The 138,912-nt window shown below is 45.8% G+C and overlaps 14 protein-coding genes across 19 annotated transcripts; 12 read left to right on the forward strand and 2 right to left on the reverse strand.

The window, feature by feature from the left end:
- The first annotated feature begins 693 nt into the window (after positions 1–693).
- Positions 694–6,888, forward strand: LOC123187466 (uncharacterized). The gene is made up of 3 exons (XM_044599335.1): positions 694–2,033; positions 5,715–6,064; positions 6,142–6,888. The coding sequence occupies exons 1-3, from the start codon at positions 782–784 to the stop codon at positions 6,643–6,645; spliced, it is 2,106 nt and encodes a 701-aa protein (XP_044455270.1). The 5' UTR covers positions 694–781; the 3' UTR covers positions 6,646–6,888.
- On the forward strand, positions 2,040–5,708 carry LOC123187467 (uncharacterized). The gene is made up of 3 exons (XM_044599336.1): positions 2,040–3,842; positions 4,657–4,882; positions 4,967–5,708. The coding sequence occupies exons 1-3, from the start codon at positions 3,426–3,428 to the stop codon at positions 4,996–4,998; spliced, it is 675 nt and encodes a 224-aa protein (XP_044455271.1). The 5' UTR covers positions 2,040–3,425; the 3' UTR covers positions 4,999–5,708.
- A 2,186-nt stretch (positions 6,889–9,074) lies between the features above and the next one.
- LOC123187468 (serine/threonine-protein kinase AtPK2/AtPK19) lies at positions 9,075–12,764 on the reverse strand. 2 transcript variants are annotated; one of them, XM_044599338.1, is made up of 7 exons: positions 12,547–12,764; positions 10,537–11,485; positions 10,372–10,454; positions 10,170–10,290; positions 9,911–10,084; positions 9,713–9,817; positions 9,075–9,561 (listed from the first exon to the last, which is right to left on the reverse strand). In XM_044599338.1, the coding sequence occupies exons 2-7, from the start codon at positions 11,194–11,196 to the stop codon at positions 9,244–9,246; spliced, it is 1,461 nt and encodes a 486-aa protein (XP_044455273.1). In that variant the 5' UTR covers positions 11,197–11,485; positions 12,547–12,764; the 3' UTR covers positions 9,075–9,243. The 2 variants fall into 2 exon arrangements, with proteins under 2 accessions (XP_044455273.1, XP_044455272.1); XM_044599337.1 differs by lacking the exon at positions 12,547–12,764 and adding an exon at positions 11,588–12,438.
- A 4,463-nt stretch (positions 12,765–17,227) lies between these two features.
- On the forward strand, positions 17,228–20,229 carry LOC123187470 (protein ENHANCED DISEASE RESISTANCE 4). Of its 2 annotated transcripts, XM_044599340.1 has the most exons (4): positions 17,228–17,536; positions 17,672–17,842; positions 17,936–18,068; positions 18,099–20,229. In XM_044599340.1, exons 2-4 carry the CDS (start codon positions 17,719–17,721, stop codon positions 20,017–20,019), a joined length of 2,178 nt encoding a protein of 725 aa, XP_044455275.1. In that variant the 5' UTR covers positions 17,228–17,536; positions 17,672–17,718; the 3' UTR covers positions 20,020–20,229. The 2 variants fall into 2 exon arrangements, with proteins under 2 accessions (XP_044455275.1, XP_044455274.1); XM_044599339.1 differs by having other exon boundaries at positions 17,230–17,536; positions 17,936–20,229.
- A 5,693-nt stretch (positions 20,230–25,922) lies between these two features.
- On the forward strand, positions 25,923–38,961 carry LOC123187471 (E3 ubiquitin-protein ligase SHPRH). Of its 2 annotated transcripts, XM_044599342.1 has the most exons (19): positions 25,925–27,025; positions 27,307–27,513; positions 27,954–28,015; positions 28,119–28,602; positions 29,454–29,651; positions 30,633–30,888; positions 31,344–31,587; positions 32,023–32,183; positions 32,281–32,877; positions 33,093–33,259; positions 33,416–33,629; positions 33,715–33,906; positions 35,188–35,304; positions 35,768–36,013; positions 36,164–36,329; positions 36,644–36,831; positions 37,580–37,731; positions 37,929–38,190; positions 38,272–38,961. In XM_044599342.1, the coding sequence occupies exons 1-19, from the start codon at positions 26,208–26,210 to the stop codon at positions 38,530–38,532; spliced, it is 4,992 nt and encodes a 1,663-aa protein (XP_044455277.1). In that variant the 5' UTR covers positions 25,925–26,207; the 3' UTR covers positions 38,533–38,961. The 2 variants fall into 2 exon arrangements, with proteins under 2 accessions (XP_044455278.1, XP_044455277.1); XM_044599343.1 differs by lacking the exons at positions 37,580–37,731; positions 37,929–38,190; positions 38,272–38,961 and adding an exon at positions 37,430–37,483 and having other exon boundaries at positions 25,923–27,025.
- A 4,277-nt stretch (positions 38,962–43,238) lies between these two features.
- LOC123184718 (probable WRKY transcription factor 33) lies at positions 43,239–45,387 on the forward strand. The gene is made up of 3 exons (XM_044596793.1): positions 43,239–43,617; positions 44,046–44,150; positions 44,656–45,387. The coding sequence occupies exons 1-3, from the start codon at positions 43,310–43,312 to the stop codon at positions 45,293–45,295; spliced, it is 1,053 nt and encodes a 350-aa protein (XP_044452728.1). The 5' UTR covers positions 43,239–43,309; the 3' UTR covers positions 45,296–45,387.
- Positions 45,388–68,206: 22,819 nt separating this feature from the next.
- On the forward strand, positions 68,207–70,002 carry LOC123184719 (transcription factor WRKY19-like). The gene is made up of 3 exons (XM_044596794.1): positions 68,207–68,503; positions 68,915–69,019; positions 69,315–70,002. The coding sequence occupies exons 1-3, from the start codon at positions 68,211–68,213 to the stop codon at positions 69,928–69,930; spliced, it is 1,014 nt and encodes a 337-aa protein (XP_044452729.1). The 5' UTR covers positions 68,207–68,210; the 3' UTR covers positions 69,931–70,002.
- Positions 70,003–77,443: 7,441 nt separating this feature from the next.
- Positions 77,444–79,880, forward strand: LOC123184720 (protein FAR1-RELATED SEQUENCE 12-like). 2 transcript variants are annotated; one of them, XM_044596797.1, is made up of 4 exons: positions 77,444–78,085; positions 78,468–78,732; positions 78,820–79,510; positions 79,613–79,880. In XM_044596797.1, exons 1-4 carry the CDS (start codon positions 77,841–77,843, stop codon positions 79,726–79,728), a joined length of 1,317 nt encoding a protein of 438 aa, XP_044452732.1. In that variant the 5' UTR covers positions 77,444–77,840; the 3' UTR covers positions 79,729–79,880. The 2 variants fall into 2 exon arrangements, with proteins under 2 accessions (XP_044452732.1, XP_044452730.1); XM_044596795.1 differs by having other exon boundaries at positions 77,459–78,085; positions 78,465–78,732.
- On the forward strand, positions 79,725–80,786 carry LOC123184721 (protein FAR1-RELATED SEQUENCE 1-like). The gene is made up of 3 exons (XM_044596798.1): positions 79,725–80,068; positions 80,161–80,448; positions 80,541–80,786. Exons 1-3 carry the CDS (start codon positions 79,772–79,774, stop codon positions 80,769–80,771), a joined length of 816 nt encoding a protein of 271 aa, XP_044452733.1. The 5' UTR covers positions 79,725–79,771; the 3' UTR covers positions 80,772–80,786.
- Positions 80,787–81,642: 856 nt separating this feature from the next.
- LOC123184722 (protein FAR1-RELATED SEQUENCE 12-like) lies at positions 81,643–84,079 on the forward strand. 2 transcript variants are annotated; one of them, XM_044596800.1, is made up of 4 exons: positions 81,643–82,284; positions 82,667–82,931; positions 83,019–83,709; positions 83,812–84,079. In XM_044596800.1, the coding sequence occupies exons 1-4, from the start codon at positions 82,040–82,042 to the stop codon at positions 83,925–83,927; spliced, it is 1,317 nt and encodes a 438-aa protein (XP_044452735.1). In that variant the 5' UTR covers positions 81,643–82,039; the 3' UTR covers positions 83,928–84,079. The 2 variants fall into 2 exon arrangements, with proteins under 2 accessions (XP_044452735.1, XP_044452734.1); XM_044596799.1 differs by having other exon boundaries at positions 81,658–82,284; positions 82,664–82,931.
- On the forward strand, positions 83,924–84,985 carry LOC123184723 (protein FAR1-RELATED SEQUENCE 1-like). Its single transcript, XM_044596801.1, has 3 exons — positions 83,924–84,267; positions 84,360–84,647; positions 84,740–84,985. The coding sequence occupies exons 1-3, from the start codon at positions 83,971–83,973 to the stop codon at positions 84,968–84,970; spliced, it is 816 nt and encodes a 271-aa protein (XP_044452736.1). The 5' UTR covers positions 83,924–83,970; the 3' UTR covers positions 84,971–84,985.
- An 851-nt stretch (positions 84,986–85,836) lies between these two features.
- Positions 85,837–88,691, forward strand: LOC123187472 (protein FAR1-RELATED SEQUENCE 7). The gene is made up of 5 exons (XM_044599344.1): positions 85,837–86,478; positions 86,861–87,125; positions 87,213–87,903; positions 88,006–88,468; positions 88,554–88,691. The coding sequence occupies exons 1-4, from the start codon at positions 86,234–86,236 to the stop codon at positions 88,119–88,121; spliced, it is 1,317 nt and encodes a 438-aa protein (XP_044455279.1). The 5' UTR covers positions 85,837–86,233; the 3' UTR covers positions 88,122–88,468; positions 88,554–88,691.
- Positions 88,692–93,131: 4,440 nt separating this feature from the next.
- LOC123187473 (uncharacterized) lies at positions 93,132–109,407 on the reverse strand. The gene is made up of 16 exons (XM_044599345.1): positions 109,255–109,407; positions 108,164–108,930; positions 107,915–108,067; positions 107,584–107,829; positions 107,189–107,456; positions 106,719–107,067; positions 106,435–106,630; positions 106,250–106,348; positions 105,904–106,161; positions 105,404–105,815; positions 103,514–103,613; positions 95,920–96,091; positions 94,877–95,095; positions 94,586–94,793; positions 94,140–94,260; positions 93,132–94,018 (listed from the first exon to the last, which is right to left on the reverse strand). The coding sequence occupies exons 1-6, from the start codon at positions 109,346–109,348 to the stop codon at positions 106,763–106,765; spliced, it is 1,833 nt and encodes a 610-aa protein (XP_044455280.1). The 5' UTR covers positions 109,349–109,407; the 3' UTR covers positions 93,132–94,018; positions 94,140–94,260; positions 94,586–94,793; positions 94,877–95,095; positions 95,920–96,091; positions 103,514–103,613; positions 105,404–105,815; positions 105,904–106,161; positions 106,250–106,348; positions 106,435–106,630; positions 106,719–106,762.
- On the forward strand, positions 100,589–104,701 carry LOC123187474 (uncharacterized). The gene is made up of 4 exons (XM_044599346.1): positions 100,589–103,631; positions 103,737–103,990; positions 104,084–104,159; positions 104,242–104,701. Exons 1-4 carry the CDS (start codon positions 103,542–103,544, stop codon positions 104,347–104,349), a joined length of 528 nt encoding a protein of 175 aa, XP_044455281.1. The 5' UTR covers positions 100,589–103,541; the 3' UTR covers positions 104,350–104,701.
- Positions 109,408–138,912: the final 29,505 nt, after the last annotated feature.

The following is a 138,912-nucleotide window of genomic DNA, read 5'->3' on the forward strand; positions in this document are numbered from 1 at the left end:
GGGCGATGAATAAGCCCGGGGAATGCTATTCTTCTGATCTCCCCATTGGTTGCAGGTATGCTCCTGTTGGGTTAGTCTGATTAAGAGTTACGGCTAGAGATGGTTCCCGTAGATGATGTGCGCTTGTGTTTTTTCTCATGTATTTTATACTGTCTTTTTTCACCACTGCATGGGTGATGTAATACTGCGTTTGAGGAAAATTTGCATCACTTCTCTCCTATTTTGATTTGTGGGTCTACTCCATTAACTAACATTGATGCTACATTTCCCCCTCTTTTTTCTAATTTGGAGTGTGGCTGTCCATAACGGTTGATTACTTAATTACTGGCTCCGCACTCTGAATTTTATGTCAGAAATGAATGACACCCGACTGACTTAGCATGCAACACATTCTTTTTAGTTGAGGAAACAACCAATGATTCTGTATTGCATGCTAAAAATTCGGATTACAACAAATTCAGAATCCAATTTTTTTAATTGAGGTCAAAGTTTTGGTCCATGTCTTTATGTTTTGAGGATTACAATGGTGTATTTATGTTTTGAGTATATATAAATTCGATACCCCGTGGCAACGCACGGACAATCAACTAGTAGATATAGATATAGAAAAAACAAAGAGAGATTTTGCATGCGTTTGACAGTCATCGTACTGGGCGTGGGGAGTTTGTACATTTGCCAAAAGGCCCATCAAAATGACCAAATTCCAGTCGTAACCGCTGCCTTCCTCTTCCCCAAATCCCGTGCTAAAACCAAAATAGGGTTTCTCGCCACCGGCGGCGGGATGGGCCGCAACTCAGCGGAGCACCGCCGTCAGTGCCCTCCGCGGCGGCACGCCCCCGAGGATATGGCCTCGCTGCCGATCCCCGACGAACTCCTCGCCGAAATCTTCGTTCGCCTGCCCACCCCAGCCGACCTCGTCCTCGCCTCCGCCGCCTGCGTCTCCTTCCGCCGCGTCGTGGCCGACCGCTCCTTCCTCAGGCAGTTCCGCAAGCTCCACGCGCCGCCCCTCCTCGGCTTCCTCGGCCCGCACACCGGCTTCGACCCCGCCGAGCGGCCTCACCCCTCCGCATCTGCGGCCAGTGCCGTCGCCCTCGCCGCCGACTTCTCCTTCTCGTTCCTTCCGCCCCCCGGCCCCGCTCACCGCTGGGCTCTCTGGGACGTCCGCGACGGCCGGGTCCTCCTCCGCGGGATGCCCCTGGAAGATTCTCATGGAGTCGTCTTCACAGAGACGGTGGTGTGCGACCCTTTGCACCGGAGGTACCTCATGCTTCCCTCAATCCCTGACGACGTAGCAGCTACCGTGGAGGGGCCACGCCCACATTCATGCGAGATTTTCCTTGTTCCCGAAGGCGGCAATGAGGACGATGAGTCAACAGCCGCTGAAGAGACGTCATTCAGAGTGATCTGGATGGGGCACTATGAAGATAAGCTCATCACCTATGTCTTCTCTTCCAGCACCAGACAATGGCAAGCCATTCGATCCCTTACCTGGACCAATTTGTCAGCTGGCTCGCTATCATCGACAGAGATGACACTCTTCTGCCAGCGCCAATACGTGTATGGCTGCTTTTACTGGCTGCCAAATTCGAAGCACGGAATAAAAATGTTGGTGCTCAACACCCGTAAGATGGAGTTCTCCGTTGCTGAACCCCCAGCTGAACCCAAAGTTTGTTACAGACATATAACCATGGTGGAGGCAGGAGAAGGCAGGCCCGGGCTGGTTGTCCTTACATACGGCCCACGCGGCCACATTTATACCATTTGGAGAAACAATAATGGGAGTTCCAGCCAATGGCAAAAGGATAAGGTAATCCCACCCTCACCGGGATCTGGGTACGTGCTCAGACAGTCGATGGGGACACATTTGCTTTTGAATCACTGGGGGTTCTCATCCTTCGACGAAGAATTATGCACAGACTTATGCACGTTGGACATGAAAACATTAAAGATTGAGAGAGTGTGTGCTTCCACAGTGCAGAGCTTCGCATATAGCAACTATCCACCATCGTTGTCGTCACCGACAATATCAAATGGTAAACTCTCTGTTGCTTGCTCTTCATTCTTCTCACATAGCTTGTCTGATGCTTGATAGTTGGCTATAATCACTGATTCTCATTTACACGTTTCATAGTTGTTAATTCTTTTGTGCTTGTGATAGAGCTGATCAGGCTTAGGAACATTATTGTGATTTGTTTGTTAGTCTGTCCTAAATGCTACTTTAATAGGACACAAGGAAAGATGTTGAACACGACGAGTACCATTTTGGAGGCATCATGAATTCATAAAAAACACTAGATCACGAGGACCATTTTGGCAAAAATTGTTGTTGTGGTCAAGCTAATCGAGAAGGAATACAAGTCTAAAATTATTTTCACCTCCGGATTGTTTCAACTTGGAAACAATCGTTGCGGGTAGCAGGAGTTTATTTATCTCTTTTGATAGATATAATGAGACAGAGAAGTCGCGTTTTGTTCATCTTTACACCTACAAATCCATTTATCATATTGACTCCAGATGAATATAAGTAGGAATAGCTGGTATGGTTGCAAATAAACACCCAAGCAATTTCTACCACTAATGCATCTCCTGTGTATATTGTGAGGATAATTGAAGGGGTGAGCTTGATTAATTTCTCAAGGGTGTTGCCATGCAAATAGCGAAAAATTGATGTGCTCGGGAACTATTTGATTTGAAATAAGACTGTCAAGATAAATTAGATGCAGGGCAACCATGTTTTTACATAGTTAAAAGTTTTGAACTTGTTGCCTATCCTTCAGGGCGCATGCTGAATGCAAGTAGTTTTTTGATTGTCACTACCTAGACCTGAGTTTCTATTCCTTGACTTGACTTAGAAACTTGGTACGCTACTAGGTAATTTATTAAGTCCTGCAGCGAGAAGCCACCATTTCTTTTATGACTTTAAGTTCTGCTGTGATTCATTTCTAAATGATTGTATGCCTTTGTGTTGTTATGTGTTTACTCTTGTACTGCAAATTACAATCTTAAAAAATACAGAATTGAGTGTTTGAGGTCAATACTGCTAATTGGAACATTGGGGAAAAGAGTTCCAGGCGATTTTCCATGCATCATGTTGTGTTGTTTGGTTTAAGACCTACTCCCTCCATCCCATAATATAAGAGCGTTTACACTTGTGTAAAAAATGCTCTTATATTATGGGATGGAGGGAGTAGTATTTTATCTCAGCTATTCTGCTAGCTTCTTCATGTGTTTCCTCCTAAGCAATTTTCCAACTTGTTACCCTATATAAAGACCCAAGGTTTATTCCTTTTGCTAACAAGTTTCTGAAGATCTGAATTTTTTTTGTGTGCATAATTTTGACAAATTAGACGGCTATTGAGGAGGAGGTAATGGAACAAGGCGTGGAGACGCTGTAAGGGTGTGTTCGGTTGCTGTCATGGGATAGAATGTCATGGGTCCGACCCATTCCAAAAGCCCATTCCCGTGTTCAGTTAGCCGAAGGGCCCAGAACCCACCAGTCCCAGAAAACCGAATATTCGGTGATTATGCGGAACCGACGCATACCTCCAAATCGGCCGGACGACAGAGAACGAGCCCTCGAGCCCTCGTTCCCCTCACACGCAGCCCCCCTCCCGCATCTCAGCGCCGCCAACCTCCCACATCTCTCCCTCTCTCGATCTGCCACTCCTCCCTCTCCAGCGCCGATTCCCTCTCCTCCCCGTCGTCTCTCCCCAGATGGCGCACATCTGCAGCTCGGCGGCGACCTAGGACCGGGTGGAGACCTACCTGGCAGCGGCAGGAGAGGAAGGAGCGGCCGGAGGTGTGCCTACAGATCTGGATTGGCGGCTAGCAACGAAGCCAAGGTATGGTTCCTACTCCTTTGTATACGCTTGATGGGTACAATGGATTGATGGCAGATTTTTATTTCCTGTGTGTGCCATGTTCCTCCTCTATTTGTTCCATATATATGTGATGCTGCCTACTGTGTAGATCTATGATTACCCAAAAAAATTTAATAAGTGATGCTGTGTACTCACCAGATCCATGGTTACAAGTCATTAGTAGTCATATATTTTTGACTGTATGCATCACTTGTAGATGGTCAGCAAGATGAACAAAAGAAAAAGGATGGCTAGGGGAGCAGCTGTTTTTGTTGCACTAGCTGCAATGGCAGTCATTGTTTGGTCAATTATAAGGAAGAGGAGACCACGTATTACCTATGGCCCAATGCATGAAAGAGATCGAATCAGATATGACTATCTAAACCAGAAAATTTGGCAAAGCGATGTGTTATGCAAAAACATGCTAAGGTTTGAAAGAGCAGCGTTCTTTCGCTTGTGTGGCATATTGAGGGATCGCAACTTGCTAGAAGATAGTCCACATCTTAGTGTGAGCAACAATTGGCAATGTTTTTGCATACAATTGGGCATAACCTTCGGAATAGGGTTGTTTCTGCCAATTTTGGTAGATCATATGGCACAACCAGCATCTATTTTAGAAAGGCTCTTCATGCCATAGGCGAGCTTCGTAATGATTATATAAGGCCACCATCATTGGAAACCCCCGCAAAAATTGCAGGAAATCATCGATTTGACCCATATTTTAAGGTAATTTCAGAGACTATTCCTTAGCTATCTAGGCTATATGATATGCCATTTAATACTGGTCTCTATATAGGATTGTATTGGAGCTATCGATGGTACACATGTGCGAGCAGGGGTTACCAAAGATGTGGAGCCTTCTTTTCGTGGTAGGAAGGCCTTTACCACTCAAAATGTGATGGCAGCAGTAGATTTTGACCTCCGCTTCACATATGTGTTGGCTGGTTGGGAAGGGTCCGCACACGACGCGACCGTCTTAGCTGATGCATTAACTCGTGAGAGAGGCTTACAAGTACCACCTGGTAAGACGTTGACCTAGATAGAAATTGTCCATTTGTTACTGCCTTACGAAACCATTGTAACCAATTTTTATTTTTATTTTTTAGGAAAGTACTACCTAGTTGATGCCGGTTATTGAACCAAGCCTGGGTTCTTACCACCTTTTCGTGGCGTGAGGTATCATTTGAATGAGTGGGGCAACAATCCAGTCCAAAATGACAAGGAGCTATTCAACCTTAGGCACTCATCTCTACGGGTGACGGTAGAGAGGGCTTTTGGATCTCTCAAGAGGCGTTTCAAAATTTTAGATGATGCCAAACCATTCTTCACTTTCCCGGTCCAAGTTGACATTGTTATAGCTTGTTGTGTTCTTCATAATTATGCACTATCACAAGGGATCGATGAATTCATTATACCGGAAGTGACATGGACCACCAACCAATTCGAACATCAAGGCAACAATTAAGTGACAATAGGGCCTTGGTAGACCATAGGCTACAGATTGCTGCCCAAATGTGGGAAGATAGGCAACTTATGTATGCCAATTTATGAGTGCAGTGCACTATGTATTTGTAATGTTTATGCAACTACCTTTGCATTCATTTGATGGCTGGACAGATTGTGGTATTTGTTATGTCAAACCATGTATTTGTGATGATTTCATCATTTTTATTGCAACATTTTGATGGCTGGACAGATTGTGGTATTTATTATGTCAAATCATATATTTGTGATGATTTCATCCTTTTTATTGCAACATTTTGATGGCTGGACTGATTGTGGTATTTATTATGTCAAACCATATATTTGTGATGATTTCGTCCATTCTTTTGCAATTTTTTGATGACTGGACAGAAATGGACAATGTTGAAGTTACCGCTGCAAGTGGAAACTCCGGGAAAAGTGGGGTCATTGTATGGACCACTTCCATGACCAACACTATGCTAGGTTTTTTGGCTGACCTTGTTGCTAAAGGGAAGAGAACTTCTAGTGGATTCAGGGAGACACATCTCAAACAATGTGCTGCTGTTTTGAACGAGCAATTCAAGCTAACTATCACCTCTGATCAAGTTAGAAACCATCTCAAGAAGTGGAGGAAGATTTGGGTCAGGGTTGTCAATTTGAAGAATTTAAGTGGAGCTCTATGGGATGAAGATACTTGCACAATTAGGCTCAGCGATGAGCACTATGCAGGTCATTGTATGGTAAGCTTCTTATAGTATGAACGATATCATCTCATTTTCTGCCTTCATTATGCTAATGACTTGCAAAATTTTTGTAGACCCACAAACCTGATGCTCCCTTCTTGAATAACTCAATTGAACACTATCATGCTATGGCGACCATTTTTGGAACAACCGGGGCTAAAGGGATGAATGCAAGGTCTGGAAATGATCTCCTTTCTATTGACGTCGATGATGAGGAGAATGGTGAGGTGAATGGTGAGATCAACACGTCACCGCAAGTTGGTGAGTCTTCTGACCCCAAAGGACCACCAAAAAAGAAGGCCAAGGTGGTGAAAGTTCTAGAGGATCCACTAGGTGCCATTCTCAAAGATGGGTTTAAACTTGTGGCTGAAGCTCTTGTGAAATCTGGTGGAGATGATGATGATATACCCGATGACCTTTGGGATGTAGTCTCTTGTTTGAAAGAATTTGATGAAGAACACCTTGCCCATTACTATGCTCATCTTGTTGACAACCCCAAGACTGCAAGGGCCTTCATGAAGCTTTCCGAAACCAACAAATCTGTTTGGGTGAGTAGGTATGTGAAGAAGAACTTCTAAATTTGATATGGTTGTCAAGTATGTGAACTTGGCATGTATGGCTGTAGTGCCATTGGGTTGCTTTTGGATGTTTGGTATGTGAACATGTATGGCTGTAGTGCCATTGGGTTGCTTTTGGATGTTTGGTATGTAAACATGTATGGCTGTAGTGCACTTTCCTTGGTTATTTGTATGTGAAAGACATGTACTGCCTATTTGTATGTGAAAGACATGTATGTGCTGATTGCTTTTGGATGTACCAAATGAACCTGCTACATGATTGCCATCTTATGATATTGCTGGAAATTGTGTTCTTTGTCAATATATATTGTTATGTTGTTTTTTTCTTGAACATACAAATGAAATGCTGCCAAAAATTTGAATTTCGGTTCTTCCATTCTTCCAAACCAAACACTGGAATGGAACCAACCTGTTCTACTTTTTTGCACCTACCAAACACAAGAACGGAACCGACCCGTTCCTCTGGAATGGAACCATTCCATTCCGTGACAGTCGGTTCCTCAACCAAACACACCCTAAGCTGAAGGGCGCGTAGATTGCCATCACGATGAGAGTACTGCCGATGATGCGGATGCTGGAGGTCAGGCTGATGTGTTGAGGGTTGGAGATGGTGTCTATTAGGGCTGTGCTGCAACTTGAAAATAGGCTCGTGGTATGTATGTAGTAGGGTGCTTTTGGTTGTACTCCCTCCGTTCCGAAATGTAGGCCTTTGTAGAGATTCCACTATCAACTACATATGGATGTATATAGATGCATTTTAAGTGTAGATCCATTCATTTTGCTCCGTATGTAGTCCACCAAGTGAAATCTCTACAAAGACTTATATTTAGGAACGGAGGGAGTAATATGGTATGTATGTGTTGATGGTGTGACTGGATAATCGATGTTGGTGGTGAGAGCATAATCGATGTTTAGTTTCTGTGCAATTAGTATGCTGATTACGGCTCTGTACTAATGTTCCTCAAAAAAATCAGTGAGGTATTTGGAACTAATGTAAAAGGCCAAGATGTTTTGTTAAAAGTCAATTTTCTCTGTTCTGCTAAATTGTGTTGAATCAGATTGCTAGTTTATTTGAATATCAGTACGTTGTTTCACAAATCAGAGCCAAGCTCGATGACAGTAGTAGTGTGTGTTTCGAATGTGCATCATGTCTTATAAGAGATGCCATTTTACCAATCTTGTTTTAGAACGCTCAGGCCATGCTTTGTGCTGGTGACATACAGGTTATGATAATCCAGCTTTTCTAGCATGTTTTTGCCTATTTCTGTTTATGGCTCTTAAGTTTTCCATGATTCATCCCCTTATCTTCACCAGCCTTTGTTTGGGCCATGTATTCCAACCTGTAGTGGAATTCACAGCGAGAAACACATGTAAGCAAGTCTTTGATGTTATTTATATTTCTGTCGAGGTCAATATTATTATGTCAGTATGGCAGTAGGCAAGAAGAGTTCTGGAGGTTGCTTCTCCATGTGTTGTATGTGCTTTGCTTTGAGCCCTGGTATGGTCTAAATGCTGTCCAAATGGTTCTGGGAAACTTTTGAGAGATCCATGTATCAATATGACTATAGGCAAGGTTCATTCCCTAGAAAATTTTGAAACAATTCCACAAATTGAAGCGCAGATATATAACTAATCTGGGAAACTTTCAGCTAACGGGAACCATTGGTTTGAGAGATTCATGCTTCTGGACGTTTAGCTTCAAAATTTGACTGAATTTTAACAGAAATTTCAAAGTTTCCAGACATATTACAAAAAATCCCAGAAATTGAAGAATGCATATATGACTGATCTGAGAAAGTTTCAGCTCACGTGGATCATTGGTTTGAGAAATTCATGCTTCTCAACTTTCAGCTTAAAAATCTGACTGGATTTGGTTAGGAAGTTCAAAGTATCCAGAAAAAAAATGAAAACAATTCAGAAATTCAAGAATTTGTCAGCGGACATAGAATTTTTGGTCGGCAAATTCAAAGGAATCATTGAGTGAAAAATGAAAACAATTCAAAATATCACTAATCTGTGAAAGTTTGTCTTGGCGCACATTCTCTTGGAAGCCGACGGCTGCAGTTCAGCAAAAGAAGGTTTGTCCGAGACCTTACTGGCCCACATTCTCTTGGAAGCCAACGGCTGCAGTTTATGACTGTCACCTCCTGCAGCAGCAGCACGGCTCGCCCAAGGGCCAGCTTCAGGAACGCAACCTGGTTTGTCCCCCCGGTGAACTGATCGAACACCACCTTCTTGACACGCGACTGCACGCATCCGATCAGACCGACCCCCTGCCAGAAGGTGGAGTTGAGCTTGTCCATGGCCTTGGCTTCACCGTGGTCATCCTAGTAGTCGGTGCCATTGTCGGACATAGAATAGACATAGAATTTTTGGTCGGCAAATTCAAAGGAATCATTGAGTGAAAAAGGAGCAGAGAAAGGGCCGACTTCTCAACTTCTCTAGTTGCTCTCTGTTTCCAACTTCTCATTGCCGCAAGTAAAGCAGATGCACAAGAATCTATACATCATACAGGCCATAGAACACAGCGGTTCAGTGAATGAACTAGATCAAAATTGCGCACACCCGTTTCGGGCGCACTAGAGTGAACCTTGCAGCCTAGCTAGAGCTCGAGGGCGGCTTCAGGTCATGGAGGAACGGCGCGGGCCTGACGTAGGTGAACCCCGCGAAGTTGCCTTGCCCGCCGCCGGCAGTGACGGGGGTGGCGGCCGGGGAGTCCAGCACGGGCGTGTTGGTCCAGCACACGTCGAAGTTGGCGATGCAGGTCAGGCCGGCGACGTCGGGCCGGAAGCTCGGCTGGATCTCCCTGGCGTCCAGCTTCCTCCAGTTGATCGGCTTGAACCACTTGTGCTTCTTTATCTCGTCGCTGCCGCCAGGTCCGGTTCCCAGCCGCTTGCCGGCCTCTTTGTGCAGCAACTGAAATATTGCAATATTTTAGATAATAAAACAGTTAACTGGCCAGTTTCCCTCATGCTGTTTTTTGTTCTGTAAGACCTCTATATGGTACTATTTGTGCTATGAGTTACTACATGATGTATAATGAAATCAAACAAGTTGGAAAACGTACTCCTTTCAGCAGTGAGTGAGCTTCACTAGTCAAAAACGGAGGAAGCTTCAACTTCTCCTTCACTATCTTCTGCTGAACTTTGTCTCTGTTCCCAACAAACGGGGGCTGCAAAGAGTAGGAAGTTATAAGCCATGACACGTCTGCACAGAAAACCTCTCGGATGATAAGCTTGACATCCCATACAAATATGCAACTCACCTTGCCCGTCAGCATTTCAAACAGGAGGATTCCTACACTCCACCAATCTGCGGCCTTATCATGCCCCTGGCCCTGAATAATTTCAGGGGCCATATACTCGAGAGTGCCACACATCGAGTTTGATCGGGTGTTCTCACGGAATTCTTTCGCAAGGCCGAAGTCAGTTAGCATGGCCTATAACAGCGGCACAAGCAAATAGATGTCAGATAATCAAAGAGAAGACAAAACGGGATTGTTGGTTGCAACAAAGAATTCTTACATGGCCTTCAGCATCCAATAGGATGTTCTCGGGCTTAAGATCTCTATGCATAATCCCATTAGCATGGAGGTGGGCTACAGCAGATATAATCTCAGCCGTATAGATTCGTGCAAGTTCCTCCCTGTTAATATGAAAGGGTTTAGTTTAAAGGCATGTGCAGCTATCTTTTAGCAAACAAAATTACTAACAAGTGAAACAGCACCTAAATAATCCTTGCTTGTAGAGCTGAAAGAAGAGATGCCCCCCGTTTACGAAGTCCAGGACAAGGTAAAGTCGATATTTGGTCTGCACAGGCAAACTGTTTGAATGTTTGTACCAAGATATGAATGCCAACGCAGAGATGACAATATGTATACACATGACCTACCTGAAAGGAGTACCTCAGCTGCACTACATAAGGATGGTCAACTTTTGTCAGTATGTCTCTTTCAGCTTTCATGTACTCGGAATGGTTTTTCTCCAGTATCTTGTCCTTCCTCATGACTTTCATTGCATATATTTCTGAAGTACCCTTCTTTCTCACCTGAAAGACTTTGCCAAATGCCCCTTGGCCTACAAGCTTCAAGATTTCAAAGTCATCAAGCCCAACACCCTCATCCTCAGTCACGGCATCACCAAACTCTTCATCACTGAACTGCTCTAGGTTAAGTTCCTTTTCTTCTGTAGTGTGACCTACAAGTTCTGATGATCCATCTGCTATGTTTAGAGTGAGCTTGCCAAGTCCCAAAGAGCAGCTAACAAGTGATGATGGACCAACAAGAGAATGTGACCGCTTGAAGATGACCGCAGGATCATTATAAACCTCCTCAGGGGACTCAACGGGAGCTGCAGGGCTGTCAGGATCAACAACACAAAGTTCTGTTGCTGTCTCGACTGGACTGGAACCAAAAACATCAGAGAAATCATATTCAGCATTTTCAGAGGAGACAACGCCCGGGGGATCCATGGGGAGAATTGTCTTTGTAGTAAAGAGCTTGGGTCCTTGTGCAAGCTTTACTGCCAGAGAGGATGTCTGAGAAAAAACCATCTATCAAAGGCCAATGCAGCCGAGTATGGCAGCTCCAGGGCAAGTCTCCGACTTACTGAAACTAATGACTCCTGCTACATTGCATTCTCAAGTAGGCTCGCTCCACAATTTCCAAGGATGTAAAATGATGTACTGCTGTGAACAGAGAGGCCTTGAACAAGTTGAAGTTTCCACTATGAATTGGCCAAGTATCCTGCGAAAAGGCAGATCAAAACGATGCTGCTGTTCCCTGCTGAATATGACTTGCTTGATGCCAGTGTTGTTCTTCCTGGACTCGTGAAGCAGAAATCTAAAACGGACACAGAACAGATAAATTGTCAGTCTCATCTAGTATTGGAAGAAATCTAAAAAGGAAAGCAACATTTGCAGGACAAGTATTAGATAGGGATACCCTGTGCAAACGACCAATATCTTCTGTAGGGGAATCTATAAGAACATGGTACAAACGGTTACTGTAGTCAGTTCTAAGAATATTTATCTTGCTAGGATTTAAACCTTCACTGACACCAGAAGCAATCATGTGTTGCAGGAAAACTCTCTCGACATCAACAAAACTAAGGGACAATCAGTTGACTACTGGCAGGATCTCAGTTTGCATCACCGACCATCAGCACCTATCACTGGCCTCATTTGAAGCTCCCACACAGCAATCAGCAAGGAAGAAGCCGGCGGATGACTCTGCGGCTTCACCACTTACAGATATGTAAGGTGCATCACTGCATCATCAGCAGTTCGAGCATCTTGAATGCCCTCAAACATCCTGAACAGTGAACAGTGTGCATAGTGTACTAAATTCCCAGCACAAGGAAGCTGGAGCTTTGCAATCTATCAAGGAGAAAAGATTTCTCGAAAGTTACTTCCAGATTCTTAGAACACAAAGGCATACATGCTTTCTAAAAGCAGGACAACGTGCCTTTAGTCCAAAATTGTACTTCCAACTTCCACAATCCTACCATCCTAACCACGCTATGCTCAACACCTCGACTCAGCCTAGCATCGGCATTCCTTTGCTGAACAACCAATCAATTAGCAACGGATTCCCGATATAGATCGAACTCCACCCCACTGACACAGCAAAGATTAAAACCGCACGCTACTCTTTCCCCGCTCGACCGCATCGAAATCACTGCAACCAAGCCATCACCCCAGAAACCACGAGATCCGCAGTGGGGAACGAGAGGTAAGCGAGAGAGAGAGAGCCAATCCAGCGGACAAACCCAGATCGAGGAACCGAAGGCGCGGGGCTAGTCTATCTGCTCTCTCACTTCCCGCGAGCGCTGCGTCCGTCAGTAAATCGTAGTTCAGATAAGGGGCGAGACCAAACCGCGGGGAGGGGGTGGGGGAGCTCACCTTGCGTGATCCGCGGAGGTGCGCGCGGTGCCGGCGACGCCCCGGCGAGCTCCGCTCCGGGCGGTGGGCGAGGAGCGCGGTTGGTGGAGCGAGGTGGGCGGCCTGGGGGAGGAGGGGAAAGGCGACGGGCGACGGACGGACGGGGCGCGCCGCGTCCGGTCAACTACGCGGGCTGGGTGCCTGGGTGAGGCCCACTTCCAGTGGGTGGGTGGTTGGTTATGGCCAGATTAGCCGCGCCGCCGGGTGGGTCCCACTTATGCAAGGGGAAAAGAGGATTTCCCGCGAATTGGATATGCTTGAGTTGTCACTGCCAACATGGGTAAAGCAAAAGCATATCCCTAAAAAAAAGCATGTCCATTGCCTCCAATTCCAACCGTTGGATCTGAGATGAGTGAACCAGAATTGAGCCCCCCCCCCAACCGCACACGACTGCCTACGATGTTGCCATTTGCCCTCTTCCCGCCTCGTCATGGCGCACTGGTTTACAATTTCTCGCCTCCTAGGTCTTTGGCACCTATGCAGACACACGAACGAAATAGTCTTTAGGGGTAGTCTCTGTGACTCTCACTCATCTGCAGGGCCTGCAAGACGATGCCGTCCTCTACCCTGTGCGCCTACCAACCGATCATCGGGATGATGTCGAAGCCTAGCTCTCGTTTGTGTGAGTGGGTTGTAATGTGCTCGTGAGCTTAGGTTTTTCTCATCTCGCTTGTGTTTGCCATGTACGTAAAACCTTGCCCACCTTTTCTCTTGGCCTTTTTTAATGGAATTTCAGCTTGAAAACCTCTCTTCCAAGTGAATTTCTGAAGAAAAAAGGCGATGCATTGGCTACAATGATTAGTCGTCACAAAATACATTGAATTTGACCTTGTCTGGAGTTTCGTATAGTTACATACCTTTGAGAGTTTTACATATGTGATTAATGTGGCACAGGAAAGACCATTGTAACTTTTATAAGTTATTATATACTTAAATTTTGAATAGGAACTAGCATGGAGGTAACATAAAACATAAAATCTCTAATCACCCATGTAGAATCTCATCCAATCTAAGCTAGACTTGGCCAATCCGCACCCCTAAACTTCCACGAACACACCCGTGGACGCAACCACATACAATCCCGGACGGCCCCTCATATTGGCTGTCAAACAGGCGCACTTTCTCAAATTAATGCATGTCCATGCACGTCCATGATACACGTGAATATCACACGTAAATAACAACCGTTGGTGGCAAAAATACATAGTTCGAACATTAAAAAGAGTGCATAATTCATTGGCTTTTGTTGTGGGTCCACATATGCTCTACAACATCATTGAATTGTTATGTGTGCATGTGATGATCTCGAAGATTCTCATGCATTTGCAGAAAATTAGTAAGCTCACATTCGTCTTGTTGTTCCGGGTTGTTGACTTGTTCCCCGGGTTTGCCAAAACCATGGGTTCGAGCTACCCCTTCACCTCATCCTCGTCAATCATATTCTGGAATTCTGGGAGATGACACAACATGTCATTAGCTGCCATAAAGTCTCTAATTCCCATATTATTGCAGCTCCACGAACAATTCCCCTATGAGCTTGGAGTACCCCGAATGCCCTCTCCACGCCCTTCCTAACTGCTTCTTGCATTGTTGCAAAGTGGATTTGCTTGTTTCCGCAGGGATCAGATATGGTCTTCACAAATGTCGCCACACTGAGAATAGATACCATCGGCAAGGTAGTACCCCATGCCGTGGTCACGGCTGTTGACATTGAAGCTGCACAACGACGTTTCTCTACAAAGTCTCTTAAACACGGGAGATCACTAAAGCACATTAATGTCGTTGTGAGAAAAAGACGTTCAAAAGAAAGCATGCAAAATCCACAAGTCATGTGATGCCACTTTTTCAATATGATGGTGGCCTCTTTGCGGTGTGACCTTGATACATCCTGCACAAACCTTTGGGAAAATTCTTTCATTGTCAATGCATGCAATCAATTGAACCAAGCATAACTGAAAAACCTCTTGCCTCTTCAATAGCCAATAACCTTTTATGCATCTTGCACATTTGGTTCTCTTAGACACTCTGCTCCAAACAACCTCCACCACAGCACGGGCAAACTTAACAATTGTCTTTAGGCATGTGCTCTCTCCCATCCGTACCATCTCACTAACGGCATCGGTGACGGTACTAAGTGCAAGCATGCTCATAATAGCCATGCATTTCTGCTTAGCAAATAACGACAGTTCTTCGCAACAATTCCCGATGAACTTGATGTAGGGATAATGTGCCTCCACTCCTTCCACCACACTCAAGAACAAGAGTTTGGCATACAGAGGCATCGACGAGACCATTCATCAAGAATGTTGGTTCGGGATTAAAGTAGTCCTCGTAGAGCAGCCGTGCTTCGAAGACCCTATCCCGGTTTAGAACTCTTCTACTGTTGATCGAACCCTTGAAGTTTAGAATGTGCTCCACCTCTCGGCCCATTTCTCGTTGGATGCTCACGATCATCAACATCTCCGTTTCTTCGTTCGAATCCTACGAATCAACGATCTCCATTTGAATTAATTCATCAAGCTTTGTCGGTGCATAGTCCTCATTCGATGAACCATCCGAATCCATCGTCTTGCCTACAAAACAATCACAAAAAAACTGGTCGAACAATGTGTCGAGCTCATTGAGGGCAAGATGCAGACTGAGAGGAGCCGAATGTACCATGGAGGTGTTCGGGCTAACTAGAGTGTCTGTGGCGGCGAGAGTATAGGGGAGAAGTGTTGTCACGCATGCTGATGGCGTTGATGGCTCGGTACGACAACGAAGATAAGGGAGGGCCGGCACGGACGAGGGGGAAGAGAGTAGAGGAAAATGGCTGGTCCAACAAGTTGCAATTTACGGTGTGTCCTCCCTATCGAGTCCGACGTGGCGAACGTGCCCGGGCTTCCCCATATCTGCCCCACTTTTTAGCTAGATATGAGGGATTCTGGTCAGCCCGGAGGTTTACCGACGCTATGTGGCGCCCACATGGTTCGTGTTTTCTTGACCGGTCGGTGACCAGACTGTCTGTCCAGGCTTACAAAGGGTTTGGAGAGCCCGGTTGTAGATGCTCTAATATCACTAGTTTACTTCAGCAGTCTCCATCGGCAACAAGTCGTTAATCCCCATTTGTCTATTTATCCTCTCCCAGTCCGTTTGGGCTACCATCAGCCATAGCGCATGATCCGGATTTGATGTCTGCGTTTGATTGGCTCTGGCTCCTATCACTGCTTTGCAGAACACATCCACGTGACAATGTGTGCTTTGGTGGGAGTTGCTCTGACTAGACACACCCATGACCCACATCTTCATCTCGGACTGAAATATATAAGTTGCACCGTGTGGAGTTAAAAAATACACTTGCCCTTTTGCTGATTTTTTCTTTTTAAGAAAAAAAGGAACATCATGGGCACACGCTCGCCTTCAACTTGGCGTTGCAGACCATGCATGGGCACACGCGGACGCGATATCTTTCCCGCCGCAGAATCGTCACGTTGTACACGACCAGGCGAATATATCCAGGGCTCCCGTGCGCAAGGGACCAGCGGCCGCGCTCCCCGTGTGGGCGGACCGAAAACAACTAGGCGGCGGTAGGTGACGACCCGCGCCGGTCGGTGGCGGTGCCATGCCAGTGCGCCTCGACTGTTCGCAGCTGCAGTTGTATGCGGGGCCACGCCAGGCGGCCGGCGCGGCACCGCCCACCGTCCACCTGCCACAGCCGTGCAACCCGGAGCTCGTCGCCGTTGACAAAAACGCGCGGCTCGCGCGCCCCGTGGCACCGAGGACGGCGACGAGAGAGAGCGTGCCGCCAAAAAACGCCTTTTTCCATCTCAAGCTCGCCTCATTTATTCGGCCCGCGTGACGCTGCTACGGTGTGGCGTGATGTCGCTGGCGACCGTGCCGCGCCATCTTTGGCAATTGGCGACATGGCAACGATCCTCGTTATTACGTACGTACGTGAACGGGTCGCGCGAGGCCCAACTTCCTCCGGTCGCCACCCGCGACTTTCGCCGCCACGACAAGTCCTTGTTTATACTCCACCTCACTCCGTTTTCTCACCCCTTCTTGGAGTACAGACCGAACGCCTGCTACTATTCCGTTCCGCACTGACCGGGTTGACCAAACAACGCGGCTTGGCTTGGCTTGCTTCCCTTCCGTGCGTGGAGGGTGGCCCGAAGCAAAGATAAACAAAGAACATCCCGAAAACAAACGCAGATCTAAGATTTTGTGCTCGGAAAACGACGGCCCGGCGCGCGCATGGCAATGCCGGGGTGGGGGCCGCGGAGCCAGATTTCATCCGTTTCCTTCACTTTTCCTGGTGATGGTCTCCTCCCAGCGACAGTGAGCGGGCGGGCGCGACCAGTTACCAGCACGATCACCGCGGAAAAGGGGCCACACGCGGCTCCACGGTGGACGCCCAGAAGGGCCAGCCGGGGCGCGACCAGGACGACGCGGTGGCAGCGTGACTGGCGTCGGCGACACGGTCGCCCCCCCTCGGCCCGGACGCCACTCGATCGCTCGCTCGCCAGCCAAAGCCAACGCCGAATCCCGCGGGGAGCGCACCGGTCGTCCCTGTCGTTGAAGCGGTCAGCCGCGGCCGCGCACACCAGCCCGCCTCCTTCCTCCTCCTCGCCCCACCCAGCGCATATAAATATTTCTCCTGCGCGCGCGCATCGTTTTACATGAGCTCAGCTCCTCCGTCTCCACTCCAAACCTCGCCATTATTCTATTGCTCGCAAGCCCAACAGGGACGCGTCTCTCTGCCTCCTCGCTTCCATCGCACGTAGAGTACTACAAGAAGAAGAGCCGCATCGGGCTGCCCGGTCTGGACTCCCGCGACGACTAGCGAGAGCTGCCTACATATAGCTAGCTTCCAAGGATTGGATTTGGAGGAGAGGCGGCTCGATTCCGAGGAGGAAGAAGAAGCTGCAAGAGCACGCAAAGTGGACGCCGAGGGAAAGTGGGAGATTTTGCGGTGAGTGGGTGCGCTTTCTGTTAGCTGTGCTCGAGTGCCTCCGTCCTGTTCTTCCTCCTTTCCGGAAACAACAAATTGGACGAAGAAATTGGTGCCAAAGCGCTGACGATTTTATGCTTTCATCTGTCAACGCAGGCCGCGAATTTGATTGATCGAGTGATGCTCTGGGGCCTTGTCGGCTCATGGCGATCTCGGACACCAGCGGCGGGGCTCGCCACGTGAGGTGCCCCAGGTGCCGCAGCGTCCTCCAGGAGCCCGCCGGCGTCCCCGTGTACCAATGCGGCGGGTGCGGCGCCAGCCTCCGAGGTAAATTCGAGCTCCACTCCGGTGATTGGATCTTCGCATTTCCATGTAATTTGTCCCGGGTTTCTGATTGGATTTCGTTTTCTGGTTGCGCAGCGAAACTCCCCGGCGGCGACACGCGCGGCGCGTCCGTCAGCGCTGCTCCGTCCACGGAGAGCGTCCTGCCGTCTCCTCGCCGGAGCCAGGCTCAGAGCGGCCAGTTGGGCGGCTCCGGGGATGTCGCGAGCACCAGTGGCACGACTCCTGACGCTCCGAGCACCAGTGGCACGACTCCTGACGCCCCGAGCACCAGCTACCGAGGCGCCGGCACGACGAGCCGACGCGAGGCCGGTGATCTCACGCCGCCGGTCGTTGAGAGGAAGGGGCGTGATCACCACCGGAGTGCCGATCAGGCGGAAGCTGCTGGCAGTTCTCAACCGCGCATCACAAGGGGTGCGGTCAGTGCTCCCAACGCCAGTGCTGCCCCGTCTTCAGCGAGTGTCCTGCCGTCTCCTCGCCGGAGCCAGACTCAGAGCAGCCACTTTGGCTCCGGGGATGTCGCGAGCACCAGCGCCCCCGCCCCGACTCCTGATGTTCGAACCACCAGCCCCCGGGACGCCGGCACGACAAGCCGACGCGAGACCGGCAGGGCCGTGGGCACGAGCGGCGATCAAACGCCAGCGAGGAAGCATCACTCCTCGGCGCAATCGCCGCCGATCGTCGAGAAGAAGGGGCATGATCACCATCACCGGAGTGCCGATCAGGAGGAAGCTGGTGGCAGCTCCGAACATCGCAGGGGGAGGGGCGCGGTCAGTGCTCCCGCCGCCGGTGCAAACTTCGCCGAGATGCGAGGTTCAGAGAGGGCACGTGATGCCGAGCCTGAAACTGATGCCGCGAGGAAGAAAAGTCCAAGGCCAAGCAGAGCGGAAGCTGCGCCAATGCCTGATCGCGCCGCGGATTCCCGGTCTGCGCCGGCAGCGGCGAGCTGGAAACAGCGAGACGATGCCGCGGCGGCGCCGGTGCCGGCTGTGACGGAGGAAAAGGCACCGAGCCCTCCTCGGCACGCGCCGCAGAAGATGAGTCCCCTCCACGAGAAGATCCTGAAGACGGTGGACGAGCTCAAAGGCGACCTCTCCGAGCTCTTCAGCCAGCCTCCGGAGGCCAAGCCAAGGACACCATCGCGTCCGCCTCGTCGTCCCAGGCAAGAAGGCCACGCCCCTCACCCGGCCGTCCCTACCAGCAGAGCTCGCCATGCCACCACCGCGGCCGCTCTGCACCACCGCGGCAACGCGGGCAAGCACGGACAGGCTACCCTCCGCGGTCTGCCGTCGCGGCGGTATCGCCGGTGCAGGGCTGACCCGTGCGGCGGCCACGACGCGCGCCCGGCAGGAGCATGCCGGCACAGCTGCTGCGACCACGTCAAGCCTGAGTGCGGCAGCTGCAGGGGGCACTGCTGCCGCCCGTCGAGAGCGCAGGAACCCGCGCGGCCGGCCGCAGCGGAGGCCAAGAAGCGCGCGCCGCCGCCGAGGCACCACTGCCGGCCGGTCCTGAAGGGCGCGCCGTTCATCGTCTGCTCCAGCTGCTTCACGCTCGTCCAGGTGCCCGCGGGGTTCGCCGTGGCGAGCGCCAAGGTGCGCGACCTGCGGTGCGGCGCCTGCTCGGCCGTGCTCTCCTACTCCTACCGCGACCCGGACAGGAAGAAGCCCGCCGACGAGTGCAGCACGGCCGGCTCCTCCCCCGCGCGCCACGTCGGTGCGCGGCCGGACCTGTTCTCGTTCATCGAGGACTTCGCGGCGGAGTACGGGGCGAGCAGCTACTCCACCACGGAGGACGAGCAGCCGCTGCACGTGTCGAGGAACTCGTCCTTCGACACCGTCGTCGCGGCGGGGGAGGAGGCGGCGGCGGCGCGGCGGCACAGCCACAGCCTGCACCGTCTCATGGGGTACGGCTCGGCGAGCGAGCTGCTGCTGCGGCGCTCCCCGAGCCTGTACGAGTACGGGAGCCCCGGCAAGAGGTCGACGCCGCCGTCGGACGCCAGCAGGCGGCACGACGACAGGAAGGGGAAGGGCATCTGCGTGGAGGACTTCACCGGCGACGAGGACTCGGACGACAGTTGCACGCTGAGGCGGTCGAACGGGAGAAGATCTGGCTGGACGCCCGGCCACGGGGTTCCGGCGGCGGGAGCCATCAGGATCAGGTAGCGGCAGAGGAGCTCGGCTCGTCGTATATACTGTAGAAAGAAGGTAGTTTCAGTTCAGGCCATGGAATTCTGATGGTATTTTTCGGGTGTTGGAATTCTGATAGGCAGAGTGGATTGTTGTTTAGATTTACCGTTTGGTTAGATTGGTGAGGTGGTGTGCACATTTGGTTGATTTCTTCATTTTTGAGTGCAACAATGTTGCAGAAGTGTAGATACTCAGTCTCTCAATGTTGTGATTCTCAGGATAAGGGAAGATCTAGCGAAGATCTTCAGGTCCTTTCTGAAAGTTTTAACTGACCAAGTACAGTTCTAAAATCAAGTTCATTTGTTACATTAACTAGCTGAATGTTTGTAAGTTGCCACGGGGTAACAGAAAAATATACATTGACATACGAGGTTTAATTTGAAAACGTTTGTTGAACATGATGATTATCTTCTATCTTCTATATCTAAATAGCTAGCCTCATTAACATATTTCTCTCAACATGCAAGCATGACACCTCATCATTCAACATGCATAGAAAAGGCCCACCTCAACATGCAACTATGGATATTAAAAATCCACTTCAACATGCAAACATGCATGCATGAAAAATCCATTCTATTATGGTATTAAATTTAATTCTTATATAATTTTAAAAACTATTATTTCAAATATTTATGTTTCATTTAGCCAAAATCTTACTAAAATACTGCAAAAATATTCCTGCAATAACGTCTGGGGCATCATCTAGTATTTAAATAGTTAGCCCCCATTAATATATTTCTCTCAACATACAAGCATGCCACCTCATCATTCAACATGCATGAAAAAGGCTCACCTCAACACGCAACTATGCATAATAAAAACCCACCTCAACATGCAAACATGCATGCATGAAAATTTCACCGTATTATGCTATTTACCTTTAATTCTTATATTCATACAGAACTATTATTCCAAATATTCATGTTTCACATAACCAAAACCTCATTGAAGTATTGCAAAACATTCCCGCAACAACGTGCGGAGCGTCATCTAGTTCATAGAGTGACCAAGTACAACTCTCAACATCTTTCTATCTACTTCTCCCCGGCCACCTCCATCATCTTCATCTGCCTTTGCTCTAGCGTTGTCGTTTTTTCACTACAAAAGTCGGTCATCTTTCGTCCTACCATCACATGGGCATCTTTCTAAAATTTTAACAAATCTATGAAACAATCCTCATGAATCCGAATGAGCGATTGTTGTATGTATGATTTACAGATGGAATTGTTGTAGCCTACTCACCTATAATGACATAACATGGCATAATTAAATTTCTAATTTGTAAGTATGAAAGACGCACTTAGAGCATCTCCAACACGCGCGCTTCGTCTCAGCACGGTATAATTCTTTTACATCGTCAAAATAGTTTTTTTATGCGCGGGAGGGACAAAGAGGTTTTTCAGATGCACAAAAACACAACGCCCAATCCGGCAGCCCCACCTGCAGCAGCCCCCACGCACACCTGTACGCTAAAGTTTTTTGTGCGCGCTCTGGAGATGCTCTTAGTGCAATGACATTTTTTTTATCTTGACTCCAACAAAGATACAGTTCGAAATTGCAAGAAACACAAAGGAAAAGATGTATATACATGAAAAAAAAGACTAAAACAAAGATCTGGTTAACTAAAGTATCCTCCTTCCTTGAACTTATTTAGTTTCATTATGCGCACATTGCCACGTAAGGTGATTTGCACTATATACAAATTTAAATGTAGCACCTGGTTGGTACGAAACAATAATCATGGTTACTAGTTTGAACCACGTTCCTCCATGGGCACCTCACACACTGCTTATCCCCACAAAGCCATATCCATATGACATCAAATGTGCGTTGCCACGGTATAACAGAAAAATATACATTGAGAGAAAATGTTTTAATTTGAAAACACGTGTTTCAGGATGATTATTCATATAGTGACAAATATCAATTCTGGACGTCTTTCTACCTACTTCTCCCCGGCGACCTCCATCATCTTCGTCTACCTTTGCTCTAGTGTTGTCGTCATTTCATTGCATAAGTCGGCCATCTTTCACCCTAGCATCAAATGGGCACCTTTCTAATATTTTAACAAATCTATGAAATAATCCTCACGAATCCGAACGAACGATTGTTGTACGTATGATTTATAGATGGAATTGTTGTTGCCTACTCAACTATAATGACAGATCATAACATATTAAATTTCCGATTTACAATATGAAAGATGCACTTAGTGCAATGACAACAAAAAAATCTTTACTCCAACAAAGATACAGTTTGAACATGCAAGAAACACGGGGGAAAAGATGTATATATGAAAAAGAAACTAAAACAAATATCTGGTTAACTAAAATCTCCTCCTTCCTTAAACTTATTTAGTTTCATATATGCGCACAATTGCAAAGGGAACATTGGTGCTATTAGTAGTTCAACAACAACGACAATAGAGATGCTAGCAAACACAGTATGATATAAGTAAGGTAAGAGACAAATAACCACAAGTAGAGAGTTAGGGTTAGCGATAACCGAAACTCCGAAGACAAGAATGTATCCCGACTTCCTTGGAGGGAAGCTAAGTCACCGATGAAGGGGCAGATGTTACCACGAAGGCTCGCCTATTATCCCCTTGAGATATCACCAAAAAGGCGATTCTCAACCACCGGTGGTACCCCTTGTGGTGGTCTCGAAACCTCCACAAACTATCCGGGGTTAACAACAATGAATGATTCCTCTCCGAAGAACTCCTACCAACTAGGAGTCTCCAACCTCCGAGAGTAACAAGATCAATGGGGAAATGATCAAGACTTGCTCAAATCATGACCTGCTTTGGTCCTAGCTATGCCGAGGCCATGTGTGTGCTCATTGTGTTATGTATCTTCTTGATGCCCCATTTCGTATCAATAAAATCTACCATTTATCGAAAAAAGAGGGAGAAGAAGTGGATCTATCACTTTATGGGGTTTTTCTAAAGAACTCACACAAATGCCTTGGGGGTATGGGTTTTGGTGTAGAGGAAGTGAGAGGGGGCACTTTAGGGGTCTTGGGTGTTTTGAAATGAAGTGGTCGACCCTCTTCCGGAGTGGGAGAGGGGTATATATAGGGAACGCTAAATCCGATCGTTGGAGCTGTCTATGCACTTTAAGTACCGGCCATCCCGTGATTTTCAGCGGGCTTCGGGTGATCGGAGATAGTGCACTTATTATACGTAAATGGCGCAAGTTAATAATACCAGTTTCATGTTTTAAACAAGGAGTTTGTATTCTACTTGCTAGAAATATTATTGTAATATTTGTAAAACTTTTTTGAATCTGTGATAGTAGTACTCCTTGAATATTTTGTACCATAACAGAAAAAAATACATTCTTTACACCCAACAACAAATGGTTTATTTTCATCATTTTATATGGAAAACATGTTGCACCAGACAATAATATATTGGGAGGTTCACTACTGAGACATTGACACATTGCTTCTATATGAACGACTACATTTGATGAGATTTTCTATGATATATGTTCTTTTAGAAAAGTGACATGATGATATAGGTAAACATTTTTGCTGCCCGACATAGGCCTCGGTTGCTACTCAATTATTATGTTACCCTACTATATTACAGGATAACATTTTCCATGGTATGCATGTATGCATTATCATGTTGTTTAAGTACACCAGAGTTTAAAAAACATGTATTTTTTTCTTTCCCTATTTTTTAGTTGGACCATGATTGATATCCATAGGATGCCGGAGTCTACATGAGCACCGGGAGAGTGGGAGCTTAACTGAATTGTTAGCGCGGTGCACTTCACGAACAATGTACAACGATTAAGGTGTCAACCTTGATTTTTTGGAGCAAGTTCTTACTCAACAAAGAACTACCAATGTATGAATGATATGAATATTTATAATTAAGTCACAAACTTACTCATACAATCAACGATATTTTGCAATATATCAGTATATTACCAATGCACTTATCGACCACAATACAATTTCTTTGATTTTTTTTTGTGTCATTCTATCAATGGTTCAAATAGGCATGTATTTATACATTTCATTTCATGGCCTCACTGTTTTTACGCGCAACAATGTCGTTGGGTATCATCTACTCCCTCCGTTCAGAAATACCCTCTCCTTTTCGATTTATTGGGCTTATCTCATATTATTGGTTTTTCCATATTATAAGTCTTTTTTTCACTTCTTTTCACCGATGTTCACATTTTTAAGGTGCATTAAATTGATGCATGCAAGCTTTAAAAGAAACCAACCAATGCATATAACCGTTCCGACTCATTTAATGATCATCAATGCATACACTGTATTTAATGCAGATTAAAGTTTGAATAATTTTGTAAACTAGTACGAGATACTATTCCTCCACTTACCATCTAGTACCTTGGTTGATGAGATTTCAAATTTAAGCCCTGTAAACCGGAAATGAGGGAGTATAAGATGTTTAGGTTATTTCAATATAAACTACGTACAAACTGAAATGAGTGAACAAACACGCTAAAATGTATACCTATACATATTTGATTCAGAAAAAAAGTTAAAGCATCATACTCCCTCTCTCTCAGTTTACAGGGCGTGCGCGTACCTCTAAATCGTCAATTTCATCAACCAAATACAAGTCATATATCTTTACCTACTAATAAAGCGGCTACCGATTCTGGTCGTCCGTCATTAAAATTACCCTCTAAGTTAGTAAAAATTACCCATCTATGCCACCCATAAGTAGAAAAACGATCCCTTTTTTTCTTTCTTAACCCGCCACCGATAGAGCTTGGTTCATGTAAGGAAATGCCCTTACAAAATACAAACAAACCAGCCTATTGGCCTAGGTGTTTCTCCACAATCCAGGAGACCTTGGTTCGAAACCTGGTCATCCCCATTTTTGCACCCTTTTTTTTGCGAATTTCAATTGCCGTAGTATAGAGCTACCTCGCCAAGTGTCGCTTAACAGTGTGTCTACACAGTACAATACGGCCAAAATATTCTCTTTTAACTTTTTTTGCAGATTCAAGTATTTTTTAAAATATTCATATCTTTCAAACCCCAACTTTAAATTTCCCAGAAAATTTTGTACATTCTAAATATAATGTTATCTTCCATGTTAATTATTTTTGAAATTATTTTTATGTTGCACCCTTAATTAGTACTTCCATTTTTCTATTAAAGACATGGATGTTTCTTACTCCTTTTTTTATATGTTGCTTATTACCAGATTTTCATCCATCATTTGGTTTGTCCATTTGCACATAAAATAAAAAATGTTCACAATTTTAAAAAATGTTTGCAAGTATAAAATGTTCATGAATTCAAAAAATATTCTTGATTTTGGAAAATGTTAAAAACTTTGAAAAAGTGTTCACAATTTTAAAAAGTTCATGATTTCAAATATGTGCACGAGTTTTAAAAAATGATCATGATTTAAAAAATTGTTCATGGTTCCACGAAATTGAGAGTGATAGTGTATCTCGATGATGCAACAAAGCGTGGCCATGGGCATTGAGATTATGAAAAAAAATCTCCCGTTGCAACGCATGGGCTCTTTTGCTAGTTACAAAAAATATACTAATATAAACTTTATACGTTCTATTTTCAAACGGTATAATTTTTATGTTAGTTTATATTAGGATGATAAAATTGACAACCTAGATATACACGTAGGACTTGTAAAACTAAAACGGAGATAGTATATATAGTACTCTACTGCATTTGTGAACGAGGGGAGTGGTTTGTAGGGAATCTATCAAACAGTTTCATTAACCCTTCCTCGGATCTCTTCTCACGCTCACGGTTTCCAAGTCCAACACGACGCGCGTTTCATTAACCAGCATCCCAGATCACCCTCCCCGCTTTCAAAAATTAACCGCGACTGCCCCTGTTCATCTCCCCCCTCCCCCCCACACCCCATCTCCCTCCCCGTTCGCGCAAAACCCCTCTCGCGTCCCCCGGGAATAGGAAATCCACCGCGCGAAGCCTCCAATCCAATCTCCTCGGCGCCGGCCGCCGCCTCCACCGAAATCCCCGGCGCCCACCCCCCGGCCCACTGCTTCCTCCCCGCGCCCCAGCCGCGAGGGATTCGGGGGATTTCGCGGCCGCCCGGCCCAATTCCGCTCCGGCGCGCAAAAACCCTCGCCCCAATGCCCCGGCGGGCCGCCGCCTGAGCCCGCCGCCGCAGCATGGGGAGGACCAAGTCGCGGCCGTCGCGGGCGAGGGGGCTCGGCGCCTGCGCCGCGGAGCCCGACGCGCCGAGCCCTAGCGGCGCCGGCTCCTCCAAATCGAAGCGCGCGGCCAAGGGCGAGGCGAGGAGGGACGTCCTCGTGGAGGCGGGCGGCGGCGCGAGTGGTGGCCCCGTAGACGACCGCCGCGACCTCGCCGAGCTGGTCCTCCGCGACGTGACGCTCGGGGGCGAGGGCAAGTTGGAGGGGGCCGGCCCCGGGGCGCCGGGAGATGGGTCCTCGGGGAACGGGGGGAGGCCCTCGCTGCGCCTGCGGGTGCGGGACGCGCCGGAGGACGGGTTCAGGCTGGGCCACTGGCCCGTGGTGCCGTCGGAGTGCGTGCTCTTGGAGTATCACGCAGAGGAGCTTGGGGGCGGCGCGTTTGTCTCGGGCTGCTTTGATGGCCCTGACGAAGGTGTATCCGGCCTTGCCCATTTGGTCAGCTTGGGGTTCATGACGCTGCGGGTTTGGGAGTATAGCTCATTGCCGAGTGACGGTGATGATTTGACGCCGGCCATAGTGCTCCGGGTCAGAGTGGAGGTGACGGACCGGGCTTTCGATGTGTGTGGATCGCTGCTGGAGGTCGCGAGGCAGCCCTGGAGGAAGAGCTTGATGAATGTGATGGCCTGGGTTCGCCCCGAGGTCACCACGTCGGCTGTCATGTATGGGATGGATGGTCTAGTTCCAGCGATGGACGGTGATGATGAGTGTGACTTTGCCCCGAAGAGCGACTCACAGTTTGATCTTGCTGCTTTCTACGAAGCCGTTAAGCCTTCGATGTGCGTGCCTCACATTCTCATGATCTCATGTCTTGGTTATTAGGAAACAGTTGAGGCAATTATTCTGAACTTTTATCTGTGAACTTCATGAAGTATGTGAAAGTATCCACACCAAAAATAAACTACTTTCTGCTGTCAGTATGGCATACATATGCTGGCTTGGTGGAAATGTTTGGTCATCTGCGATCTTGAGTCATACAGAACAAAGTTATATGTATTATGATAGCACCATTCTCTTTATCGCTGTTATATGATGGTTTTTTCTTACTACTTGTTGACAGGGATGCAGAGCTACTGAAAGATGAGCTTCCTGATTTACTTCCTCATCTCAGACCATACCAACTTCGTGCAGCAAATTGGATGGTTCAGCGTGAAAAGGGAAATACAACTGTTCCATCACCCAATGAGGACTATGTTCATCATGCACCCTATTGTGTTCCCATAGATTTTATTAGCAAGCATTCGAGGATGTTCTACAATCCCTTCAAGTAAGGGTCCAATGCACATTCACTTGTACTTCCCTCAATGTTGCTGTGCTTTCCTTCAATGCAGATTGGCATGTTTGAACTACAGTTACATTAATTATCCCTGCACGCATGTAAGGAAATTAATGGTAATATGGTTTTATGCTGGGTGATATTGGGTAGTGTTGCCCAAAGGAAAGAAGTGTGTTTGTGGTCTAGTATGTTGAGATTCTTTTGGGTATCAAGGTTTGGCTTGATTTAGGATAGCTGTAGGCTATTAGGATATGGCGGCGAAACTTCTTAGACTCCTATACACATTAGTATTTGTTTTGCATATTTATTGTCTTATTACTCAGTTGTTCTTTTTCCAAAAATATATTATTTCCAATTCTTTGGATTTGGAACACATTTGTTCCTACAGCATCCTTGAATGGTTCAGTTTTATGTAATCTGTCACTTTGCAGCGGAAATGTTTCATTGCAACCAGAGCCTTCTCCACCTCATGTCTCTGGGGGGATTTTGGCTGGTATGTTGATTCTAAGTGTTTGGAAATAATTGCAGTGCACTAATGTTTTGGGCACTAAGTATATTCATCACTAATTTTCCTTTTTGTGGCTAAATAATTACAGATGAAATGGGCTTGGGTAAAACTGTTGAGCTTTTGGCTTGCATTTTTGCCCATCGTAGCACATTTTCCGTAGATCGTTCTGTCTCTCGAACCAGAAAAGAAATAGATCTGATAAGTAGGCAGAAAAGAGATAGAGTTGAATGCATTTGTGGGGCTGCAAGTGAAAGTTCTGCATACAAAGGGATGTGGGTCCAATGTGACATTTGTGATGCTTGGCAACACGGTGATTGTGTTGGTTACTCACCCAAGAAAGGCTTAACCTTTGACGATGATGATGTGTTGTCAAGGAATGAAAAAGGCACCATGAAGTCTAAAAGTAGAAGGCAGAAGAGAGCCAAGTTTTCTATTGCAGAGACGGACGAACACTACATTTGTGCGGTATGCTTGGAACTTGCTGAAGCAGCTCAAACTACTATTTTCAGTCATGCTACATTGATAGTATGCCCGTCACCGATATTGGCACAGTGGCACTCCGAGATTACCCGGTATGGTTTCTCCTGTCCAAACAATAGCTGCTCAGTATTGTCTCTAGTTCTTGAAGGAATAGCAGACCTGAATTTTCCGAAGTTCGTAGTGATTTTTTTTGAACATAAAAAGGACCGTAGAAAAGGCTCCTACTGACATATATTAACACCAAGAATTGTTACAGACTAGTTACATGGTATATTGGTCATCACAACCCCTCCCCCCCCATCAGTCAGGGGAGTAGTTGCAAGAACCACAAGCACAGGGAAATAAAAGTAAGTTTTTTAGTGATACAAGTCTAGGAGATGGAATTAGTAAGAGAGGAAATGAACTGCACTAAGCTGGGCTTGACCCTATCGTAGTGATTTTTCGAACCCACACCACTCATTGGAAAACTTAAAGCATGTGCCTGACCATTTGACCATTCTATATGCTATTTTCCTAATTTCAGATGCATATCTCTTCGATTGGAACGTAGAATGTTGATTTTGTTCTGTTTTAACCGTGCCAGTCCCATGACTTCCACTTCACTGCTTTTAATCGGATCATTGTAGAAATTCTGCAACTTTGAGTTGAAATCCTTTCCCTGTGTCTGTAGGAATTAAGGGTGCTCATGACAAAAAAAAATGTTTTTTCATAACAAAATAAATACGTTACATATTTTGGAAGAAGTTCTCAACGGTTAAGAACAATTTGTTCATGTGCAACAGATTTTGCTAGACCATTCCAGTGCAGTATAATCTATGCGTATAACTGAAGCTGCAAGTGCCTTATCCAGTCTTGATTATTCCAATGCTTACTGGTACCTCCTTAGTTCAGCGATTATCTGCATATGCTGATAGTGCTGACTGTTAAGTTCCTTTTCTCTTAGACACACAAGGCCAGGATCTCTGGACGTTCGCATTTATGAAGGTGCAAGGAACTTCTCAGCTTCTAACCAAAGAAATGATCTGACTGAAATAAGCACTGCTGATGTTGTTTTGACAACTTATGATGTCCTAAAAGAAGATCTATCTCATGATTCTGATCGGCATGATGGTGATCGCCGTTTCTTGAGATTTCAGAAGAGGTAATGTTTAATTTTTGCACCGAAGCTTGGCCATACTTAAGATCAACCTACACGACAATCTGAATACTTGGTTAATATTTGTCCTTAACTGAAAAGAGGTATTGTCCCCTTCACTCTAGACATTCTGTAGCGATCACCATTTATTCAGATTTCAGAAGAATTAATGTTTATTTTTCACACCGAAGCTTGGCCATACTTGATCAACTTATTCTGTTATTTTGAAAGTTGACTTATATGACAATCTGAACCTCAGTTAATATGTGTACTTAACTGAGAAGGGGTTTTGTCCTCTTTATTCTAGACATTCTGTAGCGCCTGCCACCTTCAGTATCACATTTCCAGTTTAATTGCCGTTTCACTTGCATATATAACCCTTGTCGACCCAAGACATGCACCTCTGCTTAATCCCTTCTACATGAAGTGAGGGTGCAATTGTAAACAAGATGCTGCGAATACATGGCCACCCCATGTTGGGCAGCTGTTAGCCTCTTTGAGACGCAGGGTGTTACACATTCATCATAGCACTTTAGGTCGTATGGTTACTTGGAAGCAGGGGCAGCAAGTCTCTGTTCTGTGTTCGTCTGGTTGTGGTGGCAGGGTTGGATGCTCACACTTCTATCTTTTATTTTTATACAAGTGCTCTTTATTGTGTTGTGTTGTGTTGAGTTATCATTTTCGGGTTTCAAAATTGTGAATTTATAATATCTCTACTGGTCTTGCATGACCTGAATGTGGAATCTTGCTACACCTGACAATGTTAGCATTAAAATATAATTAACTTGAGCTTTTATTCTGTTTATAATTATGGTATACTGATAATAGCTGAAATAGAAGCGAACTAGCTTATTTGGTCTGAGTATTCCATTGAATGCTTGCAGTCTTATATGCATTGCATGGCTTAACACATTAGGCCCACCAATCATTCAATAGTATGGAAATAACTATGGCTTAACTTCTACTGAACTCTTATTACACACTTAGGTACCCTGTCATTCCAACTGTCCTAACAAGGGTCCACTGGTGGCGGCTTTGTTTGGATGAAGCTCAGATGGTAGAGTCCAGCAAAACTTCTGTTACTGAGATGGCGATGAGGCTAAATGCGCAACACCGTTGGTGTGTTACAGGAACTCCAATACAACGCAGGCTTGATGATCTCTTTGGCCTTCTACGTTTTCTCAGAACAAGTCCATTTGACACATATAGGTGGTGGGTGGACGTTATTAGAGACCCATATGAGGTACATTGACTGCCAGTGGTATCTGCAAGCATTTAATACATCTTTCGTAATACCGCAGTTGCTCTAACTGTTGACAAAAGAATAAACATAATACTGTATTATTTATCATTCTTAGAAATATTAATCACTGATAGTGAAAGAAGTTGCACACATGTCATTGATTCTGAGTGAGGCACCAATAGCCTATAAACCTAGGATGGTATGAATTTTACTGTTAGATCATAAGGTAATTGCTCATCTGTAGGCTCATATAATTCAAAAACATGCATGAATGATGAACATCTTTGAAGAACTGTAAAACCTGATTAAAGAATGCCAATCTTAGTGTAAATTTGTTGCTTGGCATAGCAATATATGAATGAAAGCCATGATGGAAGCTTTTTTCAACATTGGTTCCTCAAGACGGTTGGATTAATTAATCCTTTTCACCTTTTCCTCATTGAATTGAACTGCAGAGGGGAGATATGATAGCTATGAATTATACACACAAGTTCTTCAAGGAAATCATGTGGCGCTCCTCTAAAATTCATGTCTCGCGGGAATTACAGCTGCCTCCACAAGAAGAGTGTTTCTCGTGGCTCATCTTTTCTTCAATTGAAGAATATTTCTATCAGAAGCAACATGCAACTTGCATGGACCATGCACATGAAATTATTAAACGCTTAAGAAATGATGCCAACAGAAGGGAACTAACATCAGGTACTTTGTCCACTATATCAATTATTTTCTGGTTGCTAGATTGATACTGCAGGACAGGATTTAAAAAATTCCATATCTTTTCTGTTGTTTTTCTTTAATTGTTGTATTTAGAGGGAAATAACTATAGTCTAAAGGATATGTCTGCAAGATCTGCATCTTTTCTTGTTTAATTTTCTCTTAAATGTCATGCCTATGAGATAGTTTCTGTCAGAAATTTCCTTTTTCAGTTACTTTTTCCATGTGTGCACTCGAACAAAGCAATCACATGTACTACACACCCTGAAGGGCTGTGTTAAAGGTGTTATTCAGTTGCTGTTCATGACCACAAATTCACAGTACTGTTAAAGGTGTTAATTCAGTTGTTGTACAGTTACCGTGCTATCCCTCTTTGTTTAAAAAAAACTGAAACTGATTTAACCTTTTGTTGTTTTGTAGATTCAAATGCTTTATCAAATGCGTACCTCTCCAACAACGACACTGCCAAACTTCTAGTCCCACTGCTCAAGCTTCGGCAGGCCTGTTGCCATCCGCAAGTGGGGAGTTCTGGTCTCTGCTCTCTGCAACGTACTCCTTTGTCCATGGATGAAATTTTACAGGTGAACGACCAATTTTACCTCCCCAATTGGCAGCTAATTATTTTTGTAAAATTGCGTGATTTTGTGCTTAAGTTTTTCATGATCCTTTTCTATCCAGGTTCTTATTGGTAAAGCAAAAGTTGAAGGGGAGGAAGAACTTAGAAAAGTTGTTGTTTCCCTGAATGGTCTTGCTGGAATTGCTATCATTGAACAAAAGAACCAAGAAGCTATCTCTTTGTACAAAGAAGCACTAGATTTAGCTCGCCAAAATTTTGATGATTTCCGTGTTGACCCGTTGTTGAATCTTCATATCAACCACAATCTTGCGGAGCTGCTCAGAACTAGTTCTGAATATTTGCATGAATGCACACCAAAAATACAACCTCCTGTTGTCTACTACAGACGTAAAAGAAAGGAAACTAGCCATGCGGATTCAGATCTACGTGGTGTAAAGCGAAATAAGATATCCGAGAACATCGGCTCAGTTTTGGCAGCTGGTAGTCCTGAAACCTCTGAGTACAAAAATGTTGTTGGACAAGCATCCATAAGTGTGGAGTTGGATGCAGAGAATCGTACTGGATGCCACTTGTCATCTGAGTGTTTTGCTGATGGTTGCTTGAGAAAGAAATGCAACACACTCAAAGAAAAATATTTATCAGTTTTTACTACAAAGCTATTAATAGCACAGAAAGATTTCAGTGCATCATTTGAAGAGGTTGGTCTCTTCACTTTATTGTTATTTTCTGGGTTGCGACTTGCAACATGTGATTTTGATCCACGTCTTATCTTCCTTGGAATGTTCTATGTAACATTCTTGTGTGTTTCAGATCTTGCTTAGTGCTCTATAAGCACGACGTTTGCCTCTACTCTAGTTCTTACAGTTATCTAGACTAAATTTATCACTGTTTTCTAATGACTGCCTGCCTCTAGGTCACAACTCTTAATAAAGAACTACGAAATCAGGGTATGGGCTGGTGGCTATACGCTTTGGATTGCATTGAAAAGAATAAGGATGATACTGATGAGCTTTTTAAGAAGATTGATAGTTTATCCACCAAGAGCACCACTGGCTTGGGCACAGGGGCGATATCGTCCAGGTCAGCACTAAAACTGGTTCAATTTTTTTCTTGAATCTTATGCTGGTTTATTTTTGAAGGAAGTTGCAGTAGCTTAACTATTTAGGAATTAGAATCACTAAATTAAAATATTATTAGTATTTGATGGATAACATGGTTGTTTTATTCTATGCATAGGGTTAAAACTATTGCTGGCTTGAAGTATACTATTCAAGCTGGTATTGACTCCCTGGAAGGTTCAAGGCAACAATTAATGGGTAGGCTATTGGAAATTAACAAAACAATGGATAACCCAAGGGACGAGGACATTGAGAGTCAGAGATATTGTCCAAAGTGCTATGATGGTACTGGTTCTTTGTGCATCCAGTGTGAATTAGATGGGCTGTCTCAGGTAATCTTGTATGATCGTGCTCTTCAATGTATTCTAGGTAAAATGAAATTAATAATTTATTTATCAATCCCATGATTTTTTCTAGGGGTATGAGGCACGACTCTTTGTTGTTAAGAAATCGAACAATGATTCTGTTATTGCTTCAGTAGATGAAGCACGGGATGTACAGAGGCGAAACTATGAGTTGAATCACTTTTTCCGTAACAAAAAAACTAATGAAGGATCTGAAGTTGGTGGCAACAATGATAATCCAAGATCTGTTCGGGAAAATATACAGGTGACTTTTGTTCCATCCTTATTCAGATGATTGTCATGTCTTTCATTTGCTGATATAGCTCAATACTTGTCAGTTAGAATACCCTTCACTGTACCCTTTTGACCTTTGTTCATCCATCTTTGTATTGCACCGAGTATTCCCTTTATTCCCTTCTACTAGGAACTATTAAGTTTCATGCACCAACAAGCAGAACCAAAACCCTGAACTGAAGGTCTAAACATGGACAAAAGGAGGGAAATCAATTATTATTTTTATTTAAATTGTGAATGCCAAGACTTGAACCCAAGAACTCTTGGCTACGATACCATATTACCAGTAGAACCAAAAGTCCGAACTGATAGGGAAGGTTGGGCACTATGCATATACTTCAACTCCTCACATCTGGCTCGATAAGCCCTAAACATGGACAGGAAGAGGGCAATCAATTTTTTATTTAAATTGCGAAATCAGAGACTTGAACCCAAGACCTTCTGACTCTCGTATTAAGTTTCATGAACCGTCAAAAGTAAAACCATAAGTCCAAACTGATGGAGAAGGTTGGGCGATCTGCATATACTTCAACCAATGCACTTGTTAAGATCTGCAGCCATGGCGCAGTTCAGGCTGCACCTGTGTATCTGCAGCGACCATGGAGCACCATTGCAAGATTTGAAGGGGTGGAGCCATGACCGGCTTTTGAAATTTGAAAGTCAGGAGGATGGATATTGGGAGGGGTGGTTGATGGAGGGTGGGTATTGAGGAGGAGCGGTGGCAGGGAAAAATTGCTTGGCGAATTGACTGGCTGGTTATTATCATAGTAAAAATATTGTGTCCTACCAAGTACTCCCTCTGTCCCAAAATAAGTGACTCAACTTTGTACTAACTTTAGTACAAAGTTGAGTCACTTATTTTGGGACGGAGGCAGTACTTGTAAAATATTCTCCCATCCAAAACACGAGTGATGCGGTGGCTTTTTGGTTTGACTGAGCTGTGCCAAAATCAAAGATGGTCTGTATGTCCTAGATGGATGATGGGGATTGGGATAGAGCTGGGAGAGTGAACTTGTCGCCACCACCACCAACTCCAGTTTATAAAGTAGTAGAGATAAGGGACATGATTTGGTTTAACTTCTTTTTAACTAGAATTTTTCTTCTTCTATCGTCTATCTTCAGTTAAACCTGTCATTTAAGGAGTTAAAAGTGTTCAACTATTTATCTATTATTATTATGTTTTTATAGAACATTATTTATTATGCTGCTTAGAACACATCATTATAGTTTTATATGCTGCCTCTCTTTACAGGTCTACAGGCATCCTTCTCAAACCGAGACTGCTCTAAGGGCTATTCGAACCCACTCAAGGAGAGTATTGGGAAAGCAATATGTTGAAATTGCTAAGAAGCATTTACTTCTTTTTGAGGTACATCATAGTTTGTAGATTGACGCCTTCTCTTCTGGCATGATGGTCATTTCAATGACCATCAGTAAATGCTAGCACTTCGGATTATTCTACTGTAGCATAAGGAATAGCAAATACAAGAAGCCCGCGAATAGTATATGAGTACCTTTTCCTTTAAAAAGCGATATTTGGTCATGTCATGATTTTTTATCAGAGAAAGAACACTTGTTTTGAGCCACTACTACTGAGCCTGTTACCATGTAAAACCTGCTACATCTTGTTTGATGATCAATTGCATTTGGTAATATCTGAGAAAACATCAAGGGGAGATAAAGGCCAATTCAATTAGCCATCATTTTAGGAACCTTGCCATATGTCAAAGCTTAAAATCTTGCTTGCTTTGTTCTGTATATTTAGTTCAAATTTGAAAGGTTCAAAAAGTATCCTGGGCTAGGACATTCTCTGATTATGATTGTTAATTTAGGCTATGCGCAAGGAGTTTTCTCTTGCAAGGAGTTTGTCAATTGCTCAGAACCAATTATTGCGTGCTCATGATGAGATCAAGATGTCTATCTCACGGCTGCAGCTCAAAGAGAATGATGATGAGCCCAGTGCTGTCAATATTGTAACCAGAGAAGAACTTATTCCATACAACGTGCAGTTCACAAGTGACAAGTTCTTGGCTCTAACATCTTTAGCTCGTATAAGAGGCCAACTCCGGTACTTGAAGGTAACATAATCACTACTACTGCCCTGCTGTCAACTTGATATTATGGCCTGTCATCATATCCTCCCGAAAACCGAACTATTTTCAATCTGGATAACACCTGAATCATTTCTTTTAAATCTACTTATATGTTGCATTTCCCTTTACTTTTAGGGATTGATGCTGCCCAAGTCAGGCAACACTGTTGCTACAGCGACTTCCTTCCCTGCCACAGAGCAAATTGGTTCTGAGATTAGCAATGAACCATGCCCAGTTTGTCAGGAGAAAATTCTCGAGCAGAAAATGGTTTTCCAATGTGGCCACTCCATGTGCTGCAAGTGTGAGTACCCAAGTTATCTCCTCAAAATTTGTTTACAAGTGATACTGTATGTAATCTTTGCTTAAATTTACCTCGGTTGAAGTATACATTAACTGGTGCAGTTAATGCTTCTGCCCCTCTATTATTGGCTGTTTACAATGTGTTTGCCTGCATGCTGTACTAATGGACTTCATTTTTGCAAATCCAACCGCAGTGCCTTTTTTTTGTGAAAATTGCAACCCTGTCTTGGCAAACCATTGATTATTCATCTCATATGTCCATTTGATGTATAATAAACACTACCTTCACTAAATTTATCTCCTCGTTCTTCTCAGGCTGTTTGTACCTGACAGATCGAGCTGCTGGGAAGCACAAAAAATGGATTATGTGCCCTACATGCCGTCAACGTACATATCTTGAGAATGTTGCTTTTGTGGTTGAGAAACAGAGTGAAAATGCTGATAAACAAGCTGATGATTTGACAGAAGCCGCTATTTCTGTCCAAGGCTCATACGGAACAAAGGTTTCATTCAATTTGCTTACTTATGGCCATTCTACTGTTGTGTGTTTCAAATTTATAGTTTCTGTTTGTTCGCCCATTTGTAATAATGTTATACGGAAGGCTACAGTTAATGCCTGTGTGCAACAACAAGTAACCTTTTGCACTAACCATTCTATGAGACTGAGTTGCTTATCACTTAATTCTTGGCCAAGTACATAGTTTGTTCTGCAATTAATTTATCTGAGAGTTTACGTAAAAAGTGATTTATCTGAAAAGTTGGACAAATCTATCCATAACCTCAGAGTTTCTAGATATGCACTTCATATTTGTGCTCAGGGAGTAGAGTTCGTGCTAAGCGAATGCACGTGCTGTTATATAAACTTTAGCAGAATCACATGATGTTTCCATCTGTCTGAATCTCATGAACTGTTGTATTTCCATCATGAGCAATGGACAGGAGTTGAGCCTGGGTTTAAAGGAAAAAAAAACAGAATCACATGTTCATATGCCATGAACCTCATGGAGCTGTCCAACTGAGGCTTGTTTAATTAATAACTATGTGTTCAAGTTGGCTACAATAACTCTGTCAAATATTTTTGTTCTCTTTACTTGGACTAAGATTGAAGCTGTGACAACTAGCGAAATCACAGGTTCATAGGCCATGTACCTCACCAAGCTGTCCAACTCAGGCTTGTCTAATTAGTAAATACGTGTTCAAGTTGGATGTGATAACTAATGGAATCTTTTTTGTTCTTTTACTTGGACTAAGATTGAAGCTGTGACAAGAAGAATTTTGAAGATCACTTCCAGTGATGGGGAAGCCAAAATACTTGTTTTTTCAAGTTGGAATGATGTCCTTGATGTATTAGAGCATTCCCTTGCTGCTAACAATATATCTTATGCTCGGATGAAAGGAGGAAGGTGAGATACGTGTAGCCCAGCCCATACATGCTTTAATTATTTGTCTCACTGCTGAGTTCAATAATTCTATTATGATATTAGATATCTTGAAGTCATCTTTTCTTTTCTTTTCTCTTGTTCTGCTCCCAGTTGTGCTGCTAGTCGTTACTGATCTTATAGACAATGCCAGTTGCTTAATGAAGTTCATTTTCCTTCAGAAAATCACAATTGGCGCTCTGTCAATTTAAAGGCCTGGAATCCAGTATAAATGGAGAGAAAACGAAGAAGGCAGTTTCCAAAACACGGCCTGTTCAAGTATTGCTAATGCTTATCCAGCATGGCGCAAATGGTCTGAATCTACTGGAAGCACAGCATGTGATTCTACTGGAACCATTACTAAACCCATCAGCTGAGGCACAAGCTATCAGTAGGATCCATAGAGTTGGGCAAGACAAGAGCACATTCATCCACCGATTTATAGTAAGCACCACATCCTATGCTCATTTATTTCATTGAAAGTATTCTTGGAAAGAAAAAACTCATAGAATTGCTGGTGTTCAGGTGAAGAAAACAATAGAAGACAGCATATACAAAATGAACAGGGGCAGAAATGTCTGCTCCACGATCAAACGCAAGTCAAAGAACTTCAAAGACGAGCTTGCTCTGACGCTGAAGGATGTCGAGTCACTGTTTCCGGTGGCAACACCTGATCAACCTCCAGAGGAGGACGATAAGGATCACGGTGATAGCCTGAGGAGTTTACCTCCGTCTGTTGCTGCGGGGTTGGCTGCTGAAATGAGGGCTATCAATGGAGCAACATGATTAACCACCATTAAGTTAACAGAGGTAGTCTTGGTCTAACCGGAAATTCCAGTGCTCGTCTGAATCTCGAGGTTACAGTAGACGACACTAATTTTAGACGAATGTAGACGGTATGGTCATGAAGTTCTGGCATCACCGATTGAATGGCGTAGAGCACTGGTGCCTGTGTGGCCGTTTATGGAGACGGTGAACTTGTACTCCCTCCATAAAGAAATATAAGAGTGTTTAGATCACTACTTGTGATCTAAATGCTCTTATATTTCTTTACAGAGGGAATTCTTTGTCATGTGTCGTGAACCATCTCATTTTCTATCTTTGTCATGGTGATTCTGCCATACAAGTTGTGTCAGGTGTACTATGTGCATGAACGTAGCATGTACAGTATATTTGTTTTAGAACTACCGCAGGCAGCATGTACAGTTTGTGTCATTGATAGCGTATTTTAAGCTTGAGCACCCTGGGTACGCCCACTTGTGACCGCGGTTGTCGACTTGCGTCGGGTATTCGGCTGTGCAAGTGGACACGGCAGATGGGCAACATTGTTTTCTTTTGCCTTGCGGACATGGAGTATATATATTTCTTAAGCACAAATGCACCTGAATGAACAGTAAATCCGATGGAGAACAGTAAAACAATAGAAAAGTCATTTTTTTTGTGTATGAACATCAACTGAAGTTCTAATATCCTGCCAAATTTCACTTTGAAAAGACAGCCATGGAGGCCTGTACAAAAAGCAAAATTCCGGATTCTGCATATTTTCTGCACACACCTCTACGGATGTTTTTTTGGGGCGTAATTTTGCAGCATGTTAGAAAACTTGTTGATGTTCATACACAAAAAAAAGTTAAGTTTTTATTTATTTTTACTATCTTTTCGGAATTTATAATTGAGAAAAGTCCACTTTTGGTCCCTCAATTCTTCGGTCTGCTCACTTTTGGTCCCTCAACTCTAAAACCGGACAGATTGTACCATAAACTCTCGAAACCAGACATTTTTCGTCCCTGTGTGGGGTTTTGCTGCCATGACGTGAACAGTGCTCCGATGAACAGAAAATTAAAAAAAAGCAAAAAAAAATCAAAAAATTATGAAATTTTATGACATCGAAGATACACAGATGCGCAAGGTGTGTGCTAATTTTTGTCATGTTGGGAAGTTCGAGAAGCTCGCGGCAAAAAAACAAAAGTAAATCTACTCTATGATAAACAGTAAATTAAAAAAATAGCAAAAAAAAAAATCTCAAATTTTTTGGCACTGAAGATGCTCAGGTGCGCAAGGTGCATGCAAAATTTCGTGCTAAAATGACATCCGAGGAGCTCGTGGATTTTTTTTTAAAATAGCATACGTGTGCGTGCTGCTTCGGGTGGTTTCCAAACCCTCGGATGTCATTTTAGCAGGAAAATTTGCATGCACCTTGAATATCTGAGCATCTTCGATGCCAAAACAAATATGTTTTTTTGGACCTTTTTGCTATTTTTTTGAATTTACTGTTCATCATAGAGTAGATTTACATTTGTTTTTTTGCTGTGAGCTTCTCGAACGTCCAAACATGACGAAAATTGGCACGCACCTTGCCCATCTGAGTGTCTTCGATGTCATAAATTTTCAGTTTTTTTGTTTTTTTGTTCGAATTTGCTGTTCATAGGAACACTGCTCACGTTGTGGTCAAAACTGGGTTGACTCGGTAGCGAAACCACGTAGGGACGAAAAGTGGCTGGTTTCAAGAGTTGGTGGTGCAATCTATTCGGTTTTAGAGTTGAGGGACCAAAAATAAGAAGACCGGAGAATCGAGGGACCAAAAGTGGACTTTTCTCTTTAGGCCAACTCCACCTCGCGGCCCCAAACGGACGTCCGTTTTATCCTGTTTTTGTCCCTTTGGGTAGGGATTTGGGATCGTGTCCGGACCTGTCCTGAGATGCGGTGGCCGTGCGCCCACCGCGCGGACACATCCTTTTGCCCCATCCTATCCGCGTGTATTTAAAAAAAGAGGGACGTTTCAAATGCCAAGCCCCAGGTCACGACCCCAGTTTATCATGCCGGCAACAAAGCCAGCGGCCTACACGACCATCGCCGGCAACACAACCAACCTCCAAAATGAATAGTTGTCCTCGCCGGCAACACAGCCAGCGGCCGACAACACAGCCGGCCTCCAAAGTGAATGTTTTTTCGCCGACACACTGCCACCGGCCCAGCGGGCGGGCGGCACCCATGCCAGCCTCCAAAAAGAACGGCCACGCCGATCGGACGACCTAGTTCAGGCCTTCGGCGTCGAGCATCTCCTTCTACTTGGCCTCGAACCAGGCCCTCGTCTTGTCGCTCATCTTCGACAAGTCCACGCTCATGATCGCAAGGGCCACCTTCTTCGCTTTGGTGGCGGCATTGGTGGCCTCGATGTCGAGCTGCCTCTGCCTGGCCTTGACGTTGTCGGCCTCGATGTCGAGCTGCCTTTGCTGGGCCGCCTCCTCCATGTCAAGCTGCCTTTGCCGGGCTGCCTCCTCCATGCCTATCTTCCTCTTCTTGGCCGCCTCCTCCATCTCAAGCTTCTGTCTTTGAAGGTCTAGGTATTGCTTCATTTGCTCGTCCTTGCTTTGCCGCTTCTTCTCGTCCCTCACATCCTTATGTGACATCATTCCATGCAAAGTCTCATGCAAGGCCATGGTTGAGGCGTCACGTATGTCGTCCACCTTGGAGTTGGTCTTGCCCCTCGGCCTCTTCAACGCCTCGCCATCCCCACCTCCGGCGAACTTGGCCGTTTTCTTGCCTCTCTTCCTTTGAAATTCACGGTATTGATCCTTGAACTTAGGGCAATTATTGATGAGCGTCCAACAATGTGTAAGAGTGAATGGCTTGTCATTGTGCCGGGCCTTGAATGCCTCCAAAGATTGAAATGCCTACACCACATGATCAACAACAAGTGAACATGCAAACATATACACGACCAAAGTATCATGGCCGTAGCAAGGAAAGGGCTAAAAAGAGAAGAGCATACCATGTCCCCAACGCCGAGACCACTCACGGGCCGTGCTTCAACGCTCTCAAATGCGGCACAATACTTGTTGCACTCTTGTTGGATGAACAACCATCTTTTTTGAATCGAACCGATGCCACGGTTGCTTGTAATTTGGTAGGGCTCAAACATCTTCCTTTCATGGAATGTTTTGTGGACTCTCGTCCAGAAAACAATGCCCTTTTGTTGCGCGCCGGTCCTTGGATCTTGACTAATCTCCATCCAACATTGACAAATCAACTTGTCCTCATCTTGTGTATATGAACCGGTGCGAATGCTCTTCAACGCGCCTGCTTTCTTTGCATCTCGACGGACGGCCGCCCGCCGCTGCTGGACCCAGGCGTGACGTTGAGGTCGATGACGGCCGCGGGGCGTGGTGTGGACGGCGCGAACAAGCCCACGTTCGGGGACGCCGAGAAACGGGTCTGGCCGTCGTGCCTGGGCAGAGGAAAGCCGGACGACATGGGCGCGGTGCGCGACGTCGGCGACTGACAGTGCGTAGGCCGGGCGACCGACGAGCCTGTGCTCGCCGGGCCGACAGCCGCTGCATGGAACCCCGCCGGACGGCCCATGCCAAGCATGAGGATGGCGTGCGCTTTGTTGACGAGGTCCTCCTTCTCGTCGGCAGCGGCCTTGCGCCGCGCGGCCTCCAGCTCCTCGCGCTGGGCGGCGAACTTGGCCGCGGCGGCATTGATCTTGACGACCGCTCTCCATTCCCTCCTCTTCACCGATTCCGCGTCCAACTTAGCGATCTCCTCCGGCGTGCACTCCGACCGCAGCTTCCTTGGCGCCTTCTTCTTCACCTTTGTGGTCGGGTCGACGGCCAGGCCGCCGGAACTCGGCGGGGCGTCGGCCATGGACGGGGGAGAGAGGGGGCGGCGGGAGGGACGTGGGAGGGTTTGGGGGAAATGGCGCCAAATGGGCGGGGGAGGGGGGTTGGTTTCTCCCACCGACAGGCGGGCCAGGGGAGGACAAGCGCGCGCGTCCCGCCCGTCCGCGCGCTGTCCATTTCACCCCAAAACCGGCGCAACTTTGGGCCGGGGATGGATCGAAAGCGGACACAAAGCGGACAAAAGTCCGTTTGCGCCCGCGCGCTGGGCCGTCTCGTTTGTCCCTTTTACTCCAAACGGACCGGGGCGGACATGATAGGGTCGCGCGGTGGAGTTGGCCTTATAATTTGCGGGTGCATCTGAGCTTGAGATTGTAGGTACTCCCGCGTTGATATGCAAGCAGTTTGCTGTCTTGGAAGATGCTCCCCTGGACGGTTGCTGGGCGAGAGCGATCGGTGAGCATTGCGAGTGATCAGTTTGCTAGTTATAGGCGTTTCGCTTTTACTATATTTTCCTTGGCGAGCATTGCGACTTCCGTGGCCTGTAAGAAAAGTGGCATCCATCAATTGGCCCTTTACTTTGTTTATCATGGAGGAAAATTGGCCCTTTACTGCAAGAAGTAATGGTAGATTAATGGTAGTGCTCACATCATGACTGTGCAAACCATTTGTGCCGGATAGAGGCGGTGCCAGTGCCAGTGCCATGCATGGCCCCACGACCATGCATGCATGAGAGCGATCGGTGAGCTCACCCGGCTGAGTCACGCCGATGACGCCCCGACGTCGCCTTCCTAGCCGGGGGCCGCACGCGCTCGCCTCCTTGTTCCTCGCCTCTTCCTCTTGCTTTCCCCCCCACCTTCCCACCGTGCGTCGAGCACGCCAACCGTACCAACTCAGCAGCACCACCAGCAGCTTCGCTTGCTCTCTGTGCCTCTCTGGCTGGCATGGCGTCTTCTGGCGGCGCGCGCTCACCGGCGGCGGTGGTCTTAGACGACCTTGTGGATGTTCGCGACCGCGTGGCTATGCTGCAGACCGTGCTGCAGGAGTCTTCGCCTGGGGCGACCGTAGAAGCGGGGGAGCTGGTGGAGGGGATGACGGCCAAGCTGTCAAGCGCCTTGTCGGCCGTTCTCGGCACCGGCGACGGCAGCGTGGCGTCGTCGTCGTCGGGAGCAGGCGGGGGACCGGGCGGGAGGAGGAGGAGAACCGGCGCGGCGTCGTCCGGGCCGCACCGCCGGAGCAGCTCCAGGGGAAGGTGAAGAAACTCTAAAACCCTTTTATCAACCGTGCGACAAGTAGCTAGCTATAGCTATAGTAGTATTTCTTGGATGCGCTTCAGTATGCATGCGATTTAACAAATTATATTTTGCAAATTGGACTATTAATTTGGCGGCACAGTGGGAGAACTTTAAGAACCAATGATGAGGGGACGACTTGTGATGACCGATTCCTGTGTTATCAGATTGATTGAAAAGTAGATTCACTAAAAAAAAAGATTGAAAAGTACTCCCTTTGTCCCGAATTACTTATCGCATGCATGGATGTATCTAGATATATTTTAGTTCTAGATACATCCATTTCTGCGACGAGTAATTTAGAACGGAGGAAGTAGATGTCACTAAGATTAGCATGCATGCATGGGTATATCAAATCATATATACTCCTATCTGTTATTCATGGCAGGATGAAGAGCCCTCTAATCAAGACGGTCACCGCTACGACGCTCACAGATGGCAAGTCATGGAGGAAGTACGGACAGAAACAGATAAATGACTCAACTAACCCGAGGTACACCATCTCGATACGTCGAGCTGTCCAAGTATAAGTAAAGAGTGATTACTGAATCACTAGTATTGTACTCTTTCTATCTCATAATATAAGAGCGTTTTTTGCACTAGCATATTGTAAAAACCGTTTTTATATTATGGGACGGATGGAGTAGCTTGCTAGCCAAGCACACTTGCCAACTGCTTAATTAACTAGTTGCATAGTTGAGCTTTTTAATCTTATCCTTTTAAGGGAAGTTGAGCTTTTCCATTGATTAAATGCATGCATGGATACGGTGCTTATTGCTCCCTATATACAGCACCAGTTGTTGTATTGGGGTATTATTGGAGTAGCTAGTAGACTTGTAGCTAGCTCACATAATGTACTCCCTCCGTTCGGAATTACTTGTCTCGGAAATGAATGTATCTAGAACTAAAATACGTCTAGATACATCCATTTCTGCGACAAGTAATTCCGAACGGAGGGAGTAGGATTATTACTGATTTGCATATGGGCATATATCCAGGAGCTACTACAGGTGCACGCATTTGCCAGATCAAGGCTGCAAGGCCAAGAGGCACGTCCACGTATCCGAGGCCAACCCGTCGGAGTACACCATCGACTACTACGGCCAGCACACCTGCAGGGACCCCTCCACGTTCCCATCGCTCATCGTCCAAGGTGCCGCCGACACTGCCCCGCCGCCGGACTGCGCAAACCTCATCAGCTTCGCGCCCATCAATGGAGCCAACCGCGCTTTCACCGCAAGCACGAGCACGAGCGCTTTTGCTCATCATCTTATGAAAGAACCGGTTGATCATCATCCAATGCTCTTCTCCCAATTCTCCAACTACAGCTCCTCGCCGCCGGCTCAGGAGGGTATACCCAGTGGCTCGTCATCGCGGGCTTGCCACGAAAGGTTCATGCAGTACGCCGGCGGGCAATTTGTGGACATAACTGGCCGGAGTACGTCGCCGTTGACCGTGGGATCAGCCCCAGCTGAGTACTGGCCAGTGGTGGGTGTTGCCGGTGTCGACATGGATGCTGGCGCGGGCATGGACAGCTTCCCTTCCTCGCCGAGCAGCCTCGGGTTCATGTCGGGATCGTTGGGGGGATCATTTGGCAACACCGTTTGCGACGACGACCTGTTCAGCTTTGATTCCTGACCATGCCTATGTGCATGTGCATGCTAATTGAGCTATTAGTTGGGTGTGCTGTCTATGTATATATGTTGTTGCGGGATGTCTATGTATGTATATTGGGCATGTATGTAATTTGTATCATATTAGTATGTCATGTGTAAATATATATGTATTTTTGTCCGTATGACCTTAAATTAGATCAGCCAATGTACCAGCCCATCTTTGTGCGAAGTATGCTTGATGATCACCGGAAGGATGATCAGCCAATGTACCAGCCCATATTCGTGGTAGGAGGGCCATGGCGAGAACATCCCTCTACGCGGACGACGCGGCCGTGTTCATGGCCCCTATCAAGAGCGATGTCGACAACCTGGCGGCAATTCTAAAGGGATTCGGGGAGGTGACTGGTCTTTGCACCAACTTCCAGAAAAGCTCAGTTGTACCCATCCGCTGCTCCCGTGTCCGATTGGGCCATGTCCTACAGAGTTTGCCTGCAACTAGGACCTCCTTCCCGATGAGATACCTGGGCCTCCCACTCTCGATCTGGCAACTCAAGAAGGTGGACCTACAATTCCTAGAGGACAAGGTTGCCAACAAACTGGTTACTTGGGAGGGTCAAAACATCACTACCATTGGCCGCACGGCCCTTGTCAGGTCTGTGACCACCTCCCAGGTGATATACTTTATCACACCGCTTGTCGTCCCTCTGGGCACACTGCACAATGTCAACAAGCTGGAGCGGGCATTTCTATGGTCGGGTTCAGACAAGACCACCGGGGCTAAGTGTAAGGTCAACTGGGAGGTGGTTTGCCGTCCAATTCAGTATGGAGGACTAGGGGTGTTGAACACTGACAAATTTGCTCGGGCTCTGAGATTGCGCTGGCCTTGGTTTGAATGGAAGGAACCAAGCAAGATGTGGGTGGGCACAGAAAACCCATGCGACGAGGCCGACCTTGACTTCTTCTACGCTTCCACCACCATCATTTTGGGGAATGGGGCTAGAACGCCATTCTGGGACTCCCCATGGTTGCTAGGGCGCAAGCCTAAGGAGATTGCACCGCTCATTTACGAGGCCTCCTCAAAAAAAAAACTAGAAAGTGCGGGAAGCTATTAAGGACAATGCTTGGATTTTAAAGATAAGGTCAGACACTGTGGTATCCGTTGACCACATAAGGGAATTTTTTACCCTTTGGATGCTTTTACTTGACATCATTCTTGACGAGCACTCCGAGGACGACATCGTCTGGAAGCACACAACTAACGGGCAATACTCGGCCGCCTCCGCTTATAAAGCACAATTCTTGGGCATGGTTAATTCTCCCATGGAGCAAATGGTGTGGAAGGCTTGGGCACCGCCAAAAGTCAAGTTTTTTGCTTGGCTTGCTTTACAAGACCGGATTTGGACGGCGGATAGATTGGACAAGCGTGGGTGGCAAAACTGTGGTCATTGCCCTCTTTGTGGGAGGGAGCAAGAAACAGGGGCTCACCTTTTATTCAAGTGCCGCTTCACCAATAGGTTGTGGAGACTGGTCATCGACAAGCTAAGTCTGGACCATATGGACCCTTCCAGTTGGCACCTTGGAGCCTCCGTCAAGGAATGGTGGGCGAACATGACCGGATTGGGTATTCCCAATAGGAAGGCCATGGCCTCCCTCACAATGCTTGTTTCATGGACCATCTGGAACGAGAGGAATGCATGCATCTTCCGTCACAAGAACGCACCGCCGCCGATCCTAGTCAACAACATTCTTACCGACGCTAGACTATGGGTGACGACAGGAGCTAAAAAACTAGGGGACATTCTAGTACGTGAGTAGTTGCCATGTGGCGTGTTATCGTGGGTTGTAAACAATCAAACTTTATTCTCCTCTTAATTAAATGATGAGGCAAATCTTTTGCCTCCGTTTCGAAAAAAAAATGATCACCGGAAGTTAGACTGATTCTAGACCATCTTTTCTGCTCACCAGTTTATTGGCTGATGATGCTAGGAGCTCATTTGTTGAATAAAAACTCTCAAGTTTGAACGCAAAAAGTGTTTATTTACGTTTAAAAAATAGAAACTAGATTTCATTACCTAACCTACGCATACAAAAATGGTTTAAAGCTCAATATTATTAATCATTTATTACAAGCACATGAACCAAACTACACAAAAAATCCCTAGTAAGTCACTCTGATCTTTTGGCGCCAAGATCCATCAGCTACTTGCGATGCGACCATTGTATTAAAGCCCATGATTGCAACCAACTACTCCCTCCGTCCCATGATATAAGAATGTTTTTGACATTAATGTCAAAAACATCCTTATATTATGGGACGGAGGGAGTTTAATGTCAAAAACATTTTTATATTATGGGACGGAGGGAGTAGTACACAAGAGTAATACCTGCATGTAAGATTGAACCTTTTGTGTTGTCAGAACTTTATATAGTTCTAGCACAACCAAATAGAAAAACAAAAAAAACCATTACAAGCAACTCAAATAAAAAAAACACTACAACCCCCATAAAATTAAGTGAGCGGAGAGACCTGTGAACCCTTGCAGGCAAGATTAAAAAAAAGTGAATACAACAACGCGGTACAATATTACTCCACAATCAGAAAATAGCTGCTAGACCGCCTCTCATTGAAGGCTGCACTAGGTAGCATAGTTTTCTCATCGATGCTTAGTTGGACTAATGGATATCCACGTTGGCCCTAGTGACAAAAAAAGTTGGAAAATGTCACGCCAAGTTTGCAAGTCTTTCACTCCAGAAACTTTGACTACACTGCATATATAGTACTGAAAAAACTATTGAATTGGCTCTACCACTCGACACATAGCTCGAGTCATTTTCACATAGAAAACAAAAGCAAGGAACTCATTCATGGATTAGTCCTCCAGGTGATAAGCTCAAATGGAACAAGGCCACAAAGGCAAAGAACATGTGTAGTTCTTCCACATTTTTCTATCTTGCGTCCCCAAAAAACAAAGCAATGAAAACTACTTGCCAGGTCACCACGAGTGGTCTCCAATTCTCAAGCCAGTAAGTTACATCGATCCATTTAAAATCTTACAAAGTACTTTCCCCCCTTGGTGTATATGCTACCAAGTCAAAGTCGAGCTAAGATTCAGCACTGAGGCGTGAAAATGGTCCCTTCACTTCTAGGAGAAGTTTCAACTATATATACTCTGTACCTTCTTGCATGGCTATCCTACTTTCTATGCATTAGTTCTTCTTCAAAGAAATTATAATAAAGTATGATCCACAAGTGTCACAATAATCGCTACATGAACTATATTTACAATAATGAGGGAAAATACTCACCTCGGCTTCATGTACATGTAAGACCAACATGCGCCAACTGAACGTAGCTCGGATTATTAGGCTGATCATAATGGGAAGTATCATATACTAATGTATGATACTGCCTCCATAGCATATAGTATTATAGCTTGGTATCATAGTAGTCTCATTTATTTTTATGCATGACACGTACTAGTACATCATTTAATATGATACAATATCATGTCATGATACTCAATTATCCTTTTCCTCATTTAATCGTGTGTCACATCAGCAAAAATTCCTAGTTGACATGCATGTGTTGGGGAACATAGTAATAATTTAAAATTTTCTTACGTGTCACCAAGATCAATCTATGAGATGCTAGCAACGAGAGAGAGGGAGTGCATCTTCATACCCTTGAAGATCGCTAAGCGGAAGCGTTACAAGAACGCGGTTGATGGAGTCGTACTCGCGGCGATTCAAATCGTGAAAGATCCGATCAAGCGCCGAACGTACGGCGCCTCCGCGTTCAACACACGTACAGCCCGGGGATGTCTCCTTCTTCTTGATCCAGCAAGGGGAGAGGAGAAGTTGAGGGAGAACTCCGGCAGCACGACGACGTGGTGGTGATGGAGCTCGTGGTTCTCCGGTAGAGCTTCACTAAGCACTACAGAGGAGGAGGAGGTGTTGGAGGAGGGAGGGGCTGCGCCAGGGAAGGGGTGCGGCTGCCCTCTCTCTCCCTCACTATATATAGGAGGAAGGGGTGAGGAGGAGGCGCCCTAGGGTTTCCCTAGGGGAGGGGTGAGGGAGTCCTGGACTAAGGGGTCCTTGGGCGTCCGGCCTGTTGGGCATGGGCCGGACTGATGGGCTATGAAGATACAAGACCGAAGACTCTCACCCGTGTCCGGACGGGACTCTCCTTGGCGTGGATGGCAAGCTTGGCGTTTGGATATGAAGATTCCTTTCTCTATAACCGACTTTGTATAACCATAGTCCCCGCCGGTGTCTATATAAACCGGAGGGTTTAGTCCGTAGGGATAATCATAATCATATAGGCTAGACTTCTAGGGTTTTAGCCATTACGATCTCGTGGTAGATCAACTCTTGTAATACTTATATTCATCAATATCAATCAAGCAGGAAGTAGGGTATTACCTCCGTAGAGAGGGCCCGAACCTGGGTAAACATCGTGTCCCCTGTATCCTGTTACCATCGACCCTAGACGCAAAGTTCGAGACCCCCTACCCGAGATCCGCCGGTTTTGACACCGACATTGGTGCTTTCATTGAGAGTTCCGCCGTGTCGTCATCAGAAGGTTCGATGGCTCCATTCATCATCTACAACAACGCCGCCCGGGGGATGTCTTTCTCCCTGGCCAGATCTTCGTACTCGGCGGCTTCACACTGCGGGCCAACTCACTTGGCCATCTAGAGCAGATCGATAGCTACGCCCTTGGCCGTCAGGTCAGGTTTGGAAGCTTGAACTACGTCGCTGATATCCGCGGAGACTTGATCTTCGACGGATTTGATACCATGGCAGCCGCTCCCTGCCACCGCAATGAACATGACCTAAATCTGTCATCAGACCATACTCAGGAGATTGCGCCTGTAAGCGCTCTGGCCCTAGATCTGGAGCAGCCTGTGCCATCCGAAGACGGGAAGCTTAACCCCGCCACGGAAGCCGCAGAATCATCGGCATTGGGGCCGCACACATACTCAGCTTCGAGCGGGGTCTGCGTCACCGGACCCCCGGATTCATCTCCGGTCACTGGTTCCGAACTACATGCATCCGCGTCCGCCGAGCCTTACCAGGCGCCGATCGTCGAATTCAGTTCCGCGGACATCTTCCGGCACTCACCTTTAGGCGATGTGCTAAACTCATTAAAAACCCTCTCTTTAGCAGGGGACTCACAACTGAATTATATCCAGTTTGAACTGGGGGCTGATGACGGGGAATTTCGTTTCCCACCCACCTCCCACTGAATAGCCACTATCGAAGATCTAACCGACATGCTCGACTACGACTCTGAAGACATCGATGGCATGGACGAAGATGCCGAAGAGGAGCATGCCCAAAACCCGCCATTTACCGGGTGCTGGACGGCCACCTCCTCCTAAGACGTATACATGGTGGACACACCCAAAGAAGTTAACAACGATGACAAAGAAGACCAAGTGGAAGATAAACCTCCTGAGATACAGCCAAAGCACCGACAATAGCGGCGCCGCTCTAAGTCAGGCCGTGAAAAAGATAGCAATACCGAAACAGGAGAAAACAACATTCTAGACGATGCCGAAGACAATGAATACCCCGTTGAGCCAACTTCCGAATAGGACGAACGTGAAGATGGGCGAGTTAGCCCTGATGAACATGCCGAACACGAAGACTCGGAGGACAGTAACTATCTTCCACTCTCCGAGGATGAGGTGAGCCTCGACGACGAAGATTTTATCGTGCCTGAGGAACCTCTCAAGCAAGAGCGCTTTAAGCGCCGACTAATAGCCACTGCAAGGATCCTGAAAAGGAAGCAACAACAACATCAAGCTGATCAAGATCTTCTCAAGGATAGATGGACTAACGTCCTGGCAGCCGAGGAATACGGCCTCGAGCGACCACCCAAAAGTTACCCGAAGCCCACACCCCTAGGAAACTTGCCTCCCAAGCCGGGAGGGGCGGCTGCCCTAGGGGAGGCGCCCCCACCTCTCCAGGTTAAGTGAGATGGGGTGGGAGTGGCGCACATCCCCTTAGTGGGCTGGTGTGCCCCTCCCATTGGCCCATAAGCCCCCCCCCAATGTTTGCCGGGGCCTCCGAAACTCATTTCGGTCACGCTGGTCATCACCCGGTACTCCCAGAACAATTCCGAACTCCAATACCCTTTGTCCAATATATCAATATTCACCTCTGGACCATTCCGGAGTTCCTCGTCACGTCCAGGATCTCATCCGGGACTCCGAACAACCTTTGGTAACCACATACTATTCCCATTACAACTCTAGCGTCACCGAACCTTAAGTGTGTAGACACTACGGGTTCAGGAACCATGCAGACATGACCGAGACATCTCTTCGGCCAATAACCAACAGCAGGATCTGGATACCCATGTTGGCTCCCACACGTTCCATGATGATCTCATCAGATGAACCACGATGTCGAGGATTCACTCAATCTCGTATACAATTCCCTTTGTCCATCGGTATGTTACTTGCCCGAGATTCAATCGTCGGTATCCCCATACCTCGTTCAATCTCGTTACCGGCAAGTCTCTTTACTCGTTCTGTAATGCATGATCCCATGGCTAACTCCTTAGTCACATTGAGCTCATTATGATGATGCATTACCGAGTGGACCCAGAGATACCTCTCCGTCATACGGAGTGACAAATCCCAGTCTCGATTCATGCCAACCCAACAGACACTTTCGGAGATTCCTGTAGTGCACCTTTATAGCCCCCCAGTTACGTTGTGACGTTTGATACACCCAAAGCATTCCTACGGTATCCGGGAGTTGCAAAATCTCATGGTCTAAGGAAATGATACTTGACAATAGAAAAGCTCTAGGAAACGAACTACAGATCTTGTGCTATGCTTAGTATTGGGTATTTTCCATCACATCATTTTCCTAATGATGTGATCCGATTATCAACGACATCCAATGTCCATGGTCAGGAAACCATAACCATCTATTGGTCAACGAGCTAGTCAACTAGAGTCTTGCTAGGGACATGTTGTGGTCTATGTATTCACACATGTATTACGCTTTCCGGTTAATACAATTATAACATGAACAATAGACAATTATCATGAACAAGGAAATATAATAATAACCATTTTATTATTGCCTCTAGGGCATATTTCCAACAGTCTTCCACTTGCACTAGAGTCAATAATCTAGTTCACATCACGATGTGATCAACACTAATAGTTCACATCGCCATGTGACTAACACCCAAAGAGTTTACTTGATTCAATAATCTAGTTCACATTGCCATGTGATTAACACCCAAGAGTTTACTAGAGTAAATAATCTAGTTCACATCACCATGTGATTAACACTCAATGAGTTCTAGGGTTTGATCATGTTATGCTTACGAGAGAGGTTTCAGTCAACGAGTCTGCAACATTCAGATCCGTGTGTTCTTCGCGAATCTCTATTTCATATTGTAGATGTTGCTACTATGATCCACTTGGACCTATTCCAAATGGTTGCTCCACTATATGTATCCGGTTTGCTACTCAGAGTCATCTGTATAGGTGTTAAAGCTTGCATCGACGTAACCCTTTATGACGAACTCTTCATCACCTCCATAATCGAGAAACATTTCCTTATTCCTAAGGACAATTTTTGACCGTTGTCCAATGATCCACTCCTGGATCACTCTTATACCCCCTTGCCAGACATGTGGCAAGGCACATCGCAGTACACAGCATGGCATATCATATAGAGCCTATGGCTAAGGCATAGGGGACGACTTTCGTCCTTTCTCTTTCTTCTGCCGTGGTCGAGCTTCAAGTCTTAACTTCACACCTTACAACTCAGGAAAGAACTCCTTCTTTGACTGATCCATCTTGAACTCCTTCAAGATCATGTCAAGGTATGTGCTCTGTGAAAGTCTTATATTATCAGGCGTCTTGATCTATCTCTATAGATCTTGATACCCAACATGTAAGTAGTTTTACACAGGTCTTCCTTTGAAAAACTCCATTCAAACAACCATTTATGGTTTCCAGAAATTCTACATCATTTCCGATCAACATATGTCATCCACATATACTTATCAAAATGTTGTAGTGCTCCCACTCACTTTCTTGCAAATACAAGTTTCTTGCAAACTTTGTATAAACCCAGATGCTTTGATCACCTCATCAAAGCGTATGTTCTAACTCCGATATGCTTGCTCCAGTCCTTAGAAGGATCGCTGGAGTTGCATACATTTTAGCATACTTAGGATCGACAAAACCTTCTGGTTGTATAACATACATCCTTTCCTCATGGAAACAGTCAATGAAACTTTGTTTTGACATCCATCTGCCAGATTTCATAAATGAAAATGCAACAACTCCTAACATAATTCTAACAGACTTTAGCATCGCTATGATTGAGAAAGTCTCATCATAGTCAACTCCTTGAACTTGTCAGAAACTTCTTTGAGACAAGTCGAGCTCCATAAATGGTGACAATACCATCAGTGTCTATCTTCTTCTTAAAGATCCATTTTTTCTCAATGGCTTGCCGATCATCGGGAAAGTCTACCAAAATCCATACTTTGTTCTCATACATGGATCCTATCTCGGATTTCATGGCTTCCAGCCATTTGTTGGAATTCGGGCCCACCATCGCTTCTTCATAGCTCATAGGTTCATCGTTGTCCAACAACATGACCTTTAAGACAGGGTTACCACTCAAAAGTTGTACACGCCCTTGTCGACCTACGAGGTTTGATAGTAATTTGATTTGAAGCTTCATGATCATCATCATTAGCTTTCTCTTCAACTGACGTAAGTGACACAGAAACATCTTTCTGTGATGCGCTACTATCTGGTTGAAGTGAAGGTTCAACAACCTCATCAAGTTCTATCTTCCTCCCACTCAATTCTTTCGAGATAAACTCTTTCTCGAGAAAGGACATGTTCCTAGCGACAACCACTTTGCCCTCAGACCTGAGATAGAAGGTATACCCAATCGTCTTGTTTGGTATTCTATGAAGACACAATTTTCCGCTTTGGGTTCGAGCTTTTCTGGCCGAAGCCTATCGACATAAGCATCGTAGCCCCAAACCTTAAGAAACAACAGCTTAGGTTTCTTGTGAAACCATAGTTCATACGGTGTCGTCTCCACTGACTTATATGGTGCCCTATTTAAAGTGAATGTAATTGTCTCTAATGCATAACCCCAAAATGATAGCGGTAGATCGGTAAGAGACATCATAGATCACACCATATCCAATAGGGTGTGATTACGACGTTCGGACACACAATTACGCTACGGTGTTCCAGGTGGCGTCAACAGTGAAACGATTCCACCTTGCCTTTAGTGATTGCCAAACTCATAACTCAGATACTCTCCCCTTGATCAGATCATAGGGACTTGATCTTCTTGTTGTTCGGTAACACAGTAATTTCAAAAAAAATCCTACGCACACGCAAGATCATGGTGATGCATAGCAACGAGAGGGGAGAGTGTTGTCCATGTACCCTCATAGACCGTAAGCGGAAGCGTTATGACAACACGGTTGATGTAGTCGTACGTCTTCACGATCCGACCGATCTTAGCACCGAAGATACGGCACCTCCGCGATCTGCACACGTTCAGCTCGGTGTCGTCCCATGAACTCTACATCCATGTGAGATCGAGGGAGAGTTTCGTCAGCACGACGGCGTGGTGACGGTGATGATGAAGCTATCGGCGTAGGGCTTCGCCTGAGCACTGCAACGATATGACCGAGGTGGAAATCTGTGGAGGGGGGCACCACACATGGCTAAACAATCAACTTGTGTGTCTATGTGGTGCCCCCCTCCCTCGTATATAAAGGAGTGGAGGAGGGGAGGGCCGGCTCTCTCTATGGCGCGCCCCAAGGGGGATTCCTACTCCTAGTAGGAGTAGGTTCCCCCCCTTCCCTAGTTGGAGTAGGAGAAGAAGGAAGGGGAAGGGGAGAGAAGGAAAGAGGGGGGGCGCTGCCCCCTCCCTAGTCCAATTCGGACCAGCCCATGGGGGGCGCGCAGCCACCCCTTGAGGACCTTCTCTCCTTTCCCGTATGGCCCATTAAGGCCCATTACTCCCCCGGCGAATTCCTGTAACTCTCCGGTACTCTGAAAAATACCCGAATCACTTGGAACCTTTCCAATGTCCAAATATACCCTTCCAATATATCAATCTTTACGTGTCGACCATTTCGAGACTCCTCGTCATGTCCGTGATCTCATCCGGGACTCCAAACAACCTTCGGTACATCAAATCACATAACTCATAATGCAAATCGTCATCGAACGTTAAGCGTGCGGACCTTACGGGTTCGAGAACTATGTAGACATGACCGAGACACATCTCCGGTCAATAACCAATAGTGGAACCCGGATGCTCATATTGGCTCCTAAATATTCTACGAGATCTTTATCGGTCAAACCGCATAACAACATACATTGTTCCCTTTGTCATCGGTATGTTACTTGCCCGAGATTCGATCATTGGTATCATCATACCTAGTTCAATCTCGTTACCGATAAGTCTCTTTACTCGTTCCGTAATGCATCATCTGCAACTAACTCATTAGTCACATTATTTGCAAGGCTCATAGTGATGTACATTACCGAGAGGGCCCAGAGATACCTCTTCGATAGACGGAGTGACAAATCCTAATCTCGATCTATGCCAACTCAACAAACATCATCGGAGACACCTGCAGAGCATCTTTATAATCACCCAGTTACGTTGTGACGTTTGATAACACACAAGGTGTTCCTCTGGTATTCGGGAGTTGCATAATCTCATAGTCGGAGGAACATGTATAAGTCATGAAGGAAGCAGTAGCAATAAAACTGAACGATCATTATGCTAAGGTAACGGATGGGTCTTGTCCATCACATTATTCTCTAATGATGTGATCCCGTTCATCAAATGACAACACATGTCCATGGCTAGGAAACTTAACCATCTTTGATTAACGAGCTAGTCAAGCAGAGGCATACTAGGGGCACTCTGTTTGTCTATGTATTCACACATGTATTAAGTTTCCGGTTAATACAATTCTAGCATGAATAATAAACATTTATTATGATATAAGGAAATATAAATAGCAACTTTATTATTTCCATTAGGGCATATTTCCTTCAGTCTCCCACTTGCACTAGAGTCAATAATCTAGTTCACATCGTCATGTGTTTTAACACCAATAGTTCACATCTTTATGTGATTAGTTCACATCTCCATGTGACTAACACCCAAAAGGTTTACTAGAGTAAATAATCTAGTTCACATCGCTATGTGATTAACACCCAAAGAGTAATCATGTTTTGCTTGTGAGAGAAATTTAGTCAACGGGTCTACCACATTTAGAGCCGTATGCATTTCGCAAATTTTCTATGTCTACAATGCTTTGCATGGAGCTACTCTAGATAATTGCTCCCACTTTCAATATGTATCTAGATCGAGACTTAGAGTCATCCAGATCGGTGTCAAAGCTTGCATCAATGTAACTCTTCACGACGAACTCTTTGTCGCCTCCATAACCGAGAAACATTTGCTTATTCCACTAAGGATATTTTTGACTGCTGTCCAGTGATCCACTCCTGGATCATTATTGTACCCTCTTGCCAAACTTATGGTGAGGTACACAATAGGTCTGGTACATAGCATAGCATACTTTATAGAACCTATGACTGAGGCATAGGGAATGACTTTTCATTCTCTTTCTATTTTCTGCCGTGGTCGGCTTTTGAGTCTTTACTCAACTTCACACCTTGCAACACAGGCAAGAACTGCTTCTTTGACTGTTCCATTTTGAAATACTTCAAAATCTTGTCAAGGTATGTACTCATTGAAAATATATCAAGCGTCTTGATCTATCTCTATAGATCTTGATGCTCAATATGTAAGTAGCTTCACCGAGGTCTTTCTTTGAAAAAATCCTTTCAAACACTCCTTTATGCTTCCTAGAAAATTCTACATTATTTCCGATCAACAATATGTCATTCACATATACTTATCAGAAATGTTGTAGTGCTCCCACTTACTTTCTTGTAAATACAGGCTTCACCGCAAGTCTGTATAAAACCATATGCTTTGATCACTTTATCAAAGCATATATTCCAACTCCGAGATGCTTGCACCAGTTCATATATGGATCGCTGGAGCTTGCTCACTTTGTTAGCACCTTTAGGATCGACAAAACCTTCTAGTTGCATCATATACAACTCTTCTTTAAGAAATCCATTAAGGAATGCAGTTTTGACATCCATTTGCCAGATTTCATAAAATGCAGCAACTGCTAACATGATTCAGACAGACTTTTAAGCATCGATACGAGTGAGAAAAATCTCATCATAGTCAACACCTTGAATTTGTTGAAAACATTTTGCGACAATTCGAGCTTTGTAGATAGCAACACTACTATCAGCGTCCGTCTTCCTCTTGAAGATCCATTTATTCTCAATGACTCACCGATCATCGGGAAAGTCAATCAAAGTCCATACTTTGTTCTCATACATGGATCCGATCTCAGATTTCATGGCCTCAAGCCATTTTGCGGAATCTGGGCTCATCATCGCTTCCTCATAGTTCATAGGTTCGTCATGGTCTAGTAACATGACTTCCAGAACAGGATTACCGTACCACTCTGGTGGGGACCGTACTCTGGTTGACCTACGAGGTTCGGTAGTAACTTGATCTGAATTTTCATGATCATCATCATTAGCTTCCTCACTAATTGGTGTAGGAATCACTGGAACTGATTTCTATGATGAACTACTTTCTAATTCGGGAGAAGGTACAATTACCTCATCAAGTTCTACTTTTCTCCCACTCACTTCTTTCGAGAGAAACTCCTTCTCTAGAAAGGATCCATTCTTAGCAAAAAAAATCTTGCCTTCGGATTTGTGATAGAAGGTGTACCCAACAGTCTCCTTTGGGTATCCTATGAAGACACATTTCTCCGATTTGGGTTCGAGCTTATCAGGTTGAAGTTTCTTCATATAAGCATCGCAGCCCTAAACTTTAAGAAACGACAACTTGGGTTTCTTGCCAAACCACAATTCATAAGGTGTCAACTCAACGGATTTAGATAGTGTCCTATTTAATGTGAATGCAACTGTCTCTAAAGCATAACCCCAAAACGATAGCGGTAAATCAGTAAGAGACATCATAGATTGCACTATATCCAATAAAGTACAGTTATGACATTCGGACACACCATTATGCTGGGGTGTTCCAGGTGGCATGAATTTGTGAAACTATTCCACATTGTTTTAGTTGAAGACCAAACTCATAACTCAAATATTCGTCTCCGCGATCAGATCATAGAAACTTTATTTTCTTGTTACGATGATTTTCCACTTCATTCTGAAATTCTTTGAACTTTTCAAATGTTTCGGACTTGTGTTTCATCAAAAAGATATACCCATATCTGCTCAAATCATCTGTGAAGGTCAGAAAATAACGATACCCGCCGTGAGCCTCAACACTCATCGGACCGCATACATCAGTGTGTATTATTTCCAATAAGTCAGTTGCTCGCTCCATTGTTTCGGAGAACGGAGTCTTAGTCATCTTGCCCATGAGGCATGGTTCGCAAGCATCAAGTGATTCATAATCAAGTGATTCCAAAAGCCAATTAGCATGGAGTTTTTTCATGCGCTTTACACCAATATGACCTAAACGGTAGTGCCACAAATAAGTTGCACTATCATTATTAACTTTGATCTTTTGGCTTCAATATTATGAATATGTGTATCACTACGATCGAGTTTCAATAAACCATTTATATTGAGTGTATGACCATAGAAGGTTTTATTCATGTAAATAGAACAACAATTATTCTTTGACTTAAATGAATAACCGTATTGCAATAAACATGATCCAATCATATTCATGCTCAACGCAAACACCAAATAATACTTATTTTAGGTTCAACACTAATCCCGAAGGTAAAGGGAGTGTGCGATGGTGATCTTATCAACCTTGGAATCACTTCCAACACACATCATCACCTTGCCCTTAACTAGTCTCTGTTTATTTTGCAACTCTCATTTTGAGTTACTACTCTTAGCAACTGAAACAGTATCAAATACCGAGGGGTTGCTATAAACACTACTAAAGTACACATCAATAACATGTATACCCAATATACCTTTGTTCAGTATGCCATCCTTCTTATCCGCCAAGTATCTAGGGCAGTTCCACTTCCAGTGACCATTTCCTTTGCAGTAGAAGCACTCAGTTTCAGGCCTGGGTCTAGCTTTGGGCTTCTTCATGGGAGTGGCAACTTGCTTGCCATTCTTCTTGAAGTTCCCTTTCTTTCCCTTGCCCTTTTACTTGAAACTAGTGGTCTTGTCAACCATCAACACTTGATGATTTTCTTGATTTCTACCTTCGCTGATCTCAGCATCGCGAAGAGCTTGGGAATTACTTTCGTCATCCCTTGTATATTATAGTTCATCACGAAGTTCCAGTAACTTGGTGATAGTGACTAGAGAACTCTGTCAATCACTATTTTATCTGGAAGATTAACTACCACTTGATTCAAGCAATTATAGTACCCAGACAATCTGAGCACATGCTTACTGGTTGAGCTATTCTCCTCCATCTTGTAGGAAAAGTACTGTCAGAGGTCTCATACCTCTCGACACGGGCATGAGCATGAAATACCAATTTCAACTCTTGGAACATCTCATATGCTCCATGTCGTTCAAAACAGTTTTGAAGTCCCGGTTCTAAGCTGTAAAGCATGGTGCACTAAACTATCAAGTAGTCATCATACTGAGCTTATCAAATATTCATAACGTCTACATCTGCTCCTGCAACAGTTCTGTCACCTAGTGGTGCATCAAGGACATAATACTTTTGTGCAGCATTGAGGATAATCCTCGGATCACGGAGCTAGTCCGCATCATTGCTACTAACATCTTTCAACATAGTTTTTCTCTAGGAACATATCAAAAATAAAATGGGGAAGCTATATGCGAGCAATTGATCTACAACATAGATATGCAAATACTATCATGACTAAGTTCATGATAAATTTAAGTTCAATTAATCATATTACTTAAGAACTCCCACTTAGACAGACATCCCTCTAATCATCTAAGTGATCACGTGATCCATATCAACTAAACCATGTCCGATCATCATGTGAGATGGAGTAGTTTTCAATGGTTAACATCACTATGTTGATCATATCTACTATATGATTCATGCTCGACCTTTCGGTCCCAACATTTTGAGGCCATATCTGCATATGCTAGGCTCGTCAATTGTAACCCGAGTATTCTGCATGTGCAAAACTGGCTTGCACCCGTTGTATATGAACGTAGAGCTTATCACACCCGATTATCACGTGGTGTCTCAGCACGAAGAACTGTCGCAATGGTGCATACTTAGGGAGAACACTTATACCTTGAAATTTTAATAAGGGATCATCCCATAATGCTACCGTCGTACTAAGCAAAATAAGATACATAAAAGATAAACATCATATGCAATCAAAATATGTGACATGATATGGCCATCATCATCATGTGCCTTTGATCTCCATCTCCAAAGTACCGTCATGATCTCCATCGTCACCAGCATGACACCATGATCTCCATCATCTTGATCTCTATCAATGTGTCGTCACATGGTCGTCTTGCCAACTATTGCTTTTTCAACTATTGCTATCGTATAGCAATAAAGTAAAGCAATTATATGGCGCTTGCATCTTATGCAATAAAGAGACAACCATAAGGCTCCTGCCAGTTGCCGGTAACTTCAATAAAACATGATCATCTCATACAACAAATTATATCTCATCACATCTTGACCATATCACATCACAACATGCCTTGCAAAAACAAGTTAGACGTCCTCTATTTTGTTGTTGCAAGTTTTACGTGGCTGCTACGGGCTTTTAGCAAGAACTGTTCTTACCTACGCATCGAAACCACAACGTACTATAATGATTGCTCTTTGATCTTCATAAAGAACCCTATTCATTGAAACCGATTCAACTAAAGTTGGAAAAACAGACACCCACTAGCCACCTATGTGCGAAGCATGTCGGTAGAACTAGTCTCGCGTAAGTGTACGCGTAATGTCGGTCTGAGCCGCTTCATCCAACAATACCATCGAATCAAGAATCAACTAGTGACGGCAAGCAATATGTATATACCCACGCCCACAACTCCTTTGTGTTCTACTTGTGCATATAACATCTACGCATAGACCTGGCTCGGATACCACTGTTGGGTAACGCAGTAATTTCAAAAATTTCCTATGCACACGCAAGATCATGGTGATGCATAGCAACTAGAGGGGAGAGTGGTGTCCACGTACCCTCGTAGACCGTAAGTGGAAGCGTTATGACAACGCGGTTGATGTAGTCGTACGTCTTCACGATCCGACCGATCTTAGCACCGAAGATACGGCACCTCCGCGATCTGCACACGTTCAGCTCGGTAAGGTCCCATGAACTCTAGATCCAGCTGAGGTCGAGGGAGAGTTTTGTCGGCACGACGGCATGGTGACGATGATGATGAAGCTACCGGCGCAGGGCTTCGCCTAAGCACTGCACCGATATGACCGAGATGGAAATCTGTGGAGGGGGGCACCGCACACGGCTAAACAATCAACTTGTGTGTCTATGGGGTGCCCCCTCCCCTGTATATAAATGAGTGAAGGAGGGGAGGGCCGACCCTCTCTATGGCGTGCCCCAAGGGGGATTCCTACTCCTAGTAGGAGTAGCTTTCCCCCCTTCCCTAGTTGGAGTAGGAGAAGAAGGAAGGGGAAGGGGGAGAGAAGGAAAGAGGGGGGCGCCGCCCCCTCCCTAGTCCAATTCGGACCAGCCCATGGGGGGGCGCGCAGCCATCCCTTGAGGCCCTTCTCTCCTTTCCCGTATGGCCCATTAAGTCCCATTACTTCCTGTCCCTTCAAAGGGTGAGCTGTGGCATGCATGATTTGAAAGTGTGATGGAATAACTAATCGTGACAGGTATGAACACTTCTCACATATAGGACGCGGTAAGAGAGTTTTGACATTGGAATACAATCCGATCTGAATTTGAGTCCGATTGGTAGGATACAGTATTACTAGTATAAAACACAATGTGATAATCTGTTTTTCTTGGCAGGATAATCTGACCTTTTAAATACGGATAATATACAACCATGAAGTTTTAAATATTAACAAACAATATGTGAATAATATCTTTGCTTATGAGATGAGGCATATGCTTGTTAGTTATTTTGTTTGCTTATTTTAATACCTTCTAGTGCTTCATGTGCTCTTAAAGTGTATAAGTATTGATATTTGCCGAACTCGATATTTGCTCACTGTTTATGTAAAAAAATTAGTTTAAAACATTTATATATTTTTCGTGTATGAATGTCGACGTATATGCACGTGTATTCATTATCGTACCATGTTTGAATCCTCACAACCCGGTACTAGAATCCGCATCCGCCCCGCTTCCAAATCCGAAATAAATATAGAATAGAATACTGTATAAGTATTATCCGTCTGGGTCCAATCCGGTCTCACCCCTACTAGTGACTTACCGAGTCTTTCACTCCAACTTACTGAGTCTTTCACTCCAAAGATTTTGACTATACTGCATATATAGTACCGCAGTTGGCTCAACCACTCGACACATAGCTACAAGAAAATTCACAAAGAAAACAAAAGCAAGAAAACAAAGGCAAATAACATGTCTAGTTTTCCAACATCTTTTATCTTATGTTTCGCGAAAAACAAAGCAATGAAAACTACTTGCCTGGTCACCACGAGCGGTCTCCAGTTAATCAAGTAAGTCGGTTACATCTAGTTCTTATCTGATGACTTTACATCTGTAAAAGCTAAGTACTTTTTTCTCCCTTGGCTTATATGCTATCCAGTAAAAGATGAGTTAAGCTCTAAAGTTTGAATTCTCAAGAAATTTCAACTATATATACTCTGAACCTAGCTAGTGCATGGCTATGCTACTTTTTTTTAACACGGTACATACGCAAACACTCGTATATACGCGCATATACTCACCCCTATGAACGCACACACGCACATTTTATCCCTATGAGCACCTCCAAGAGACTGAGCTGGCATATTATCTTGAGATTTACAAAGTCATCGTAGACGTCTCGTAGTTGACGGGAAAGTCTCTTCCCACTGAACACGCATCGCCGAAAATCATGAAATAATTCAGGAATATGCGGGCGCCAGGACTTGAACCCTATCCTCCTTTTGGTGCATGTGGATCTTGCTTTGTACTTTTGATTCATAGCTGTCACCATAATCGTTACATGAACTTTAATTACTACAACAATTACGCAAAGTACCCACCTTGGCTTCACGTACAAGTAAGTCCAACTTGGGATCAAAAGCATACGTTGAGCTGGTTTAATATATCATGATTAAATTTGGTTTGATGTTGGGTGAAAAAGGTAAATCTATTTAAAGCTGCCATAACACGACAAATATATACTTCCAAATCGCATGGAGAACCTCTTATAGCTTCTTTTTCAGTAAATCTATCAGCTTGGACATGTGAGTCCAGTGAGTCATCTTACTAGTTTATTTGAAATGGCATCTACTTTTTAGGTCAAAATATTTTACATGTTTATTAAATAAGCTCAGGGAAACAAAAGCAAATAACATGTGTAGTTTCTTCAACATCTTTGTTTATCTTACGTTCCTCCACTAGTAGAAAACAGGGCTTTGGTCCAGGCCGGGTCAACCCATTAGTCTCGGTTCAGTCCAGAACCGGGACCAATAGGGGCATTGGTTCCAATTCGTGAGCCCAGGGGGCCGGCCGGGCCACGTGGGCCATTGGTCCCGGTTCATCTGGACTTTTTGGTCCCGGTTGGTGGGATGAACCGGGACCAATGGGCCTCGCTACTGGCCCACAACCATTGGTCCCGGTTCGTGCCTCAAACCGGGACTAAAGATTAGACCTTTAGTCCCGGTTTGAGGCATGAATCGGGACTAATGGGGTTGAGACCTTTAGTCCCGGTTCGTGCCACGAACCGGTACTAAAGGTCCCAATTTCAAACTCTACCCCCCCCCCTCCGGATCGCCTTTTCAGTTTTAAAAAAAAATAAAAGAAAATGATGGAAATGTCAAAAAATAAAAGAAAATAAGTTTCCCATGTGATATGTGGTCTAGTTGTTGGGAAAATTTGCAAACGTGAATTTTGACTTTATTTGCAAAATCTCTCTGAAATTTGTAAAAATGGGCATAACTTTTGCATACTAACTCTGATGAAAAAGTTTTTTATATGAAAAATCATCTACTCGAAAAGTTACATCCGAATTTAACGGCGGAACCACGTTAAACATTTTCAAAATCCTCAAAAACCTAATAGAAAAAAGTTACGGGGCTTTGAAGATCTAGAGTGAAAAAAATCAAAAAAAATTCAAACAGTGGGAAAACTGTGGTCAAACAATGATCGAACTAATTATTCTAGAATATTAGTGTTACTAAATAATTATTTCTGTTCTTTCAATTTTGGTCAAATCTGGTCAAACTGTGGTCAAACTAATTATTCAAGAAATATTAGTGTTACTAAATAATTATTGTTTTTTAAAACAATAGTTTCAAAATAAAACTATGAAATGTGTCACTTCATGCTCAAGCAAAATTCCTGAAGATTAATAGGATTGACATCTTAGTATTGTCAGGAATACAACAAGTGCAGACTTGGAGTGAGGGAGAATAGAACCCGGAAGTTAAGCGTGCTCAGGCTGGGGGAGTGGGAGGATGGGTGACCGTTCGGGAAGTTAGATGATTTGAAATAATGAGGGGTGATTAGAGGATAAATTGAGAAGTGATGAGGGGTGGTGATTACAGACTAGAGGTTAAAATAATTCAGAAATTTGAAAATAAAAAAAAAAATTTAAATTTTTTTTTCAAAAAAAATCATAAAATTTCCTTTAGTCCCGGTTGGTGTTACCAACCGGGACTAAAGGTGGAGCTCCACGTGGCCGCGCCCTTTAGTCCTGGTTCTGGATTGAACCGGGACTAAAGGAATAGCCATTAGTACCGACCCTTTAGTCCCGGTTCCAGAACCGGGACTAAAGGCCCTTTTTCTACTAGTGCTCAAAAAAATAAAGCAACGAAAACTACTTCTCTGGTCACCACGAGTGGTCTCAAGTTCTCATCAAGTCAGTCCAGTTACATTCAGTTCTTATCTGAGTACTTTACATCTGTAAAAGTTGAGTGCTTTATTTCTCCCTTGGCGTATAATCCAGATATGCTACCCAGTAAAAGTTGAGCTAAACTTCAGAGCTGAAGTCTAAAGTCTAAAGAAGATGATCCTTTCAGTTAATGGAGAAATTTCAACTATATATACCTCCGAACATTCCCTGTCTTAGCTAGTGCTGGTGGATCTAGCTTTCTACTTTTGTGCATGTGAATCCGGCTTTCTGATTCGGTTCATTAGCCGTCCTCAAACTAAACAATAATCAAGTAACTCACTGTCACGTATATGCACTAATTAAAGCTGTCATAATACGCCAAATGTTTGATTCCAAATTGCTTGGGGAAATGTCTTAGCCTTCCTTTCAGTAAATCTATCAGCTTGGATATATATGAGGCTAGTGTTGTCGTGCTTGTTTATCCGCAAAAAAATAAGTGCTATCTTGCTTGTTTATCCGCAAATCGCAAGTGGCAGTTACTTTTTAGGTTGAAGATTTTACGTGTAGATCAAAATCACCTGCCACACAAGTAGAATCTAACTGGTGATCCTGTCTTGGTAAATAAATTCTTCCTTGATCGGTTCATGGACTCCATCAAAGGGGAAAGATTGCATCCAAGATGTGGCAGCGTGCGTCTAAAGTAGTATGGTGCAATAACTAATCTTCATCTGATAGGTACGAACACTGTGTTCTTAGTCTTAGGTAGATGTTTTTTCATGTAGAGTTAGCTCATAATAGTATAAAATTGGTGTAAGAACACCACTAGGTCCCTGTATGAGATGTTTTTTTTTCTAAAGCAGTAGACTTGCACATGAAGCCACTGCCAGGCGATGGTGTCATATTTAATCTGGTTCATGATACAAGTGTGATTCACACTAATAGGAAATAAACATCATGTGCTTACCGTTCTCGTTCAATTCAGGTCGAAGACCTGTTTGGACTAGCAAGAAACGAACGGTTAGAACCGGCCGGATCATTCGTTATTCTCACTGACTACCAGGCCCACATGTCTCCCCAATCTCTCTCTCTCTCTCTCTCTCTCTCTCTCGCACACACACACACACATGTGCGATGGGGAAGACGACATCTCATGGCTTATGGGGCTTTGAGATTCTTTCACCATAGCATAACGCCGCTAAGGGTGTGCGCGGCGGTGATTTGGCATGGAGTACAATCACAAATGAAGGTGGAAGCGTGAAGCCAATGTGGACCTTACTCAAGTACAGCATGTCGCGATTGGTGCATATGATGGGAAGAACTTTCGATCTATTCATCAACTATCAACGTAGTACAAAGAACACTAGAAGTAAAAAATCACATTAAGGTCCATAGACCACCTAGTGACGACTACAAGCACTGGAGTGAGCCGAAGGCTTGCCGCCATCATAGTCCCTCCCTCATCAGAGTCGGACATACCTTGTTGTAGTAGACAGTCGTGGTGTTGTCGTGCTAAGGCCCTACAGGACCAACGCACTAGAGCAGCAACCGTCGCCGATGAAGAGAAGCATAGATAGAATGGATCCAACTTGTAAACACAGATGAACGAAGATCAGATCCACGTGGATACACCAAAGACGAACGCCAACTGATTGAATTCCGCGAGATCCGCAGGAGACAAGCCTCCACACGCCGTTCGACGATGCCAGAAGCACCGCCGGGATGGGGTCTAGGCGGGGAAAACCTTATTCCATCTTCAAAAAGTCGCCGTCGCCTCGCCTCTTTAAGCAGAACACAAATTCTAAAAAAATCAAAAAAATATTAAAAAATAGAGCCCTCCAGTCGGCATGGATCGGGATCCACCGCACCTTCATGGCCCTAAGGCCACAGAGACGAGCAGACTGGCGCGGGCGCGGGCGGAAGGCACACGAAAGCTAGTAGCTAGCCCTCTGCGCGAGCGGCGGCGCTGTTACGAGCTTTCATCCTACTTATTACTTCTGGTCCTAAAGAAAATGGCAAACATTAACTAGCCCTTCTCCTAACATGCAAAAGACCCGTAGCTAAATATTAGTGACCATAAATATTTTGATAAAAAATATGACAACTAAATTAAAAACTTTTATATGATTTATTGTATTTAGTTGTTGATAAAGTAGATCTTTAATTTTCCATGCATGTTGAGGTGGATATTTTGCATGTATGTTTTTGGAATTGGTAAATCTCCATCGACTGAGACTTATACTATAATCGTGAGATCTTACATGAAGATCCATGTAACTTTTTTTCTTTTTCTTTCTTCTTTCTATATGTTGTGTCACTTGATTAAGATTTTGTTAAGTCTCAGTAGAGATGTAGCCATCCCTTTGTTTACATGATGAGATGGCATGTGTGCATGCATGTTGATAGGATTATCTATTTAGATATAGAAGATACTGTATATGGTATATATGCATCAACAAACGGTAGGAGTATAGTCTTTGTTCTAGCAACATGACTGCGCAAGAGCAACCCGGCCATTTTGCGACCGAGCCACGTCCCACGACGATGCACGAGAGACGAGCCGGCAGCGCGCGCGCGCGCCGATGAGCTCACGCAGCTGCGTCACGGCGATGACACGCCCCGACGTCGGCTCGCGCGCAGGGACACACATCGATCTACCATGGCGAGCCCCTCCCCGGACGCGCCGTAGCTCCACGTTCCCCGCCGCTTCCTCCTCCGTCGCTCTCGCGGTCTCGCTCGCCTTTCTCCAACTCTTCCTCCCAACTTCTCACCGCGCGCCCGCCGGCTGCACCAATAAAAACTTGAGCCGTGCGCGGTGAGCAAGCCCTGTTCTCCAGACCCTCTAGTAGCTCGCAAGCTAGCATGGCATCTTGTGGCGGCGCGGGCGATGACGGCGGCCGCTCACCCCCGGCGGTGGTCTACGACGACCTGGTGGAGGTGCGCGAGCACGCGGCGACGCTGCAGACCATGCTGCAGGGGTCGCCAAGAGTGTTGGACATGGACGCGAGGGAGCTCGTGAAGGGGATGATGGCCAAGCTGTCCAGCGCTATGTCGGTGTTTGGCTCCACCAGCGGCGGTGTGGAGGCGTCTTCTGGGAGGAAGAAGAGATCAGCCACGGCGTCCGGGCCGCACCGCCGGAGCACCTCCAGGAGAAGGTGATCAAAGAAAGCCTAGCTATACCTCGTTTCACTAGAAAAAACACCACAGTATGCATGCGATCTAACAAATTATTATCGCCTCCAACTATCTACTCCCTCCGTTTGGAATTACTTGTCGCGGAAATGGATATACATCCATTTCCGCGACAAGTAATTCCAAACGAAGGGAGGGAGTAGTATTTTATAAATTGTACTACTATTAATTTGGCGGCCTAGCGGGGGAACTTTAAGCGCCAATGATCAGTGGGCGAAAAGTATAGGCTGCTTCTGATGACCTGACCAAGTTCGTTGTTGTTTTTGTCAAAAGTAGATGCTGCTATAAGATTACTTGGGCATGCACGCATGCATGGGTCTATCAAATCATATATACTGTAGTTGTTAATTAATCATGTCTCTTATGCATGGCAGGTCGAAGAGCCCTTTCATCAGCATGGTCACTGCTAGGACGCTCAACGATGGCAAGACATGGAGGAAGTACGGCCAAAAATATATTCATGCCTCTACTAACCCGAGGTACATATATGTCTTTTCTGTTGTGCTGCAAATTAATTTGGAAGGAAAGGGAAAAAATGAGGTAGTATGAATGCAGAACCGAAAAAGACACTTGCCAAGTGGTTAATTTGCTAGTTGAGCTTTTTAATTTTATATCCTTTGTGGTAAGTTGAGCTTTTTTATTAGCTAGTTGTTCTTGTATATATTGGAGTATTATTAGCTAAGGCTCTAGCTAGCTAGTAGAGTTGTAGCTAATTTTTTCCGCAAAAAAAAAAAGAGTTGTAGCTAATTTGCATATGCACAATGGCACATCCAGGAGCTACTACAGGTGCTCTCATAAGCCAGACCAAGGCTGCCAGGCCACGAGGCAGGTCCAGGAATCCGAGTCCAACCCGTCGGAGTACATCATCAGCTACTACGGCCAGCACACCTGCAAGGACCCTTCCACGTTTCGATCACTCTTCATCCAAGGCGCCGCCGACGCTGCCCCGCCAGCAGACTGCTCAAATCTCATCAGCTTCACGTCGATCAACGGCGCGGCTGCGAGCACGAGCACGAGCGCTTTTGCTCATTGTGTCGTGAAAGAAGCGGTTGATCTTCATCCGATGCTTTCCTCCCGCTTCTCCAACTACAGCTCCTCGCCGCCGGTGCAGGAAGGTGTGTCCAGCGGCTCGCCGTCGCCGGCTGGCCACGGGAAGTTCATGCAGTACGCCGGCGGGCAGCTCGTCGACGTTATTGACCAAAGGACGTCGCCGTTGACCGTGGGATCAGCGCCGGCGGAGTACTGGCCGGTGGCGGGGGATGCTGGCGCGGGCATGGACAGCTTCCCTTCCTCGCCGTCGCCGAGCAGCCTTGGGTTCATGTCGGGCTCGTTAGGGGGCTCATTTGGCAATAGCATTTACGACGACGACCTGTTCGGCTTCGATTCCTGACCAAGGTTGTGAACCCATGCATATGCATGCATCCATGCAAATTGGCCCATTAACACACGGCGCAATTTGCATGTCTGGGGTAGTAGTAATATTTTATTATGAAGGTATATTGTGTATGCACGTATATTGGGCATGTGGATAGAAGGTAATATGTACTGTATTGGATATCATGTGTAAACATATAGGAGTAGTACTAGTACTAGGTTGTATGTAGGTTTGCCAGTACGACCTTAAATTATGGGTTTTATTAAATTTTGTTTAAATAATATTAGAATGTTTTATCACCTTGTGTCTGCATAAAAAAGTGCATATATCCCAATACTCATGCCTTGCACAATAAGAAAAGGTACTCAATTCTCTCTTGTCCAAAATAAAAGCTTTGCAATTTTTACTGTTAAGCCAAGTGGCAAGCCTCGTAATCTATCTCAATCAACAACTTCAATGGTGAAATCAATATGATTTCTCTATTATTGGGAAAAGCACAACAAGATTATTTTCGAGGAACCTCAACAAGCAGGAGCACTTGAATTCTATTGAAAAGGAGAATGGCTTTATTTATGACAAAATTGGTTCTGAAAAGTTATGCAGTAGTACATAAGAGTAAGATTTCTGTGACAAAAATCGGACCAAAGGCATTACAAATTTCCAATTTATGGAGATGAAAGCTTGATCTCAGCAAGATTTAAAACCCATACTTTAGTACTCAATTTTTTGTGAATAAATCACTTCCATTACTTAAACAGGTTCATTACAGTCCTGCTGACACAGCATGTTAATCTCATCAGGTACACCTCTTAACCACACAGCAGTTTTAGGAAGAGAGAAGGATTTTGCGCCCTAACTAGTACATTAAACAATTGCACATGGTTTGACAGTACAACCCGGTTTGTAGCAATCCTTTACAGCCTTTCAATTAAGTTACTGGTATATGCCTTTTTTTATTAGATAATGCATGTCACTAAGCTAACCCTTGAAACCAGGACACTGCCAGACAAGGGTCTGCGTCCATGCTTGGTTGGACCAATGGATATCCACGTTGGCCTAACGACAACGAAAGTTGGAAAATGTTTTCTTTGCTTCTGGAGTTATTGTCATGCCAACTTTCCAAGTCTTTCACTCCAAAGACTTTGGCTATGCCACATGTATAGTACTGTAAAAACTAGTGCAATTGGCTCTACCATTCGACACATGGCGCCAACCATTTTCACATAGAAAACGAAAGCAAGACCTCATGCATGCACTTGTTCTCCAGGTGATAAGCTCACGGAAATAGAAGCAAATAACATGTGTAGCTTCTTCAACATCATTTTTTCTATCTTACGTTGCTCGAAAACCAAAGCAATGAAAACTACTTGTCTGGTCACCACGAGTGGTCTCAAGTTCTTATCAAATCAGTCCAGTTACATCCAATTCTTATCTGATTACTTTACATCTAAAAAAAGTTGAGTGCTCTTTTTCTCCCTTGGCGTATATTCCAGATATGCTACCAAGTAAAAGTCGAGCTAAGCTTCAACACCAAAGACTAAAGTCTAAAGAAGATGGTACTTTCATTTCATGGAGAAATTTCAACTATATATACCTCCGAACATTCCCTGTCTTAGCTAGCGCTGATGGGTCTAGCTTTCTGCTTTTCTGCATGTGAATCTGGCTTTCTGGTTCGGTTCATTAGCTGTCCTTAAACTAAACTATAATCAACTAACTCACTATCACGTACATGCACTAATTAAAGCTGTCATAATGCGACAAATGTTTACTTCCAAATCGCATGGGGAAATGTCTTAGCCTTCCTGTCAGTAAATCTATCAGCTCGGATATATACCGGCCAAGTGTTGTCGTGCTTGTTTATCTGCAAATCGCAAGTGGCAGTTACTTTTTAGGTTGAAGATTTTACGTGTGGATCAAAATCACCTGCCACACAAGTAGAATATAACATGTGATCTTGTCTTGGTAAATAAATTATTCCTTGATCGGTTCATAGGCACCATCAAAAGGGAAAAGATTGCCTCCAAGATGTGAGACAGACATTATTGAAGCCGCTACGATGATCTCCAATCCTTCGGGGAACAGATCACAACATGCCACCATCATCCAAGAGATTGCCGCCAATATGAGATAATGAAGAGATGTAGTGATTAAAGCTATTAGGAGAGGATGTAACCTTGTTAGCCACCACTTAGCTTAGTTGGGTAGATATGAGATGAAGACGGACGTATGGCTACAGTCAGGCACTGAGAGGGTTGTAAACTTGTGTGGACTGGACTGGCGCGGTCCAGATTAATTAATACAACATTTTTCCCTCACAAAAAAAGATGTGGCAACAAGTGCTTCTAAAGTATGGTGCAATAACTAATCTTCAGCTGATAGGTATGTACACTGTTCTTAGGTAGATTTATTTGCTGAGTAAGCTCAAGTAGAGCATGCCACGATTGGTGCATATGAGGTGGTAGTCATGGTAGAGAGCAAGGAGTAACCCATCCGCGGAGGTGTGGCCGACGGTATGCATGGGGGGCGCAAGAAGATCGAAGGTGGTGGACGTCAAAGAGCTCTCTGATGTTGAGGTTGTTGGAGAAGAAGCGGTCCTCTGCTGATTGAAAGGACCTCAACAAACAACACCATGATATGTCCATAACTGCAAATAGGAACGACATGAGTTATAAATGGGAACAAGATTAGAACTATATAGCCACTTAGAGATAAATATTTAACTTTAAAATGCCTGGTAAAGCACTCTCTCTCTCTCTCTCTCTTTATGTGTGTGTGTGTGTCACACACACACACATGTGCGTCGGGGAAGACTAACATCGCAGATGCACATGTGCTTATAGGGCTTGAGATTCTTTCACCATAGCACATCACCACTGAGGCTGCAGCGGTGATTTGGCATGGAATACAATCATGAAGTAGGGTGGGAGCGGCCGAGCGGGAAGCCAGTGCCGACCTTGCTCAAGTAGAGCATGCCAGGATTGGTGCGTATGAGGTGGTAGTCATGGTAGAGAGCAAGGAGTAACCCATCCGCGAAGGTGTGGCCGACGGTATGCATGGGGGGGGGGGCAAGAAGATCGAAGGTGGTGGGCGTCAAAGAGCTCTCTAATGCTGAGGTTGTTGGAGAAGAAGCGGTCCTCTGCTGATTGAAAGGACCTCAACAAACAACACCATGATATGTCCATAACTGCAAATAGGAACGACATGAGTTATAAATGGGAACAACATTAGAACTATATAGCCACTTAGAGATAAATATTTAACTTTAAAATGCCTGGTAAAGCACTCCCTCTCTCTCTCTCTCTCTTTATGTGTGTGTGTGTCACACACACACACATGTGCATCGGGGAAGACTAACATCGAAGATGCACATGTGCTTATAGGGCTTGAGATTCTTTCACCATAGCACATCACCACTGAGGCTGCAGCGGTGATTTGGCATGGAATACAATCATGAAGTAGGGTGGGAGGGCCGAGCGGGAAGCCAGTGTCGACCTTGCTCAAGTAGAGCATGCCACGATTGGTGCGTATGAGGTGGTAGTCATGGTAGAGAGCAAGGAGTAACCCATCTGCGGAGGTGTGGCCGATGGTACGCATGGGGGGCGCAAGAAGATCGAAGGTGGTGGGCGTCAAAGAGCTCTCTGATGCTGAGGTTGTTGGAGAAGAAGCGGTCCTCTACCGATTGAAAGGACCTCAACAAACAACACCATGATATGTCCATAACTGCAAATAGGAACGACATGAGTTATAAATGGGAACAACATTAAAACTATATAACCACTTAGAGATAAATATTTAACTTTAGAAAATGCATGATAAAGCACTCGACATTGATGATCTTTACATCTGGGCATTGTAATCAACTATATCTTGAAACTTAGTAAATATGAGACCATATAAAATCTAGCACACACAACACCAAATATAGTATTGGTAATGATAGCAATGGTATTAATATGATTATATAGGTGCCACAAGAAGTAAAAATAGAATACGATTGGAAAGTCAAACAAGATGGCACTTTCCACCATTTACATGCACATCCTATTTCTGGCACAGTGCGGTGAATAGAAAGTACACCCCTCCCCCCACAGTGCTGCTTTCGCCCAGCTCATGTGCGGAAAGGCAGCGGGTTTGTTGATTTGTTTCTCCGTTCTTTCCCTTTTTTCCGCCGGTTATTTTTGTACAGGGTTTAGGCTAGATTTTTTACTTTTTTAGATATTCCATTTTTATTTTTCTCTGTTCATTTTTTTCTTATCTTCTATGTTTTACTGTTTTTATATATAATTTTCTTATAACATGGGAATAATTTTCTAAAAACATTCATGATTCTTAAAAAACATGATGTGCCATTTTTAATACACGGTGAATAATTTGAAACACTTCATGATCTTTTTGTAGATAAATTATCATTTTTTAAATGCATGATGAACATCTTTCAAATAAATGATGATCTTTTTAAATTACCAACGAATATGATATTCAATCGTGATATCTTCTAAATTGAATATATATTTTCATTTGTGAACGTTGTTGAAATTAGTGAACATTATTAAAATTCGCATAAAAGTTTAAAAAGTGAATCTTATTTAAAATTCAAGAATATATTATCCACCATGGGAATCCTCGGAATGGGCTGCGTCCCACTGTAACGTGTGAGAGCGCGTTACCAGAAAACCGTATTTACCGCACACTACGGCAAATAGTCAGGGCTTCGCACAGGGTTGCCCCGACTGGGCCGACGCATTTTCGTTTTGTTTTTGTTCTATCTGTTTCTTTTTACTTCCTTTCTTCAAGTTCCTTTTTTATTTTATTTGTTTTAGTAATTTAAAAAATATTAGATTTAAAAAACATTTTGAAAAAATGTTCCTGTTTTCAAGTTTTGTTCAGAAATTTCAAAATTAGTTCCAAAATTCATAAAAGGATTAGAACTTTTTTAAAATGTTCTTTTTTTAAAATTTGTTTAGAATTTGAAACAATGCACATGTTTTCGATAAGTTTCATATATTCAGAAAGTGTTTGTGTTTTTTGAAACTTTTCATAATTTCAAATTACCCATTTTTATAAATAAGTAGTAAATTCCAAATCGTTTGCATTTTCAAAAACATTGGAACTATAAAAATTAGATCAAAATTCGAAAAATGTTTATACATTTTAAAAAAGTTCAAAATTCCGTTCGGATTGTTTAAAAAATGTTTGGTTTTATAAAAAAAATTCTTTTAAAAAACTGTGCACAATTTTCAAAGAAATATTCAAAATATCCAATAAGTGTCTGGATCTGCCACATAATTCTGTTCTTAATATTTCGTGTATTCATTTGCCACTTATACTTGTCAGGTCAACTGGCAAGCAACACATGTACACACACATGTGGTCAGGAGTTTGATTCCTGGTGGAGGCATTTTTTGTTTTGAATTTTTACATCGCGATGTATTGGTACAGGTTGTGCTAGCCGCAATGCCCGCCAACGGGCCGGCCCAGTCGGGGGCTCTGCGGGTGCGTCGACGCCCTATTTGTCGCAAAATAGTACTCCCTCCGTTCCTAAATGTAAGTCTTTTTAGGCATTTCAAATTACTACAACATATGGATGGATGTAGATATATTTTAGAGTGTAGATTCACTCATTTTGCTTCATATTTAGTCATTTGTTGGAATATCTAAAAATACTTGGGAACGGAGGGAGTATGACATATCGGAGCTCCCCGCGTTACCCTCCTATCTGGCACCCTAGAAATTCATATTTGGCGCTCACTGCATAGAAATGTCAAGCAATCGCACAAGGCATCGTTCCCATGGGCTAAACCTATGTATCGACATGTACTAGTCGGTTTTCTTCGTTCACCATTTTTTGCCTTGATTCTATTTATGTGTTTTATTTGTATTTTTCTTCTAGTTTCCTTTTTAATTTTGATATTATATTTTTCCTATTGGTTTTTCCACATTTTTTATGTTAATAATATTCACAGATAGAAAAAATCTTGAATTTCAGAATATCTGCTGAAATTTTGAAAAAAAATCACAATTCTGAAAATTCTCACCAAATTTAAAAATGTTTACAATTTTTGAAACACATATTAAAAGTGTTCACACTTTTTTGAAATGTTTATTTATTTAAATAATTTTTGAAATACAAAATCAAGAAGCTGGTTGAAAAAACATAAAACCGAAATAAAACCAAATAAATTTGTTAGAATAGTGATGTAGAAACTAGTGAGCGACACAATTGGGCCAACGTATATAGCGGTCACTTTGTGCGTAATCTTCTCAACAACTAGACGATACCCTCATGTTACCGCGGAATTGAATATATATTTTGTAAATATTGCGTGACACTAATTCAATCCTTACAATTTAAACTACTAGGTGATTTCCCCACGTGTTGCAGCGAGAATTTGAAGATTAATTTCAGATGTATTACGTATGAAGAAATGATCCAAATCAGGAGCTACTATTTTTCAATGTAAAATAAAGAGTATGCATGTGGTTTGCATGGAGTTGCAAAATAGTATTAGTGAATGCTGACATGACACAATTGGTGAGGCGGAAGACCATATGTTGAGAGAACTAGATAATACCTCGCGCGTTGCTGCGGGATATTTGCTCTGTCTTTTGAATGCGTGTATATTAAAAAAATAAGAAGGCAATGATCACACTTAGAAAAAAGGCATGATACCAGGCAAGGAATTGCTCGAATAAAGTTAAAGAATCATTGCCCATGATGAATTAACACTTTTAGCAATTAAATGGTATTACTCAAATTTTACACGTGGCAAATTGGGAACTCGCAAAATACGGTTACCACATTATGGATCTTAAAATTTCTTATAAAAATATGCAATAAAAAAGTTAAAGCGATTTCACACCGAAAATTAATGTCCACACATACAACGGGGGTGAAAGTACAATATATTCAATGGAAAGAAGTAATAAGAAGTTGCATAGTTGATCAGTTTCTGATGTGGTCATGGATTCATTCCGATATATGCAAATATATGTTGGGTGCGCCGAAGAGATAAATAATCAACTGAATAATCAAAGTACCTACCTGCAAGTATATGAGACAAAAAGCAATTATATTCGCATTGAAAATTAATGTACACACACTTAGTTGAAGCATCAACTTAATAGTCAAAGAGCCTACCTGCAAGAATATATATGAGACAAAAAGAATTGAAAAGCAACTTCGACGGAGATGAGATAGACCACATTAATAGTAGTGCTCCCTTTCCTGAAACAAATTTAACTGCGTGCAAGTATATATCGACTTACAGATCTATCCATCTCTTGTGGGGAAAAATTATTTTCTTGAATCCAAAAATTGCTTACCACTGTCATCAGCATGATGCACTTACCTGTCCATACAACACAATTCTAAAAACACAAAAGGAGTTTAGGGTAGGACGCGGAGTATGTGAGCGCGGGCTCACAGGCTCTCGGTATCAGGCCCGTTCAGAATAGCTGTGCGATTCGGAACATTCAATGCAGCAGTCTGACAGATGGGCCATGTGGGGAGGGGGGGAATTAGGGTATACGCCAATATACAGACCTGGCAGATGGGCCATGAATGGACGGAGGGGCGGACGGCGTCGAGGGAGATAGCCTGAGCCGTGGCTCGAGGGGTGGCGGCCGTTCCGATCCGTGGATCAGGTCCGGTGGTTTCCGCTAGCCTCCGGCAGCGCGCGCAGTTAATGCAGAGGGTCGGCTGGTGGGCTGGTAGGTGTGGTGAAGTTGGATTTGTCTTCCACCCCAGGCAAGAGAAAGGGTGGAGTGGTTGACTGCGGCGATCAATATTGCTTGTCCGGCGACCTCGCACGCGCTCCGGTGACCATGGAGTTCTTGCTGCAGTCGATAAACAGGTTAGAATCTGCTTCATTAACCATTATGTACCAACGCTTTTGACTGTGGGGTTGGGCGGTCCGATCTAGAATATGGCGCTGATAAGTTTGTGTCAACGACCCATAACTCTGCTTGAGGAGGTGAATGATAATAACAGCGCCATGGAGCCTGTGCGGTTCCCAGTCGCCGCCGCGGCGGAGGTTGAGCCTCCAGCACCGGCCGCTTCAAGTGCTGACGCCCAGATCTGTCTGCCGGAGACAGAAGCTGTGGACATGCCACAGTGCTCCGAGCACTCAATAGAGCAAATGGACCCTAAAGCACCAGGCTGGACCCAAAGGTATTCTGAACTATGGCATTTTAATTCCATGAGATCTCATTACTGCATTTTTGATAGCAGAAACTAAATGATTCCGTAAGCATGCTCTGAATGATTCAGTTACTATAAAGTTGAGGTCGCCGTAGACAGGATGAACTGAATAAGTTTACATATCGAAGTCCCTTACATGGAGATGCGTTTACAGAATTGTGTATTTAGGTGCAAAGGCTTGAAATATATAAGCATGTAAATATGGAGCCTGCGAAATTGCAAATAAGTTAATTGATTCATGACAATGAATGTTTAAAGGGTCATTTGTGATCGTGGTTTCATGGGTTACAATTGTTGTATTCCCTGTAATATTAGACTCACCACCTGATTGTTTACTCTGATCTCAAAGCAGAGTGCGTGTAGGTGCCGCCGCTGAAGGCAGGGCCCCTTGCTCGGACAGGGTCACGGCACTGGAGAAGACTGTGAGAGAGTTTGCGGAGACTCCAGGGGACATAGTGATCGTCCCAAAGATTGGGACAAGTTTCGACAGTCTAGGTGAAGCTTACGACTTTTACAACCTGTACTCATGGGAAAAAGGATTCGGGATTAGATATGGGAAAAGCAGATTAAATGTGAACCGGACAAAGTGCATGCAAGAGATCGTATGTGGATGCACGGTACAGCCAATACTTCAGCATATTTTGATAAACATGGCCTTTTTCCATGCATTCTAACTGAATATGATGCTCTGTTTATTTCTTCAGGGGAAGCCGATTGTTGAAAATACTCGTTCTTGTCGATGTGAATGCCCAGCCCTCATGAGATTACTCCGATCCAAGGACAACGGGTGGTACATAGCTGAGCATCGAGATGTGCACAACCATGCTTTGACACAAACCTACGGCCAAACAATACACTGGCCGTCACACAAGCATATTGATGTCTACAGCAGAGACCTGGTCAAGCAGTTGCGACAAAACAATGTCAGCCTCGCAAAGGTGTATAGCATCATTGGTAGCTTCTTTGGGAGGATGGAGAATGTACCATTCACGAAAAGAGCATTGAGAAATTTATGTGGCAAGATTAGCCATGAGCAGTCCGAAGATGATGTCAGGAAAACAATGGAAGTGTTCCAGGAGCTGTGTTCAAAGGATCCACAATTCACATACCGGGTTCAAGCTGACAGTGAGGGCAGAATAAGCAACTTGATGTGGGCTACTGGCAACAGCAGGCTGCAGTACAACTTCTTTGGAGATGTAGTTACATTTGACACAACTTATCGGACCAACTTGTACGACATGCCGTTTGGCTTGTTCGTTGGGGTTAACAGCCATTTTCAGATCATCATACTTGCGGGGGTGCTAGTTAAACACGAGACAGTGGAGACATTTGAGTGGGTATTCTCGGAGTTTGTTAGGATAATGGGTGGCAGGGCGGCGCAAACAATCCTGACTGGTAAGGGACTTTCCTTATTATTTAGTTTGGTTGGAAAGTATCTTGTTAATTATGCAAGTTTGAACATGAAAAACTAATGACTGTGTGATTCATAAAATGCAGATCAAAACAGGGCGATGGAGGTCGCAATTAGTAATATGTTGCCTGACATGGCTCACCGCTGGTGCAAGTGGCATGTGCTTAAGAAGGCAAAGGAATCGCTCGGCCCATTATACTAAAAAAAGTGATTTCCGACCGGAATTTCACAACGTTGTCAATCACATGTTAACGATAGATGAGTTTGAAGAAGGTTGGAAGTACCTCATAGAGAAATACAACTTGAAAAATCACGATTACATGACCAACTTGTACGAGATACGTCACAAATGGGCAAAGCCATTTTTCAAGGGTGTATTCTGTGCAAAGATGATTAGTACCCAACGGAGTGAAAGCGCAAACCAAATGTTGAAGAACTACGTGCCTCCTGGATGCCCAATGCATATGTTTGTTAGGAAGTATATGAGTTTAATCTTTGACAGGGAGTCCGAGGAAAATTACGAGGAGAAGCGGACAGCAATCGTAAGAAGTATCCAAAAATTAAAAGACATACTACTGCCACTTATGTATAGGCGTTGAATTGTGAACTTATTTATGGATGGTTTGTTTTGCAGGGGAGGCCGCTTATGCGAGCTAATATGGCAACCGAAAGGCATGCTGGGCAGATATACACCAGAGCCATGTTTGAACAATTCGGTCATATACTGTACGAGTGTGGTGCATATCAAGTGGAAGAGATCGAAAAGGGTAAAGAGTATGTTGCAATACATACAGATGCTGCGCGGAGGGAGAAATGGTGCAGAACTTCATACAAGGTGTCTGTGCTTGATGGAGGAGAAGAATTTGACTGCGAGTGTGGTCAGTTTGCACACATGGGGCTGTTGTGCAGCCATATACTGCAGGTGAAAAAATATATGTGATATTATTTGTTGCTAATTGTTAGCTGGTGAATTGTATCAAACAAGTAATTCCGATGTTCTATTGCATACTGCAGGTGCTTGACTTCATTCGTGTGACAGAAATACCAAAGAAGCATATTGTGAAAAGGTGGACAAGGGATGCAAGAGACATACTTCCAACACACCTGGTGCAGTACCAGAAGGACAATGCTCAAGAGAACCCATTTAGTTTCCGGCACTACAATATGTACATGCAAGCTATGGAGCTTGTCCGGATGGGGGACTCAAGTGTGGCAGCTTACAAACGTGTGGCAGCTTGCCCATGATGAATTAACACTTTTAGCAATTAAATGGTATTAAGTGTGGCAGCTTGCCCATGATGAATTAACACTTTTAGCAATTAAATGGTATTACTCAAATTTTACACGTGGCAAATTGGGAACTCGCAAAATACGGTTACCACATTATGGATCTTAAAATTTCTTATAAAAATATGCAATAAAAAATTTAAAGCGATTTCACACCGAAAATTAATGTCCACACATACAACGGGGGTGAAAGTACAATATATTCAATGGAAAGAAGTAATAAGAAGTTGCATAGTTGATCAGTTTCTGATGTGGTCATGGATTCATTCCGATATATGCAAATATATGTTGGGTGCGCCGAAGAGATAAATAATCAACTGAATAATCAAAGTACCTACCTGCAAGTATATGAGACAAAAAGCAATTATATTCGCATTGAAAATTAATGTACACACACTTAGTTGAAGCATCAACTTAATAGTCAAAGAGCCTACCTGCAAGAATATATATGAGACAAAAAGAATTGAAAAGCAACTTCGACGGAGATGAGATAGACCACATTAATAGTAGTGCTCCCTTTCCTGAAACAAATTTAACTGCGTGCAAGTATATATCGACTTACAGATCTATCCATCTCTTGTGGGGAAAAATTATTTTCTTGAATTCAAAAATTGCTTACCACTGTCATCAGCATGATGCACTTACCTGTCCATACAACACAATTCTAAAAACACAAAAGGAGTTTAGGGTAGGACGCGGAGTATGTGAGCGCGGGCTCACAGGCTCTCGGTATCAGGCCCGTTCAGAATAGTTGTGCGATTCGGAACATTCAATGCAGCAGTCTGACAGATGGGCCATGTGGGGAGGGGGGGGGGGGAATTAGGGTATACGCCAATATACAGACCTGGCAGATGGGCCATGAATGGACGGAGGGGCGGACGGCGTCGAGGGAGATAGCCTGAGCCGTGGCTCGAGGGGTGGCGGCCGTTCCGATCCGTGGATCAGGTCCGGTGGTTTCCGCTAGCCTCCGGCAGCGCGCGCAGTTAATGCAGAGGGTCGGCTGGTGGGCTGGTAGGTGTGGTGAAGTTGGATTTGTCTTCCACCCCAGGCAAGAGAAAGGGTGGAGTGGTTGACTGCGGCGATCAATATTGCTTGTCCGGCGACCTCGCACGCGCTCCGGTGACCATGGAGTTCTTGCTGCAGTCGATAAACAGGTTAGAATCTGCTTCATTAACCATTATGTACCAACGCTTTTGACTGTGGGGTTGGGCGGTCCGATCTAGAATATGGCGCTGATAAGTTTGTGTCAACGACCCATAACTCTGCTTGAGGAGGTGAATGATAATAACAGCGCCATGGAGCCTGTGCGGTTCCCAGTCGCCGCCGCGGCGGAGGTTGAGCCTCCAGCACCGGCCGCTTCAAGTGCTGACGCCCAGATCTGTCTGCCGGAGACAGAAGCTGTGGACATGCCACAGTGCTCCGAGCACTCAATAGAGCAAATGGACCCTAAAGCACCAGGCTGGACCCAAAGGTATTCTGAACTATGGCATTTTAATTCCATGAGATCTCATTACTGCATTTTTGATAGCAGAAACTAAATGATTCCGTAAGCATGCTCTGAATGATTCAGTTACTATAAAGTTGAGGTCGCCGTAGACAGGATGAACTGAATAAGTTTACATATCGAAGTCCCTTACATGGAGATGCGTTTACAGAATTGTGTATTTAGGTGCAAAGGCTTGAAATATATAAGCATGTAAATATGGAGCCTGCGAAATTGCAAATAAGTTAATTGATTCATGACAATGAATGTTTAAAGGGTCATTTGTGATCGTGGTTTCATGGGTTACAATTGTTGTATTCCCTGTAATATTAGACTCACCACCTGATTGTTTACTCTGATCTCAAAGCAGAGTGCGTGTAGGTGCCGCCGCTGAAGGCAGGGCCCCTTGCTCGGACAGGGTCACGGCACTGGAGAAGACTGTGAGAGAGTTTGCGGAGACTCCAGGGGACATAGTGATCGTCCCAAAGATTGGGACAAGTTTCGACAGTCTAGGTGAAGCTTACGACTTTTACAACCTGTACTCATGGGAAAAAGGATTCGGGATTAGATATGGGAAAAGCAGATTAAATGTGAACCGGACAAAGTGCATGCAAGAGATCGTATGTGGATGCACGGTACAGCCAATACTTCAGCATATTTTGATAAACATGGCCTTTTTCCATGCATTCTAACTGAATATGATGCTCTGTTTATTTCTTCAGGGGAAGCCGATTGTTGAAAATACTCGTTCTTGTCGATGTGAATGCCCAGCCCTCATGAGATTACTCCGATCCAAGGACAACGGGTGGTACATAGCTGAGCATCGAGATGTGCACAACCATGCTTTGACACAAACCTACGGCCAAACAATACACTGGCCGTCACACAAGCATATTGATGTCTACAGCAGAGACCTGGTCAAGCAGTTGCGACAAAACAATGTCAGCCTCGCAAAGGTGTATAGCATCATTGGTAGCTTCTTTGGGAGGATGGAGAATGTACCATTCACGAAAAGAGCATTGAGAAATTTATGTGGCAAGATTAGCCATGAGCAGTCCGAAGATGATGTCAGGAAAACAATGGAAGTGTTCCAGGAGCTGTGTTCAAAGGATCCACAATTCACATACCGGGTTCAAGCTGACAGTGAGGGCAGAATAAGCAACTTGATGTGGGCTACTGGCAACAGCAGGCTGCAGTACAACTTCTTTGGAGATGTAGTTACATTTGACACAACTTATCGGACCAACTTGTACGACATGCCGTTTGGCTTGTTCGTTGGGGTTAACAGCCATTTTCAGATCATCATACTTGCGGGGGTGCTAGTTAAACACGAGACAGTGGAGACATTTGAGTGGGTATTCTCGGAGTTTGTTAGGATAATGGGTGGCAGGGCGGCGCAAACAATCCTGACTGGTAAGGGACTTTCCTTATTATTTAGTTTGGTTGGAAAGTATCTTGTTAATTATGCAAGTTTGAACATGAAAAACTAATGACTGTGTGATTCATAAAATGCAGATCAAAACAGGGCGATGGAGGTCGCAATTAGTAATATGTTGCCTGACATGGCTCACCGCTGGTGCAAGTGGCATGTGCTTAAGAAGGCAAAGGAATCGCTCGGCCCATTATACTAAAAAAAGTGATTTCCGACCGGAATTTCACAACGTTGTCAATCACATGTTAACGATAGATGAGTTTGAAGAAGGTTGGAAGTACCTCATAGAGAAATACAACTTGAAAAATCACGATTACATGACCAACTTGTACGAGATACGTCACAAATGGGCAAAGCCATTTTTCAAGGGTGTATTCTGTGCAAAGATGATTAGTACCCAACGGAGTGAAAGCGCAAACCAAATGTTGAAGAACTACGTGCCTCCTGGATGCCCAATGCATATGTTTGTTAGGAAGTATATGAGTTTAATCTTTGACAGGGAGTCCGAGGAAAATTACGAGGAGAAGCGGACAGCAATCGTAAGAAGTATCCAAAAATTAAAAGACATACTACTGCCACTTATGTATAGGCGTTGAATTGTGAACTTATTTATGGATGGTTTGTTTTGCAGGGGAGGCCGCTTATGCGAGCTAATATGGCAACCGAAAGGCATGCTGGGCAGATATACACCAGAGCCATGTTTGAACAATTCGGTCATATACTGTACGAGTGTGGTGCATATCAAGTGGAAGAGATCGAAAAGGGTAAAGAGTATGTTGCAATACATACAGATGCTGCGCGGAGGGAGAAATGGTGCAGAACTTCATACAAGGTGTCTGTGCTTGATGGAGGAGAAGAATTTGACTGCGAGTGTGGTCAGTTTGCACACATGGGGCTGTTGTGCAGCCATATACTGCAGGTGAAAAAATATATGTGATATTATTTGTTGCTAATTGTTAGCTGGTGAATTGTATCAAACAAGTAATTCCGATGTTCTATTGCATACTGCAGGTGCTTGACTTCATTCGTGTGACAGAAATACCAAAGAAGCATATTGTGAAAAGGTGGACAAGGGATGCAAGAGACATACTTCCAACACACCTGGTGCAGTACCAGAAGGACAATGCTCAAGAGAACCCATTTAGTTTCCGGCACTACAATATGTACATGCAAGCTATGGAGCTTGTCCGGATGGGGGACTCAAGTGTGGCAGCTTACAAACGTGTGGCAGCTTGCCCATGATGAATTAACACTTTTAGCAATTAAATGGTATTAAGTGTGGCAGCTTGCCCATGATGAATTAACACTTTTAGCAATTAAATGGTATTACTCAAATTTTACACGTGGCAAATTGGGAACTCGCAAAATACGGTTACCACATTATGGATCTTAAAATTTCTTATAAAAATATGCAATAAAAAATTTAAAGCGATTTCACACCGAAAATTAATGTCCACACATACAACGGGGGTGAAAGTACAATATATTCAATGGAAAGAAGTAATAAGAAGTTGCATAGTTGATCAGTTTCTGATGTGGTCATGGATTCATTCCGATATATGCAAATATATGTTGGGTGCGCCGAAGAGATAAATAATCAACTGAATAATCAAAGTACCTACCTGCAAGTATATGAGACAAAAAGCAATTATATTCGCATTGAAAATTAATGTACACACACTTAGTTGAAGCATCAACTTAATAGTCAAAGAGCCTACCTGCAAGAATATATATGAGACAAAAAGAATTGAAAAGCAACTTCGACGGAGATGAGATAGACCACATTAATAGTAGTGCTCCCTTTCCTGAAACAAATTTAACTGCGTGCAAGTATATATCGACTTACAGATCTATCCATCTCTTGTGGGGAAAAATTATTTTCTTGAATCCAAAAATTGCTTACCACTGTCATCAGCATGATGCACTTACCTGTCCATACAACACAATTCTAAAAACACAAAAGGAGTTTAGGGTAGGACGCGGAGTATGTGAGCGCGGGCTCACAGGCTCTCGGTATCAGGCCCGTTCAGAATAGCTGTGCGATTCGGAACATTCAATGCAGCAGTCTGACAGATGGGCCATGTGGGGAGGGGGGGAATTAGGGTATACGCCAATATACAGACCTGGCAGATGGGCCATGAATGGACGGAGGGGCGGACGGCGTCGAGGGAGATAGCCTGAGCCGTGGCTCGAGGGGTGGCGGCCGTTCCGATCCGTGGATCAGGTCCGGTGGTTTCCGCTAGCCTCCGGCAGCGCGCGCAGTTAATGCAGAGGGTCGGCTGGTGGGCTGGTAGGTGTGGTGAAGTTGGATTTGTCTTCCACCCCAGGCAAGAGAAAGGGTGGAGTGGTTGACTGCGGCGATCAATATTGCTTGTCCGGCGACCTCGCACGCGCTCCGGTGACCATGGAGTTCTTGCTGCAGTCGATAAACAGGTTAGAATCTGCTTCATTAACCATTATGTACCAACGCTTTTGACTGTGGGGTTGGGCGGTCCGATCTAGAATATGGCGCTGATAAGTTTGTGTCAACGACCCATAACTCTGCTTGAGGAGGTGAATGATAATAACAGCGCCATGGAGCCTGTGCGGTTCCCAGTCGCCGCCGCGGCGGAGGTTGAGCCTCCAGCACCGGCCGCTTCAAGTGCTGACGCCCAGATCTGTCTGCCGGAGACAGAAGCTGTGGACATGCCACAGTGCTCCGAGCACTCAATAGAGCAAATGGACCCTAAAGCACCAGGCTGGACCCAAAGGTATTCTGAACTATGGCATTTTAATTCCATGAGATCTCATTACTGCATTTTTGATAGCAGAAACTAAATGATTCCGTAAGCATGCTCTGAATGATTCAGTTACTATAAAGTTGAGGTCGCCGTAGACAGGATGAACTGAATAAGTTTACATATCGAAGTCCCTTACATGGAGATGCGTTTACAGAATTGTGTATTTAGGTGCAAAGGCTTGAAATATATAAGCATGTAAATATGGAGCCTGCGAAATTGCAAATAAGTTAATTGATTCATGACAATGAATGTTTAAAGGGTCATTTGTGATCGTGGTTTCATGGGTTACAATTGTTGTATTCCCTGTAATATTAGACTCACCACCTGATTGTTTACTCTGATCTCAAAGCAGAGTGCGTGTAGGTGCCGCCGCTGAAGGCAGGGCCCCTTGCTCGGACAGGGTCACGGCACTGGAGAAGACTGTGAGAGAGTTTGCGGAGACTCCAGGGGACATAGTGATCGTCCCAAAGATTGGGACAAGTTTCGACAGTCTAGGCGAAGCTTACGACTTTTACAACCTGTACTCATGGGAAAAAGGATTCGGGATTAGATATGGGAAAATCAGGTTAAATGTGAACCGGACAAAGTGCATGCAAGAGATCGTATGTGGATGCGCGGTACAGCCAATACTTCAGCATATTTTGATAAACATGGCCTTTTTCCATGCATTCTAACTGAATATGATGCTCTGTTTATTTCTTCAGGGGAAGCCGATTGTTGAAAATACTCGTTCTTGTCGATGTGAATGCCAAGCCCTCATGAGATTACTCCGATCCAAGGACAACGGGTGGTACATAGCTGAGCATCGAGATGTGCACAACCATGCTTTGACACAAACCTACGGCCAAACAATACACTGGCCGTCAAACAAGCATATTGATGTCTACAGCAGAGACCTGGTCAAGCAATTGCGACAAAACAATGTCAGCCTCGCAAAGGTGTATAGCATCATTGGTAGCTTCTTTGGGAGGATGGAGAATGTACCATTCACGAAAAGAGCATTGAGAAATTTATGTGGCAAGATTAGCCATGAGCAGTCCGAAGATGATGTCAGGAAAACAATGGAAGTGTTCCAGGAGCTGTGTTCAAAGGATCCACAATTCACATACCGGGTTCAAGCTGACAGTGAGGGCAGAATAAGCAACTTGATGTGGGCTACTGGCAACAGCAGGCTGCAGTACAACTTCTTTGGAGATGTAGTTACATTTGACACAACTTATCGGACCAACTTGTACGACATGCCGTTTGGCTTGTTCGTTGGGGTTAACAGCCATTTTCAGATCATCATACTTGCGGGGGTGCTAGTTAAACACGAGACAGTGGAGACATTTGAGTGGGTATTCTCGGAGTTTGTTAGGATAATGGGTGGCAGGGCGCCGCAAACAATCCTGACTGGTAAGGGACTTTCCTTATTATTTAGTTTGGTTGGAAAGTATCTTGTTAATTATGCAAGTTTGAACATGAAAAACTAATGACTGTGTGATTCATAAAATGCAGATCAAAACAGGGCGATGGAGGTCGCAATTAGTAATATGTTGCCTGACACGGCTCACCGCTGGTGCAAGTGGCATGTGCTTAAGAAGGCAAAGGAATCGCTCGGCCCATTATACTAAAAAAAGTGATTTCCGACCGGAGTTTCACAACGTTGTCAATCACATGTTAACGATAGATGAGTTTGAAGAAGGTTGGAAGTACCTCATAGAGAAATACAACTTGAAAAATCACGATTACATGACCAACTTGTACGAGATACGTCACAAATGGGCAAAGCCATTTTTCAAGGGTGTATTCTGTGCAAAGATAACTAGTACCCAACGGAGTGAAAGCGCAAACCACATGTTGAAGAACTACGTGCCTCCTGGATGCCCAATGCATATGTTTGTTAGGAAGTATATGAGTTTAATCTTTGACAGGGAGTCCGAGGAAAATTACGAGGAGAAGCGGACAGCAATCGTAAGAAGTATCCAAAAATTAAAAGACATACTACTGCCACTTATGTATAGGCGTTGAATTGTGAACTTATTTATGGATGGTTTGTTTTGCAGGGGAGGCCGCTTATGCGAGCTAATATGGCAACCGAAAGGCATGCTGGGCAGATATACACCAGAGCCATGTTTGAACAATTCGGTCATATACTGTACGAGTGTGGTGCATATCAAGTGGAAGAGATCGAAAAGGGTAAAGAGTATGTTGCAATACATACAGATGCTGCGCGGAGGGAGAAATGGTGCAGAACTTCATACAAGGTGTCTGTGCTTGATGGAGGAGAAGAATTTGACTGCGAGTGTGGTCAGTTTGCACACATGGGGCTGCTGTGCAGCCATTTACTGCAGGTGAAAAAATATATGTGATATTATTTGTTGCTAATTGTTAGCTGGTGAATTGTATCAAACAAGTAATTCCGATGTTCTATTGCATACTGCAGGTGCTTGACTTCATTCGTGTGACAGAAATACCAAAGAAGCATATTGTGAAAAGGTGGACAAGGGATGCAAGAGACATACTTCCAACACACCTGGTGCAGTACCAGAAGGACAATGCTCAAGAGAACCCATTTAGTTTCCGGCACTACAATATGTACATGCAAGCTATGGAGCTTGTCCGGATGGGGGACTCAAGTGTGGCAGCTTACAAACGTTTGACAGAACTGTTCAAAAATTGTGTATCAGAGATGAAGCCATTCACAGAAATACGGGATGGGTTGGGGTTGGAAGACAGGTTAGCTGGCAGCATGAGGGTTGTGAACATGGTACAATCAGATGGCGATTTGTGCGAGGGTGTGGATGGTTCACATATGAACTACCAAGATGCTGGCAGCAATTCAGCTAATGAGTCCGGTAATCGGATGCAGAACTTGTTAGCACCAGCCAGGCGGAAGCAGGTGGGCAGGCCGACAACAAGCAGGGAGAAGGCCCCATATGAAGGTTTAAGTAAGCGCACAAGGTTTTGCGGTATTTGCAGGCAGCAAGGCCACAAATGCACCACCTGCCCGGAACGCGGGGATGTACCAAAACAGCCACGGAAGCCAGCGAGATGCAAGAACTGTGGAGTCGAAGGTCATCGCAGGAACAACTGTCAGAAGGTTGCAGAACTGAGGCTGAGATAATTTGTATGCGGCCTGTGTGGTGAGAGCTTTGATAAGAAATACATTACTTTACAATGCATGCAGTCTGTAAAGTCTGGGTGTAAACCAGTGTTTGTTTTCGAATCCATGTAACAGAATTTGGTATGTCTGTTTGGAATGCATAGACTGAATTTTCTGAAAATGTACTGAAGGTTGTCAGTTACCTATGAGAATGGACTCATGTTTGTTTCAGAGAGGCTCCCCTTAGAATGCAGACGTCTGCTATACATGTGTGATGTTTATGGTTGCTGCCCAAGCTGGATTTCCTTGGACGGCCAATTGAAAATCAACCAGAATGTATTTTTGTGTCCATGCCATGTGTAAGCCAACCTGACCTTGCCCATGCTGACCGAGGGACAACAGTAAATGTAGTGGACACATGTCGTGCCTAACGCTGAAGCCAGCCGGGTGGGCTTCCACTTCGAAATTCAAACCTTGTGGGCGGGATGCGGGCATCCACGGCGTACAAATGGGCGAGGGGGGCCTCTTGGAGCACCTCATAGCCATTCACATTTTAAAGAGACCTGATGGGAGCTTCATCAGTTTCTCGTCCTGCCTCGTCGTTCACAGTTACTGAAGACTGCTCAAAGGGTTGCAATGGATCGATCCAGGTACATTCTCTTTTGCTTCCCCTGCCTTGAATCAAGCGTGATGGTGGGAGTAGTACTCACGAAAATGTGTTTACATTGCAGGTGGCTGCTGCATCAAAACCATCCGTTAACCAGGGAGATGGTGATCTAGATGTGATTAGCGATAACTCAGGTGGCTGCCACGGTGTCTGTGCAGGTGCGCATAGTGAACCAGATATTCGCATAGGGAGTATCTAGCTCGCATGCATAGTTAATGAATTCTTATTTGCGCGGGATAGCGGCGTGGACGAAGTACCAGTTCAAGATGAAGCAGGGGAGCTGATCCTGAACCAGAAGATTGAAGGGGGTGTAGCAGCAGAGGAAGGGTTCGGAGAGCACGACCCTGCTGCTAATCAAATGCAGTCTGCCCTAAAAGAACCCATGAAAGTCAACTTAGCAGAGGTTGGAGATGTGGAGGAGAGTAATCGGCGTATCACCAAACGTGCTAGAATCAACCCTGTATCTGCAGTGTAGACCGCATGTTGTTCATCCAGATTAGGCAAAGACGCCTTTGCCGTGCTGATGGTGTATCTACCGACTAAGTACTGTGGTCCTCTTAAGTGTGTTTGTAGCTTCCTTCCTGGTTGATGCGTGGAGTAGTTAACTAAGTAGTATGGCTTGCAGCAGTGGATCTACTTGTATGTGTTACTACTAATTAATGTGTGTCAATGTGGCTCATCTCTATTGCATGATGCTAACTGTGTTTTGGATGGGCATGCATGCCTGGTGTCATTGGATAGGCCATGATTGATTAAATTAGTGCATCCGACCCGTGCGGTGGTCCATAGTAGCCATGCAGATGGTGATTACCACGATGCATGGATTGGTTAAGCATTAAAAAATGCATTGTGCACGGGTGCTTGCATATGCATGCATTTGTCCTTACTTGGGGTTGGCTCGGGAGAAAGGTCAACAGGAGTGGTGAGGGCAGTGGAAAATATCCTCTGTCCTTGTCATGTTGCATTTTTCGAGCTGGACCCCCCACTTAGGAAGTTTCTTTATATAGGGGTACGTGCAGTGTGGGTGCTGGTCCTAAAATATACAAGCAGTATGCAATAAAGCGTGAACCCGCGGATGTTTGCAAAAAGTACGGCCAGCATGGCATGGAGATCGGCATGATTGATGCATGCAAAGTGGAACGGCGATGTATGTAGTTCACCTCATTAATCAGTTGGGTGAACGATCACTAGTAGAAACATGTTCTGTTAGACGGGGTGGCGCGTGGATATTTCCCGCCTCTCGATTCTAAAATGTGTCGTGCTGGGAGGGTTCCAAGCTGTACCTAATAAAAAACCACCTCTGACGAGCAGTAAATAAAGAGTGGGGGATGGGTAGCTGGAACAGTGGAGGCAGAGTGTGCTGGTTTTAACCCCACCCCACGGGCCGCCCCCTGCTCATTTCCACCAGCGAGCACTGTGAGCCTCTGTTCTAGATTTGGATGGTAGCAAGCAGAAAGGGGAAAGACCAGATCTGACCTGATCTCCGGTGGACAGTTGAAGCAACCGCTGCCTTTCTGGTAAGCTTGTACCCGCCTGGCTCTTTCTTCCTCATACTCTGCCGTCGGCCGTGCTCCGTCCATTATTTTCCTCTTGGCATCGGTTCTAACTTCCTTGCTTACTCCGTTGTGATCCGTCCCCTTATTTTGGTAGCTAATCTACGTGAGTGTCTTGCTCCAGTTGACCTTTTCGGCACGTACAGCGAGTAGATAATCTAGGGGCCTTCCCGTACGGCCTTGGTTCTTAATCTAATGCTAGTAGTGCTATCCAAATGGCAGGAAGAACTAACGCATCTGAATGTGTGATTGATCTTTGCAGGTCATCGGGTGATGATGGCCAGGCCTCCGAGATTGCCGAAACAACGAAAATCTGGCAGCCGCAACCGCAGCCGCGGCCGCCCAAAGAAGAGGAGCCGGCAGTGTGGTAGCGAGGAGATGGCCCTGGCCAATGCAAGGCGACGCGAGCCAGCGCTTAGATCCATGTTCGTGACCGGCCCTTTCCTAGGGTTAGGTACCTTGTTTTACCATGCAATGGAGCCAACCGGCATGGCCGGCTTGTTGACGAACAGATATGCTGGGTCTATAGATAGGGTTTTCACTGCTGACTTGATGGGTAGAGTTAACACTCGAACTAGGACATTGCGAATGCCAGATGGACAAGTTAGAACAATAACTGATGAAGATGCGGTTAGGATCTTAGGCGTACGTGGTAATGGGAGGATTGTGGAATTTGGCACACCCATGTATAGATCTACACTTGTTCAGAGAGTCAGGGGGATGCTAGGGTTGCGAGGTAGAGGAGGCTTAAAGGTCTCGGACCTAGAGTATGTCATTAGTAGGCTAAACCCATGCTGCATGAATGAGCAAGAGACCATAGCATTCACAGTTGCTTCGACTTTGCTAGCTGTGTCCACTTTGTTAGGCCCTAGACAGTTGGTTGCAGCAATACTAGAAGAGATATTGCCCATTGTCCAAGACCCATGGGCTATAGGGAAGTACAACATTGCACGGTACTCAGTCGACCTCGTGATGATATCTGCCGAAAAGTACAAGCAAACGTAGCAACTGGAGCTAAGGTGGCTATCATAGGCGGGCATTCACTTTTTCTATAGGCAAGTCATGTGATTTGGTAGCACATTGGTTAAATCTATTATTGAAAAATTATGTGCGCTAACACTGGAGTCTCCCTCTTTCATTTGCAGTACGTACAACTGGACTGGGTGGATTATGGGCCAGCAAGCCTACGATCGAATCTCCTGCCAAGAATTTGTGCTTACTCTTATCCACTAGTGAGGAGATTAATCCAGCTAGAGAGGGAGAACCCAGGATATTACCCGGTAATTACACTATTATTTTGATGAGAGACACAATCATACAATGATGAAAATGATGAAAATGTAAATGTGGTTTACAGACCAGGCTAGAAGGATACATGCTGCAGCAAGTATGGATGTGGCACCCTCTAATGGCAGCTACAACTAATTCGGTAAAACAGAGCAAACTTGAAGTATTGTCGATGTCATGATGCTTTAGTGTCTGCTTACTAATAATCTTCATTGGCAAACTTTCAGCTCTTTGCAGCAAACAATGGAAATGCAGGAGTGGGAGCACATAATGGTGATCCAAGCTTGGACAGTGCCAACATGGACACAGGAGGTGCCGAAGAAGGAGCAGCCGAAGGGGAAGACAACTTGAGTGGTCAGAACCAGACCATGGCCACACTGACAGGCGTTGCACAGACTGACACTGAAGAACATATATCAAATGATATGCAGCTTGCTATATGGAATCAAGGTTTTGTTGTTGAGGAGCTTGGGAGCGATTGTACCAAACCAACAGGTGGGCACTCAAGACAGCCATAACATTGATGCATTATGCTATGGATGAGCAAGAGAATCTGAAATGTTAGTTTATTGATAATTGCATTTCAAAATTTGCAGTTCCAGTGTATGACTCGTATGACGAGGCAGATGTAATTAATAATGAAGGTGTCACTGGTCAACCTGGCTTGCTGGCTATTATCAGCGCTGAAAATGGCCACATGAAGAACACCAATTCAACTGCTTAGTCAGAGGATGAAATGAGCTTTGAAGGGTCCAGGTCCCGGAGCCAGGAAAATGGTATGTTTCGGACAAACTTCAACTACAAATTGCACTAGTTGTTCTTCACCCCGTTGCACGGAACATGTGATTGTGATTGTTGTTCAAATAACTTTTGTCCTTTGTGTACTATGTGCAGAATGTGATGGATACGATTCAGCATCTGAAAATGAAGAAGAGGTTAATCAAGTTGCAGCCGATTTGCAAGGTGGGTGCGACAAGTTAACATTTGGATCGGCAAAATCTGTTTGGTGGTACCATTGTACATAGCACTCACTACTTACCGATGTGTTGCAGGTAGAGAAACGCAAGCCGTTAGGGATCGAGAGCAGCCAGTTGTAATCAATGAAGGTGGTTATGAAGCCAGAAGGCAGAGCCGCATCCGGCAAATTGATGCAGAGGATCCTGGCAAAAGTATATTAGAGGAAGATAGCGAATTTGAATCATCAGATAGCGAAGACGATATGAAGACTCATTATGAACGCATAGGAAGGAACCATGCAAGAGTTCTGCAGCGTGAAGGTGAGTTCAAGCATCTAGGATTCAGAAATGAATGCATGTGGTGTGTATGTATGCTTTGTATGACTAACAAAAAAATGTATTTAAACAATGCAGAAAGTCAAGGTGGGAAACTAGGTCTTCCGCGTCCACCTGTCATTAGCATACCAGGTAAGGGTGCGACATAAAGGATAAAATGAGTTTGTTTCATCATGCCCTATTCGTGACCCACCATGCTTAATAGAGATTGTGATGGCATTGGACAGAGCTGGCAGCACAGACAGATGATTCACCGCGCTTGCGGATCGCCGGACAAAGCACGATAGCACCACCGGTAGAGTCCAGTGTCCCAGCTCTTCAATTTGCACCGCCAATAGATTCCAGAGTGCCGTCGGTTCAGTTTGCACACCCACTAGAGCCCAGTGTCCCAGAGCTTCATTCTGCAGGTTGGTGCAGCAAATATATCAGTCAGTTGTATATGAGCAGCAAAGATATGAGCAAACAAATCATTTTGCACACCCACCAGCTCTTTAGTTTGTACTGGGCTAACACGTGGAATGTGTTTTGTATTGCAGGTCAAGCTGTAGACGGTGGAGCTGAACCAACCAGGCTACATTCTGATTCACCGATGACACCAGCAAATGCAGTGGTCGATAGTGGCGTTCCAGATTCGGCGGAGTATGTGGTGGATCCAAAACAAAGGGCAGACGACAACTTGCACGCTGGCCTCATAAGCAAGTTCCTGCAAGCATCAGCAGACATTGAAGGTTAGCACCGCTGAATGACCATGGAAAAAGTTCTTTCACATGAACACAGGAATGGATTTGTGGATGGTTGACATAAATGAAAATGTTTGATTTTGCAGCTGAAGCTATTTTGATGGGTATGGGGGTGCGCAACATGATGAATGTCGTGCTCATAGAAAGTGCCCAAGAAGAGATTGCAACAGGGCAAGCAGACATCGGGCCATTATCTCCGGGGTCGGAAAGTATGGGGGCTCATGATGACATGCTTGGAAGATACCATGGCAGCCTCATAGAAAATGATCATGTTGAACCGATGATAATGTCACCTGATGGCCTATTTGCTTCATCAGTACAGAATTTGTATGACGCGAACGGTCAGTTTAGAAATAATGATCATTGCGGCAACCAGTAGACAAATATGTGGAAACAGACCTAACACATGATCTTGTTGCAGAGACGGAGGTTCCATTCATTGACTTAGTTACGAGTGTTCCAGTATCACATAATGAGGTTGATGGTGAGGCTCCAGGTATGTGAGAGTGGTGCGAAAAAATGTAATCTATGTACAAAGGTAAACATACATCTAACCATATTGCATGTCTTGCAGTGGTGTCCATTGACTTAACCATAAGCACTCCAGATAGAGAGGTTGAGACAGGGCCCGAGCTAAATGGTATGCGTTTGTACAAATAGTCATGAAACCAGTATGTACCTTACAACTTGTAAAAATGATGGTATTGTTTTGGCAGAGAATACTTCAAGAGTGGATTCTGTTAAAGCAGAAGATAATTCAGGCAACACTGAGTGTGACCGAGCATACCCGGGAGGCCGTCGAGAGATGATGCCAGCTTTGCCAACAGCAGGTGAGCCCCCTTGTTTTCTGCTAATGTTCATACCAAAAGTGTGCATGATGTTACGTGATAATGTTGTTTACTTCTTGTCCACAGTGAGTGAGGTCAGAGCAGACGTGGCGGCACCAGTGAGCAATACAGCTAGGCAAGGAAGCACGGGGAACACACATTGCATGAAGTTTCAGACGACAATAGATGGTAAGTGTTTTGCATGAGATAATGTATGCAACTAAATTGGGGACAGTGTTCATGAACCAGTTGGTGGGAGATTTGATTTACAAATTTGTAGGGATGGCATTTGTTGGATCATCGCCACCACATGAATACCATCCAATGGCAGCAACAACGGTGATTGAACCTGTGCCGGCTGGGACCAATGAAGCAGGTGCTGTTGCTGCTGGTGTACATATTGGCCAGGGGGCGTAGATTCAGAATTTCAAATTGTCATGTTTGTCCATTATACATGGCAGGTAGAGGACCAGAAGGAATCCGAAGGCGACATAAGCGGAGCGCAAACAGAGGGAGGCGGCAGTGCCGACAAAGGAGACGTATCAAGAGATCAGGCAGGCAGTCATCCTCGACACGAAGTTTAGATCAAAACGATGGGAGTGGTAACGACTCAGACCAAAATGGGTTGATGGGACAGCCAGGGAATGGTGATCATGTTCAAGGTTCGTAGACAAATCAAATATAATCTTATTTCAAGTAAATCAAATTAGCACTAGACTGACTAACTATACTGCTTGAACTTGTAGCAACGCGACAAACTGAAACGATGACAGCTCGAGGAGATGTTTTAATAGCACAACCCGGGAATGATGAGCATCGTCAAGGTTTGTAAAAAAATTAAAACTCAACATATACCAACTAAGTCACATTAGCAGAGGGCTAACTAGAATATAATGCTTGCTCTTCCAGCAACAGGGCAAACTAAAACGGTAACAACTTGAGGAGGTGTCCTTCGAATCAGCACGGGATATGTCTTTCCAGGGATTACAAGTGAGTGAAAAACATTCCCTAATGATGAAGAACTGTTGAGTAATGCGATGACAGGCATTGATCTTGTATTTGCATTGATAGTCAGGGCAGCCGGAGAAGGTTCTGGAGCAGGGGCTACTTCTGTAGGTGGTGGGTATGACTTGAATCCACCTATTGGCAGATCTGGGCATCATGAAGGTGATTAAAAATCTCAACCTTAATAAGCTGATGAATCCTGCTCAATTCTCTTATTATAGTGCGTGGATTTGCAGAACCGGACCAAGCAGAACCAGTGACAACTGGTGTAGGTGTACTTCAGCGAATTGCAGGACATAACTTCACGGGGAATACAAGTGAGTGGGAAACAAAACCCAACCTGTAACCACAACTCAATAAAACGGTCTCATGCCATATCTTATTCGCGCCATCTATATGTACTTGCAGTCAGAGATGTTGGAGAAACATCGGCAGCAGGGACTACTGGTCTGCATGGGCAGCATGCTCAAAACGAACATGCAGCGATGAATGATGGATAGACAGGTTTGTTACCAGTGATATAAAATACATATCTATAGGTGAATCTGTACGGGGGAACATAACTACATCTAATTTTGTAACATCTAATTTTGTAACGGTGTTGTCTGGTGCAGTGAATGCTGGCGTAGAGAGGGGGGTAGGAGTCGTCTCAGGGCGAATGAATAGCAACCTGAGGTTGCGTGTTGGCATGGTGAGGACCATAGTGAAAATGGAAATGGATAACAAGGGAGACGTGTTCCCCGGTAAAGCTGGTCTGAAGCATGAGGAACCCCTTACAAAGAATGTTGTGGAATTCTGGGACAAAATGTGCATTAGGAGCTCAAGGAATCGCAACCGGTAAGTTAATTACCTAATCGAGTAGATCACATGTCAAAACTTGGGTATGTTGTTTTGCACGGCTGTTGAATTGTGTGTTTCGAACTTGCAGGAAATGGTACAAACACCTGTTGCCTTACCTGATAGTGATGTCAGGTGAGGACTTTGTGAATGAGTTTGGCCCAGAGGGACACCTGACAACAGTCGGTTGGTCAGCTGTGTCAAGGATGCTAGTGTACAAGGACGGACAAATGTACGGTGATTGGGAGATCAGGTGGCGACACATATTTGACTTGTGATTTGTGGTGAGTGTGTACTTACATGTTGTTGAACTTGGAGGAGTAGCATACCAGGAGCAGCTACTGTTGTGTCTTTCTTGGTGTGTGGCGGCTCTCACGGAACAGAGGAGGAGGAGCTCCTCTTCTAGGTCAACATTTCTCATGGGCTTGGGCCTAAGAGATAGGTACAGATGGGCTAGGGCCCATACCGGTTCAACACTCCCCCTCAAGATGGGTGGTAGATATCTATCATTCCCATCTTGTCGCAAGCTAGGTTGCATTCCTTTCCTGCCAAACCTTTTGTCAAGCAGTCTGCTATCTGTTGGCCTGTGTGCACATACTCAATCTTTATAATCCCAGCATCACGCTTCTCTTTGATGAAGAATCGATCAATCTCTACATGCTTAGTTCTGTCATGTTGCACTGGGTTGTTAGCTATGCATATAGCAGACCTGTTGTCACACCAGACATTCAGAGGTCCTTCTCTTAGCAATTTCAATTCACTTAGAAGGTTTCTCACCCACAACATCTCACTTAACCCCTGAGACATGGCTCTATATTCTGCTTCTGCTGTTGATTTTGATACAACTGGCTGCTTCTTGCTTCTCCATGAAACTAAGTTACCTCCCACAAACACACAATACCCAGATGTTGATCGACGATCATCCAGGCAACTTGCCCAGTCTGCATCACTATACCCATCAACTACCAAGTGGCCATTCCCTTCGAACCACAGTCCTCTTCCTGGTGTTCCCTTCAAATACTTCAGAATTCTGTGTGCTGCCTCCACATGTCCACTTCTGGGCTCATGCATATACCTACTCACTATGCTCACAGCATAGGCAATGTCTGGTCTTATGTGACACAAGTATAGTAAACGCCCTACCAGTCTTTGGTATTTCTCCTTATCCACTAGATCTCCAGATTGTGCTGTTACCTTATGGTTTTGGTCAATTGGGGTAGTAGCAGCTCGACACTCTAACATTCCCATATCACTGAGGAGATCCAAGGTGTACTTGCGCTGGGACAAGGCTATCCCTTTGGCAGATCTTGCAATCTCAATACCCAGAAAATACTTCATCTGACCAAGATCCTTCACTTCAAATGCCTTTCCAAGACACTCCTTTAACCTTGCTATCTCCGTCCCATCATCTCCAGTTATGATTATATCATCTACATAGACTGCAAGGATGACAATCTTCCTATTCTGATGTCGGTAGAAGACAGTGTGATCCTTATTGCATTGTTTGTATCCCATCTCACACATAGCCCTTCGGAATCTATCGAACCAAGCTCTCGGTGATTGTTTCAGACCATACAAAGACTTTTTCAATCTACACACCTTGCCTTCAGTTTTAGATGAGTCCAATCCAGGGGGACTTCCATATAGACTTCTTCTTTTAGTTCTCCATGCAAGAAAGCATTTTTCACATCTAACTGATGCAAAGGCCATCCAAAGTTTGCTGCACATGATACTAATATCCTCACAGTGTTCATTTTTGCTACTGGAGCAAATGTTTCGTCATAGTCTATCCCATAGGTTTGACTATATCCTCTTGCAACTAGTCTGGCTTTGTATCTCTCAATCTTGCCTTCAGGATTCTGTTTGACAGAATAAACCCATTTGCAGCCCACTATTTTCTTTCCTGCTGGCAACTCAGCTAACTCCCAAGTCCTCTGTTTTCTCAATGCTTCTAGTTCTTCTCGCATAGTAGCACACCACTTAGGGTCCTTCTTTGCATTTCTCCAATCTAAAGGAATAACCATCGCTTGAAGAGAAGCAATGAACACTTTATATGATGCCGACAGAGCATCATAATTCACATAATTCCCAATATTATGCTCAAACCCATATCTCTCGACACGTTTGGCAGCCGCAGCCCTAGTTCCCTTCCTCAACGCAATTGGCATCTCCGTGGATGAGTCCTCCTGTTCTATGTGTGACTCCCCCTGCATCACATTCTCATTTCCTGCTTGCTCCCCCTGGGGTTCATTTGCCTTGGCTCGCCGGGTGTAGACTTTAAGTGGCTTCTGTGCTATGCCCTTCTGCTGCTCAGGTTGCTCTTGAACCTGATGCGTTTCTGTTTCACCTTCTCCACTAGACAACGGCAACACGGGTATAGTGCCCACCATTGGCGGTCTTGCTTGCTGCATCACCTCTTCCTGACATCTTCCTTGTTCTCTCCCTCTTGCTTCAGATACTTGAGGTTGCAACACCACCTCCCCCTCTGGACCAACCACAGGCTGGTCCAGACATTCAAACAACAAGCTCAAGTCAGTTTTTCCCCATAGTAAGGATTAGATTCCCAGAATGTCACATCCATACTCACGAAAGTGCGCCTATCAGAAGGACTCCAACACTTATACCCTCTCTGTCCAGAAGGATAGCCAATAAAGATACACTTCACCGCCCGAGGATCCAGCTTGTTCACAGCAGGTCTATGATCCTTGACAAAACAAGTACATCCAAACACCTTTGGTGGCACACTAAATTTATTCTCTCCTAATAAGAGTTCACAAGGAGATTTCATACCCAGTATCATGGATGGCGTGCGATTGATCAGATAGGTTGCAGTCAGAACGGCTTCACCCCATAGACACTTTGGCACATTCATAGTGTACATGATTGAGCGCGCCACCTCAAGGATATGCCGATTTTTCCGCTCTGCCACGCCATTTTGGGGAGGAGTGTCCGGGCAAGATGTCTGATGCAGAATACCTTGGTCTGATAGGAACTCTCCCAGCCTTCTGTTGACATATTCTGTCCCATTGTCAGTCCTTATCATTTGAACCTGCACCTTGAATTGAGTTTTAACATACGCACAGAAGTCCTTGAAACACTCAAACACCTCATCTTTATGTCGCATTAGATACATCCATGTCATGCGAGTATTGCAATCAATGAAGGTGACAAAATATTTCATTCCATTTATCGAGGTTGATGGACATGTCCAAACATCTGAATGAACAAGCACAAATGGGACTATACTCCTGAGCCCCTTACTCACATATGATATCCGAGTGTGTTTAGCATACTCACATGCCTCACACCTTAACTTGGTTTTATCTAAACCATTCATTACATCAGGGAAAGCTTTCTTCATTTTCTCAAAAGAAACATGTCCAAACCTACAATGGTGGATCATAGCTAATGCTTCCTTCTCTGTCGCAGTCGCAGCAAGAGCCATGCCAGCAGTCTTCACATCCTCCTGGTGATCCATGTACCATAGTCCTCTATGCCTGGTTCCTGCCCCAAGCCTCCTCCCAGTTCCCATCTCCTGAATCAAACAGCGGTACTTATTAAGAGTTACGTCACAATCTATCTGATCAATCAAAGCACTCAATGACACTAGACTAACTGGGAAAGCTGGAACATGCAAAACTGATTCCAACTTAATACTTGGAGTACATTGCACTGCCCCAACCCCCTTAATAGGTTGTGCAGTACCATCTGCAATTTGAATAGTTCCATTGTACGATTGGGGGTACTGTTGATAGCATTCAAACTCTCTAACGTTGCCGGTTACATGTTTCGATGCCCCTGAGTCTAAAACCCAATCTACACCAGCCCTATGAACAGCAACAGATGCAGTTTCATTACCTTCATCAGAGTACACAAAATGAGCAAAGTCACCAAACACTGTCTCCGCTTGCTGTTCGTTCCTCTTGTCTTGACCCTGCTGCTCATTTCTCATGTCTTGACTATGAGAAGAACTGGACTGACCCTCACTCATGACAGATACATTCGCTCTGGCCTCCCCTTGGTAGCGATTGTAGTTGTTATAGTTACTTGGAGCACTTCTGCCCCTGTTGTTGCTTCCACGATAGTATCCCCTACCATCTCCTCTGTAACTGCCTCTGTAACCTCCTCTGCCTTTGTTGTCTCTCTTCGATGGGGCTGTGCACTGGTAACTGAGATGCCCTTTCAGCCCACAATTGTGGCAGTCTCTTGTCTCAGGCCTATTCATTATGTGATAAGCAGGTCTGGAAGCCACCTTTGACCGCTCCACAGCTTTCAGTCTAGTCTCCTTCTGTGCTATAGCAGCAATGGCATCTCTTAGTGACGGCAACTCAGCTTGTTGCATTAAGATAGCCCTTCTATTCTCAAACATGGAGTCCAGCCCCTTCAAAAACTTGAGGACACGCCTATCCTCAACCCACTTTCTAGCTATCACTGCACACTCAGCATGTGGCAACACAATAGGTGCAAGATAGTCTAAATCAGCCCAAAGATGTTTCAGCTCTTCAACATACATCATTACAGTCCTATCACCTTGAGTGAGATCATGCACAGTTTCTTCAATTTTGGAGACCAACATGACATTTCCCTTCCCTGAGTACATACTAGCTAACGCTGCCCATACCTCAGCAGCAGTAGGGAGGTCCTCCACCGAAGCAGCAACAGAAGGGGATAGAGAACTCAGCAGCCAATTCAACACGAAACTGTCTGTGGCATTCCATTTCTTCCATGAAGCTCCCCTCTTGTCTTCTGGTTCCTTCACCTCACCAAGAGCATAGTCTTCCAGTGACTTAGTTCTGAGGATGAGTTTACCTCTCCTCGACCACCTCAGGTAGTTTTCTACACCTTCTAACTTCACCTCGTTTGGAGCCAGCTCAATCTTCTGCACCATCTCTGCCTGCGCAGCGCTCGAGCCCACATCAGCAGGTGCCTTCTCACCTGCAGCCACCATCTTCGCGGCCATGATGTCCGCAAGCTTGTCCATTGCAGCCGCCAGTGCTTCCTCCGCCATTTTCCCTTTCAGTCAGCAGCAGACCAAAAACAGCGGGACTTTCAGCACCTGCAAGCAGCAGTAGCACTCCTCTTCTCCTCTTCTCAACCAGCAGCAGTTCATCACCTCTCCTTCCTTTACCAACCCGCAGCAATCAACAGTCGAGAGCAGAAGGTGACTTGGAGACAAACTGCAGCTTCTCGCAGTGGACCTGATAGCGTTGCTGCCGTGTCAGGTGAGATGCGTGACCTGCCCTTCCTTTTCTCTCTTCCCCTCAATCTCTCTCTCGCTGCCTCACGCAGCAGCAGCAGCACCTCCAGCACGCAGCAGCTCCAGCAGCACGTGCGCACAGCAACCTCCTCTCCCGAGCCGGCCGCGCCGCCTCGCTGCACTCCGCCACCAGCCGCAGCCGCTACGCCTAGCTCGCCGTTGTTCGCCCCCGGCAGGTCCTCCTCGCCGGACTACACCACCGGCGCCGCCGCTGCCGCTGCAGCCTGGTCTGATACCATGTTGAACTTGGAGGAGTAGCGTACCAGGAGCAGCTGTTGTTGTGTTTTTCTTGGTGTGTGGCGGCTCTCACGGAACAGAGGAGGAGGAGCTCCTCTTCTAGGTCAACATTTCTCATGGGCTTGGGCCTAAGAGATAGGTACAGATGGGCTAGGGCCCATACCGGTTCAACACATGTCATAAACCATGGCCTGAATTTGAAACACATGGATACTTACTTGTTGTCCCTTTTCGTAGCTCGCTCTTATGTACAGGTCTTATGATTTGGACTTCGAATTCATGAATACAATGATGAGCTATGAGGCGCTCGGGCATCGACTGCAATGGACAAAGAAGGTAGCCCGTCAACAAATATACTAGCATGAGCTTATATGAACATTGCTGATATTATCAAATGTGACAGATTGAACAAGAATATATGTTCTTCTATTTGCTATGCAGCTCATGCTCCCAGTCCCAATGATGGAAAGTTGGTCGCTATATGTTGTGGATGTCAAAGAGAGGACATTGTTGGTCATGGACCCATGTGAGACTTCAGAGCCAATTGAGGAGATGCAGTACAAGCATGAAGACAATGCAAACTTCATCCTAGCGGGACTTAGGCGTTGCATACATGAGAACATCACTGGGTGGTATGTGCCGGCTCAGGGCTGGACGATCAACTACAACGTTGGCATGCATGAAAGCTGCGAGATGTATGATGGATGACCACATGTTCGAATTGTCAAAAATATAAATTGTGCCACATACAAGTTCTAACTTATTTTCATGTGCTCGTGTACAAGCAGAGAGGATAGCTGGCTGCACATTATCAACTACAGCAGGGAGTACACTGGGCTATATCTTCAGACTCAGCTAACCCCAGTGAGCAGACGACCTTAACATTTATTCATCACTTGAAACAAATATGCGAGAATGTCTAAAAATGAGAAGTGCTAAATTGCAGGGGCGCCTAAACTACCTGCGACAATCCATAGCATATGAAGTTATCTCAATGAGGGGCAATGTGGGTGAGCTGCCAGACTTCATGGTTGAGGAGGTGCTGCCATTCTAAATGCTACTGGATGGCAGCATCCTTTTGGAACGCAAATCTTCGAGACGGTCAGAGAAGTGTTTGCGTATAGGTGGATCTGGGGATGTTAGTTGCCACCCCACAAATTTGTGGTGTGCCAACGGTTCCTAGATTTCACGGGCGATACAAAACTGAAGACAGAATGGCGCCGAAGAAGGGATGCAATTTAGCTTCCACACCCCATTCAACATGAGGGAGAGGGGGGTTTAAGAGATTGTTATCACTACCTGGCTGCCACGTCTAAGTTTATTACCAGCTAAGTTTGAACTAGACTTGTATGCTGGTCAGTTATGTAATATCTGGGGTGTGTGTCTCCGTTGGCTATGTAAGACATATGGACACCAAGTATTTGAGAATGCTAGACATAGTTGGTATCAGTTTAGTAATGTTAGTGAGATGGTTAACTTGACGTGCATTGTTGTGCTGATTAAGGAAAACGTTTGCTCTAGTATTGCATTGGCATAAGGTAAGATATATGTGGCTATGGCATAGGGTGAGGCATTCCAACCTTAGGCTCACTTGAAGCTCCAAACCGTAACACCATGTGCAGATGAATGGCGGGGCACACTGACAAAAATATATGTGATGATCCTAGCACATGAAAGAAACACACCAACAAACATGAATATTGCACTATGCCTAAGTTGTTGGGTGGGAAAATGTAGAAGAAATGTTTGGTTGCAACATGGTGCCCAGGTTAGGGAATGGTTCCAATGTGACTTAAGGAATTACATTGAATTGTTGTCTGGTTTTCCAAGTTGGCCTCAAGGGTCCTGCGAGGGAGAGTTGATTGTTTGAGGGGTAGTTACAAAACAATGAGGTTGGTTTGGCACAAAATTGACTTGTGTAATTACGTTGGCACGGCTCGTTTAGATAAATTGGTAGTATATCCACATTGGAAAAATGGGTAAATTGCGTAGAAAATTAAAGCATGCATATTGCACTTTCACCATCGAACAATCCACTTCAGAAATACAGCATGGTTTAGGTGCTTGACTACGACATAATAACTATAACAACTGATTGGAAACATCACCTTGGATCACACACCGGATGCGGGGGCTTAAGTTGTAAGACACTTATTATCAAGTGGCTAGATTGAAAGACACATAAATATAGAAGGGTGACTCATTCTGATTCAAATATGGAGTCTGACGATGCAAGGAGGCGCCACAGAGTGTCGCGTGCGTGGGAAGAGAAATTGCCCTGCAACTTCATGCACTCGTAAAGCGTTTCCCGCTTTGTCTTTGATATGGTGTGCTGCAAAAGATGATATTCAGAAATGGTAGTGAGCATATTGATGTTGGCAGAAAAATTAGTCTACACAGGGTACACCAGTAGCTTTCATGTGAGACATGGCTGAGCGATAAAGCTTGGTTAGCGGCAGCTTTAGCTTCTTGCCGTCGAAATGGGCGGTGATGTGAACAACGCAAGCACCTGTTTCATTTCTGGCACGGGACAAATCACAATTAGATAAGTAACAAGATCGTGGAGGTGGCGCTGAGTGAAAACAAGAAGGGTGGATGAAGAATGTACTTAGTGAAAATGCTATGGGCAAGAGCAGGGGAACTTGACATTCCATCTCTCTTTGTTGACGGGCCACCCAGCATAGTACTCATCTAAGCAATTGAACAGGGCATCGTGTAGCTTCCAAGCAATAATCTCGTCCCTCTCATGAGTGGTCAGGGGTCGGCTTTTCTTGTGGTACATCGGTTCGATAACAAACATCGTGCGGGTGACCATGTCCCAAAAAATTACAATCCATCCTTCGGGGCGTGGGACAGGCATGAAGAACTGAATAGAAGACAGGAAGCATAAGTCCAGCAGGAAATCAAACTGAAAAACAAACATGAATTCGGCGTTGCTAGTACACAACTCTTACCAGCTGAGCTGATGTGATGTCATACTTAAGCGCATCCGCCCCTAATGGTTTCTAGATAGACATCGTATGGACATAATCATGATCTGACAATACCAGTGTCTGCATTTAGAACATATCCAGCATCAGTATAATAACAAATGAAAGCAAGGTGTTTTTACATGTGCACAGAAAATTGTATAGCTGACCGAGAACTCTGGTTCAAGTGGATGCCTCCATGTTAGATACGGCGAGTGTTTGTTTGCTTCCTGATCAGCCTGACAGTACCTTCTAATAATCACTAACATCAGCTCGTGGTCAATTGGCTCGTCTTGAACCAACTGCATTCTCATCGCTGCACCGGTTATTCGTAAGAACCTTGGGTTCTCATGCACAAGGAAGTTCCTGTGAGTTAAGAGAATATGAATGTGAACTGTCTCGACTGAAACAAGTGAACATCATGTATCATAATGACTTAGTTTGATATAATCACCTAGATAGCTCTCCTGGTGGTGCCGTACTGAAGAACCCTTCCAACTATTCAGACACATAGGGCTGAGGTGGGCACGGTACAACCCCCCTGATCCATGGGTCAGTTTGGAAACCAGCCCTAAAAACATATTTTCTTCCTGGAAGCACGACTGCCTTCTGTCCAAACACCGTTGTACTGCCATCATTCGGAAGGTCAATAAACAGTTTGCTTACTGACTGTAGGGTCTGCCTTGCAAACGGAATAATCTGTTCTGTCATGGCTGCGACTGCTCCTTCATCATTGCGCGCCCGCTTGTTCTGCTGCTGTTCTCCCTGATCATCACCATCAGACCTGGGGCGAGACGTGGCACCTAAACAAAGGTGTGACATTTGTCATCAAAATGACTTAGCGGGGCATGTAAATGGCACTACATTGCACCATGTAAAACCAAAGAACAACATAGGGAGTTACAAAACAACAAACATGGAAACCTTTGCAAGCAGACATGTCGAGCCTAACGCATGGGATTTTCGGGCCAATAGGAGTCTGAATTTCGACCCCTGGGCATGGCTGAATTGCTCTTGCTGGACAGTCAGTAAAACCTCGAGCAGCACAGCAAATGCACCTCTTGCTGATCGATGTCATCAACTTGTCGACAAACTTAATCATGTCTGCCTGCACATTGACACGAGCAGTGTTGATTTCACGCTGGCATTTGGCATTCTGCTCCTTTAGTATGAAACTCAACTCGTCCTTGACCTGCAGCAGCATAAAAGAACGCCACCAGATACAAAATCAGAAATGCGTGACATGAACAAACACATGTCCAACTAAGCACAAATCACAGAAGAATGTTGGAAAAACGCCCCGGTGTAGTAAATCATACCAAGCTAGGGTATCGGGTACGCATATGCTCTGCAAAATCAATTGGCCCGAGCGCTCGTAGAGGTGTCTGCACATCCATTAGGTTGACAGCTGCAGATGATGATGCATGCACTGACTCCTCCCTGTCATTGGTTGGGTTGCTGTGATGTTGATCCATATTACCACCTACTAGTTGCTTGTTGGAGCTTCTCTCAGTAGAATCTTGGATGTTGCAGCGTCCATAGCATATATCATGGCCCTGTCGAATCTGCCATGAAGACATGAGTGTCTTGTTAGGAATAAAAAAACATAAAAAATGTTGCCAGCCTCACTTGATAAGCTTCCATGGTTACCATGCATTTTGTGTATGATGCAGGGCCCTTCCCAATGTCGGTTGCCATGGTTATCGTGTTTCTGATGCTGTTTTGGTCAAAGTCACTAATCCGAGGAAGGACATTATGCTTCTTGTTGAAAAGTCCCAGGTCAACGTTGTCGAGGAAGAAAATCTGTAAAGTTGTTTACATGCCAAGAATGTGAATTAAATGATTCGCACGATTTTTCATTGCGCCTGAAAGGTAAAATCAGACCACTACTTGACAAACCTGCAAAAACAAGTGGCAACCAACCAGGTTGGTGTTCGGGTTGTTGGCCATCATGTCATTCTTAAGCCGCCTGACTCCCTCGAGCAAAAACTCCAGTACAAACTCACACCAGTTGAATTGTGCAATATTCTCCGTGTTTGCCAGCGCACCCCAGTAGTCTATCGTTCCATAATCATGTTTTGTTCTGGGTGCCAGCACATGCCCCATCACAAAAATGATGAATGCAATCTGGAAGCAATCCTTCTCTAGCTTGCTGGACGTCTCGGAAATGTCACGCAAAAGGAATTCCTCGGCAGCGCGTAGGCTATGCACTCCTGTCTTATCCATCCCTAGTGTGGTTTTAATAAATCTTACAGCTTCTGGCTTAATGAATCCATCACGCCCTTTAACATTCCGGTGTCCACATGGTATGCCGAACACCTTGTGTATGTCCTCCGCAAAAAACTTGAGAATCTTGGTTTCTGACAGAACAATTGCTCGACGCTCGACGCATACCTTGCTCATAGTCCAAGCACTGAACTTGAGGTTAAGCTTCTGGAGCATAGGCAGCTTTAACATTCCATCAAACCCAATTTCAGTAACAAGCCATCTCTTGTACTCATCGAATGTCTCGATTACTTCTATGACTTTCCTAACTGAAATTCTAGAAGTTGGAGTAGGAGGCGGCTGTGCTTCAGTAGCAGGCAATGGCTGCTCATAATTGTTAGCTTCTCCAGCATCACCTAGGACTGCCACTCCATCACTACTACTAGCGTCAGACATGATGCCTACATATGAAATGTAATTGTGCTCAGAGCATATATAAGAATCATGAACTTTTTCGAAAAATCTGGAGGGTACAACTATGCTGAAATTGATTCAGACAATGGCATGGTTCTCGTTGCTGAAGATACAAACTTTTCTGAGATTAATACATGGTGAAGCACATGTGCCTGGTCCGCCTACGAACAGATCTCCAACTAAACTAGAAAACGCATGTTTTAAGAACCCACTAGGTGCAGCGCAATTATATGATGGACTAAACAGATGGATAGTCAAGGTGGGGGAGAGGGCAGGGGAGGGGGATGGATTTGAATAGATCGAACGCATACCTGCAAATCTTCCGAGGATACAGTGGGTTCGCCGTCGGCCAAAGTAGCCACCGCAACTGCTCGGAAGCAGCAGGGAACCGGGGAGGCGATACATACGAGGGGCGCTGGGTGGGTGCGCGTGGGCGGCTTGGTATACGGACTGGAGGTAGCTGCCGTAGCTAGTAGGTGGACTTTATTGCGTCCGCCAACCGTGCCGGTCGCAGGCCGCGCTAATTAAAAACACTGTTCACACACCTAATTGTATCAGAAACGTAAAATTGTTGAAATAAAAAAAAGATGAACGATTGATACTGCCGGGTAGTAGACCATACGTTTGCATAACAGAAAATAACTGACCATACATTCATTACTCGGTTCATGACATATTACACCGGGCTTACACTAATAGCACATGGCACATCTCGCCTAAACAGCGCTTTGCATACTACGGGCACACCTTCATAATTATTCCAAGTACTCCGTGAACATGCCCACCATCTACCTGCTAAGCAGGAATACTACTTTGACCAGCGCCAGCAAGATCAGCACTCCGACAAACAGTATGGCTCCGTCTAAGAACACAAGAACACGGAGGGCGGCGGTGGATGTGCCTCCTTGATTAACCCATGGCTGGGCCCTGAAAACTTGTGCAACGGCTGGAACACTTCGCATCTGCTCTCGGACACGAACCCTGCGGTTCAGATAAGATCCCGCCTGGCTACTTCCGTGCACTGGCTGCTGCGCCGCCCCCAGATGATAGCTCAGCTCGGCAAGGTACTCGTCCTTGGTTCTCATGTAGTTGCAGAGCCCGGACTGAAAAACAAATCGAATCGGCAAAGGAAGAAGAATGTATTAGATGTTTGGAAAACACGAGTAGATCGAGAGCTGCGAGAATGGGTCGTACTCACGTCCTTGTTGACGCACTTGTAGAAACGAACGCCTGCATTCTGACCCGCCCGAGCAATCCAGGTGAATACCCGGCCGCCGCACTGAGGCAGCTGATGAGTGGTGGGAGCTGCTCGAAGCCACTGGAGGATGATGATGCAGAGATGCTCTCCGGAAGGACAAGTTCTACTAGACTGGGTTGGCTCGCTCGCAATATCAGCCGATGGGGAGATGGATCTAGAACTATAAAGAGGGGAGGGATGGGAGGAGTATTGCTGGAGAAGATTGGTGCCTGCCACCACTAGTACTCATAAATGAGCTAAACGGCTCTGTTAGACCAGAATGTGCGACCAAACGGCACACCCCGTCCAGTCCCGTCTGATCCGCCACCAAGCTAACTGACGGAATTACCTATGTTGTGGGCCAACTCCTATTTCGGGAAATAACAACACCATCAATATACCTACCGCTATACCCATTCCGGCCCAGATCACGAGGGAAATAAGTGGCACAGATACCGGGGTCCTGTGAGCTCGGGCTCACATGAGTATTTTCGTTTAGGGTATTGATTCATATTGTACAACGAATTAAGGCAGAGTGGAAGGACTGTATCTACAGAGGAACAAAATGGCATATAGGTGTTGTCGCCATCATAGAGTAGACAACAATGGTGGCGGAGCGTCCAGCCAGGCTTGATGGGAATGAAACTCAAGCAAATATGTGGCCTTCTCTTACCCCAATAGTTTCTTCATATCAACTATCAAGTCGAGCACGGTCAGGAACTCGTCCTCCACCCTGTCCTGCTGTCCAGCTCCTGGTCCAGCTTCATGTGACCTTGGCCGTCATTGTGAGGTTGTCAGAGGGCGGCCATATGCGCTGCTTCTCTATTATGATAAAGTCGACTGATGACTGGTTGGTCCTGAGCCGTAGGAGATGATCGCCCGCCGGCGCTGTAGGCAGAGGCAGGCTGCAGTTAGTGGCAGTAATAGGTTATGCTAGTGGGAGCAGCTAGCCATGGAGCATGATGGTGAGCAGGTCTCGGGCCGTGGTGACGTGAGCAGGTAGGTGAGGATGCCCCGCTGATCGCCGGCGAGATGGACCTGGAGGTATTGCTGCTGCTGGTGCCCGTGTCCTCGATGGTTCAGGGAGACACTGACGATGACTTTGAGGAAGGAAGAGAGGGCTCCGCATAGCCGTGCATGAGAAGGTTGTGGAAGTCGTTGTTTTTGCTAGAGGCAGAGACGCATGTTGACGCCCTAGGCTCATGATAATCATCTACTCCTGTAACATCAACATCAGGGATATGAGAATGAGGAGGCTGGTATAGGATGGTGAGGAGCAGTGACATGGCTGGATGATGTGGTAGCCTGAGATGCGCCGGTGAATGCAAAGAGGGACAAAGGATTTATAGGGATGAAGCCCAAGGGAGATGAACCGAGGGGCTTCGTGGGGGGAGGCGTCCATCTGTTACCCTGCACGAGGAAGGAGAAGATATATTAATTAGATTTGATGGCGATTAAAGAAGGTGAAGAGGGAGAGGAAAATCAAGTGGCGCTTGCATGGAGAATCCCTGGGGGAAATAGAACGGCGCCGTGAAGACTTAAAACGCAAAGCTGCGGAGGAATCCTTTTGTAAAAGAAAAGAAAAAGATGGCATCAGCAAGGTAATGAGGTAGTGGGGCCGCTGATGTGGATAGCTTGCATGTCAAGAGAATTACCTTAGTGGGGATGAACTATTTAGGTATTATAGATTAGACTTAGTGGGGATCAATTATTTAAGAATAGTGGATGTGAGAAATTTCTCCAAAAGTACAAAAAATCTTAACGTGAAAAGTTGTGCATGCCATAATTTAGATGCAATGTGATTTAAAATCCACTTTAAATGCACTAATGCATGTTGCGTGATAGTGAATTCTCAAGCATAGATCAGACGGATGCCGGTGGATCAAGCCAGTAAATCTAACATCAACAACAATTTTAATGATATGGAAGAAGGTATATTGAAATAATTAGAAGTAGTATGGATTATGTAGGATAGGCATGGGAGTGTTGTTTTGGAGGACTCCTGGGGTGCTAGCCGTGGAATGGAAGGTCTCTCCATTGACAGGTAAATTTGTGAAATCACTAGTTAAGGGGTACCCCCATGGAGGTCACTTCATATCGCGCCCCAGCGCAACATGCGTTGTGACGTTGTGCATCGGGAGGCTTTTCCGCCGTGCTCTGATGTTGACACATGGTGTAATGAGAGATGACCGCACATGTTTCCTGGTTTCAGTTTTCCTAGTTCAGGTTTTTTCTTTTTCACTTTACTCCTGAAACTTTTAGGTTTCTTAACTGATCTTTTTGTGTTCCTCCGTCTATGTCTCTCCTTCCCCCCTTGTGCTGATGTGTGTCGTCTTACTTGTTTCCCCACCTTTGTTCCGATACAACACTCCTCCCTCTCTTTGAGGGGTGTTGTCGGATGGCACCAGCCAAGCTCAACGTGTCTGCCTTGCTTGGTTAGACGATGATGGAAGATGAAGATCCTACTCTTGGTTGAGAGATCATGATCCTGAAGTCGAGTTCCTTAATGTGGGTGTGTGTGTGCGCGCACGCGCGCTCTTGTGGTGTTATTGTGTGTTTGTTGGTCTCATCTTCTCTCCCATAGAAGTTGGGGTCTACTATGTTCAATCTGAGCTTTGTAAAATGTGTTCTTCTTCATCAATGAAATGCAATTGTTATTGCTTTTCATAAAAGAAATCCAACAGTTGACGACTGGTGAATGCAACACAAACAAGATCTGACCGTTGTTGGACACAAGAGTCAAGAGCAATAACCAAAACTGTCTGCATAACTAGATACAAATCCATTCTAGTCTTTGTTTTAGTTTTATATACTCCCTCTTTGCCAAATTATCTTTTCCTAATAATAAAGCACGGATTGACTCCGTGGGTTCACCGTCACAATACGCTTTTTCCCGTGAATTTACGCTTTCAGTTTGAATCTAAAACATATACCCGATGTGGTACTATCTTTTCCTAATAATAATAAAAGGGCTATGGTCGTATGTTGCTGTCTATAATAATAATAATCGCTATAAAAATGTTTCGTTGCCTGCCCGTACGTCACCGGTCGATCTAGTTTCGTTTATCCATCACCGAGTTTAAAGGCACAAGCCCAGCCCAACTAAGCCAGCGACCACAACCCACAAAACAAAAGGGTTAAAGGCCTGGGCAAGGCTAGAAAATTACTCTTGTACAGAATAGTCCCACATTGCCCCCTTACATTAAATCCTCCCAATTTATATACGCTTTTTAGTTTTCTCGGTGTTAAGGAGCTGTCTCGGGAATTAAGCAGTGAAGGGTGTGAGAGACTAACTCTGCAAGGAATAAGTCTCTAACTTGAGAATAAGGAAGGAAGGATTAAAGGAAGGAAAGCCGGATTATAAAGGAAGGCATGTTCACAGGAGGAACAATGAAGGCATTCCCTAAATGGCGCCCGTTGCAGGCGTGGGCGCACACCCCCGCGGCACATTGGGCCGGGCCATTTACGTGTTTTTACCGCTAGTTTAACCACGCGGATCTGGTTATGTTTTACCTTTTTCGTCTATTATTCGTTCTTCTTCCTTTTTCCTTTTTTTTGTTTTCCATTTTTTCTTTTTCTTTTTCTTTGTCTTGGCACGATGAATTTGTTCGCAAATACATTGACATTTTCTTCAAATCGATGACCTTTTTTCAAATTCCATGGACTTATTTAAAATTTTGATGAACCTTTATTCAATTTGATGAACTATTTTTTCAATTCGATCAACTTTTTTCGAATTTCAATGAACTGTTTTCAATATCTATGAACTTTTTTCAGATTTGATGAATTTTGTTTCGATTTCGATGAACTTTTTTCACCTTTTTTGTAAACTTTTTTCAAAAACCGATGAACTTTTTTCAAATTCGTGACCTATTTTTCAAAATTGATGAAGTTTGTTCAAAATCGGTGAACCTTTTTTGAACTTTGATGAACTTTTTTTTAAATCGGCGAACTTTTTTTTAAATCGGCGAACTTTTTTCAAAATCAATGAACCTTTTTTGAATTTGGATGAACTTTTCTCAAAATCGATGAACCTTTTTTGAATTTTGATGAACTTTTTTTTAATATTGATGAACTTTTTTCAAAACTGACGAACCTTTTTTGAATTTTGATGAACTTTTTTCAAATCTGTGAACTATTTTCTCAAGATTTGTGAACTATTTTTCAAAATCGATAGACATTTATCTCAAAATCATGAATTGTTTTTCAAAGTTGATTATTTTTTCCAAAACAAATGAACTTTTCCTGTAATTCATGGACTTTTTCCAAAATGTTTTCAAAAAATTAAAAATCAAAGCGCTACATTAAAAGTTTACGTGTGCAATAAATTACGCGACTGCAAAATGTACTTATAAATTTTACCCTGGATTTTGTCAATAGCGCAAACTAGGTCTTGTGGTTAGTTCATCAAAATTTTACGTGTGCAATAAGTTCGCTGTTCTCATGGTGCGGGTTCGATCCTCGCTGTGAACCATTTTCGGGTTGTTTCTTTTTGAGAAAATTCCTTATTTGACACTATCTTATTGCTTCCTTATTTGACACTGGAAAAGTTTTTCTTCTCTATTTGACACAAGTTCTAAATTTTATTCCCTATATGACATTTTCATCCATTTTAAGCCTAAATGACACCTGAAAAGACTCTTTTGCCCCTCATGTGGTATGTGTGTGGGAGGCAATAGCGCACACACGCAGCATCAATGCGAAGGCAGGAGCACACACGCAACAACACATACACATGCACCAACACACACACACACGTGCGTGCACACACACACACGCACGCAGCACACACCCACATACACACACACGCAGCAGCAGCAGCACATAGGCACGCAACAGCACACACGCGCGCACGTACACACGCAGTAGCAAACACACATGCAACAGCACACATGCACACACACATACAGCAGCAGCACACATGTGTGCGTGCACCCACACACGCAACAGCACACGCACGCGCGCACACATACCGCATGAGGGGCAAAATCATCTTTTCATGTGTCATTTAGGCTCAAAATGGACGGGAGTGTCGTATAGGGAATAAAATTTAGGACTAGTGTCAAATAGGGAAGAAAAACTTTTCCAGTGTCAGATAACGAACCTGCAGGACAAGAACCCCATGAGCAAGAATCTGAAGAATACTGCTGAAAGAACAAGAACATGAAGAAAGTCACAATTAAGGTGATACTGATGAAAGTGCATTTTGTTGTGCTTTTGACATGATTATTTCAAGGAGCAAATGCTCAAGTTGAAACAGATTATTTTGGTATGGTACTTTATTTCCAGATGATCAACAAATGTCATGTTTTGATTCATGGATCATGCATATATATCCTGCCATTCCAACTCAAGTTAGACTAATGCAGCAAGACCATAAACATGTACTCCTGGTATAAAACGGAGCATACGACATACAACGGAGCAAGCTAATGCAGCTACACTGCTGAATTGAACATTCTTTGCCTAAGATGTCTATGCATTAATGTAATACATGAAAGTCACTACAAACAAGCAAACTCATGTTTTTCTGTAGTAGTCATGTTATCAAGCAAAAAAGGAAAATAAGAGAAAAGAAACAACATTCATGGGAGTGGGAGATGTTGGGGATCGTAGCAGAAATTTAAAATTTTCTACTCATCACCAAGATCAATCTATGGAGTAATCTAGCAACAAGGGGAAGGGGAGTGCATCTACATACCCTTGTAGATTGCTAAGAGGAAGCGTTGCAAGAACGCGGATGAAGGAGTCGTATTCGTAGCCGTTCAGATCGTGGTTGATTCCGATCTAAGCGCCGAACCACGGCACCTCCGCGTTCAACACACGTGCAGCCCGGTGACGTCTCCCACGCCTTGATCCAGCAAGGGGAGAAGGAGAGGTTGGGGAAGACTCTGTCCAGCAGCAGCACGACGGCGTGGTGGTGGTGGAGGAGCGCGGAACTCCAGCAGGGTTTCACCAAGCACTACGAGAGACGAGGAGGGAGAGAGGTAGGGCTGCGCCAAGAGGGAGATGATCTCGTGTGTGTTGCAGCCCCCAATACCTCAAGTATATATAGGGGAAGGGGAGGGGCAGCGCCCCCATCTAGGGTTCCCTCCCTAGGGGTGGCGGCAGCCCCAAAACCCATCTAGGGTTGCGATCAAGGGGGAGAGAGGGGGCGCACCTAGGGTGGGCCTTAAGGCCCATCTGGACCTAGGGTTTGCCCCCTCCCACTCTCCCTTGCACCTTGGGCCTTGGTGGGAGGCGCCCCAGCCCACCTAGGGGCTGGTCCCTTCCTACTATTGGCCCATGTAGGCCTTCGGGGCTTGTGGCCCCACCTGGTGGACCCCCGGACCCCTCCGGTGGTCCCCGTACACTACTAGTGATGTCCGGAACACTTCCGGTGGCCAAAACCATACTTCCTATATATCAATCTTTACCTCTGGACCATTCCGGAACTCCTCGTGACGTCCGGGATCTCATCCGGGACTCTGAATAACATTCGGTAACCGCATACATACTTTCCCTATAACCCTAGCGTCATCGAACCTTAAGTGTGTAGACCCTACGGGTTCGAGAGTCATGCAGACATGGTCGAGACAACTCTCAGGTCAATAACCAACAGCGGGATCTGGATACCCATGTTGGCTCCTACATGTTCCACGATGATCTCATCGGATTAACCATGATGTCAAGGATTCAATCAATCCCGTATACAATTCCCTTTGTCTACCGGTATATTACTTGCCCGAGATTCGATCGTCGGTATCCCGATACCTTGTTCAATCTCGTTACCGACAAGTCTCTTTACTCGTTCCGTAACACATCATCCTGTGATCAACTCCTTGGTCACATTGTGCACATTATGATGATGTCCTACCGAGTGGGCCCAGAGATACCTCTCTGTTACATGGAGTGACAAATCCCAGTCTCGATTCGTGCCAACCCAACAGACACTTTCAAAGATACCCGTAGTGAACCTTTATAGCCACCCAGTTACATTGTGACGTTTGGAACACCCAAAGCACCCCTACGGTATCTGGGAGTTGCACAATCTCATGGTCTAAGGAAATGATACTTGACATTAGAAAAGATTTAGCATACGGACTACACGATCTTGTGTTAGGCTTAGGATTGGGTCTTGTCCATCACATCATTCTCCTAATGATGTGATCCCGTTATCAACGACATCCAATGTCCATGGTTAGGAAACCGTAACCATCTATTGATCAATGAGCTAGTCAACTAGAGGCTTACTAGGGACATGGTGTTGTCTATGTATCCACACATGTATCTGAGTTTCCTATCAATACAATTCTAGCATGGATAATAAACAATTATCATGAACAATGAAATATGATATAATAATAACTAATTTATTATTGCCTCTAGGGCATATTTCCAACAGTCTCCCACTTGCACTAGAGTCAATAATCTAGTTCACATCGCCATGTGATTAACACTCACAGGTCACATCGCCATGTGACCAACATCCAAAGAGTTTACTAGACTCAATAATCTAGTTCACATCACTATGTGATTAACACTCAATGTGTTCTGGGTTTGATCATGTTATGCTTGTGAGAGAGGTTGTAGTCAACGGGTCTGCCATATTCAGATCCCTATGTATTTCACAAAACTTTATGTCATATCGTAGATGCTGCTACCACGTTCCACTTGGAGCTATTCCAAATTGTTGCTCCATTATACGTATCCGGTATCTCTACTCAGAGCTATCTGTATAGGTGTTAAGCTTGCATCGACGTAACTCTTTACGTCAAACTCTTTATCACCTCCATAACCGAGAAACATTTCCTTATTCCTCTAAGGATAATTTTGACCGCTATTTGGTGATCCACTCCTAGATCACCTTTGTACCCTCTTGCCAGACATGTGGCAAGGCACACATCTGGTGCGGTACTCAGCATGGCATACCGTATAGAGCCTATGACAAAAGCATAGGGGACGACCTTCGTCCTTCCTCTTTCTTCTGCCGTGGTCAATCTTCGAGTCTTACTCAACTTCACACCTTACAACTCAGGTAAGAACCCCTTCTTTGACTGATCTATTTTGAACTCCTTCAAAAACATGTCAAGGTGTGCGTTCTTTGAAAGTATCATCAGGCGTCTTGATCTATCTCTATAGATCTTGATGCCCAATATGTAAGCAGCTTTATCCAGGTCTTCCTTTGAAAAACACTCTTCAAACAACCGTTTATGCTTTCCAGAAATTCTACATTATTTCGGATCTACAATATGTCATCCACATATACTTATCAGAAATGTTGTAGTGCTCCCACTCATTTTCTTGTAAATACAAGTTTCTAGCAAACATTGTATAAACCTAAAAGCTTTGATCACTCCATCAAAGCATATATTCTGACTCCGAGATGCTTGCTCTAGTCCATAGAAGGATCGCTGGAGCCAACATACCTTTTGGCATCCTTAGGATCGACAAAACTTTGATTGTATCACATACAACTCTTTCTTATGAAGACTGGTAAGAAAACTCGTTTTGACATCCATTTGTCAGATTTCGTAATCGAAAAATATAGCTAATGCTAACATGATTCCGACGGACTTAAGCATCGCTACGGGTGAGAAATTCTCATCGTAGTCAACTCCTTGAACTTGTGAAAAGATTCTTTCCCACAAGTCGAGCTTCATAGACGGTAACATTACCGCCCACGTCCATCTTCTTCTTAAAGATCCATTTATCTCAATGGCTTGCCGATCATTGGGCAAGTCCACCAAAGTCCATACTTTGTTCTGATATATGGATCTGTCGGTGTACAAAAAGAGGAGTACACTTTTGTACCCCTATAACTGTGCACGGGCAATCTGAGCCACGGGCACCACCACACTGAGCAAGGTAAGGGAGGTGAGCCAAGGTAAGGCCATAGCTCAGGAGAAGCAAAACGACGCCAAGACCAAGACCACAAAGAGCAAAGCGGACGAAACGCCCCCCCCCCCCCGGCAAGATCCTTGCCGGGAGGCGGTTTTAGCAAACCCAGCAAGACCCTTGCCATGGCAGCTCGCCCCACACCTATGGAGTGAGTCAACCTTGAGTCCACTGCCCCCATGGGGCAAGGATTCGGGTGACATCCTCGTGGTGGCATGCAGATCTTTGTGAAGACATTCAAGATCAGATACACCCTTTAGAAGATGATGATCCTTGGCGGGATCCCAGCCAAGGAGGACCACAAGGCCCCCGGCAAGAGCCTTGCCGGGGATGACAGCAGGCGCCACGGCAAGACCCTTGCCGGGCCCCCGGCAAGGCCCTTGCCAAGAACACCCGTAGGGACACCATCAGGCCCACGCCAGTCAAACCTCCACCGCCGTTCGCATGTAGCTGTCGACCCAACCAGCTGGGCAGGCACCTGCGTGGCGGCATGCGGATCTTCGTGGAGACCCACCACTGCGCCACCTCAGCTGCCTGCTTGCCTACATGGCACCGCGGGCGCCGCTGGCCAGGGCGCGTGTCGACACGAGAGGGAGCGGCGACGGACGAGACAGGGCTCTCCCCTGTCCCCGGTAAAGCAAGGACACCTGGGCAAGACGCATTAAATGCGCCTTGTCATGTACTGCGAGGGATAACCTCACATCACTATACCCTTTCTACCTCCTGTGTGCCACTGTGGCAACCCCTTTCCTATAAAAGGAGGCCCGAGGCGACCAGGAGGAGGATTCAACTTTTTGGAGCTCCTCACGCCCCATAGCTAGCTCAAGAACACATATATACAATCCACCAAAGGAAGAGTGGGGTTTTACGCATCCCCGCGGCCCGAACCTGGATAAACGAACCATGTGCTATCTGTTTGATCCGCTCTTCTCACGACCCCGCGCCCCGCAACCGTAATAGGATTCTTGTGATCCCATAGGTGTCGTTCCCACCGACATCTTTGGCGCGCCAGGTAGGGGGCGCAGTTGTGAGAATCGGCTTTAGCAGTTAGTTCGACGCTTCTTCATCGTCATGGCGCCCAAGAAGAAGACGACGGTGGCGGTTGGCCCGTCGGAAGCCGGACATCCCGTCCTGACGCGAGCGAGCAGCGGGGCGGTCGCAGAAAGGACCCGGGGCACCGTTCGCGAACACCAACACCGCCCCAGCAGTCGGAGTTTGGGAGGCGGCGATGTTCGTGCGCCTGGTAACGGGCCGCACGCCGCCAAATCCAAAGACGGAGCCAGGACCTCCGCGGGTGGCGCGGGGCCTTCCAAGATCGCTACTGCCCCGCCCGAAGGAGATGCAAGGGCCTCCAAGACTCCCACACCGGCGCTGACGGCGCACTCCTCTCAAGCGGCGTGCGACGAACGGCGCAATCACGCCGAAGACCCCGAGCGTCGCCGCGGGAAGAGCCCCGAGCGCCACTCCCGGGAGGTAGAGGACCTGCCCGTTCGCCGAGGCGCTGGTGAAGATGGCATGCGACCGCGGGGTCGTGATAGAGCTCCTTCTGACATGGTCAGAAGTCGAAGCGCATCGCGATCCGTGCAGGTTTCGCTGCCACCAACGCCAGTAGAAGCCCTGGTGCGCGCGCAGTTGCTCCTCGATTTTCCTCCCACTACGGGGAAACTCGACGAATGGAGAGCCACTATCCGAAGCCTTGTTGCGGTGGCCAACAAAGACGAACCGAGTCCGGTGGAGCCCCCGGGTCAATGCTCCGATGGAGTCCCACGCACCAGTGGCAAGAAAGCCGGCGGCACCGCGACCACGGTGCACTCGCCTCCTCCTCGCCCGGTACCGCAGACGCCAGCCCGTCGCGACGTTGTGGGCGACAAAATCTCCATAGTGTCGTCCGACCCGCGGACCCACTGTGACCAGCGCCAAGTCTTTCGAGAACGAGAACATGAAGACGCTTGAACCACTATCGAGCGCCGGCGCGGAGCGCACCACCAGTCAGACAGGCGAGCAGGGCCTGCTGTGAACCACCCGGCACCGGAGAGCCCTGGAGGCCTACCTTACGAGGTAGGCTGTCCGGCTTTTACCCGTGAGCTGCGGCAGTTCCAGTGGCTCACTCACCGCACCTTCAAACCTGACGTGGGCAAAAAGTACAGCGGCAAGACCCACCCGCCTGAGTTCCTCAGCATCTACACCATTGTGATGCAAGCTGCCGGAGCCCGCGATGATAAGGTGCTTGCGAATTACTTTCCGTTGGCTCTTAAACCCAACGCCATGTCATGGTTGATGCACTTGCCGGTAGACTCTATTTCCTCCTGGTCGGATTTGTGCCATAAGTTTGTGGGCGCCTTTACTGGAGGCCACCAAGCCCATGGCCAAGCGAGCAACCTGCACGTCATTCCCCAGAAGGGAGGCGAGAGTCTCCGCAAGTATATACAGAGGTTCAGCCGGATACAGTACAATATCCCTGATGTTCACCCTGCCGCCATCATCAGCGCGTTCCATCAGAACGTGCGTAACCGCAAGATGCGCAAAGAGCTGGTAATGAACAAGGTGAAAGATGTAGCAGAACTCTATGTTCTTGCTGACAGATGTGCCCGGGCTGAAGAGAGAAGGAAGTACCCCGGCGAAGACACCGGCGTGGAAATCGACTCCTCAGATGAAGATACTGCCGCCCCGGCAAAGAAGGGTCGGCGCCGCAACAGGAAGTGCAAAGGTAAAGCCGTGCTTGCCGTCGAGGGATCTGGTGACACCGGCTCCACCAAGAAAACCAAGGCAGATGACCCCGGCAAGGAAATTGCCGGATGTGTCGCCTGCCGGGCCTTGGCGGTTGCCGAGAAACCAGGGAACTCCGACAAGTGATACTGCAAGATCCATCGCACCAAAGGCCATGCTCTCCAAGACTGCCGACAGGTTGAGCTCCTCGCTGAGAAGCAGAGGGCTGAATATGAGAGGCGGGACAAGGAGAAGGGCCAAGACGGTGCTGAGGGGTCCGGCAAGAAGCGTGATGGCCAGGCGGGTCGTCGCGACAAGGATAAACAACAGGAGAGGCCCGCCCGGGGCCGTGACAAAAAGCCAGAAGACGACGATCACGAAGAGGACGATGAATCCGGCGACCAAGAGTTTTAGAAAGCTACAGAGGCCATGTGCATCGACGGCGGCGCCTCACTGCATACTTCTCACCGCCAGCTTAAACAGTGGGCGCGAGAGATTACAGCGGCAGAGCCGTCGTTTGATGCCCAAAGGCCGCTGAAGTAGTCCAGCACACCTATCATTTTTGACACTGAGGATCACCCTGATCGCACTACTGCGGTCGGGTGCTTGCCATTGTTGGTTTCACCAACAATACGCAACCTCAAGGTGACAAAGATGCTAGTCGATGGCGGGGCCGGTCTGAACTTGATATCGCCTGCCGTGATCGAGAAACTGCAGATTCCTAATGGAGACCTCGAGGAGACGGGCACATTTCAGGGGGTCAACCCGGGAAGAAGCCAACCTAAGGGAAAGGTCACGCTGCCCATGACTTTTGGAAGCGATCTGAACTACAGGACGGAGAGGATCGTGTTTGATGTTGCCAAGATCCCCTTGCCCTACAACGGGATCCTTGGCCGCCCAGCGCTGGCCAAGTTCATGGCGGCGTCACACTACGCCTACAACACCCTGAAGATGCCAGGACCTGTGACGATCATCACCATCCCCTCCGATAAGAAAGATGCGTTGATTTGCGCTGACAAACTATACCAGCAAGCAGTTGCAGTAGCTGCCGCCACTAGGGCACTTGCTCCTGCCGCTGGGACCCCGGGAGGGAAGAAGAAGAAGACCGGTGAGACCTGGACACCCACTCCGGCAAGCGCACCTCTTCGGAGTGTAGCGCTCCCGTCGAGGACGTGCCAGAGAGCCCCACCGGCGGAAACAAGAAGCCCAGGGCCATACCGCCAGGAACCAAGAAGGTTTCTGCCAATGAGGACGGCACGGGAGGGGCTTTCACCATAAGCTGCACCCTTGACGACAAATAGGAAGACGCGCTTGTCACCTTCCTGCGGGCGAATGTCGATGTGTTTGCATGGCAAGCTTCCGACATCCCCGGCGTTCCCAGGGAGGTGATTGAGCACCACCTTGCTGTCTGTCCTCATGCGCGGCCCGTCAAGCAGAAGGTCAGAAAGCAAGCTTTGGAACGACAAGAGTTCATCACAGAGGAGATTCGAAAACTGGAAGCAGCGGGTTTGGTAAGAGGAGTGCTCCATCCAACGTGGTTGGCCAATCCGGTCATAGTGCGCAAGGCTAATGGGAAGTGGAGGCTGTGTATTGATTACACATATATCAATAAGGCTTGTCCTAAGGACCCCTTCCCGTTGCCGCGCATCGACCAGATTGTTGACTCCACAGCTGGGTGTGATCTGTTGTCATTCCTCGATGCCTACTCCGGCTACCACCAGATCTTCATGACAAGAGAAGACGAAGAGAAAACAGCATTCATCACCCCATGTGGTACGTACTGTTTCATGCGGATGCCTTTCGGGCTGAAGAGTGCTGGTTCGATGTTTGCAAGGGCGGTCCAGATTGGTTTTGAACCCCAGCTCCATAGAAATATGGAAGCTTATATGGATGACATAGTGGTCAACACCAAGGATAGGGCAACCCTCCTACCGGATCTGCAAGAAACATTTGCAAACCTGCGCAAGATCAATCTCAAGCTGAACCCTGAGAAGTGTGTCTTTGGCGTCCCGTCCGGCAAGCTTCTCAGGTTCTTTGTGTCACAGCGTGGGATAGAGGCCAATCCGGACAAGATCAAAGCTATAGAGCAGATTGAAGCACCCCAAGAGAATCAAGGATGTGCGTCGGCTTGCTGGTTGCGTCGCCGCCATGGGCAGATTCATTGCCAAGTCTGCGGAGCGCGCCCTTCCCTTTTTCAAAATCCTGAAAAAGGCGGGCCTGATGGAGTGGACGCCAGAAGCCGAAGCAGCATTGCAAGATTTGAAGAAGTACCTCTCCTCCGCGCCAATACTAGTTGCGCCTAGGCCACAGGAGCCGTTGCTGCTATACCTGGCGGCAACGAACCAGGTGGTCAGCGCCGCACTAGTGGCGCAGAAAGAGGTTGACGACGAGGTAATGGCAGCGACAGAGCCCGACACCACCAATGCAGAGACGACACAGCCAGTTGAAGTGCCGCCGAACAAGAAAATGATGCAGCACCCGGTCTACTTTGTTAGTTCCCTCCTGCAGGGAGCTAGATCAAGGTACTCCGGCGTGCAGAAACTGCTCTTCGGCCTTCTTATGGCCTCGAGGAAGCTGCGTCACTACTTCCAGGCACGCGAGATCACTGTCATCACTCGCCTCCCTCTGCAACGGATATTGCACAATCCAGATGCAACAGGAAGAATTGTGGAATGGGCACTGGAGCTGTCCAGCTTTGGCCTCAAGTTTGAAAGTACTTCAACGATTCAGAGCCGAGTCCTGGCAGAGTTCATTGCAGAATGGACTGCAACACCTGACGAAGAAGCCCAAGAGACTTCTCTCCCCGACAAGGAGGCAAGTTGCTGTTGGATCATGTACTCTGATGGAGCTTTCTCCTTACACGGCGCCGGGGCTGGTGTACTGCTTGTTGCGCCCACCGGAGAGCACCTCAAGTACGTGATCCAGATGCACTTCCCCAGGGAGGTGTCAACAAACAATACGGCAGAGTACGAAGGGCTGCTTGCCGGTCTTAGGATCGCGGCGGACCTCGGAATCAAGAAGCTCATCGTCAGGGGCGACTCGCAGCTCGTCGTCAAGCAAGTCAACAAGGACTACCAGAGCCCGTTGATGAAGGCCTGCGTCGATGAAGTGAGAAAGCTGGAAGAGCGTTTCGACGGTATACAAGCTGAATACGTTCCCCGAGCGGAGAACGATATCGCCGATTACCTGTCAAAACGCGCTGCCCTCAAGCTACCTGTGGAACCAGGTACCTTTGTGCTCCAACTAACTCAGCCATCCGTTGATCCATCAACAGAGCAGAACAAGAGGAGGAAATCAGGACCCGGCAAGTACCTTCCCGCCGAGCTCCTCGGAGCCGCCGGCAAGGATGTTGCCGGGGACACTGAGCCCGCCACGGGACGGCTAGCTCCGGCGGAGCATCAAGCTCTTGCCGTCGAGACAGCCACTCCTATAGCGGAGGAAATGCGTTTAGTCCTCGCCGTTGAGCCTCAGGCTCCAGCGTGGGCAGAGCATACCGTCCGATTCCTCCAAACAAGGGAACTTCCTGAGGAGCGGGAAGAAGCGAAAAAAGTAGCCCGTCGCTCTACCATGTACCAGTTCGTCGATGACGTCCTGTATAGAAAGAGGCCGAACGGTGTGAAATTGAAGTGTATCCCTCGGGAGGAAGGACTGGAGCTGTTGGCGAAGATACACGGAGGCATATGTGGATCCCACATCGGGTCAAGGGCCCTTGCTGGCAAGGCATTTCGGCAAGGCTTCTTCTGGCCCACCGCCCTCCAGGATGCGACGACACTAGTCACCAGGTGTGAAGCGTGTCAGTTCCATTCAAAGAAGCTTCATCAGCCAGCTCAAGCCCTTCAAACCATTCCTCTCTCCTGGCCCTTCTCGGTCTGGGGGCTCGACATACTGGGCCCTTTCCCCCGCGCTGTCGGGGGCTTTGAGTACTTGTACGTTGCAATCGACAAGTTCACAAAGTGTCCGAAGGTGGAGGCAGTGAGGAAGGTCACAGCTCAGTCAGCCGTCAAGTTCTTCAAGGGACTAGTGTGCCGTTTTGGTGTACCCAACAGGGTCATCACCGACAATGGCACACAGTTCACAAGCCGCACCTTCATGCTATATATCCAAGACCTCGGCAGCAAAGTCTGTTTCGCTTCCGTTGCTCACCCACGAAGCAATGGTCAAGCTGTGAGGGCAAACGCTGAAGTACTATGAGGCTTAAGGACCAAGACCTTTGACAGGCTGCACAAGAGTGGAAGGCGCTGGATTGATGAGTTGTCGATGGGTCTTTGGTCGATTAGGACAACGCCAAATCGAGCCACCGTCCAGACACCTTTTGCCCTGGTATACGGGGTAGAAGCAGTTCTCCCCACTGAAATCATATACGGGTCACCTCGAGTGCTCGCTTATGATGAGCTTGAGCAAGAGCAACTGCGGCAAGATGACGCAATGCTCCTTGAGGAAGATCGTCTTCGGGCGGCTGTGAAAGCAGAACGCTACCAACAAGCCTTGCGCCGCTACCATAGCCGCAAGGTTCATGCCCGAAGCCTTGAGGAAGGTGACCTTGTCCTTCGGCGCGTTCAGTCGGTCAAGAATTCCAACAAGTTGATGCCAAAGTGGGAAGGCCCTTATCGGGTAATACGAGTCACCAGGCCCGGCGCAGTCCGCCTGGAGACTGAAGATGCCGTTCTGGTGAGTAACTCCTGGAACATTGAGCATCTTCACAAGTTTTACCCGTGAGGCGTGGCTTGCCGGGCCCCCCGGCAAGCCACCTTTTGTACAAGCATTGCTGATGATGCATGTAACCCTTTGTACAAAGCCAGGCGCAGACCCTGAGCATAAATAAATGAAGCGCTGGCACCCTAAGTTATAGCATGCATGCTAGGTCGAGTCTCGTCCTTGGTTAGGGTTGATAGTGCTTAGCGGCGACTAACCCCTAGCTTAGAGGTCGAGTGTGCGTCTCTTTGCCGTTCTTTCGTCTTCTTTGGTTCGCAGGACTCACAGGTATCCTTGCCGGATCACTTGAGGACGAAAAAGAGAAGAGGGACAGACCAGCATCTAGACCCCGGCAAGCCAGTATTGCCGAGGGCTGCAAGAGCAAAGATTCACCCACGGCAAACCAGAGTTGCCGGGGGCTACAGCTTCAGGTAAGTTCTTCATCCCTTATCATGCATTGCCTTATGGACTGAGGTATGTGAAACCTCGTTTTTTTTCCTAAAACTACCATGCTCCCCTAACTCTAGGCCCTAGGGCTCGTTCCTAGGGCCAGGTTTGGTAGTAGTCACGGCAGCGAGAGGATGAAACAAGGAGCCTGAACCCACCTCATCCCTGCCTCCGCCAAAGGTGTGAGAAAGGTCGAGCAAAGTGGGGAGACGGCAAGGCCTGTTGCCGGGCAAGGAAATGTTTATCTTAAGGATATCAAGGATGTACTCCTTATCCTGGGTTGTACCCACAAACAAATGACCCAACAAGCATCCCTTTTTCATTAAAAACATTCCACTCAGGTACAGTCCATAGGGAATGAAAAACATGAATGATGGGATTACAAGTTTTAAATTCAGCTAAGGCCCGAAGGCTTACAAACTAAAAAGAGATAAGGTGCCCATAATCCCTTTCTTGTCCCTCTCCTCAGGAGGCAGGTCAAGGAGGCGAAAAGGGCAAAAGGGGCGCCTAGGCAAGCTATGGGTGGCAGAAGACACCAAGAGAACATCTCGATGGCCGTCCGAAGGCTGGATGGTGATGGCGGCGCCGGAAGCAGAGCTCGAAGACGAGGCGGCAGGACGTCAGCATGCGTCGAAGGCATCGGTGCCCGCGTACTTCGACTTGACGGCCTTGCCGCCCGCCCTCTTCCTCTTCCGCAGCCTCCCAACGCCGGCCGCCCAAGGAGACGACCCCGAGAAGTTCAGGGAGCCGGCGACGCGGATGATGGGGTCACTGGTGCCGCACGGAGCGGCACCCGACACCTAATCGGACCCGTCATCCTGCTGCCTACTACCCTCGTCGTTGTTGCCGCTGTCCTCCTCGTCACTCCCGCCCGAGGAGGAGTCTTCACTATCAGAAGAGCTCTCCACGCAGCACCTTGCACGGGTCCAAAAGCACCCGAAGACCTTGACGGAGAGAAGGCCACCCTCCATCAGCTTAAAATGGAGAGTGAGCCCCTCCGTCAAGCGGTGGATATGGGCAAACGTCTTCCATCCCCGACGGAGATACATCACGTGAGGGGCTGGGGAAGTCGACGCGGGCCCGCGTGCCACTGATCCCGCAGCCCCTCATGTGCAGCCACAACGACTCCGGCGGATCCAGCTCCATCTCTCGCGCGAATGGAGTCGGGAGACGAAGGCGACGGCGAGGCGGCCGGCGCAGCCTGACGAAGAACTCGCAAGGGTCATCCCCAACGTGGCCCTCCATGGGGGGAGGAACTGCTGGCGGAGGCGAGGCCGGCGCGCCGCCCCGTCCTCCTCTTCCCCGAGCGCCTCGGCCTCGCCCACGGCCTCGCCCCTCCCCCTTCCCCTCGCGGCTGGCTCTGCCACCGCGGGTGCAGGAGAAGGAGGGACGCGTTGTCGAGCGGCGACCCTCGCCGCCACCGTTGAAGGACCAGGATTCCCTCTCTCCATGGCGGATGGAAGGGGGAGCAAAGCTGAAGGAAGGAGGAGATGAAGGAATGCGGGACGCCATCCCCCCCTCACGCTCTTATAAAGTAACGGGGTGGGGGCTTGGCCGCCCCGCTCAGCCAATGAAGACGCGGAAGGTGCAGGGAACTGGGACCGACCCGCCGCCCCAGCCCGCGGCGGCCCGGTTTCCCGCCTCCACCGTTCGCCACCCCCAAGCGCATGAGAGCCACGTGGCAGGCGTGCAGGACCGAGGCGACGGGTGAGGCAACCTCTCCCCACCCCGTGATCGTGGGGAGTGGACGCCTTGAAGACCACGCCTCGGCCCCGTTCAGTAAATGGGTCGTGCCTCCGCGCCTCCCTCCGTTTATGGGGAAGGCGCGAACCGCCCCCTTTACTATGACGTGACGCATGCATGCAGAGCTCAGCCCCATGCATGCCGCCCACGTCACACACGCCTCCCCACGCCGCGCCACGCGCGGGAAGCATGGGAAGCATAGCACGCGAAGAGACTTACCGCGGTAAAAACCACCCCGCCTGTCCGCGCATCGTTTTTGGGCCTAGCCCAACGACGCGATTGCGCTTACGTGTGGCCCAGGCCCAGGGGCTCCTGTCGGTGTACAAAAAGAGGGGTACACTTTTTGTACCCCTATAACTATGCACGGGCAGTCTGAGTCATGGGCACCACCACACTGAGCAAGGCAAGGGAGGTGAGCCAAGGTAAGGCCGAAGCTCAGGAGAAGCAAAATGACGCCAAGACCAAGACCACAAAGAGCAAAGGGGACGAAACGGACCCCCCGGGCAAGATCCTTGCCGGGAGGCGGTTTTAGCAAACCCGGCAAGACCCTTGCCGTGGCAGCTCGCCCCACACCTACGGAGTGAGTCACCCTTGAGTCCACTGCCCCCATGGGGCAAGGATTCGGGAGACATCCCCGTGGTGGCATGCAGATCTTTGTGAAGACATTCAAGATCAGATACACCCTTTAGAAGATGATGATCCTTGGCGGGATCCCAGCCAAGGAGGACCACAAGGCCCCCGGCAAGAGCCTTGCCGGGGATGACAGCAGGCGCCACGGCAAGACCCTTGCCGGGGCCCCCGGCAAGGCCCTTGCCAAGAACACCCGTAGGGCCACCATCAGGCCCACGCCAGTCAAACCTCCACCGCCGTTTGCATGCAGCTGCCGACCCAACCAGCTGGGCAGGCACCTGCGTGGCGGCATGCGGATCTTCATGGAGACCCACCACTGCGCCACCTCAGCTGCCTGCCTGCCTACATGGCACCACGGGCGCTGCTGGCCAGGGCGCGTGTCGACACGAGAGGGAGCGGCGACGGACGAGACAGGGATCTCCCCCGTCCCCGATAAAGCAAGGACACCTAGGCAAGACGCATTAAATGCGCCTTGTCATGTACTACGAGGGATAACCTCACATCACTGTACCCTTTCCACCTCCTGTGTGCCACTGTGGCAACCCCTTTCCTATAAAAGGAGTCCCGAGGCGACCAGGAGGAGGATTCGGCTTTTTGGAGCTCCTCACACCCCATAGCTTGCTCAAGAACACAGATATACAATCCACCAAAGCAGGAGTAGGGTTTTACGCATCCCCGCGGCCCGAAACTGGATAAACGAACCGTGTGCTATCTGTTTGATCCACTCCTCTCACGACCCCGCGCCCCGCAACCATAGTAGGGATTCTTGTGATCCCATAGGTGTTGTTCCCACCGACAGGATCCTATCTCAGATTTCATGGCTTCTAACCATTTATCGGAATAGGGCCCACCATCGCTTCTCCATAGCTCGTAGGTTCATTGTTGTCTAACAACATGATATTTAAAACAGGATTACCGTACCACTCAGGAGTAGTACATATCCTTGTCGACCTATGAGGTTCGATAGCAACTTGATCCGAAGCTTCATGATCACTATCATTAACTTCCTCTTCAACAGACGTAGGCGCCACAGGAAACATCTTTCTGTGTTGCATCACTCTCTGGTTGAAGTAAAGGTTCGACAACCTCATCAAGTTCTATCTTCCTCCCACTCAATTCTTTCGAGAGAAACTCCTCGAGAAAGGACACGTTCTTAGCGACAAACAATTTGCCCTCGGATCTGAGATAGAAGGTATACCCAACTGTCACCTTTGGGTATCCTATGAAGATGTGTTTGTCTGCTTTGGGTTCGAGCTTCTCCGGCTGAAGCCTTAAGCATCGCAGCCCCAAACATTAAGAAACGACAACTTTGGTTTCTTGCCAAACCAATGTTCATACGGCATCGTCTCAACGGACTTATATGGTGTCCTATCTAAAGTGAATGCAGCTGTCTCTAATGCATAGCCTCAAAATAATAGCGGTAGATCGGTAAGAGACATCATAGATCGCACCATATCTCATAAGGTTTGATTACGACGTCCGGACACACCATCACCCTGTGGTGTTCCAGGTGGCTTCAACTGTGAAACAATTCCACAATGTCTTAAGTGTTTGCCAAACTCATAACTCAGAAATTCTCATTGATCAGATCGTAGGAATTTGATTTTCTTGTTATGATGATTCTTAAATTCACTCTGAAATCGCTTGAACTTTTCAAACGTTTCAGACTTGTGCTTCATTAAGTAAACATACCTATATCTACCCAAATCGTCAGTGAAGATGAGAAAATAGCGATATCCACCGCACACTTCAATTCTCATTGGATCACATGCATCAGCATGTATGATTTCCAACAAGTCACTTGCCCGTTTCATTGTACCTGAAAATGGGGTCTTAGTCATCCTGCCCATGAGGCATGGCTCGCATGTGTCAAGCGATTCAAAATCAAGTGACTCCAAACATCCATCGACATGGAGTTTCTTCATGCATCTTACGCCAATATGACCTAAGCGGCAGTGCCACAAGAAAGTGGTACTATCATTATTAACTCTACATCTTTTGGCGTGAACATGTGTATTACCACGATCGAGATTCAATGAACCATTCACATAGGGTGCATGACCATGAAAGGTATTATTCATGTAAACAGAACAACCATTATTCTCTAATTTAAATGAATAACCATATTGCAATGAACATGATCTAATTATATTAATGCTCAACGTAGACACCTAATGACATTTATCTAGGTTCAATACTAATCCCGAAGGCAGATGGAGCGTGCGATGGTGATCTCATCAACTTTGGAAACACTTCCAACACACATCGTCACCTCGCCCTTAGCCAGTCTCCGTTAAGTCCGTAGCTTTTGTTTCAAGTCACCAATAATAGCAACTGAACCGGTATCCAATACCCAGGTGCTACCAGGAGTACTAATGAGGTACACATTAATAACACGTATATACTTTGAAGTTGCCAGCCTTCTTATCTACCATGCATTTGGGGTAATTCCGCTACCAGTGACCGTTCCCCTTACAATAGAAGCACTTAGTCTCGGGTTTGGGTTCAACCTTGGGATCCTTCAAACTGGAGCGGCAACTGGTTTGCCATCCATGAAGTTTCCCTTCTAGCCCTTGCCCTTCTTGAAACCAGTGGTCTTATTAAACACTTGATGCTCCTTCTTGATTTCTACCTTTTGCGGTCTTAAGCACCGCGAACAGCTCTGGGATCAACTCCATCCCTTGCATGTCATAGTTCATCACGAAGATCTAGTAGCTTAGTGATAGTGGCTAGAGAACTCTATCAATCACTATCTTATCTGGAAGTTTAACTCCCACTTGATTTAAGTGATTGTAGCACCCAGACATTCTGAGCACATGCTCACTAGCTGAGCTATTCTCCTCCATCTTGTTGGCAAAAGAACTTGTCAGAGGTCTCACACCTCTCAACACGGGCATGAGCCTGAAATCCCAATTTCAGCTCTTGGAACATCTCATATGTTCTATGGCGTTCAAAACGTCATTGGAATCCCGATTCTAAGCCATAAATTATGGTGCACTAAACTATCAAGTAGTCATCAGGATGTGTCTGTCAGGTGTTCACAACATCCACAGACGACGTTGTAGGGGTTTGCACATCGAGCGGTGCATCAAAGACGTAAGCCTTCTGTGTAGCAGTGAGGACACTCCTCGGACTACGGACCTAGTCCGCATCATTGCTTACAATATCTTTCAACTTAATCTTTCTCTAGGAACGTATTAAAACAGGGAGCTACAACGTGAGCTATTTATCTACAACATATTTGCAAAGACAATTTAGACTATGTTCATGATAATTGAGTTCATCTAATAAAATTATTTAATGAACTCCCACTCAGATAGACATCCCTCTAGTCATCTAAGTGAAACATGATCCGAATCGACTAGGCCGTGTCCGATCATCACGTGAGACGGACTAGTCATCAACGGTGAACATATCATGTTGATCGTATCTTCTATACGACTCATGTTCGACCTTTCGGTCTTCCATGTTCCGAGGCCATGTCTGTACATGCTAGGCTCGTCAAGTCAACCTAAGTGTTTCACATGTGTCCCGAGGCCATGTCTGTACATGCTAGACTCGTCAACACCCGTTGTATTCGAACGTTAGAATCTATCACACCCGATCATCACGTGGTGCTTCGAAACAACGAACCTTCGCAACGGGCACAGTTAGGGGGGAACACTTTTCTTGAAATTTTAGTGAGGGATCATCTTATTTAAGCTACCGTCGTTCTAAGCAAATAAGATATTAAACATGATAAACAACACATGCAATCAAATAGTGACATGATATGGCCAATATCATTTTGCTCCTTTTGATCTCCATCTTCGGGGCTCCATGATCATCGTTGTCACCGGCATGACACCATGATCTCCATCATCGTGTCTTCTTGAAGTTGTCTCGTCATCTATTACTTCTACTACTATGGCTAATGCTTTAGCAATAAAGTAAAGTAATTACATGATGTTTATGTTGACACACAGGTCATAAATAAATTAAGACAACTCCTATGGCTCCTGCCAGTTATCATACTAATCAACATGCAAGTCGTGATTCCTATTACAAGAACATGATCAATCTCATACATCACATATATCATTCATCACATCCTTTTGGCCATATCACATCACACGGCACATGCTGCAAAAACAAGTTAGACGTCCTCTAATTGTTGTTGCAAGTTTTTACGTGGCTACTATAGGTTTCTAGCAAGAACGTTTCTTACCTACGCGAAAACCACAACATGATATGCCAATTTCTATTTACCCTTCATAAGGACCCTTTTCAACGAATCCGATCCGACTAAAGTGGGAGAGACAGACACCCGCTAGCCACCTTATGCAACTAGTGCATGTCAGTCGGTGGAACCAGTCTCACGTAAGAGTACGTGTAAGGTCGGTCTGGGCCACTTCATCCCACGATGCCGCCGAATCAAGATAAGACTAGTAACGGCAAGTAAATTGACAATATCGACGCCCACAACTGCTTTGTGTTCTACTCGTGCATAGAAACTACGCATAGACCTAGCTCATGATGCCATTGTTGGGGATCGTAGCAGAAATTTAAAATTTTCTACGCATCACCAAGATCAATCTATGGAGTAATCTAGCAACGAGGGGAAGGGGAGTGCACCTACATACCCTTGTAGATCGCTAAGCGGAAGCGTTGCAAGAACGCGGATGAAGGAGTCGTACTCGTAGCGATTCAGATCGCGATTGATTCCGATCTAAGCGCCAAACCACGGCGCCTCCGCGTTCAACACACATGCAGCCCGGTGACGTCTCCCACGCCTTGATCCAGCAAGGGGAGAAGGAGAGGTTGGGGAAGACTCCGTCCAGAAGCAACACGACGGCGTGGTGGTGGTGGAGGAGCGCGGAACTCCAGCAGGGCTTCGCCAAGCACTACGAGAGACGAGGAGGGAGAGAGGTAGGGCTGCGCCAAGAGGGAGATGATCTCGTGTGTGTTGCAGCCCCCAATACCTCAAGTATATATAGGGGAAGGGGAGGGGCTGTGCCCCCATCTAGGGTTCCCTCCCTAGGGGTGGCGGCAGCCCCAAAACCCATCTAGGGTTGCGACCAAGGGGGGAGAGAGGGGGCGCACCTAGGGTGGGCCTTAAGGCCCATCTGGACCTAGGGCCCCCTCCCACTCTCCCTTGCACCTTGGGCCTTGGTGGGAGGCGCCCAAACCCACCTAGGGGCTGCTCCCTTCCCACTATTGGCCCATGTAGGCCTCTGGGGCTGGTGGCCCCACCTGGTGGACCCCCGGACCCCTCCGGTGGTCCCGGTACACTACCGGTGATGCCCGGAACACTTCCGGTGGCCAAAACCATACTTCCTATATATCAATATTTACCTCTGGACCATTCTGGAACTCCTCGTGACGTCCACGATCTCATTCGGGACTCCAAACAACATTCGGTAACCGCATACATACTTTCCCTATAACCCTAGCGTCATCGAACCTTAAGTGTGTAGACCCTACGGGTTCGGGAGTCATGCAGACATGGCCGAGACAACTCTCCGATCAATAACCAACAGCAGGATCTGGATACCCATGTTGGCTCCTAAATGTTCCATGATGATCTCATCGGATGAACCATGATGTCAAGGATTCAATCAATCCCGTATACAATTCCCTTTGTCTACCGGTATATTACTTGCCCGAGATTCGATCGTCGGTATCCCGATACCTTGTTCAATCTCGTTACCGGCAAGTCTCTTTACTCGTTCCGTAACACATCATCCCGTGATCAACTCCTTGGTCACATTGTGCACATTATGATGATGTCCTACCGAGTGGGCCCAGAGATACCTCTCTGTTACATGGAGTGACAAATCCCAGTCTCGATTCGTGCCAACCCAACAGACACTTTCGAAGATACCCGTAGTGAACCTTTATAGCCACCCAGTTACGTTGTGACGTTTGGCACACCCAACGCACTCCTACGGTATCCGGGAGTTGCACAATCTCATGGTCTAAGGAAATGATACTTGACATTAGAAAAGCTTTAGCATACGGACTACACGATCTTGTGTTAGGCTTAGGATTGGGACTTGTCCATCACATCATTCTCCTAATGATGTGATCCCGTTATCAACGATATCCAATGTCCATGGTTAGGAAACCATAACCATCTATTGATCAATGAGCTAGTCAACTAGAGGCTTACTAGGGACATGGTGTTGTCTATGTATCCACACATGTATCTGAGTTTCCTATCAATACAAGTCTAGCATGGATAATAAACGATTATCATGAACAATGAAATATGATATAATAATAACTAATTTATTATTGCCTCTAGGGCATATTTCCAACAGTCTCCCACTTGCACTAGAGTCAATAATCTAGTCCACATCGCCATGTGATTAACACTCACAGGTCACATCGCCATGTGACCAACATCCAAAGAGTTTACTAGACTCAATAATCTAGTTCACATCACTATGTGATTAACACTCAATGAGTTCTGGGTTTGATCATGTTATGCTTGTGAGAGAGGTTGTAGTCAACGGGTCTGCCATATTCAGATCCCTATGTATTTCGCAAAACTTTATGTCATATTGTAGATGCTGCTACCACGTTCCACTTGGAGCTATTCCAAATTGTTGCTCCATTATACGTATCTGGTATCTCTACTCATAGCTATCCGTATAGGTGTTAAGCTTGCATCGACGTAACTCTTTACGTCGAACTCTTTATCACCTCCATAACCGAGAAACATTTCCTTATTCCTCTAAGGATAATTTTGACCGCTATCTGGTGATCCACTCCTAGATCACCTTTGTACCCTCTTGCCAGACATGTGGCAAGGCACACATCTGGTGCGGTACTCAGCATGGCATACCGTATAGAGCCTATGACAAAAGCATAGGGGACGACCTTCGTCCTTCCTCTTTCTTCTGCCGTGGTCAATCTTCGAGTCTTACTCAACTTCACACCTTACAACTCAGGTAAGAACCCCTTCTTTGACTGATCTATTTTGAACTCCTTCAAAAACATGTCAAGGTGTGCGTTCTTTGAAAGTATCATCAGGCGTCTTGATCTATCTCTATAGATCTTGATGCCCAATATGTAAGCAGCTTTATCCAGGTCTTCCTTTGAAAAACACTCTTCAAACAACTGTTTATGCTTTCCAGAAATTCTACATTATTCCGGATCTACAATATGTCATCCACATATACTTATCAGAAATGTTGTAGTGCTCCCACTCACTTTCTTGTAAATACAAGTTTCTAGCAAACATTGTATAAACCTAAAAGCTTTTATCACTCCATCAAAGCATATATTCTGACTCCGAGATGCTTGCTCTAGTCCATAGAAGGATCGCTGGAGCCAGCATACCTTTTAGCATCCTTAGGATCGACAAAACTTTGATTGTATCACATACAACTCTTTCCTACGAAGACTGGTAAGAAAACTCGTTTTGACATCCATCTGTCAGATTTCATAATCGAAAAATACAGCTAATGCTAACATGATTCCGACGGACTTAAGCATCGCTACGGGTGAGAAATTCTCATCGTAGTCAACTCCTTGAACTTGTGAAAAGATTCTTTCCCACAAGTCGAGCTTCATAGACGGTAACATTACCGCCCACGTCCGTCTTCTTCTTAAAGATCCATTTATCTCAATGGCTTGCCGATCATCGGGCAAGTCCACCAAAGTCCATACTTTGTTCTGATATACTGATCCTATCACGGATTTCATGGCTTCTAACCATTTATCGGAATACGGGCCCACCATTGCTTCTCCATAGCTCGTAGGTTCATTGTTGTCTAACAACATGATATCTAAGACAGGATTACTGTACCACTCAGGAGTAGTACATATCCTTGTCGACCTATGAGGTTCGATAGCAACTTGATCCGAAGCTTCATGATCACTATCATTAACTTCCTCTTCAACAGACGTAGGCGCCACAGAAAACATCTTTCTGTGTTGCATCACTCTCTGGTTGAAGTAAAGGTTCGACAACCTCATCAAGTTCTATCTTCCTCCCACTCAATTCTTTCGAGAGAAACTCCTTCTCGAGAAAGGACCCGTTCTTAGCGACAAACAATTTGCCCTCAGATCTGAGATAGAAGGTATACCCAACTGTCACCTTTGGGTATCCTATGAAGATGTGTTTGTCCGCTTTGTGTCATGGTTTTGACACGGCAGATGTCCTAGAGAAAGGACTTAGTCGTGGAGCCATCGCGACGGGTTAGCTTGAAGGGGTTAAAGCGGACACAAGGACGCAAGAGAGTTTATACTAGTTCGGCCCCTTCGATGAAGGTAAAAGCCTGCGTCTAGTTGTGATGGAATTGATTGGGTCTCGATGACTTGGGAGCAAACAAGCTTCGCCTAAGTCTCGAGTTGTGGTTGTCTGTCCTTGAACCGCCGCCGGGTTGTCCCCTTATATACACGGGTGACGCCCGTCGGTCCACAGAGTCCCAACACCGGTTCATACTCATATCCGGGTTGGTCTCTCCTTATTCCTAACTTACAATACAAGTTTACATACCAAGCCGGTTTATGGCTACAGGTCTTAAACTGACTACAGGCCTTGGGCCCCTATCTTCCTTCTTGGGCTTTAACACCCTTGAACTACTGATGACGTTAACCCGGCCCAGATAGGCCGGTTTACGCCCAGTAGTATTATCCCCAACATTAGGCCCCAGATTGACTTGAACTGGTTCATGTCCATCCTTAGCAAAAAATCTTCGTTTTCATCATCTTCTTGTATTTGTTGAACCGCCATGATGTCACCTTCTCTGGTTGCTGTAAACCGGCATGACATCATCACAAAGACTATCTTTATGATATCTTCTTTGTTAAATAGATCCGCAATAATCGAGGCGACTGCTCCGCTTCCAAGATTTGCGGTTCCTTGATTTACGCGCCTGACACATGTCTCTTGCCTTATAAATAGGACCCAAAAGGTCATTTCTTTTCTCCTCTTCGTCCCCTTTCTCTTCGTCTTCCTTGCGTTGCCAGCCTCGGAGCTCCGCCGCCGCCGTTGACCTCTGCACCGTCTTGGGCCGCTGCATCAACCTGAACGCACCAGAGCACTGCGGTAGCTTTCCGCATCCTCCTCGATTCTGGTAAGCCTTTTGTTCTTCTTAACATAGATCTGTTCTAGGGTTTCATGTTCTTGGCGTGTTCATCACTTGTTCATGCTTGCACTCAGACTCTTGGATAGATCTGCGAAACCCTGCTCTGAGTAGCAGCAGCTTTAGCATCCGCCTGTAGTTTCATGCTCAAGTCCATAGGTCTCATCTATATATCTGCCCATTGATTCAATACTGTTTTGCTTTAATCTTCGACTACTTTTCTTATTTTCTGAACTTGCTTCAGATCCAACGCCGTAACAAGATCTTGTGAAACCTGTTTCTGCATACTTAACCATCCGCAATCTCAGTTGCTTCGATGTTTAGGTCAGGCGGTTTAACCTTATAGAAAATTTTCCAAACCGGTATATACCATTAGTCCCCTTGTTGAACCGCCAGACGTAGGTTGCTTGATGAAAACTCCGGTTTAGATAGTGTTGTCTCCGGTTTAACATTGTACATACCAGTGCATTGTAATCAATGCATTTTTGAACCGGGATTTTTTACCTTGTAGATTCCATCATGGCCAAGCAAGTGTATGAGTGCAATTGGGTTCCTTCTCG

Source organism: Triticum aestivum, chromosome 2A, assembly GCF_018294505.1.
Source record: "Triticum aestivum cultivar Chinese Spring chromosome 2A, IWGSC CS RefSeq v2.1, whole genome shotgun sequence".
Classification (NCBI taxonomy): Eukaryota; Viridiplantae; Streptophyta; class Magnoliopsida; order Poales; family Poaceae; genus Triticum; species Triticum aestivum.

Bases quoted from the DNA above. Each gene is read 5' to 3' on its own strand.
- LOC123187466 (XM_044599335.1), top strand. From the start codon at position 782: ATGGGCCGCAACTCAGCGGAGCACCGCCGTCAGTGCCCTCCGCGGCGG. The intron at 2,034-5,714 runs GTAAACTCTCTG...ATGACTGGACAG, and splicing joins GTCACCGACAATATCAAATG to AAATGGACAATGTTGAAGTT. The intron at 6,065-6,141 runs GTAAGCTTCTTA...AAATTTTTGTAG, and splicing joins ACTATGCAGGTCATTGTATG to ACCCACAAACCTGATGCTCC.
- LOC123187467 (XM_044599336.1), top strand. From the start codon at position 3,426: ATGTCATGGGTCCGACCCATTCCAAAAGCCCATTCCCGTGTTCAGTTA. The intron at 3,843-4,656 runs GTATGGTTCCTA...GTCTCTATATAG, and splicing joins CGGCTAGCAACGAAGCCAAG to GATTGTATTGGAGCTATCGA. The intron at 4,883-4,966 runs GTAAGACGTTGA...TTTATTTTTTAG, and splicing joins AGGCTTACAAGTACCACCTG to GAAAGTACTACCTAGTTGAT.
- LOC123187468 (XM_044599338.1), bottom strand. From the start codon at position 11,196: ATGGTTTTTTCTCAGACATCCTCTCTGGCAGTAAAGCTTGCACAAGGA. The intron at 10,455-10,536 runs GTAGGTCATGTG...TTGCCTGTGCAG, and splicing joins AGCTGAGGTACTCCTTTCAG to ACCAAATATCGACTTTACCT. The intron at 9,818-9,910 runs GTGAGTTGCATA...TACTCTTTGCAG, and splicing joins TTGAAATGCTGACGGGCAAG to CCCCCGTTTGTTGGGAACAG.
- LOC123187470 (XM_044599339.1), top strand. From the start codon at position 17,719: ATGGCGATCTCGGACACCAGCGGCGGGGCTCGCCACGTGAGGTGCCCC. The intron at 17,843-17,935 runs GTAAATTCGAGC...CTGGTTGCGCAG, and splicing joins GTGCGGCGCCAGCCTCCGAG to CGAAACTCCCCGGCGGCGAC.
- LOC123187471 (XM_044599342.1), top strand. From the start codon at position 26,208: ATGGGGAGGACCAAGTCGCGGCCGTCGCGGGCGAGGGGGCTCGGCGCC. The intron at 27,026-27,306 runs GTGCGTGCCTCA...ACTTGTTGACAG, and splicing joins GAAGCCGTTAAGCCTTCGAT to GGATGCAGAGCTACTGAAAG. The intron at 29,652-30,632 runs GTAATGTTTAAT...TTACACACTTAG, and splicing joins TTCTTGAGATTTCAGAAGAG to GTACCCTGTCATTCCAACTG.
- LOC123184718 (XM_044596793.1), top strand. From the start codon at position 43,310: ATGGCGTCTTCTGGCGGCGCGCGCTCACCGGCGGCGGTGGTCTTAGAC. The intron at 43,618-44,045 runs GTGAAGAAACTC...TATTCATGGCAG, and splicing joins CGGAGCAGCTCCAGGGGAAG to GATGAAGAGCCCTCTAATCA. The intron at 44,151-44,655 runs GTACACCATCTC...GCATATATCCAG, and splicing joins AATGACTCAACTAACCCGAG to GAGCTACTACAGGTGCACGC.
- LOC123184719 (XM_044596794.1), top strand. From the start codon at position 68,211: ATGGCATCTTGTGGCGGCGCGGGCGATGACGGCGGCCGCTCACCCCCG. The intron at 68,504-68,914 runs GTGATCAAAGAA...TATGCATGGCAG, and splicing joins CGGAGCACCTCCAGGAGAAG to GTCGAAGAGCCCTTTCATCA. The intron at 69,020-69,314 runs GTACATATATGT...TGGCACATCCAG, and splicing joins CATGCCTCTACTAACCCGAG to GAGCTACTACAGGTGCTCTC.
- LOC123184720 (XM_044596795.1), top strand. From the start codon at position 77,841: ATGGCGCTGATAAGTTTGTGTCAACGACCCATAACTCTGCTTGAGGAG. The intron at 78,086-78,464 runs GTATTCTGAACT...CTGATCTCAAAG, and splicing joins GCACCAGGCTGGACCCAAAG to CAGAGTGCGTGTAGGTGCCG. The intron at 78,733-78,819 runs GTACAGCCAATA...TTATTTCTTCAG, and splicing joins AGATCGTATGTGGATGCACG to GGGAAGCCGATTGTTGAAAA.
- LOC123184721 (XM_044596798.1), top strand. From the start codon at position 79,772: ATGTTAACGATAGATGAGTTTGAAGAAGGTTGGAAGTACCTCATAGAG. The intron at 80,069-80,160 runs GTAAGAAGTATC...TTTGTTTTGCAG, and splicing joins AGGAGAAGCGGACAGCAATC to GGGAGGCCGCTTATGCGAGC. The intron at 80,449-80,540 runs GTGAAAAAATAT...TGCATACTGCAG, and splicing joins TGTGCAGCCATATACTGCAG to GTGCTTGACTTCATTCGTGT.
- LOC123184722 (XM_044596799.1), top strand. From the start codon at position 82,040: ATGGCGCTGATAAGTTTGTGTCAACGACCCATAACTCTGCTTGAGGAG. The intron at 82,285-82,663 runs GTATTCTGAACT...CTGATCTCAAAG, and splicing joins GCACCAGGCTGGACCCAAAG to CAGAGTGCGTGTAGGTGCCG. The intron at 82,932-83,018 runs GTACAGCCAATA...TTATTTCTTCAG, and splicing joins AGATCGTATGTGGATGCACG to GGGAAGCCGATTGTTGAAAA.
- LOC123184723 (XM_044596801.1), top strand. From the start codon at position 83,971: ATGTTAACGATAGATGAGTTTGAAGAAGGTTGGAAGTACCTCATAGAG. The intron at 84,268-84,359 runs GTAAGAAGTATC...TTTGTTTTGCAG, and splicing joins AGGAGAAGCGGACAGCAATC to GGGAGGCCGCTTATGCGAGC. The intron at 84,648-84,739 runs GTGAAAAAATAT...TGCATACTGCAG, and splicing joins TGTGCAGCCATATACTGCAG to GTGCTTGACTTCATTCGTGT.
- LOC123187472 (XM_044599344.1), top strand. From the start codon at position 86,234: ATGGCGCTGATAAGTTTGTGTCAACGACCCATAACTCTGCTTGAGGAG. The intron at 86,479-86,860 runs GTATTCTGAACT...ATCTCAAAGCAG, and splicing joins GCACCAGGCTGGACCCAAAG to AGTGCGTGTAGGTGCCGCCG. The intron at 87,904-88,005 runs GTAAGGGACTTT...CATAAAATGCAG, and splicing joins GCCGCAAACAATCCTGACTG to ATCAAAACAGGGCGATGGAG.
- LOC123187474 (XM_044599346.1), top strand. From the start codon at position 103,542: ATGTACAGGTCTTATGATTTGGACTTCGAATTCATGAATACAATGATG. The intron at 103,632-103,736 runs GTAGCCCGTCAA...TTTGCTATGCAG, and splicing joins GACTGCAATGGACAAAGAAG to CTCATGCTCCCAGTCCCAAT. The intron at 103,991-104,083 runs GTATGATGGATG...GTGTACAAGCAG, and splicing joins ATGCATGAAAGCTGCGAGAT to AGAGGATAGCTGGCTGCACA.
- LOC123187473 (XM_044599345.1), bottom strand. From the start codon at position 109,348: ATGTATCGCCTCCCCGGTTCCCTGCTGCTTCCGAGCAGTTGCGGTGGC. The intron at 107,457-107,583 runs GTATGATTTACT...ATGCTGCTGCAG, and splicing joins GTACCCGATACCCTAGCTTG to GTCAAGGACGAGTTGAGTTT. The intron at 107,068-107,188 runs GTTTCCATGTTT...ACCTTTGTTTAG, and splicing joins CGACATGTCTGCTTGCAAAG to GTGCCACGTCTCGCCCCAGG.